Consider the following 135,000-nt stretch of genomic DNA (forward strand, 5'->3'; position numbering starts at 1 on the left):
TTTTGGTTCAAATATTGTAACTACCCCATGTTTGTTGATAAATAATTAAATCTTGTTGGATCAACTCAGATTTAATTATTCCGAACTTTCCTTACCTAACATTTTATAAGTCCAGAAGCACAGCTGGCCTTCTCCTCATACCCGCGTCAACTTAACTTAAGTCACGCCGATGGGACAAGAGGACTTAAATGCATGAGTCTTTAAACAGTTCATGGAAGCAGAGTTATACTTGAGGACAAAAAAGGGAGAATTCGTTTATCTTGTCTGAAATACACACATGCTTTTCTGATATAGGTCACAGCACACAAAAGCATGCGTGCTGTGACCCATATCAGTATAACGTATACATGTACTTCACATCAGTTGTAACTAACCTCTGTACTTTTATAACAACACGTTTGTGGGATGTTGTTATCTAATTTGAAAAGTAAAAGTTCTGGAGATGTTGTATGGTCCAAATATAAATTTATTAGAATAACTTTCTCTAGGTCGGTTGGTGATTTCTGGAGTATCCAAAAACACACCCGTACAGTCCGATGCCTAGGTCCTAACTCCTGTTACAAGTCGTTATCATGTCCTTAGTACATTTACACAATGGCAATTAAGTAATTTTTTGAGTGACACTGTCATCCATAGCAATCGGCCTTTCAGACCCAGGCCGTACCCGACCAGGTAAGCCAATTTAGCTGTCCTTTGTCTGAGACTGAATGCAGTGTCCGATCTGGTATGACCAGTTAATCTTGTTACATAATAAATTTAAAATAATTAAGTTGAAAGATATATATGGTATAGTTTCAACTTTTATTCGAATTTTAGGCCATTGGCCCATCAGTAGACAATGCATATTATACACAAATCATGGACAATGTCCAGAGAATGAAGACAATCATATTCCATTATAATACCCTTAATTTGTTTGCCTCATAGATGAATTTTCCTAGTATACACAATTCTTTAATATCATGGACACTCAATAACTGAACGGCTTTAAACACAGATGTTTTATTTCCAATAATAGCTTTTGATAAAACGGGATCTGAGATTTTGGAATTTAGAACAGACTTAAAAAAATGAAATTCGTCCTCTACTTCAGAGGGGGAGTTACACTGTTTACAATATCTACGTTCTCTAGGTATATTATTATACCTTCCAACTTCTACAGCCAAAGAATGTGTAGATGTACGGATTCGAGTTAAACAAATGCGATATTTTATTGGCATATAATTTGTGAGGTAAAATTGTAATGATTCTCCAAAATCAATGATATTTTTATACAATAAACGTTTTGGAGAGTTTTCCATTGAGGCCCTTAGGGATTGTATGCCTTGATCAAAAATTCTTTGTTTTATCAATGGTAATAACACATTTTGCTGAGAAATACATGGATTTAACCAAACATCACCAAGACCTAGATTATTCAAAGTAAATGCATGAGTTAATCTGACAACAGTGACATAGACATTAAACAAGAATAACCGGCTGGTCATGCTATAATTATATATAACCCGACCAGTTATTTATAAACAAGGCACCATTTCACCATAGCAGGACTATGGCACCTAGAGTCCGTAACGGACAGGGCTTGACCCTAGGTGTCATATCCGTGCTCTTGATGGCATAGAAGGCACCATTTCACCATAGCAGACCTATGGCACCTAAAGTCCATAACGGACAGGGCTTGACCCTAGGTGTCATATCTGGGCTCTTGATGGCATAGAAGGCACCATTTCACCATAGCAGGACTATGGCACATAGAGTCCAAAAACGGACAGGGCTTGACACTAGGTGTCATATCTGGGCTCTTGATGGCATAGAAGCTTAAGGCACCATTTCACCATAGCAGGACTATGGCACCTAGAGTCCAATACGGACAGGGCTTGACCCTAGGTGTCTTATCTGGGCTCTTGATGGCATAGAAGGCACCATTTCACCATAGCAGGACATTACCTGCATTATAGACGGAACACTGAACACCTATCCCGTTATTTTAACGCGTATCTCGTTTAACCAATAACCCGATATATTATTTATTTAACGCGATAGATTAGTTATTTAACCCGATAGCTATTTTATATAACTGGATAGGTTAGGGTTAGCGAAAGGTCAGCTCTGTAAGGGATATGTTATAATAAAACCTTTCTTCTAGACGGTTATGACAAAGCCAGACCAGTTTTCATTTAAACTGAATAGGTTGAGATTATAACCTGTTGGCTAGCCGGTTAAATTTGAAAGGGAGTGTGATATCACTTTTCTAGGGGGTGTGATATCACTCCAAGGGGTGTGATATCACCCGGGCCGATATCAACTTGTGGAAATTTTAGACTTATTACATATACAAAAAGGGTGTTATTATTAGTAAACATATAATAAGTTATAATAAAACCTTTCTTCTAGACGGTTGTGACAAAGCCAGACCGGTTTACATTTAAACTGAATAGGTTGAGGTTATAACCTGTTGGCTAGCCGGTTATCAACATAACGTGATATTTGTATATACAGCGGGATATGTTATACTAAAACCTTTCTTCTAGACGGTTATGACAAAGCAAGACTGGTTTTCATTTAAACTGAATAGGGTCAGGTTATAACCTGTTGGCTAGCCGGTTATCAAAATAACATGAAATGTGTGTATACATCGGGATATGTTCTCATAAAACCTTTCTTCTAGACGGTTATGACAAAGCCAGACCAGGTTTCATTTAAACTGAATAGGTTGAGGTTACAACCTGTTGGCTAGCCGGTTATCAAATGGATATGTTCTAATAAAACCTTTCTTTTAGATGGTTATGACAAAGCCAGACTGGTTTTCATTTAAACTGAATAGGTTTAACCTGTTGATTAGCCGGTTAGCAATATAACATGGTATGTATATATACAACGGGATATTTAGAGATTATCATATGACCATTATGATATCACACCCCATATCAGCCCGAGAGTCCTGATATCAGCTAGAGGGCGGATGGCCAGAGGGCTGATATTAGGACTCAGGGCTGATTGGGCGTGTCATATCAAAATGGTCATATCATAAAATTTTTATCATATGTTTTTCTTTCTTTAAAATAAACAAAACATACACCAAAAAATATTTCCTCATTTTATTTATATTCATAAAAATGGTAACACAAACAATGCTGTATATAAACAAAACAGTAACAATTATACATAAAAGTCAACATTTAGAAATTCCCAAATTCCTACAAAATGATATGGTTATTAAAATTTGGATGGGGCTTTGTAAATCAATCTGTAAATATTTTTTTCATGAAACCGCAGTTATTCCATGCCAACAATTCGTTTGTTTACATTAAAATTAGACAGCATTAAGCGGAAACGGCAATATCCTGAAATTTGGGAGGGGGTGTAATATCACTTTTCTAGGGTGTGTGATATCACTCCAAGGGGTGTGATATAACCCGGGCTGATATCAACTTGTGGAAATTTTAGACTTATTACACATAAAAAGGGTGTAATTATTAGTAAACATATAAAAAGTTATAATAAAACCTTTCTTCTATACGGTTATAACAAAGCCAGACCGGTTTTCATTTAAACTGAATAGGTTGAGGTTATAACCTGTTGGCTAGCCGGTTATCAACATAACGTGATATGTCTATATACAGCGGGATATGTTTTCATTAAACCTTTCTTCTAGACGGTTATGACAAAGCCAGACTGGTTTTCATTTAAACTGAATATGGTCAGGTTATAACCTGTTGGCTAGCCGGTTATCAAAATAACATGATATGTGTATATAAAATGGGATATGTTATAATAAAACCTTTCTTCTATACGGTTATAACAAAGCCAGACCGGTTTTCATTTAAACTGAATAGGTTGAGGTTATAACCTGTTGGCAAGCCGGTTATCAACATAACGTGATATGTCTATATACAGCGTGATATGTTTTCATTAAACCTTTCTTCTAGACGGTCATGACAAAGCCAGACTGGTTTTCATTTAAAATACACCAAAAAATATTTCCTCATTTTATTTATATTCATAAAAATGGTAATACAAACAATGATGTATATAAACAAAACAGTAACAATTATACATAAAAAGTCAACATTTAGAAATTCCCAAATTCCTACAAATGATATGGCTATTAAAATTTGGATGGGGCTTTGCAAATCAATCTGTAAATATTTTTTTCATGAAATCGCAGTTATTCCATGCCAACAATTCGTTTGTTTACATTAAAATTAGACAGCATTAAGCGGAAGCGGCAATATCCTGAAATTTGGGAGGGGGTGTGATATCACTTTTCTAGGGTGTGTGATATCACTCCAAGGGGTGTGATATAACCCGGGCTGATATCAACTTGTGGAAATTTTAGACTTATTACACATAAAAAAGGGTGTTATTATTAGTAAACATATAATAAGTTATAATAAAACCTTTCTTCTATACGGTTATGATAAAGCCAAACCGGTTTTCATTTTAACTGAATAGGTTGAGGTTATAACCTGTTGGCTAGCCGGTTATCGATATGACATGAAATGTGTGTATACATCGGGATATGTTATACTAAAACATTTCTTCTAGACGGTTATGACAAAGCCAGACCGGTTTTCATTTAAACTGAATAGGTTGAGGTTATAACCTGTTGGCTAGCCGGTTATCAAATAACATGATATGTGTATATAAAATGGTATATGTTATAATAAAACCTTTCTTCTAGATGGCTATGACAAAGCCAGACTGGTTTTCATTTAAACTGAATAGGTTTAACCGGTTGGCTAGCCGGTTATCAAAATAACATGAAATGTGTGTATACATCGGGATATGTTATACTAAAACCTTTCTTCTGGACGGTTATGACAAAGCCAGACCGGTTTTCATTTAAACTGAATAGGTTCAGGTTATAACCTGTTGGCTAGCCGGTTATCAAATAACATGATATGTGTATATAAAATGGTATATGTTATAATAAAACCTTTCTTCTGGGCGGTTATGACAAAGCCAGACCGGTTTTCATTTTAACTGAATAGGTTGAGGTTATAACCTGTTGGCTAGCCGGTTATCGATATGACATGAAATGTGTGTATACATCGGGATATGTTCTCATAAAACCTTTCTTCTAGACGGTTATGACAAAGCCAGACCGGTTTTTATTTAAACTGATTAGGTTCAGGTTATAACCTGTTGGCTAGCCGGTTATCAAATAACATGATATGTGTATATAAAATGGGATATGTTATAATAAAACCTTTCTTCTAGATGGCTATGACAAAGCCAGACTGGTTTTCATTTAAACTGAATAGGTTTAACCGGTTGGCTAGCCGGTTATCAATATAACATGGTATGTGTATTTACAACGGGATATTTAGAGATTATCATATGACCATTTTGATATCACATCCCATATCAGCCCGAGAGTCCTGATATCAGCCAGAGGGCCGATGGCCCGAGGGCTGATATTAGGACTCAAGGGCTGATTGGGGGTGTCATATCAAAATGGTCATATCATAAACTTTTTATCATGTTTTTTCTTTCTTTAAAATAAACAAAACATACACCAAAAGAATATTTCCTCATTTTGTTTATATTCATAAAAATGGTAATACAAACAATGATGTATATATACAAAACAGTAACAATTATACATAAAAAGTCAACATTTAGAAATTCCCAAATTCCTACAAAATGATATGGTTATTAAAATTTGGATGGGGCTTTGTAAATCAATCTGTAAATATTTTATTCATGAAACCGCAGTTATTCCATGCCAACAATTCGTTTGTTTACATTAAAATTAGACAGCATTAAGCGGAAATATCCTGAAATATGGGAGGGGGTGTAATATCACTTTTCTAGGGTGTGTGATATCACTCCAAGGGGTGTGATATAACCCGGGCTGATATCAACTTGTGGAAATTTTAGACTTATTACACATAAAAAAGGGTGTTATTATTAGTAAACATATAATAAGTTATAATAAAACCTTTCTTCTATACGGTTATGACAAAGCCAAACCGGTTTTCATTTAAACTGAATAGGTTGAGATTATAACCTGTTGGCTAGCCGGTTATCAAAATAACATGATATGTCTATATAGAACGGGATATGTTATAATAAAGCCTTTCTTCTAGACGGTTGTAACAAAGCCAGACCGGTTTTCATTTAAACTGAATAGGTTGAGGTTATAACCTGTTGGTTAGCCGGTTATCAACATAACGTGATATGTCTATATACAGCGGGATATGTTTTCATTAAACCTTTCTTCTAGATGGTTATGACAAAGCCAGACTGGTTTTCATTTAAACTGAATAGGTTTAACCTGTTGGTTAGCCGGTTATCAATATAACATGATATGTGTAAATACAACGGGATATTTAGAGATTATCATTTGACCATTTTGATATCACACCCCATATCAGCCCGAGAGTCCTGATATCAGCCAGAGGGCCGATGGCCCGAGGGCTGATGTTAGGACTCAAGGGTTGATTTGGGGTGTCATATCAAAATGGTCATATCATAAACTTTTTATCATGTTTTTTTTCTTTGAAATAAACAAAACGTACACCAAAAGATATTTCATTATTTTATTTATATTCATAAAAATGGTGTAACACAAACAATGATGTACATAAACAAAACAATCTTTAGATAAAAAAAATCATGAAACCGCAGTTATTCCATGCCAACAATTCGTTTGTTTACATTAAAATTAGACAGCATCAAGCGGAAGCGGCAATATCCGGAAATTAGGGAGGTGGTGTGATATCACTTTTCTAGGGGGTGTGATATCATCCGGACTAATATCAACCGGTTTTCATTTAAACTGAATAGGTTGAGGTTATAACCTGTTGGCTAGCCGGTTATTGACATAACGTGATATGTGTATATACAGCGGGATATGTTATCATAACATATCTTACAGGCCGACCTTAACCTAATCCTTACCTATCAGGTTATATAAAATGACTATAGCTTTATATAAAGGACATATCGGGTTATTGATTAAACGAGATAGGCGTTTAAATAACCGGATATGTTAGGGTTAGGATGTCTAAGGCTGTTAGAGTTGTACCTAATGTCCAGCTATGTACTCTAGGTGCCATACCTGGTTTAGGGTTACTATAACTGGACCGTTGAGACCATTGACAGCTATCATTTTACCATAGCTTCGAGATAACATGTCAAACAGGACTGACCTTACGCTTACCCTAACCAATCCGGTTATATAAAATGGCTATCGCGTTAAATAAATGATATATCGCGGTGTCGTCTCACGTAGCACACATTTGGTGTTATAGGAATATTTAAGAAATATATTTCCTGATTTTCGTAATATTTACTGGAATTATGAATAAATACATACAATATTCCTGTTATTCCTTAATAAAAACACATTAAAATACAATAACTGAAAACCTGCTTTTATTAATTTCATATTATATCAATTTTATACATTTTTACTGTACATTTACATGTATGTTATATATATATATTTCATAAAATAGAACTAAATTTAGCAAGCAATTTATGACAAATATAATCAGTAAAGATAGAGATCATGCATTACATTATTAAATATGCAAAAGCAGATGCAAAGCTGGGAATGAAAATAAATAAAATTAATTAATTACATGTACACATGGAATACTCACCACTGGTTGATCAAATCAATCATATTCATAAAATACACACGCACAAAGATACATGATATAAAACTAATATAATAGCACTAACTTACTAAAGATGAAATATTGGAAAGTCAATAAAAAACAGATAAGTTCATAATTTTTAAGAAATCTTAGCAAAGCACCAAATAAAAAATCCATAACAAGCACATTCATCACAATGTCACTCTAAATGCAAAAGATGGGATGCTCTGTCGGCGTACTGGATTACATCTGTTGTACCATTCTCCAAGCGTTCCTTTAGTTGGTTAAGGCGGCTATCGATGTAACGGTAGTGTTTTGCTCTTGGTCTGAGTTGTCCTCCTGCTGCGTGTTGAATGCGCGTTATCTCGTTGCTGGCTTGTATTTCCTGGAAGACGTGGATGGTGCTGTAGATGTTGGAGTGGGCGTGTTCCACTTTCTTCTTCAGTTTTCTGTGCCATCCCTCTATGTGGTTGGCTGTTCTGGGTCACTCGGTCTCAAAGTGGTTCCAGAGCTGTTGATCTCGGTCAATCAACTGTGTCACAACGTAATCTGTAAATGGGGTGGTGTCCTGTGGTACATCAGCATCGTCTATGTCCTCCAGCGCATTGAATCAGACATCTTCTACAGGGTCTAACGGAACAAGAGGTAGTACAGCGACACGCCTTACAAGTTGTCGGACATCGTCGTTGTTGGCGTAGAGTCGTCGAAGTCCGGTCTGCTGGACTTTCCTCCAAATACAATGTGTATATTGGAAGAAACAGCCCTTCAAACTCACAGCTGGAAACACTGGCGTTCTGGACAGCAGCCTCAAAGTCCATGAAAACGGTGGTTGGATTGAGTTGGAGGTTGAATCTTGGTCTTGAGTAGTGTAAAGAATCTTTGGTCTTGCTGGGAAGTAGACTGTATACAAGTGGGTACATCTGGTCTCCAATCCTGGCGTGGACGATGTAGATCTGCTGGAACTGAGTCGGGCACATGTAAAACGTTCCATCACAGAAGAGAGTGTCGGCGTCAGGTGTTAAGATTCATTATTATCAACTAGAAATATCAGTGGACCCAAGCCATATGGGGTTATCAAATAGAAACATAACTAATGATTATGTTTTAGGGGAAAATAATCAAATGAGTGATACTAAGTTATTAATAATTACATTGAAGACGCATTTATTGGTAAAAAAGATTCTCTGAAAATAATGCTCCAATATGAATTTACTTCACCCTAAATTAAATCAATTTAAATTTGAATTTCAATTAAATCAATCAAAGCATTATCATCTAAATATATACTATTAAGTATATAAAATATATAAACTATTTGTGGATTTCGCGTTACAGTTTGGTATGATCTAGCTTATGAAAATGGTATATGATATGAAAAAAAAGATGAAAATAGACTATATACAATCTATATAAGCTACATGTATATGACAGTACTATATATATACATGATACAGATGGTGTGTTATCATTTCTCCCACTTTTTAAAAAACACATAGAGGCAGTAATGTTGTGATAGCAGCTTAAATACAAAATAACTTTAACTTACATCGATATTCGTTGTCAATTTTATTAAATTATAAAAGCATTCTACAATCCAACTTTACACCTGCTCATTTCAGACTTCCCGTCTGTCAATCGGGAACCGTCGGCTCTTTCCGTAAACGTGAACTTGCCGATTGCCCGTCTGTATCAGTGATCTCCCCGGATCGCTTCTATTAGGCCAATGACATACTAGGGATTTATGGGATAAGCATTAAATGATACGATGTATTTATTAATTATTTATCCAACTAGATAAACTAGACAAATCATAGCAAATAACGTAAGAAACACTGTAGAAAGCAGAACTGTTATACAATAATGGGAAACATTCGTGCAATGTGTATAAATAACGTAATCCTGGATCGAGATGATACTGTAGGAAAAGGCATACCAACTTATTCTGGGTGGAGAATCGAGACGCAGTTATGCGGCGCTAAGTTACCGTCCCTGCCTATATCCGGAGTCGCGCCACCTATATGTGGCATAGAGAAGCGGCGTGATTGAACAACCAAAAACGATGGTTTCTATTCAAGCGGTAACAGACGAAGACATATTTAAGTTAGAAATCAGATTTTAGTTTTTCGTTGTGCAATACAGACCTTATAAAACGGCATAAAACACACATTGCATAATTAGTCTCTTTCGATAATTTCTCTGTTTTCTGTGTATGCTGTTGTCACCTTTGTACTGATAAAAGGAGATATAGCATTGAAAGAAATCGTTTTTAGTCGTCACTACAGGTAACTTAGACGAAGCGTCACTGATTTAGACGGCTAACGTCCCTGGTAGTACACAGTCACAACCAGTCCTTGTCCAGGATGTAACCTCACGTTCACCAACGAAATAGTTTGTCCTGTTCGAAAATCCCCCAAATTGAAATTGTTTGTCGTTGCAACTATTATACCGGAAGTAGAGTCCACGGGACTCTTAGAATAATCATCGGTACTCGTGGAGGGGCCAAAGTTGATCAAAACGAGATACTTGGTCCAACCTAGTGCCATTCTGACGTAAGATACGACATTGTCGTTGGTTACAGCGTATTGAAGTTGACTGTTCTGGAATGATGGGTACTTCCGGATTTTAGCCAGCGTTCGATACAGGTTCAACATGGATACGGTATCACTGTTCTGGTCCTAGATATTGATAGAAAATGAAATCAAGGTTCAGTAAAACTGCCGTGTAGGAATTTCAAAGCCATTGCAAGGGATAGTTAAATAAAACTAATGGTACATTAGGAAGAATTACTGCGCCTGTCCGGAAGTTACAGAAAAATGGCAGTATTCTGTTGCCAAGCTATTTCATTCATCTGGACTTACCTTGACGTTCGTTTTAGTGAAGTTCTCATGCACGTGGAGCCATGGCGTGCCTGATGAGAACCCCGCATTCGTTGTCCCCGACCACTGCATTGGAGACCTCTCCGGATCACGTGATCTGCCCTCATATCCGTCCTGTCAAACAAAATTAAAACATGGTTAAGAGAATTGATAGTGAAAGTCTGCATTACATTGAGAACCAATTTCGTGACATGAAAGTCGACTTTCTGTCTGCTATCACTGTCTTGAATCAATGCGTACTTTTCCAAAATGGATACCCGCTGGATCCCGTGTTTCCTGGAAGGTATAGAACACATCTTGCATGCCTATCTCGTCGCCGTAGTAGGAGGTAGGCGTGCCTGGTAGTGTAAGTAGAAGCATGGTAACGGCTCCCGATCTAGCGACTCCTACTCGGGACGCCACTCGGCTGTTGTCATGGTTACCAACCTGACAAAAACACAGAAAGGGAGAAAACCGGAAAGGTCTTTGAAATACTAAAAGGCAACTACAGGAACCGATGTGACACAATTAAAACGAAACATTTTTTTTTATTTGACCCCATAAAAAAGCGGGGCCGGAACCGTATGCTCCGGAAAGGTAAATCTTTCGCGAACACCATAGTTACATCCTTCACAAAGTATCCTGTAAATCAGAATTGATATCGAAACCCGTCATGAATCCGGTCACTCAAGTGTTCGGACACTGACAAAGTTCAATGAAACTTACACTATGGCGCGTTTACCTGGAAGTTGGGCCACGCGTCGTCCGCTAGTTCATGTAAACCTTTGTTGATTAACCGCATAACACATGTTCCTCCACATGTCGAGTTCATATTAAGAAGAGCGAAGTTGAAGGGCATTGCCCCGGATTTGTAGTGAGCGTTGCGCATCTCTGCCGTCAATCCATACGACTCCTCTGCCATGAACCTTTATGTAATACATAGTAAGAACCCACTTTATTTTCAACGGAATTACATAGATGTATTTTTACTAATTAACCTTGATTCAATTTACTGGCAACATGGTAAATGGACACGGAAATCGAAAGAAACATGCACACGGATTTTCATGGTCTCTTTCAACAAGTCTATTGTTGACTAATCAGCTACACTGTTCGAACGAGACCAGCACGCGCACACCATCTTATTACTGTATGAAGTATCGTAACAAATAGTCATCAAAACGGCAATCTCCGTCATCCGGAAGAATGAGTTTTACCTTCGATATAGATAAAATGCCGTATTGGAGAGTGGAAAATCGGACAATATCCAGTATCATTGAAGATAGACAGCGAATACTAGCGAGAGGGTCACGGGGCAAATGCAGTTAAGGAGGGTCATCTTAAGGTTTTTACATCTATATCCATGCCCTTTTTCACCAAAATCAAAGCCAAATGCATCCTAACCAGCAAAGGCGGTTGTCATATTAGATAGTATAGTCAACTGTTTGCAGATGGTACATATGTATAGGGCGCCCACAACGGTAGTACTGTGCAAATCTATCCAAGGGTTCCCTACATTATGACGGGATCGAAATACACTCTGGGAGAGAATGGATGGAATTGATAACAGGTGATACATTTAGAAATTAAACAGAAAGCAGGCCTATACAGTAAACAGAAACTAAATAGGTCGTACGATATGTCAGTTTTTACCCAGAGTTGTCGTTCCTTACACTTATTTGTACTCACGTGAAGGAGTGGAAGGGACGATAACTCTGGGTAGAGATTGACCTTGCATTGTAACAGCAAATATCAGCACAGCGAATGACTGACTCAAAAACAGTTTACCACTACAACACAGCAGATACACTTAAAACTATACGGAGTAAAATTTAACAGTACTGTATTTGACTTCAAAACACGAGATATATGTCTTATCATCGTATCAATTCGTGAGAGATCTTGGTAGAATGTGAATATAATTCTAATTCAGGCAGAATCAAAGCGAACATGTTGTTCCGAAAGCGGTCTAGAAAGCAAGAATTTAGTACATTTGCAAGTTGCATATAGCCATTATTTATTTCAGCAGCTACATTTCCATGGTTAGCTTAAGAAAAAATGTTATTAAAATAAAACTGCACAAACCTGGTTTTATGTTGGTCGTATCAGGTAAATCACTTCAATATGACAGTCCGAAACTAAACGGAACATGAGCGCGCTCAATACAAAATATGCTCCGGGACATAACGCTTGCGTATTTATACATGCTGGGGCTATTTTTTGAACTACACCATTTGCAATGCAGACTCTACCTAGGTTCTTTATCATAAGAAGTATACTCGTCAAGCAGTGATCGCCAGTCTTTGATGACGTCATTGATTTGTGGGAAGCTTGTCGTCAAATTATGTGGTCCGTCGTCATTCCATTCAAATTGATTCTAACGGAGGAAAACATACCATTTTCAGTACTGTATCATTTCAATATTGTAACATCTAACACATCCAATCCATTATATTATTAAGTGGATTAAAAGTAGCATCATAATTTGTAAATTCTTTTGACTAAATATGTTTGTGCTAATTTTAGCTGTATGGTGCAGTGTAGTTCATTTTTGGCAAACTGTATCTTTTACAATATTTTAAAAGTACAGTCACCTGCGTGGGTGTTACGTTCACAAAAATGACAGAAGTTCCTAGAGCACCAACGTTACCAGACTTATGATGGGCTTGTCTATTGATCTCTATACTTAACCAGTCTTTATGCGACAAAAGACTGCCACGATAGGTAGACATGTATGTTTAACCGTGTAGTTTAATTGTTAAATAAATATTCATGTGATATTGCTGAAGTTATACTCAGAAGTGAGTGCATTATTATTATTTTAGAGGTACTTGTATCATTTAATTTCCCTTGGCAAATCAAATTATTTGCGAACGTAATTTTTCTAAAGTAGCATTGAAGGCTAAAACATGATTACATTTTCTTCTATGAATATCAATTTGAAAGATTTATTTAAAAAAATAACAAAAACATCTCATTTGTATTCATAAATGAGTAAATCCATTCTCGATATCCAGGGGTAACGCACAGAGAGCGTAAGTGGGCGTAACCCTTGTCGTTTCGAGGATGGAGTAAATCACAACGAGATCGGTGTGTATATGTGATAATTCATACTTACCGGTAAGAGCGCCTCGTTTAGGGTTACATCTTTCGACTCAAACAGAAACTTCAGAGCATCCAACCGAAATCCCGAAACACCCCTGTCCAACCAGAACCTTAGGACGGTCTGAAAAACGAAACGCCATCAGTACACAAAAAATGGTTTGGAGTTTTGGTCAAAACCAGTGAATAAATAATATTTCACCTGGTTTATTTTTTTTTAAATGTACCAAATACAAATAATTATTTCCCTTTTGGAACACGTACTTCGAGCAATTCATGGTGGTCGGGTAAAATCATCATACACTTTTACGCCAACTTATTGTAAATTATTTCTTTTTCTACTGTAAATAAGCAGCGATTTAATTCTTACCTTCAGTTCCTGGAGCACGTGCGGGCTGTAGAAGTTGATGTCAGCTTGCGATTTCAGGAATGCATGGTAATAATACTGACCTCGTTCTGGATCAAACGTCCACGCCGAGCCCCCAAACACGCTCAACTAATTTAAATTATACAAAACAGAACAGTGGAGTCTGGTAGTCAAACGGTCAAACGTACATTTCAGGATTCCAAAAACACTGAACCGAGATATATGGTACATAATGGCCAAAAGTCAGTACCGAGACACCAAGTACATTAAGTGATATCATAATAAACAGAACATACAACACATTGCATTGTGGTCAAATGTCTACGCCGAGACTCAAAATGCCCTCAATTGTTTAGCAGAGAACATGGTGGCCAAGCGTTCGTGTTCAGTTTTGAAATAAACTAAACCAACAATCAACAACAACACAGAACTTCCTTGCCGAACAACATACAAAATCATGTCAGAAAAATATTTTTTTCAAAGACCGCGCGATAAGATCGGAGCTATACCATCCTCGATACTCCAGGGTTTACGCCCCCTAACGCTCTCTGCACCCCTGGAAAATGTCATAGCAAAATGAAGGCTCAGCGCGCACCACCTTGTGGATGAAACGATGTTTGATCCTTTGATGTACATCAAAATAATCTCGCGGTCGCGTAACGGTACAAAAGACTGGCTTTTAAGTCGGCTGTCACTCCTTTGTAATCTTCAAAGGACAGATATCTGCCTAGCGATCGGTTAGATTTCTTTACCTAAGACAAATAAAAAAGCTAGCCGCGTGTCTTCAATTTTGCTATGACATATTTCAGGAGTGTAGAGAGCGAAAGTGCGCGTAACACATGGAGTTTCGAGGATGGAGCTATGCTGGTTTCAATGTCACACCAACCCTACAGATACGTTTAAGTTTTCGGTTCAATGACCAGGTATCTATGGTGATCATTTTTTTTTTTTGAATATCCATATTAAGAGGAAACCGGAAACACGCCCTCTCCTACCCCCAAATTTATCGGTAACAAACTCCACATTAATCGCCTCATGCGATTATATAGTAGATCGATACAGCCCACCGACATAATTACATATCTTCCTGACGTTTAACCCTTACCCAGTTGTTCGGGGGTCCTCTAGAACCGTTCGGAAGGATGACTCCATCTTTCCAGACGTAATAATCACTGTAAGAATTATTAGGCCCTTTTCTACTCTCCTGAAACCACATGCTCTCGTTACTTGTGTGGTTTGGAACAAAATCAACGATTATCTTTAGACCTAAAACAAAACAATGCACATAATCAAAGCGGCGTACCTATGAATGTCTTTGAATGGTTATTATGATATGGGGGCCCGCATTCATGAAACAACTGCCTTATACTCAAGCGTTTATTCTGTGATTGAGGCAACTCTCTTTTGACGCACTTAAATCATGTGATACGACTATGTATAGTCCAGTGTAACCATTTAAAACAATATTTGGTTTGAGGTCTCTTCAATTGTTTTTTCCAAAATCTTAACAAAATGTGTTTTGATCTTAATTCATCACCAGGTCAAGAAAGATAGCTTTAGCAAAGAATCCGAGTTTGAGCACGAGAACGTCTTCATGAGTACGGCCCCAGATCTATTAATATAGAGAATTCCTTAAAATATTTCTTATGATACCAACTTTTCAACTTCGATATTTTCTACAGGAATCCGGTTGCTGACGTTTTGATTAGGACAGTAGCCGTTTTAATACTACTGTCCATATCCGCCCTGATATCGCTGTAAAAAGAATTGACTCAGTTCAGAGGAGTCATATTGACTATACATGCCATCACAGACGCACTTGGGAGTTCCATATAATAGTGATGGTTAAAATGCGACGAAAATCGCAAAAGCGAGTGAAAAAGGACGAAAGACACTGCAACGCCATATTTCGATTTGGAACGGATTTGTATGCTATCAATCCGAAAGTAATTTAATACAAGAAAATTGTTCTTCCCTCCATACTGTTTGTATGCAAATCTAGGTGCCAGTTGAGTGGCGAGGACTTAAACGAATCCAACATTATGCGGCACAGATTACACGCTCCTATATGGTCGAACGCTTCTTTGGATTGCAGAGAATCACCAGTGAATATGAAAAGCGGAAATAAGTTTTTTGTTCAACAAAATTATTGACCTCCCCTGTAGTTTCGATGTAAGTTTTGTTTTACGCTTAGGCTTCATCAATATGTGGTCGATGGAGGTGACCTTGGAACTCTAAACCAACGAGGTTTCGTACCTTATACAATAGAAATACTCCTTCAGCATCCAGAAGTAAATTAAACAGGAGGTTACTAGTCTCCAAACTAAGACAATGGAAGTGCATAATAAATTACGAAGTAACCAGAAAGGAAACATTCTTTTGCAAACCAAGTTAGAAAGTAATCACGCTTTTGACCGATTTATGAAAGTGGAAAACCGGTACAAATTGCAAATGATGTGAGCCATCCTATTGTCGTTTAGTGAGACGAGAATAACGTATGACATTATCTGACAGCTTGTACGTCCCCCCTCATCACAGACCTGTGAGAAATGTAACCGTACAACCAACAGTTATTATTATATTGCTCGGAATGTACATATTATCAACACCCAAAGGAAGAATTCGAATTGGTCATTCTAGAACAAGACAGTATTGAGCATGCCTCCCACAGGTCAAAGTTGGACGACATGGACTACGTTAACGCATGTTTCGGTTCTACGAAGGTCAGCAAAATATCAGATCTGAATAAGCGACGAGCATTGCTAAGGTTAAGCTTTGCCTTTCTGAGATTTTCGACTGTAAAATATGTATTTATTTTTACATATATCCATATGTTATGTATATAGCATACCGATCAAGGAATTAAATGAAAAATAGTAAAATAACTTTATCAATTGTGTAAGATATTGCAAGAGGAAACCCAAACATGATGGTTATGGCGGAATCAGTCTTGCAAATGAGATTTTCATGTTGAATGAAGTGCAGACCAGCATGCCGACTACACCTTAGGTAGTCCTTAATCTCAGCGTTAGAGTACAAACTACACCTTAGGTAGTCCTTAATCTCAGCGTTAGAGTACAAACTACACCTTAGGTAGTCCTTAATCTCAGCGTTAGAGTACCAACTACACCTTAGGTAGTCCTTAATCTCAGCGTTAGAGTACCAACTACACCTTAGGTAGTCCTTAATCTCAGCGTTAGAGTACCAACTACACCTTAGGTAGTCCTTAATCTCAGCGTTAGAGTACCAACTACACCTTAGGTAGTCCTTAATCTCAGCGTTAGAGTACCAACTACACCTTAGGTAGTCCTTAATCTCAGCGTTAGAGTACCAACTACACCTTAGGTAGTCCTTAATCTCAGCGTTAGAGTACCAACTACACCTTAGGTAGTCCTTAATCTCAGCGTTAGAGTACCAACTACACCTTAGGTAGTCCTTAATCTCAGCGTTAGAGTACCAACTACACCTTAGGTAGTCCTTAATCTCAGCGTTAGAGTACCAACTACACCTTAGGTAGTCCTTAATCTCAGCGTTAGAGTACCAACTACACCTTAGGTAGTCCTTAATCTCAGCGTTAGAGTACCAACTACACCTTAGGTAGTCCTTAATCTCAGCGTTAGAGTACCAACTACACCTTAGGTAGTCCTTAATCTCAGCGTTAGAGTACCAACTACACCTTAGGTAGTCCTTAATCTCAGCGTTAGAGTACCAACTACACCTTAGGTAGTCCTTAATCTCAGCGTTAGAGTACCAACTACACCTTAGGTAGTCCTTAATCTCAGCGTTAGAGTACCAACTACACCTTAGGTAGTCCTTAATCTCAGCGTTAGAGTACCAACTACACCTTAGGTAGTCCTTAATCTCAGCGTTAGAGTACCAACTACACCTTAGGTAGTCCTTAATCTCAGCGTTAGAGTACCAACTACACCTTAGGTAGTCCTTAATCTCAGCGTTAGAGTACCAACTACACCTTAGGTAGTCCTTAATCTCAGCGTTAGAGTACCAACTACACCTTAGGTAGTCCTTAATCTCAGCGTTAGAGTACCAACTACACCTTAGGTAGTCCTTAATCTCAGCGTTAGAGTACCAACTACACCTTAGGTAGTCCTTAATCTCAGCGTTAGAGTACCAACTACACCTTAGGTAGTCCTTAATCTCAGCGTTAGAGTACCAACTACACCTTAGGTAGTCCTTAATCTCAGCGTTAGAGTACCAACTACACCTTAGGTAGTCCTTAATCTCAGCGTTAGAGTACCAACTACACCTTAGGTAGTCCTTAATCTCAGCGTTAGAGTACCAACTACACCTTAGGTAGTCCTTAATCTCAGCGTTAGAGTACCAACTACACCTTAGGTAGTCCTTAATCTCAGCGTTAGAGTACCAACTACACCTTAGGTAGTCCTTAATCTCAGCGTTAGAGTACCAACTACACCTTAGGTAGTCCTTAATCTCAGCGTTAGAGTACCAACTACACCTTAGGTAGTCCTTAATCTCAGCGTTAGAGTACCAACTACACCTTAGGTAGTCCTTAATCTCAGCGTTAGAGTACCAACTACACCTTAGGTAGTCCTTAATCTCAGCGTTAGAGTACCAACTACACCTTAGGTAGTCCTTAATCTCAGCGTTAGAGTACCAACTACACCTTAGGTAGTCCTTAATCTCAGCGTTAGAGTACCAACTACACCTTAGGTAGTCCTTAATCTCAGCGTTAGAGTACCAACTACACCTTAGGTAGTCCTTAATCTCAGCGTTAGAGTACCAACTACACCTTAGGTAGTCCTTAATCTCAGCGTTAGAGTACCAACTACACCTTAGGTAGTCCTTAATCTCAGCGTTAGAGTACCAACTACACCTTAGGTAGTCCTTAATCTCAGCGTTAGAGTACCAACTACACCTTAGGTAGTCCTTAATCTCAGCGTTAGAGTACCAACTACACCTTAGGTAGTCCTTAATCTCAGCGTTAGAGTACCAACTACACCTTAGGTAGTCCTTAATCTCAGCGTTAGAGTACCAACTACACCTTAGGTAGTCCTTAATCTCAGCGTTAGAGTACCAACTACACCTTAGGTAGTCCTTAATCTCAGCGTTAGAGTACCAACTACACCTTAGGTAGTCCTTAATCTCAGCGTTAGAGTACCAACTACACCTTAGGTAGTCCTTAATCTCAGCGTTAGAGTACCAACTACACCTTAGGTAGTCCTTAATCTCAGCGTTAGAGTACCAACTACACCTTAGGTAGTCCTTAATCTCAGCGTTAGAGTACCAACTACACCTTAGGTAGTCCTTAATCTCAGCGTTAGAGTACCAACTACACCTTAGGTAGTCCTTAATCTCAGCGTTAGAGTACCAACTACACCTTAGGTAGTCCTTAATCTCAGCGTTAGAGTACCAACTACACCTTAGGTAGTCCTTAATCTCAGCGTTAGAGTACCAACTACACCTTAGGTAGTCCTTAATCTCAGCGTTAGAGTACCAACTACACCTTAGGTAGTCCTTAATCTCAGCGTTAGAGTACCAACTACACCTTAGGTAGTCCTTAATCTCAGCGTTAGAGTACCAACTACACCTTAGGTAGTCCTTAATCTCAGCGTTAGAGTACCAACTACACCTTAGGTAGTCCTTAATCTCAGCGTTAGAGTACCAACTACACCTTAGGTAGTCCTTAATCTCAGCGTTAGAGTACCAACTACACCTTAGGTAGTCCTTAATCTCAGCGTTAGAGTACCAACTACACCTTAGGTAGTCCTTAATCTCAGCGTTAGAGTACCAACTACACCTTAGGTAGTCCTTAATCTCAGCGTTAGAGTACCAACTACACCTTAGGTAGTCCTTAATCTCAGCGTTAGAGTACCAACTACACCTTAGGTAGTCCTTAATCTCAGCGTTAGAGTACCAACTACACCTTAGGTAGTCCTTAATCTCAGCGTTAGAGTACCAACTACACCTTAGGTAGTCCTTAATCTCAGCGTTAGAGTACCAACTACACCTTAGGTAGTCCTTAATCTCAGCGTTAGAGTACCAACTACACCTTAGGTAGTCCTTAATCTCAGCGTTAGAGTACCAACTACACCTTAGGTAGTCCTTAATCTCAGCGTTAGAGTACCAACTACACCTTAGGTAGTCCTTAATCTCAGCGTTAGAGTACCAACTACACCTTAGGTAGTCCTTAATCTCAGCGTTAGAGTACCAACTACACCTTAGGTAGTCCTTAATCTCAGCGTTAGAGTACCAACTACACCTTAGGTAGTCCTTAATCTCAGCGTTAGAGTACCAACTACACCTTAGGTAGTCCTTAATCTCAGCGTTAGAGTACCAACTACACCTTAGGTAGTCCTTAATCTCAGCGTTAGAGTACCAACTACACCTTAGGTAGTCCTTAATCTCAGCGTTAGAGTACCAACTACACCTTAGGTAGTCCTTAATCTCAGCGTTAGAGTACCAACTACACCTTAGGTAGTCCTTAATCTCAGCGTTAGAGTACCAACTACACCTTAGGTAGTCCTTAATCTCAGCGTTAGAGTACCAACTACACCTTAGGTAGTCCTTAATCTCAGCGTTAGAGTACCAACTACACCTTAGGTAGTCCTTAATCTCAGCGTTAGAGTACCAACTACACCTTAGGTAGTCCTTAATCTCAGCGTTAGAGTACCAACTACACCTTAGGTAGTCCTTAATCTCAGCGTTAGAGTACCAACTACACCTTAGGTAGTCCTTAATCTCAGCGTTAGAGTACCAACTACACCTTAGGTAGTCCTTAATCTCAGCGTTAGAGTACCAACTACACCTTAGGTAGTCCTTAATCTCAGCGTTAGAGTACAAACTACACCTGAGCTAGTCCTTAATATTAGCGTTAGAGTACAAACTACACGTTAGGTAGTCCTTAATCTCAGCGTTAGAGTACAAACTACATCTTAGGTAGTCCTTAATCTCAGCGTTAGAGTACAAACTACACCTTAGGTAGTCCTTAATATCAGCGTTAGAGTACAAACTATGTTCTATTTGCATTGTTTGGCCCGAGATATTTCACCTAATATACCTCTCTTTCTTGCCTCCTTTAGTAGGTTGTCGAAGTCGTCCATTGTACCAAACGTGGGGTCGACCTGGGTGTAGTTTGAGATGTCGTAGCCAAAGTCCCTCATAGGTGACGTGTAGAAGGGGCTGATCCAGATAGCTCCTATCCCCAAGTCAGCTAGGTAGTCAAGCTTCTGGGTTATCCCTATACAGCCATATGCAGAACATGATATACACAAACATACAAAGAACCGTACTTGATTAGAACGGACAAGGTCCCGTGACTCAAATTACAACATATCAAATTGTAAATTGTATCGATTACATAATCTATAAATATCATGCCGGGTTTTCCAATAGTTATATTTAACTTCATTTCATTGCCGGTATAATATTCCATGAATACAACCATGATATACATATATAGGATTCGAAAACAAGTACAAAGTACTCATGTTAATCCGTCTCCTTTAATATGAAGCGACTAATTGGTTTGCACTGACTATTCTTGCATACTAGACCGAGATATCTGCATTTCTCGGCAGAGACTCAGGTCTCCTGCTCAATATTTTATCCCTTGGGTTCGAATTACCTTATCCATACCTCACATCAGGGATGGATTCTATTAATATTATACATACACGTATATGGAAGAGGGGAGGATTAGGGAGGGAGGAGAGGAAAATGTGCAAAACGGTGCGTATCAGTGGCAATTAAATATAGAATGGAACAGAACAGAACTTCATTGAACACTCAGATCGATACAAACGATACATGAGCAACATGCATAATAAACAACATTTAATAATGCGCTCATTCTTCGTACAGGAAACAATTTATAAGGTATTGTGGCAATGTCGCTCTCGCTACTTGGTAGTGTTTTTGTATCATTTTCCGTCCAGCCAATCAATTAACGAGATGTTTATTATTTGAGGTGTAGTATCGCGAACATGAGGTACTATTAGGAAACAACACAAGAGCATTAATTGTATAACAATTGTGGTGCAAAAAGATTTTATAAAATCGTCAATGGCATAATTACGAGCTAATTAATTCCACAGACTAAATTGTGTTTAGTTCACAAGGTAACAAGATGGTGCCGAACAGAGGCATACACGGTATTGAGAGCTCCATGGATAACCGATGATTTTGAACGTGCAAGTGCTTGTTTAGGCTTTGAAACCTTGCAATAGAATTTCGAAAGTATCAAGTTACAGAGGCATTTTGTTAATTTTGAATTTTATCGTGGTTTTGAATGATTGATAGATTGCAATCGTATCGCTATATGTATTGTAGCGTGATCATATTTAGTATGTGAACTTTGGTGGAGTATTGTGGCCTGTTCTTGTCCGAATTATTTCGTCATGCTCTAGTGGTTAAGGAACCTACCTGTGTTACCTGTGTGTTACCTGAGCGCGTAAGCCTGCTCGCGACGACAATGATGACTAGCACTACATCCAGTATATTAGAAAGTGTGCGTGGGGTCCTACACGGGGACACCGAAACAGATATAGCCAGTTCTATGCGGCAACTTATAGAGGTGATGAAAAACATGAACGATCGATTGGGGCGAATAGAAACACAAGTACACAAGATTGATCGTATAGATGCTGCATTAACTTCCCTAAATGCGAAGGTTATCACTATCGAACATCAAGTAAAGGAAATAGTACAGAAAAACATTGACATAGAAAAAAGTACGGAAGCTATCGGGGAATTCTATGAACAGAGATGAAAAGAAAGACTGAAAAAAACGAGACAACATCATCAAAAACACAGGGAGAACTCCAAGGTGTAATAATGGAAACCAGAGACATTTCAACAAATCAATGCATTATCCAAAACGAAATGATGAATTTAAGAAAGGACTGTGAAGAAATCAAACTAGAGGTGGAAGACCAAAAGTGTAGAAACATGAAATACAACCTTATTCTCACGGGTTTAATGGAACAAAGGTCCGAAGCAATCGGAGACCATGTGCGTGACTTTTTTCAGCGTCAACTTGGAATCACGCGACATATGGAATTCGCGAACATGCACCGATTCCAGAAATACGTTCATGGTAAAGTCCGCCCAGTTGTTGTCCGCTTTTTGTCTTACGGGGACAAACAAGAAGTCAAAGATCGTGGTTATATGCTACGAGTTACCCGATTTGGCATAAACGAACAATTCCCGGATGCAGTCGAGGAACGACGGAAAAAGTTATATCCGGTCACGAGGCACTACAAGCGCGCTGGTCACCATGCCAAACTTGTGAAAGATCGTCTGCACATTGACGGGGAAATTTACTTGTCAGGCAGTGACACGGATAATGTACTGAGGTCGGATACTCAGAGGTCCTAAAGTGACGTCACTCAACAAAAAGTACAGCAACATCAGCCTCCTGTTGACACGAGTACGCCAGCTAGCGGACGCGGCAGCAAAAGAGGACGTAACCCGTCTACCCCCGATGGAAGTGAACGACTTCAGCCGCCCGAGTCCCGCGCGCAGCAGCCCATAGCCAGCTTCCATGGTATTGGGTCGCCAATAGTACCAGAATGGCACTACACGCCAGCGCGACAACAACGCATAGCCGAATTCCAACCGCGACCCTCGCGAGGACAACATACGGCTACTGGCCAGAGGTGGAGGGGTTCATCTTCGCGAAAGGACCACAGTGCGCGCTTCGATGGTATATACAAGATGGCGTCGTTATCGACACACGGTACAAATATCGTGTGTTATCCTTCTATGGACAAACTATCAGAAATGGAATATTAAGACGGATTCGAGCAGGAAAGGAAGGGGTTACAAAAGGTGAAAATTGTGATGGGATTGTGCTGTATTTGACATCATGTTTTGATATTTGATTTTGTCTCTTACCGTATATTATATATATATATACGCACCTCACATATTTACCTGTGAGATATGTACTAATCGAACTCACGGTCGATGATTCGTCACGCTCTATCGAATAATCATTGGCGGACTGTACACACAGTGATAATAGACAACATTCGTTATGGGGAACAGGTCCAAGAAGCGTAAGAGTAAATCCACTCATTATGACAGTAGTACCAGTAGTGTCAACAATACTGCTGAATCTACAGCTTTCAGCACCATCGAGGAGGAAAGTTCCGGCAAGTCTGCGGGACCCTGTGCATCCACGCCAGCAGCCGTAATGCCCGGTGTCACAGATCTTAGTGCAGTACATAGAAAACTTGATTTTTTAATTACAAAAGTCCAAAAGCTAGATCTTATTGAACACCAGATGAAAAATATTGAGGTCTCACTATCGCACACCATCAGACGAGTCAATGAATTTGAAAAAAAAATAGTTGAGTTTGAAAAGTCTGTAGGGTTTGTATCAAGCAAATGTGACGAATTCAGCAAAAAGTGTAGTGACCTAGATAAACTTACAAGCAAATGTGACGAACTCAACAAAAAGTGCAGTGACATTGACAAACTTTCTCGGCATATGAATGATCAGCAAAAACAAATAAAAGCCGCAAATGTAAAAATATCTGAAGTTATGGAGGCTAGATCCATGGACGTACGGGACAACCTGTCTGAAACAGTGTTGGACCTACAATGCGGTAATCGAGGAACGTCGAAAAAAACTATATCCGGTTATTAAGCGCCTCAAAAGATCACCGAACAAACCAACTATTAGACTTGTTAGAGACAAGCTTTACGTTGACGGCAAGCTGTACACGGATGAGACTGTGCTAGGTATGGACCAACAGGAGGCTCCAGCAGCCCCGACGAATGCCAGTACTGCTGCCGGCGGTAANAATACTGCTGAATCTACAGCTTTCAGCACCATCGAGGAGGAAAGTTCCGGCAAGTCTGCGGGACCCTGTGCATCCACGCCAGCAGCCGTAATGCCCGGTGTCACAGATCTTAGTGCAGTACATAGAAAACTTGATTTTTTAATTACAAAAGTCCAAAAGCTAGATCTTATTGAACACCAGATGAAAAATATTGAGGTCTCACTATCGCACACCATCAGACGAGTCAATGAATTTGAAAAAAAAATAGTTGAGTTTGAAAAGTCTGTAGGGTTTGTATCAAGCAAATGTGACGAATTCAGCAAAAAGTGTAGTGACCTAGATAAACTTACAAGCAAATGTGACGAACTCAACAAAAAGTGCAGTGACATTGACAAACTTTCTCGGCATATGAATGATCAGCAAAAACAAATAAAAGCCGCAAATGTAAAAATATCTGAAGTTATGGAGGCTAGATCCATGGACGTACGGGACAACATGTCTGAAACAGTGTTGGACCTACAATGCGGTAATCGAGGAACGTCGAAAAAAACTATATCCGGTTATTAAGCGCCTCAAAAGATCACCGAACAAACCAACTATTAGACTTGTTAGAGACAAGCTTTACGTTGACGGCAAGCTGTACACGGATGAGACTGTGCTAGGTATGGACCAACAGGAGGCTCCAGCAGCCCCGACGTATGCCAGTACTGCTGCCGGCGGTAAAGCGACCGTAGGCAATGGTACTCGTACATAGGAACGCGCGGAGAGAGACACTTTCAGTAGTACGTTTGAACTCTCTGTACTTTCGTGGAACATTGGCAAAGGCCTGGTTAACAAGCTTAGTGATAGAGAATTTTTGTCCATTATCCAAAAGTATGACATTGTATGTTTATGCGAATGCTGGATAACTGTCAACGATGAAATTGAGCTTGACGGGTATTGTAAGCATGTATTTCCTAGGAAAACTGGGATAGGTGGCGGAATAGTTATCTTCTTCAAGAACTGTTTTAAAGACAAGATATCTGTTGTTGAAAATATGTATGATAGTATAATATGGTTAAAATTGGAAAATAGCTCCAGAGATTCTGATACATATATTGTTTTCTGTTATTTTCCTCCAGAAAATAGTGTTTTTTATGAAAACAATTTAGATGAAATAGATTTATTCCAGTCGTTGCAAGATTCAATTATAAAATATAAATCAAATGGAAAAGTGTACATAACAGGAGACCTCAATGCTAGAACTGGTACCAGATCTGACACGGTAATTAATGACGCTTTAAGTAACGAAGTTAACGATTTATTTGATGCTTTTGATTACCAATACGATGATGTATATGATATAAAAGAACGCACAAATATGGACAAATATGTAAATTCTTTCGGTAGAAAATTGTTATCACTCTGTAAATCAACTGGATTTAGAATCATGAATGGACGTCACTCTGATGATCCCGATGGAAGTTTTACATTTTTCAGTGCTAATGGTACCAGTCTTATTGACTATCTTTTAGTGGAGGGTGAGAACTTTCGTAACATAATACAATTTAATACAGGTACATTTGAAACTATGTCTGATCACTCGCCTGTAATTTTTAAATGTAAGCTTTCTTTAAGCTTGGATGATGATTTGTGTGAAAATGAATGTCATGTTAGGTGTGCATGTGAAAATGTAAAATGGAATGATGGTAATGTAAATTCTATCAAACAGAATTTGAATGATAATAACGAAGTACTGAGTGAAATATTCTGCTCGCCTTTATTGACTAATTCAGATGTAGAGGTATGCATTCACAAACTCAGTTCATTTATGAATGAAATGATTTTGCCAATGTGCGATGTACATAGTTCTAAACAATCTCATGATACAAAACGTCATAACAGCAAAGCTATTGCGGATGAGGATAAACCTTGGTTTAATCTCACATGTAGACATAGGTACAATGCTTACAAAGCTGCTTTACACTCATTCAATATTAATAAAACTGTCGAAAATCATCAAATATTAACAGAGAAAAAAACTAATTACAAAAAAATTGAATCGAGACTCAAGAGGGAATATCGGAGACAGGAAGGTGATATGATGGATTATCTGCGTAGACACAATCCGAAACATTTCCATAAATACTTTGCAAGACGAAAATCTAAAGTATCCAACAGAATTTCTCTTGACAAATTTTTTAACCATTTTAAACACCTAAGTAATCAAGTAAATATAATAGATGACACAAATGACTCAAATGCTGATGTAGATATTGAAAGTAATGAATCTTGTATATTTGATGAATTGGATAAAGAAATTACCGAACATGAAGTGACTTCTGCAATACATAAGTTGAAAAGAAATAAAAGTTGTGGTGAGGATAAAATATTAAACGAATTATTCATTGATTGCAAAGAGATACTAGTACCATACATAACTAAATTTTTTAACTCAGTTTTTCAAGCAGGACTTTTCCCAGAATCTTGGTCAACTGGGTGTATCACGCCAGTATATAAAAAAGGTGATATTGAAAACACGAATAATTATAGAGGTATTACTTTAGTTAGTTGTATGGGAAAGTTGTTTACATCAATATTGAATTGGCGATTAGTGAAATGGGACACCGAAAATAATATTATAACGGATGCCCAATTTGGTTTTAGGCCTGGATACTCGACTGTTGATGCAATATTTGTCCTTCAGACATTAATTAATAAGTATTTAAGCAAAAGAGGTGGCAGACTATATTGTTGCTTTGTAGATTATAAGAAGGCCTTCGACCTAATTGAAAGATCTCATTTGTGGTGTAAATTGATAAATCAGGGTATACGCGGGAAAATGTTACGAATCATACAATCTTTATATAACTCAGTGAAATCATGTGTAAAGCATAATGGGGGTTATTCTGACTATTTCACAAATACGATTGGTCTTTTTCAGGGTGAAATATTATCACCGATTTTGTACTCCATGTACGTGAACGATTGTGAAATACATTTTATCAAGGAAGGATGTCCTTCAATTGAACTTAATTTGATTAATATTTTTCTGTTGATGTACGCTGACGATATGGTTTTATTTGCAGAAACACCAGAAAAACTACAGGAAGTTATGGATGCTCTGAAAGTATATAATAACAAGTATAAGCTTACATTAAATACAGAAAAGACGAAAATAGTAGTTTTCAGGAATGGTGGCATAATACGGAATAACGAAAAGTGGATATATGATAACATAGAGCTGCAAGTTGTTAATCAGTTCAATTACTTAGGAATGCTTTTCAATTATAATGGTAAATTTAATGTTACACAAAAACACGTTGCAGAACAAGCAAATAAGGCGTATTATGCAATTTGTAGCAAATTGAAAAATCATAATTTTAATATTGAAACACAATGTGCAGTTTTTGATACATATATAAATAGCATTTTGAGCTACAGTGCAGAGATATGGGGATTTCATAATGCTTTAGATGTCGAGAAAATACATATGAATTTTTGTAAACGGCTACTCGGAGTTAAAAAGAGTACCTGTAATAATTTAGTATATTATGAGTTAGGAAGAATGCCACTGGCGGAAAGTAGAAAGCTTCGTATCATTAAATATTGGTTAAAATTAAGAACTACAGATAATTGTATTTTAAAAACTTGTTATGAAGAAAGGATTTTGTCGAATGACAGTTGGATTATAAATATCCAGGGGGAACTTCGCAAATTAGGTTTAGGTTATTTATGGGACATCAATGGTAACACTACTGATAGACATATTTATAAAATAATTGAACAACGGTTTTACGATATATATCAGCAAAACTTATTATCTAACATTCAAACTATTTCTAGAGGTTTTCTTTATCAACATCTTATTGACAAATTTACCCTGCAATACTATTTGAGAAAACCTATCAATAATTTATACAAAAAATACTTAACACGTTTTAGATTAAGCTCACATAGTTTAAATATTGAGCAAGGCAGGTACAGAAATCAACCAAGAGAACAACGACTTTGTACATTCTGTAACGCTAATGATGTTGAAGATGAATTCCATTTTATACTTAAATGCAAATTTTATGAGGATTTTAGGCATGAATATATTAAACCTTATTTTTACAAACGACCAAGTGTTTTCAAGTTAATAGAACTGTTCAATACCAAAATCGTTAAAGATCTAAATAACCTAGGCAAATTTTTGCATTTAAGTACAAAACGACGAAATAATATTGTTTAACTAAATATAATACTGCATGTTCTGTATGTTATACCCACATACAGGTATATTGTGTTTTAATAATCTATGTTATGCATTGTACACTATAGCACCAACTGTAATTTGTGTTATACATTGTGATATCTTGTACATATGTATGTCTACTCTCCGATCTGTTGTAAACATAAGGAAATAAAGAATCTGAATCTGATCGCGAGCCACCTCGAGGGAATCACGACTTGTCGTATTAGGGTTGTGTGGAGGGACTTTCCATTATATCATGGAATATATGCAGATCGATCACGGACAAATTAGATACAGAAGAGTTTGTTAATATTATTACCAAATTTGATGTTGTATGTTTGTATGAAACGTGGGTTGAGAAAGAGGATGAATTGGAATTGGAAGGTTATGACAGCTGTGTGTTTCCTAGAATGCATGGTAAAGGCGGTGGAATTGTATTTTTTATTAAATCAACTATCTGCGATTATTGTAGGGTAATAGATAACATTAATGATAACATTGTATTGTTAAAAATATCCAATAACATTAGAAATAATGTTAGTGATATATATGCATTTGCTTGTTTATTTCCCACCTGTAAATAGTGGGGTTTTTTTTTATCACAAATGTGAAATTGATATTTTTACCAGACTTGAAGAAATGGTGTGTGAATATAAAGGATTAGGTAAAGTGATTGTACTAGGAGATTTCAATAGTAGAACGGGTATTTACGACGATTATATAAGTAATGATATGGTTAATCAAGGGCCTGCGCATGTTATTTCAAATATTGTTAATTATGTTAATGTTTTTGTACCAACCAAACGTTCCAATTCTGACCTGCATATTAACCAATTTGGAAGACATCTTCTTTCACTGTGTAAATCTACTTCCTTGAGAATTGTAAATGGCCGACATAAAGATGATCCTAATGGTAGTATAACTTTTTTGAATAGTAGGGGATCTAGTCTTATAGATTATGTATTGACTGTTGATGATTTTTTAAAGAACATTACTCACTTTGAGAGTGGAGTATTTAATGTTTTTTCAGACCATTCTCCAATTTGTATTACTGTGGATTAATTTGAACAAAACGTAGTTGTACCTGATTATAATGATAAAGATAATATATATACACATGTTAAATGGAATGAGGATCATGCAGAGAGAGCATTGCATTTACTAGAGGAAAACCGTAGAGTTATTTAATGCTTGTAATAATATTGAAGATAATCAAAAATGTATAGATGAGTTTGTGAATAAGTTTACTAATATATTAAATGAATTGTTAATGCCTTAAAATGTTACTAATTACACCTCTAGAAAAGTTAAAAAAAAAAGTTCGAGTGGAGGATAAACCATGGTTTAACGAAGTTTGTAAAAACAGATATATTGAATACAAAAACGCATTATTTACTTTTAATTCACTTAAGTCAGAGGAAAATAAGAACATGTTTATATCTAAAAAGCGTAACTATCAAAAACTGGAAACTAGATTAAAGCGGGAATATATAGAACAACAAGGTAATATGATGGATTACTTATGAAAAAGTAACCCTAAGGCTTTCTATAGTAGATTCAAGAAAAGAAAAAATAACGATAAGGAGGATCTTAGTGAACAAGATTTTTTAAAGTATTTTAGCGAATTGTCTTCAACGGAACATGTTGAGAATGAAATGGTTAATGAGTTTTTAAATAATTATGATGATAATATATCAAATACTATGTTTCAAGAATTAGATGATCAGATATCTGATAGTGAAGTGCTCAAAGCTATCAATAAATTGAGTAACTCGAAGGCGTGTGGTCCAGATCTACTGATTAATGAGTATTTTATTAAGGGAAAAGATGTACTTATGCCATGTCTTGTGGTACTGTTTAACTATGTTTTTAAATCTGGTTTATATCCTACATCATGGTCGATAGGTAATATAATTCCTATTTTTAAGAAAGGAGACAAGAACGATACTAATAATTACAGAGGAATTACTTTAGTAAGTTGTTTAGGGATTTTTTTTACATCAATTCTTAATGAGCGTCTTGCTAATTTCAATAGTGAATATTCTAAACTAAGTGATGCTCAGTTTGGTTTTAAGAAGAATTTATCAACTATTGACGCTATATTTGTATTACACACATTAATAAGTAAAACCCTGAAAAATAGAAATAGACTGTATTGCTGTTTTATTGATTATAAAAAAGCTTTTGACTTCGTTAATAGACAGAATATGTGGTACAAACTTATCAAAGAAGGTATAGAAGGAAAGATGTTGAATATTATCCGTTCTTTGTACAGAGATGTAAAATTTTGTGTTAAGTATAACAAAAACATGTCAGATTTTTCAATGTAAAAATGGATTATTTCAAGGGGAAATTATGTCTCCTCTATTGTTCTCTTTGTATGTCAATGATTGCGAAAAGAATTTTTAAACAGAAGGGTGTCCTTCTATAGAGCAACAAACTATTAATATATTGTTAATGATGTATGCAGACGATATGGTGTTATTGGCCGAAACTTCTGAGGGATTGCAGAAAATGTTAGATACATTATTACTTTATACAAGTAAATGAAATCTTACGGTTAATACTTCTAAAACCAATGTGATGGTTTTCCGTAACGGAGGTAAATTAAGAGAAAAAGATAAGTGGTACTTTGATGGAGGTGTTTAAGATATTGTAGATGAATTTAATTACCTTGGTATATTAATGAATTTTAATGGTAAATTAAAAAAAAACTCAGCAAAAAATCGCTGAACAAGGAAGAAAAGCATTGTTTTCAGTATCAAACGTGTCTAAGAAAAAATATTTTAACGTTGAAACTCAGCTTCATGTTTTCGATACATATGTCTGTAGCACTTTTAATTATGGAGCTGAAGTTTTGGGCTTTCATAAAGCACTAGATATAGAGAAAATACATTTAAGTTATTGTAAAAGATTATTAGAGGTTAAGAAATCTACTGCAAATTTTGAGGTTTACCAAGAATTAGGAAGATTGCCTTTGGAAATAATTAGGAAATTTAGAATTTTTAAATACTGGTTAAAACTAGAACACTGACAGGTCAGTAAGGGCCCCGTCTTGTGGCAATATACCCCCCATAATCATCAAGAAGCAATCTGCCCATATAGCTGAGCTTGACGTTTGACATTTAGACTTCAAAAAGAATCGCAAGGAAGCAAAATATACATTTTACATGTACTATGATGTGAGTCTTGTTTCCTTCCACCTCCATATTTGCTGGGCTAACAAAAATGTAAATACCGGTGCAATACTCATTTGTCAAGAGCCAGGGTTAAAAGTCAGAGATCCACTTTATCTTTGACCTTTGGACCCAAATGACCTTGACCATTAACCCAGTGACCCTGAACTTTGGTCAGTTGACTTATTCTTTAATTCCGACCAACTTTACTTCTTGACATCATAACAAAATGTTCTTCAGTGAAAAATACAAAACTTGACCTTGACCCTTTGGACCCCGTAACCTGGACCTAAGGTCAGTTGACTCTGTGTTCTGAACAACATTGCTTCATAATGTCATAACAAAATGTTCATCAGGGAAAAGGTACAAAATTTAACCTTGACCTTTGACCCAATGATCTTGACGTTTGGTCAGTTGACTCCTTGTTTAATTCTGATCAACTTTGCTTCATCATGTCATAACAAAATGTTCATCAGTGAAAAGATACAAATTTGACCTTGACCATTGAATCTAATGACCTTGACCTTTGACCTTGATTTTTTACCTCAATGTGTCTCTTTGTTTAATTCCGAACAACTTTGCTTCATAATGTCATAGCAAAATGTTAACCAGTGAAAAGGTACAAAATCTGACCTTGACCCCTGACCCGATGACCCTGACCTTTGGTCAGTTGACTCCTTGTTTAATTCTGATCAACTTTGCTTCATAATGTCATAACAAAATGTTCATCAGTGAAAAGATGTAAAATTTGACCTTGACATTTGAACCTTATGACCTTGACATTTGACCTTGATTTTTTACCTCATTGTGTATTTTTGTAAACTGAACATCTTGACCAAGTTTCATGTACATCGGTCGATAAATACAAAAGTTATCAGCCAGGAACAGAATTTGTGGACGGACAGACAGACAGACAGTGATTACTGTAGGGCACCCGTATCTCTGATACGGGGCCCTAATTAAAACAAACTGACAATTGTGTTTTACATGCATGCTATCAAGAAATGTTAGAAAATGGTAGTGAATGGATGAATGGAGTAAGAAACGAACTATTTAGAATGGGAGAAGGGTACATATGGCAATATGGAGATACCTATACATCCGATTATATTATGAATATTATTAAAAGCAGAATGTGTGATATATTTAAACAAGAATGTTAAGAAAAATAGATACATCTTCTAAGTGTTCACTGTACAGGTTTATTGGCGAACATTTCTGTTTACAACCATATTTAACAAAACCCATAGGAAATACAAATCTGAAAGAAATAACAAAATTAGACTGTCAGCTCACAAATTAAATATTGAAATTGGTAGGTATAACAATGTAGATAGGATTGAGAGAACATGTGCATACTGCAACAGTGGGAATATCGAAGATGAATTTCATTTTATATTAAAATGTGAATGTTTTTTAGATTTAAGAAAGAGTTTTATTAAGAAATATTACTATGAAAGACCTAGCATGTATACATTTATCCAACTTATGGAAACAGGGAACAAAAAACAGTTAACAAATATAGCCAAATATATTAAACTGAGTAATAAGAAAAGAAAAGACTATGTACCTATATAAAGAGGGAGGTCTCTCTACACTATACAAATGGGTATGTGAGTGTGTATTTGTGTGTGTGTGTGTGTATTTGTGGGTGTGTATATGGGTGTGAGTGATTGTATTGTTTATCCTTGTATATATGTTTATTTTGAACTGATGAGCCGTAAGGAACTGAACTGAACTGACATAGTCATACAATGACGCCATACCTCTGAGGTCACCTACTCCGTCCCCGTTCGAGTCCTTGAATGACCTGGGATACACCTGATAAATGATGGACGTCTTCCACCATGCCAAGCCCGACACGTCATACTGTATCTTCATTCGCAGGTCGTCAACCTCAAAAGTAACGACGCAAAGAACAACGACGCACGAGGCGACAAGAAAAGCGATGAAAACGGAACATCTGGTTTTGCTACATACGTGTTCCCTCTTCTTCAGTCCGCCGTTCTCATCCATTAGTTATCTGGTGCGCAGAAAGCTTGCTTGCGTGGGTAATAATGACGGTACGGTGGTGGGCAAACACTTCTAATAACACACCGAGTATTGACGGGGCAACACTGCTATGTCCTATTGTACTATCTCCTGGGAACATGTTATATGCACAGTACCGGAGCATGAACATGGTAATCCAACTATTTCGCTTGACCTACGGGTCTTTTATTTGACAACCATGTCATAAAACGCGACTTTTTTTGCAAACCTTACAGCGCCGCACCAAAAGTACGCGCAAATTTTCAAAATGGCGGTCGTAAACTCGGGGACTCTCTCGGACATTGAACGTTAAGATAAACTGGGTAAACAACAACATACGCTCCTAATTGTAGCAGCCAAGGAATGTGAGGAGAACTACTGCCTTACTACCATATACTGGCAAGTTACGTGTAGCTTTCCGGCGATGTGTCCAATACACGATATAGTATAGCAACGTCGAGCGGGGTTAAAAAAGGATGGGGGCCGGCTCGCACATTATGTTTGATGGCAACATCATGGCCATTGGGTACCATTGCCAGCTCCCGTTGGTTATTTAAGGGCTAATGGTACACAGGGAAGATTAACGAAATTCACCAGGGCAAGTCGCGGGACTAGACCTCTCGGAGTGAGGTCAGTATAATGTAAAGCAGCCTAGGAATTATGGTCACATGAGCGCAATGCAAAATACATGTACCGGTGTCATCAAAGAATCGTCTAAGTTTATCGGATATGTTACACAAAAAAATATCTCCTTTTAAAAACATTTGAATGACACGGAAATAGTCAGAATACCCTTCCTAGGGTTTATGTGAAAAATTGCACACCGAATTCCGGGCAAACTTTAAATAATGATTTCTTGTATGCCGGAGGATACTCCATACTTTAGAAGCGAAGCCTGGCGGAGAGTAGAAAATACGACAGACAATCCAGTTTACGGTATGTTCTAAAGGATGCTGTATTGCCATCACTTTCAATATTAGTGATACAATAAGAAAATCATGGAATACAACCCGAAAGAGAAGGAACACAGATGATATCTGGTGTCGAATATAGATATCGACCACAGCCGAGTATGCAATGGAAAACTAGAACATTGCACAAATTTAACTTGAAAAGAGATGATACTGCGAACATTTTCAACGTTTTACATCAAAATGGGTTTCTCTGACCACATTGCCCTTATTTGGAACCTCTCCGATTTCGCTCTCTGCACCCCTAGAATATGTCATACAAATAATGTACAGTAGTAAAATAGAATTCTTAATATGCACCATCATATCTGAAAGATCAACATGTTTACAACTATTAGTTGTGAATAAATGGAAAGAAGCCCTGGATAAAAGACAGGATACAAATTGTATTTACACGGACTAACAGGAAGCTTTTGACACAGTTCCACACAGAAGACTCTCTTGGATATCAACTTTCCTGAAAGGTCGACAACAGAAAGTATCTGTAAATGGTACAGATGTCGAAGGACAAATGTTTTACATCAGGAATCCCCCAAGGCTCCGTGCTCGGCCCGGGCCATTGATGTTTGTAATTTTTGTGAGTGACTTCCCAGGAGAGGTTCAGTTGGATATGTACCTATTTGCAGACGATACTAAAATATTTAAACAATAAAAAAAAGAAAGGACACCTCCATGGAAAATACCTCCAAGAAAATGATATTTGAGTAATAAAGACTCTGATCTATCTTTTGATGAAAACATCTCAGAAAAAAAATCTATAGTCGCACTTCTCAGGAGAACATAGCAGTTTGTGACCATCAAGTCATTTATTCCTCTTTATCAATGCCTTGTAAGATCACTGGGCTATGCTACTTGTAGTCCTCTGTGGGCACCATACTCCCAAAAATACACCGACAAGATAGAGGGATATGAACATGTGCGCATGTCCGTGTCAACAGGACGCTTCCCTATCTGCTCCGTGATTCAATCAACGATTCTACTGTTTATTACGAGAAACGATCTTTCTAATGAATTAAGACATAAACAATAGTCATCCAGGGGCGAAATGGTTGGATTATTTTGTAGAATGCACCATCAATTTTCAATTCTTCTTTCATACTATATGTACCGGTGAATTGTAATCAACATCACTTCAAGGATGTTTCTACGATACATCAGCCAAACCTTGTTATTCTTAGTGGTGATAAGATACCAAACACCAAGGGAATATCTCAGAGAAACTTCAAATGTTAACATATTAAATGTAAATACAACCTCATCACCAATTTTTACTGGAATAGTACACTTGTGTAAAGTGTATCATCAGAGAATACGTCCGTGTGAGAACTTTAGTCCAAACTTCATCCTCGATATCCAGGGGCTACGCTCACTTTCGCTTTCTGCACCCCTGGAATATGTAATAGAAAAAATGAAGGCTCGGTGTGCGCCACCTTGTTGATGAGAAAAGAAGACTAGTTTGATCCTTTGATGTACATCAAAAGAATCTCGCAGTCACGTAACGGTAAGAATTGACAAGCATTGAAGTCGGGCGTCTCTCCTTTGTAATCTTCAAAAGACAGGTAAACTTCTGAGACTAATTAAACAGCTATCTTCGTGCCTTCAATTTTGCTATTACATATGCCAGGGGTGTACAGAGCGAAAGTGAGCGCAGTTAGGTGGAATAGAGAGTCCTCGTCTCCCGAAATACCCATGTGGCGTGTGTAATTTGGCCTGCAAATGGGGCCAAAAAGCTTTGGCATGTAACGAGTGTGATACATGGTACCATACCCATTGTACAGGGATAGACTCCAGAGAATAATCACCACTAGTGAATACATTAGTCTCATGGTCATGTACGAGGTGTAATGCCCCTAATCACTCCACCATATGGTATGATTTAATAGACTCATCTGATAACACATGTTCTGCCTTGCTTAACTCACTCAACACCACTGAGAGCAGAGATGGAAGTGACATTAGTGACGTGAGTGTACCCCTAGCAGCGTCCTCCTCCATAAGACACAACCACCCCCAAAACGGGATAGGGAAGCTTCCCAAGCGGCCACTGCGAATATTAATCACCAATTTCCAGAGTATAAAGAACAAGCGATCAGAATTGCAGGTACCTGTTGACTCTGCCCAACCTGATATGATCCTTGGTATTGAGACCTGGTTAAATGACAAGGTTGGCACTGGAGAAATCTTCCCCCAGAGATGGGATTTGATGTACTCCGAAGGGACCGGAGAGGAGTTACACGTGGCGGGGTAGTCATCACTGCTAAACCGGAGCTTGGCCTGACACATACACATACTAGCAACAACATAAAGATGTTGTCAGGTAAAATACAAGCTGGACCAATGAAGCAAACATTAACCTCCTGCTTCTATAGACCACCTTACACTGACGCAGCCATAGAGGAGCTAACCGTACTCAGATCAGCACATAACAACAAAATATACCTGATATTGACTGGGGCAATAATTCTATCACAAGCAGCCACGTACCAGCAACAGCAAACCGATCCTACCTGTAACTAGCAGCGGACTTGGCCATACAGCAGGTGGGAGACAAACCAACTCGAGGTGAAAACATATTAGATCTCATATTTACCACCCACGCAGGAACCAGGAATAGATGCAAGATATTGCCCCCCTCATCCTACCTACCTAAGAAAAAGAAGGATATCACAGAAGAGCAAATTAAGTGCCTCCCGAGAAAGAGGGACCTGCCCAACAGTGAGAGATTGGTGAAACTAAAGCTACCAACACTGGCCTTCAGGAGAATGAGGGAAGATATGATTGATATGTATAAAATAATAAGTCAAATATATGATAAAGAATGTGTTAATGCTGTCATACTAAGGAAAGATGCCGCTTATCGCCACAATGGCAGAGGACACACCAAAACCATATTCCCCAAGCGATCAATTAATATGTTCAGAAAACAAATCAATAAGAACAGTTAAAATTTGGTATGAACTGCCAGAAGATTTCGTATCAGCACTAACTGTTAATTATTTTAAAAATAAGCTAGACAATGACTGGACAGATCAAGAATTTTTCTTCAATTACAAAGCAACAATCAAATCACAGACATCAATGTACATGTATAACGAAGAGAAGTATTTGACAAATGTTTTTTATTTATTTTTTGAGGTTCTGGTATAGAGGACTTAATAGTTCTGATCCAAAAATGAACAAGGCATGTAAATGGACCTTGTGTTAAATGGAACCGGGATTAGCTTCCAACGTTGAAAATGAAGCCATGGAAAACTGACTCTTCCGTTGGAATTGTACCCCGTAAGAGGTCAATTTTGCCAAATGTAGACCATTGAAAACTGACTGTTGAAAACGGACCCTATTCTGATTCCTAGTAACATCGGCGTACCTTGGCGTCCATCCCCCGACAAAATCAGGTCACTGTGCATACATGTGACATACTTCTCAATGTTTGACCTACACTAATAGTACTTTTCATGGGGCTCAGAAATATGCACCTAATTTTGTGTTACCTAACTAGATCACTGTGACCTACTTTTGTCGAAAAACTGTAAAATGTTGATATCTGAATCCAACGACAAACTCTTAAAATATACTATTAGTCAAATTTTGAAAAATATTTTCACAATGACCTTGTTTTGTAAAATAATGTTAATTTTTCAGTCAAATGACTATTTTTGATAATGTAGGTCAAATCTTGAAAATTAGGTCACAATTACCCATTTTGAACAAACAACAGTCTGATGTTAGATTCTTGACCTGATAACATAACATTTTCATATTATGGGTCAAATTTCCAAAAGTATGTCACATATATGTAGTATGTCAAATATTTATACTGGGTTAATTTCTGAACTCAATGAAATTAGAGGAACAGGCGTCACTTTATAAAACATCTCAAAGTTAAGGAAAATCTCAAGCAATGCATTGTCTATGGGAAATCTTAGACTTTAGAAAATCTCAAGAGTTGAGATGTTTTATACAAGTGGGCCCTGGGGTCCTTAACACGAAACAATGACAAGATTTAAAGTATATATTCCATCTTAAATATTCATAAGAAACAAACTATCACCCACATTTAATACTCCAATTAGTGTATCACGATCCAAACGCTTGACCCGGTTGGAACGCTTATGAAATAAGGTTCGGACTTAGTAATCTGATGCTGCTTTCAAGTGAGCCTTGAACATTTGCAGGTCCGCTAAGATTTATACCCGAATATGTTTGTTCCAACTTTTATTGTAGTGTCAGGGGAGGCTACTCGTCATTTGTATTTTTACCGGAAGTAAATTTGACATGTAGGGGCAGAAAGATCAAAGTTTGTGCTGACAGCTTGTGTTGAAGTGGCGTTTTGGTAAGTTTCAGCCGTATAACAGTCCACAAAAGACTGACCACGAAGAGCATTAATCAGGTTAAGCTCAGCGACCTGACAAGGCTCTAGTTGTATTCATCTTAATTGAAGTTTCAGCACTAGCACAGAAGTTTGGAGACCTAGCACAGTGTAACCGCATCATGGGATGGGAGTCTGTACCATAGGCCGCCTATTAGGCATGGCACGGGTCTCAACCCTGATCCGTATGTACATCGTGGGGTTTTGGGCAAGATGATATGTACATATCTTTTTTTGTCAGTAGTATGGTGGTATATATATGTCATTGACTTACTAGTTACAGTGTACTATGTAATATACCATAGTATGTCGACGTTTTTCAAGTATGACGACATAATATGAGAAACTGTCGACATTCTGTACACATGTAATCTATGAATAACATGGTGCAATGATTTACCACGGAATTAGATTATCTAAGTCCGTGGATTTACAAATTATGTCGACACATTGTAACATTTTACCAACACACTTTTGCTGACATGATTATTAATTAAAGTACATGTACATTTGTAGGTATAATTCTAACTCTAGGATTGTTATTGTTCCAATGCTTGACAGCTGTAACAACTTATATAAAAATTACCACTAAACAGAGGATATCATATAACGCTGTATTTACATTGGTACACTTGTTCTGATTTGCGACGTCAGCAACAATCATACGATGTACATGTTCTGCCGACGTCTTTTATCAGACATTGTACCAATGCAATTTCAACGTAACTAATACTGACCTGCGCTGGTTATTGGCTCTTAAAAAAATTGGGGTAAAAATGGTATGCATATACACTTATTTCAGTGAGTGTCTTAAACCAGAGACATCAAACTATGTCTCTGCTTAAACATAACCTTAGCTGGGCTGGCATTTCACACCATCATATTCCTTGCTTATAATAATAATAATATATACAAAATTTATATAGTGCCCTATATCATTTGTAAAATTACTCTAAAGCGCTTTACAATCATTATATAAGATTTGTTCCAAAATGCCTGTGTCATTTATACCATATGTACATGTTTTAATTAATCATTGCATTGAGGGGTCTTACCAATATGGATAACTCCTTTTCATCATGATGAATTTTTGCCTTTTTGTGAGAATCATGATATAATTTTGGTCACAATATTAATACATAATTTTAAAAAACATTAACCCCAAATATGGCAAATAATCCATCCTTTTGGATACAACTTATTTACAGTAGCAAGTTTATTACATGTACTGAAATGGGAAAGAAAGTGAAAAAAACACATTGGAGTTCTTTTAAATATAAGGTGCTAAAAGTGAGTTATTCTAGAATTCTGTATTTTCCTATCCTGTTAATCTGGCACCCAACAAATTATACCCACGGAAGGTGGTGGGACTATTTTGAACTTTGTTAGCTAACAAACCCCCTGTAAGAAAGATAAAAAATTATTATCTATTTGTAAGGTAGGGTAGGGCTCATGACCAAAGGGTTGTGGGTTTGAGTCATGTCACGTACAGCACTGTGTTGTCTCCTTGAACAAGATGCTTTACTCCACTTGTTCCAGTCTACTCGGCTGTAAATGAGTGCATGGTTGGGCAGTGCTGGAATTTTTGTTGTTAATTGCTAGCAGTGAGCACTGGTGGGTATATGCATGCTCCCCATGGAGTTATATAAGAAAGATATCGATGTTGGCTGGTTGGAAAGGCCCAATAACCATGGATAATAATTATTTGTGAACCGTTTTGAGACGACCTAGGTTGTAATAAAGCAGGATACATATAAAAACCTCAAATTATCATTATTTGTTGTATACTGTGTACATCATCAGAATGCTGTTTGTTATAGTAAAGTTCATCACTAGGGCTAGAAAATAAGGGTTTCCAGATATTCTGAGACTCTAGAGAAATCTCCAGATGGACGAGTGTGGTTCTAAAAAATCACTAGCCCATTTGACAAGTCAATCTTCAGTGGCAGACCCAGGGGTGTTGCCCTAGTTGCCTGGGCAACACCCTTTTTCTGTGTCCAAAAATAATCTAGATCAAAGTTTTTGAAGATTACCTCTATTTCATATGGGATTTCCTTCTAATATCAACCATCCCTTAAACTATTATTTTCTATGCCTTCCCCTTGCCAGCTTACTGCATACTTCCCACCTCTCACAATGGAAAACTGTGGGCAATAAATCACTTGCTACCACAGTCCACTGCACACATAATCCCCTTTCATGGCCAAACATGATTACATGACCATGAAAAGGGGTGTGCCCAGTGGACTGTGGTCACAAATGCTGTAAGAAAGGGGAGATAATCAATAAGAAGGTAACGATGAAGTCAATACAGTGGAAAGGATAAACTTAATTGACACATTTAAAATATGAAAAATAACAAAAATAAAGTTAAAAATGGTAATTTCATGATTGAAAAACAAACAAAACGACTGAGTTGGCAGCGTTATTGATTTCCTTATCACGTGACAGGATAAGCATTTCCTGGAAAGGTTTATAAACCTTAGGAGCTGTTTCTTTATACAAACTTGTACATTCAAATATAACATTCATTGAAAGAAATGGAATTCCTTAGGGATTGATAAACCCTTACATTGTATGTATGAAAATGGTTTCAATAACCTGTACCTTTGCCACATCTTGAAAATTAAACTGAAAATGTAGTGAGAAATTCAACGTTGTTTCCCGTGTTTTGTTCTAATTGTTGAACAGACACTCCTTACCTTCCCTGACACTGGAGCTGGATATAGTAATCCAAAAACACTTGTATCCATTATGAAGGATACACTCAGACTGGGCTATTGAGAATAAAGACAAACTTACCTGGTTCTGATTAGTACTCACTCACACAGGTACATGTAAATTATCTGCAGTGTAGGATAGGTAAAAAGATTGTCCAGGTGAACATTTTTTACTCAATTTTTCTGTTTTGTTCGAGTTGGGAAGCATGCAGTAAGCCAGTTATTGCATGATTTCTCGTCACTCGGGACTTATTACACCCTCGCTTCGCTCGGGTGTAATAAATCCCTTGTTACTCGAAAACCATGCAATAACCTTTACTTATATGCCTTAGGGTGTTGTCCAAACAAGGAGTCCACTACTTATACTCTAAACAATAGGGGATTAATCCTCTATTGTCTATATATTAGTAGGGTCTCCAGTCAGATCAGTGGTCAAGGCTCACCGGACTGACTCTACCTAATCTTATTGTTCTAATGTCACGGTGTGGTGATCACCCTGTCAGTTGAGAGAGGATCGACTAAATACCATCTGTTGGAATTAGGTATATATATAGGGTAAATTGTTATTTCAAAGGTAGAGTCCATTTCATGATTTACCTGTATTTTCACCTGTGGTTTCATGTACACATGATCACCAGGAGTGATTTATTATACCAATTAAAAAATATAGATTTCAAAAATTTCAAAGACAATAAAGCACACTCCTTAGCATCACTTTATCAGGTGTATAATAATCAATATATGTTAGCAGAAAAGCCTAGCATGTATATCCTTTTCAGTAGGTGTTGCCCTTGTACATATGTATGCGTACAAATTCACAATAAAAGACGAACAGTTAAATCATAATTCACATTTATGACAAAATAATTCAATATTAAATTGCCAAAATGCTTGCCTAAACTACATGCATGACACAAACAACAACATTTTAACCAAAAACCTACATTTTTACCATTGTTTTAGAGAATTTGTTAACACTCGCTCCTCATGGCAATCACAAAATATAAATACTCTGTTATAAAATATAACCTTGAAAAATACCGCAAACTGAGAAAACTATTCTATGCCTCACTCGATCTGTTTGACAATGAAAATAATGTTCGATAAATTCTTGCTTTCTACACTCGGCAGTGCTTGAAATAGTTTATCATTACATCTTCAAGGAGGAAAAAATTGCCTCGCTCTGCTCTGCAGGGAAATTATAATTGTCACAATCTCAGATATAATGAAGTTCTTTATATTATTTTGGTGCCAGAATGTAGTATACATGTACAACCGACATGACAATTCTAATTTATAAGTGCAAAAAATTGTCTTTTTCTAAATTTAAAATTTTGGACAACACCCAAAATTAATTTCTGGGTCCCCCCCTGATCTTTGATGAATAATGTTGGGTTAGTGGAATTTGCACATGGACTAGTAAAATTGGCTTGTGGTTTTTGAAAATTAGTTTCTAGCCCTGATTATGGTCAATTGAATTGAAACTGAATACCATGCCTGTTAAGTTGGTCTTTAATATTGTATTTCCATTTTGTGTTTTTCAGGAGAACGTCTCTCTTACACACATCCAGTAATTAAAAAGCAAAACGTTAGTTCAAGATGGAGGAGGGATCCGGACTGGAATCCCTCATCAAGCAAAGACTAACAAGACCATCCTATACCAGAATGGTTTCATGGGAATTTTCAAATCAACAAGAGCATAATCCTGTGAAAATGAAGAGAAGGAAGTCAAAAAGGCAGTCGAATGTTGATGAGGAGTCCAACTTATCTTTGTCATCTGCTGATGAGGATGAAAGTGATGTGGTCTTTAGTTCCAGTAATCCGGGTCCAGATGTTTCTAGTTCAGACGAAGATTGTTTGTATTTTTCAGCAGAGGAGATTTTATCCCAGTCAGACAGTGATACTGATATCAGTCAAAGGATGACCTCTCTAAATACGGAAGGAGAGTCCAGCAAGGATACTGAAAGTTGTAAAGAAGACAATATTGGTGGTAGACAGCCTCATCAGGAAAAGAAACATGCTCCTAGCAAAAAACAGAAACGTAAAAGACGAAAGCAGGAGTATGTGTTTCATGGAGATGAGATTTTGTCCCTTCTAGATATCGCTATAGAACCAGACATCATCAGTGAAACCCAGGAATTGGTGGAAGACAGTCTCGCTTGTGTGGAGAAAACCGTCCCATCTTTGGTGGAACTGTGTTTGAACTGCACACGCCAAAGAAACCGTCATATACAACTTCCGAAAGGACTGAAAAACATGGTGAAACATTCTTACAAAGACTTCAGTTTCAGAAAATTTCAAGTGTCATGGTTACAAAATGAATTTTCGAAATGGCAGCCATTTGAAAACAAGAAAAGTGAATTCTTCCTCTGCAAATATTCAGATGGTGATGACTGGGGCAGTGAAGCAATTTACAAATGTCCTTTGCCTACAAGAAATATATGGAATTCTGTGTTCTTTCCAAAGTTGTCACAGTCTCATAACTTTTCTGAATATGTCAACAGTAAAACCTCCTCTATCCTGCCGTTCACCTTTGCCACACACATGGAACCATGGCCAAATAATTACGATGAAAAGTCGTATGTTTTCTACCAACGGTTTCTTGGGTGTAAGTCTACTATTCTAGCAGGCTAGTAAAATAGTTAATACAGTATGGTATCAGTGATTTTTAGCCCATCATCATCAAATGGTGGGCTATTCAAATCATCCTGCTTCTGTGGTCCATGGTCCGTCCTGTCGTCCGTCTGTCATTCTGTCAGTCTGTCCTTAAACAATTCTTGTTAGCGCTTTTACTAAGAAAATACAGGAAGGATCTTTCTCAAATTTCATATTATGGTTCTTCATGATCCCTTGTTATGCATATCATTTTTTGGGACTGATCGCAAAACCAAAATGGTGGACAGGCAGCCATCTTTAATTTTGAGGTTGATCAAAAGATGATTAAGATGGCAGACAGATAAGAGAAAAGAAGAGGAAAGATCGAACTGGCATAGAACTAATGGAGATAGTACAATGGAGGGCGCCAAGATCCCTCGGGATCTCTTGTTTGGCTAGTTTCACAGCTAATACTGAGGCCGCTTCCCTTAACAAAAAATGCTTTTTTTCCCAAAATTATAATATAAAGAGGAATATCTTCCCGATTTCAATAAAAATAAATCTATACATATACGTATATGTATTTTCCCAATTTGCTTAGGAACAGAATGTTGTAAAATTTAGGAAGAAAAAACACTTGCATATTCTAATTAACGATTAGTGAATAAATTGAATTGATATCTCAGCAGAGAATGAATTAGAGAAGTCCTTTAACAAATCAAATAGGCTAACGGTACTACTGTATCTATAAAACTCTTTAGCTCAGTACATTGGACGTGCATAGAGGCAACTTTCATTAGAGATTGTATTGGTTCATTATTTCCTCGACTCTTCAAAGCATGCGCAGGGCTTTATCCTGATTATTTTTTTTGGTAAATTCCCCTACGAAATCATGCTTAAATTTTCCCCTTTTTCAATCACAATTTCCCCCTTTTAGTTAACGTCTGTAATAAAATAAAATAAATGATCGTCGAAGTCGACTGTTTCTTCGGGTCTCCTTCAGAAGGCCTTGCTGCATATATTGATTTTTCGGAATCATTAGAATGTTTGTAATTGAAGGGGAATTATTTTCCCAATGCAAAGCGTTCACCCCCTTGTACCCCCCCCCTTATGACACGGGATCTTTCCGTCCCCCTTTCGTACTCTCCCCCTGGGTTAGGGCCTTCGGCCCTCACTAAGGTGACCTGCAGTGGGGGTATTTTCTGCTTAAATGGAAAAAGGGTAGTGGAAATTTTTCCCAGATAAAGCCCTGCTATTTAGTCATCATCTTCTATTACTGGAAATGAAATAGTATTTCTTATTGTAAAATGGTGTGTCTGAGGGTGAGATTGTGTGTGTGAGTGGTTATGACTATAATCGGTGCTTATATTTAACATATATGCAAAAATGACAAAATTAAATTATCTAGGTGTTGCATAAGTGACAATGTGTAATATATATTAACATTGGGATACCAGAATGTGCCTGATGAGATTGCGAAACCGATTAAAGTTATATTTGAGGTAGAATAAGTTGCATCTCAGAAGACATTGAAGAAGGTGGAATAAATTTGCTTCAACTAGACTTACAATTAAGCTTACAATTAAGATTGTCTGTTACAGGTCTCGCCACGCTGGTGGATCTCATGATGCCTGCTGTCTTGAGTAATAAAAACATCGAAGCTGGGAAGGAGCACAAATCGGAGTCAGAACAAATCCTGTCGGCCACAAAAACAACAATAAGGAGGGTGAAAGGGGCTCTTAAAATCAGGTAAAGAAATTTTATATGCAGAAATTTTTACTGTATACTAGGAATTTTTTGTTCTTCGACAGTAAAATCCATTTTCGTCCAATATTAAATTCGCCCTTCACCTTTAATAACAAATGTTCGCTGCAATGGTAAATTCTCTCTCATTACGAAGGGCGAAAAAGGCGAAAATTAAACTGCAGCAAAAATTAAAGCAGTATGCAGTTGTTCGTTCTCAGAAGTAAAATGCTCTTTTGCAAGAACGGTAGGTACCCCTCTGTACACTGTCAGAAATAGAGCTCAAAAACTGTACACAGTCCGTAATAGTTCTCTCACAGAAATATGAAATAGTCTGGGTTAGTGCTACAGTACCTGTATATGTAATATTTGGTTGAAGTGATATTTTGGAAAATTACATAGATTTTTGTTTGTTAAAGTATATACCCCATCACCACCGAAGGAAAGGAAAATGTTAAAAAGTGCCATGTACCTAGGTTTAAGCTCATTCTTCCCTGAAATTTCATAATAAACTATTCCATTTGAATTGGAAGAGTTCAAATGTGTCTTCAGGAGTGAATGAGTTAAAACTCAGCAGATATAGTTATAAATAAAGGTAATGTGGTGAGATTATTTTTTTCTTAATTATATTGTAATGAAGTTCATAACTTTGTTAGATACTTAGGATGTAATATTCAACTCCAAGACAACTCTTTTGTAGATTAGCTTAAATTTGACCAACATGTTATTTATATTAATCATTTCATAGGTTTGCTGATGTGGCAGACACATTTTTTGACAAGGTGATTCCTTACGTGTTCTGGGCTCGAGGAGATCTCCAGCAAGCATCCGCACTCTTTACCAAACTCATAGACGGGGATAAACGCAGTAAGTCCGACTATAATCCACCAAAGTAATGGAAGCGGTCGCATAAAATAAGTCGAAAGGATCCATTCAAATCACTAAAAATGATCGACAGTAAGGTTCTGAATTTGGCCAAAACTGGTTAAACTAATTAACCATGATTATCCTGCAAATAGGCTTGGGGGTGGGGGGTGGGGGTTAATACGCTCTCTGCACCCCTGGAACATGTCATAGCAAAATTGAGGACACGAAAATAGCTGGGCACGAAGAAAGCTACAATACAACATTAACACTAATATTCTTAAATTTCCAATATTCCTTTCATATTTTGATTGATTGGTCTATGGGTTAAAACCTGACCAATTGCTAGGCTGGTACGTACATATACCTGTCCTTTGAAGATTACAAAGGAGGGACCCCCTACTTCAGAGCCTGTCAATTTTTACAGTCTCCTTGTCTCATCAATAATGTGGCACATACGGAGCCTTCCATTTTGCTATGACATATTCAAGAGGTGCAGAGAGCTGAAGTGATCATAACTCCTTGAGTATCAAGGGTGGCCAATTACAGGACCATGAAATAACATTGTTTTCATATCTACTGAACTTCAATATCAATAGATACGAATTGGCTTAATTATTACCAATTAATGCACCAGATATATGAGCTTGTTGCAGACAAATATGGTAATAATAATGAGACGTCGTTGATCCACTTCTTGGGTTCCCTTCCTTTATGCTGTCTAAACAGGAAGTAATTATTTGGAATTTTCACAATTTATAGAACTGAGTTTTTTGTACAGTTGTGGGATCGCACAACGTTACACGATGTGCGGTGTGCGAACGATAAAAAGTTGGACGATCATTGCTTGCGCACATTTGTGTGCACGATGGATGAACGTTGTGCGATAACAATCGTGGTTGGTGTAAATTGAGGAATGCCTTAACCATATATACGGCTTCGTGTTTAAACATATAAACTTGACTTTTATGTATGTTTCTATATTCTACCTACATATATAAGCCTAACTTTATGTCTATACTTTCTTAAAAATAGAAATTGTGTTTTCGGTATTTTTTAAACAAACTCAATCGACACATGTGAAATTACAACACAGTCCTGTATACAGGTAAACATAGCCACTTGGTACATGTACCTGGACCATAGTTTTCCCCCGCCCGGTGCCATTATGTATTATGTCGGGTAGGGCCAGGGGTGTGAAAATCCAGGTGAAGGGGAGCTGTGGCAAACCAAATGCAAATAACAAATACTAAATGATACGGTATCGTATATCAGCTCTATGTGTCGGGTACAGGCCAGGTAAAACTCTGGTCACTCATCAAATTGTTATTTACCTGTTCTGTGACCTAGGAGCCAAACCTATTCAACTGTCACTGTAATGCTGTGTTACACGCATTGTAAAACTGTACATAATCTTCACAACTGTGATTAGAAATTGATAAGAAATTACAGTAATACATACAGTTTTCATTATTGCATACAAGATTTCCATATTTTTTTTCATTCCGTAATATTGATCTACAAATTGTACCCAATCGCACAGTTTTTGAGAGAAGCGCACAACGGGGCGAACAATTGTTAAATCGCACAGTTGTGCGCACCATGTGTGGACGATGTGCGAACGGTGTGTGAACGATGAATGCACAGTGTGTGCACGCTATTTTCGGTGCGTTGTGCGGTCACACAACTGTATCTAGAACCATGTATCTGTTTAATTAAATGTCATTGCAATTTGCATGAAGATTGAGTGACTTTTAGTCCTGTTTTTCATAATCAAAGGGTTTTGATTCTAACAAGGACTGACCATTTCTGAAAAAAATCCCAAGTTACTGCCTACATGGGGCAGTCGCCAAGTACTGGCCTGCAGGTTGGTGGTTTTCCCCCCGGGGGACTCCGCCACCAAAACCTGGCAGGTCCTTAAATGACCATAGCTCTTAATAGGAAGTAAAACACAAACAAACAGCTTTTATTCTACATTAATATCTGTTTAGTGTTACTTTATCGTAGGTCGCTACCGTGCCATGTGTATGGTAGAAGTGGCACGTATGCATGCCCAGCTAGGGGAACCTGACCTGGCGTGTCGGTTTTACAGAATGGCTGCTGATATTGCATTGGAGAAAGGGAAGACAACGAAGGACTCTAAGGAGGTGACAGGACAGATGTTGATGTTGATGGCCAGTGTCTATGACCAGGGGTGAGATTGTGTTTTTCATTATGTAATGTGTGTGGTGTGTCTTTTGATGAGATTTTTATGTAATGGTGTGTCTCAGGGTGGGATTATTATGTAATGGTGTGTCTCAGGGTGAGATCATGATGTAATGGTGTGTCTCAGGGTGATATTATGATGAAATGGTGTGTCTCAGGGTGATATCATGATGTAATGGTGTGTCTCAGGGCGATATTATAATGTGATGGTGTGTTTCAGGCTGAGATCATGATGTTATGGAGTGTTCCAGGGTGAGATCATGATGTAATAGTGTGTCTCTGAGTGAGATCATGCTGTAATGGTGTGTCTCAGGGTGCGATCATGATGTAATGGTGTGTCTCATGGTGAGATCATGATGTAATGGTGCGTCTCAGGGTGAGATCATGATGTTATGGAGGGTGAGATCATGATGTAATGGTTTGTCTCAGGGTGAGATCATGATGTAATAGTGTGTCTCAGGGTGAGATCATGTAATGGTGTGTCTCAGGGTGGGATTATTGTGTAATGGTGTGTCTCAGGGTGATATCATGATGTAATGGTGTGTCTCTGAGTGAGATCATAATGTAATGGTGTGTCTCAGGATGAGATCATAATGTAATGGGGTGTCTCTGGGTGATATTATGATGTAATGGTTTGTCTCAGGGTGATATTATGATGTAATGGTGTATCTCAGGGTGAGATCATGATGTATGGTGTGTCTCAGGGTGATATTATGAGGTAATGGTGTGTCTCAGGGTGAGATTATTATGTAATGGTGTGTCTCAGGGCGATATTATAATGTGATGGTGTGTTTCAGGCTGAGATCATAATGTTATGGAGTGTCCCAGGGTGAGAGCATGATGTAATGGTGTGTCTCTGAGTGAGATCATAATGTAATGGTGTGTCTCAGGGTGGGATTATTATGAAATGGTGTGTCTCAGGGTGATATCATGATGTAATGGTGTGTCTCTGAGTGAGATCATGAGTTAATGGTGTGTGTCAGGGTGAGATCATGATGTAATTGTGTGTCTCAGGGTAATATTATGATGTAATGGTGTGTCTCAGGGAGAGATCATGATGTAATGGTGTGTTTCAGGGTGATATTATGATGTAATGGTGTGTCTCAGGGTGATATTATAATGTGATGGTGTGTTTCAGGCTGAGATCATGATGTTATGGAGTGTCCCAGGGTGAGATCATGATGTAATGGTGTGTCTCAGGGTGAGATCATGATGAAATGATGTGTCTCTGAGTGAGATCATGATGTAACGATGTGTCTCAGGGTGAGATCATGATGTAATGGTGTGTCTCAGGGTGAGATTCTGATGTAATGGTGTGTCTCAGGGTGAGATCATGATGAAATGATGTGTCTCTGAGTGAGATCATGATGTAATGATGTGTCTCAGGGTGAGATCATGATGTAATGGTGGGTCTCAGGGTGAGATCATGATGCAATGGTGGGTCTCAGGCTGAGATCATGATGTAATGGTGTGTCCCAGGGTGAGATCATGATGTAATGATGTGTCTCAGGGTGAGATCATGATGTGATGGTGTGTATCAGGGTGAGTTCATGATGTAATGGTGTGTCTCAGGGGGAGATCATGATGTAATGGTGTGTCTCAGGGTGAGATCATGATGTTATGGTGTGTCCTATGATGAGATCATGATGTAATGGTGTGTCTCAGGGTGAGATCATGATGTAATGGTTTGTCTCAGGGTTAGATCATGATGTAATGGTGTGTCTCAGGGTGAGATCATGATGTTATGGTGTGTCCCAGGATGAGATCATGATGTGATGGTGTGTATCAGGGTGAGATCATGATGTAATGGTGTGTCTCAGGGTGAGATCATGATGTAATAGTGTGTCTCTGAGTGAGATCATGATGTAATGGTGTGTCTCAGGGTGATATTATGATGTAATAGTGTGTCTCAGGGTGAGATTTTGATGTAATGGTGTATCTCAGGATGAAACCATGTATATGATAATGTGATGATCAAAGGGTGAGATGATATATCTCATTATCACAAATAACAACCACAATGCTAGTTGTTAAAGCTATTATATAGGCGTATGTTGTAAATTTTAATTTTAAAACAGTTATTTTACTGCAACTGAACTTTTTAATTTTATTGAAAAAATAATCATTTTTTTTTTTTTGTCATTCAAATAATAAAATATTGCTGATAATATGTGAGAACCTTGCTATAAACAGTGAATATGAAATATAACTTTCTGTGCTAGGTGCTTCTGATAATGTCAATTGTGTTCTTATTCTATACCACATAGGACAATTTTCCATACCTTTAGAGTGTTTTTTTTTATTTCTATTAAAGGTAATAAATTAAAATTAAATCAAAAATAAAACCCATTAATTTCAAAATAAAAATTTCTTCAAAATCATAAAATGTTTTCTGATTTTGTACATTCAATTTATTATAGTATGATGACCGCTCAAAAGGCGCAGAGTGCTGCTGACCATTGGAAATACGTGGTAACGTCCGAAGGGTTCAATCAGGGGGCAGCCAACATGGCCATCATCTCCATGTTGTGTTTTCATTCCGGACCTGGCAATGGTGAGTTACAGTTGGGATTAAAGGTCCTATCAACACCTAAGGTCACTTTAAGGACATGCCAGTTACAGAAAAAACACTTACCGGTACTAGTAGTAAGTTAGATTGGTAAAGTCTGGGTGAAGTCTATGTCATACTCAAGTATGGCATTCATGTGGTAATGAGTGACTTATGTTACATACCCAGCTGAGCAACTCATTGTGGAATTACTGTTTTATAAACTAGACTATACATTGAGGCCTCGATGGCAGAGGCGATACATACCACTGTCCTGGAATAGGCTCTCTCTTCCTCTCTGTACGGAAATACTTTCCTCAGAAATCTAGTACGTGGTTTATACCTTTTTAACAAAACATGCAGTACATGTCAGATAAACTTTTTATGAGTAAGTACCGCCTATTGTATATAAGACATAAGTAATGAGGCACATAAAGCAATTAAATGTGAATTTCTCCTGTCACAAGAAAAGCTAACATATATGGGTTTTTTTTCAGTCATACCTGTCTGACTCTGGAAATTCACCCATGGGTTCTTAATAAAGGTGAATTTCTAGAGTCAGATAGGTATGACTGAAAAACAATTTCTTATACATGTTCCTCCCTGACTGATCTATTAGTCAGCACATGGAGGCTCCTAGCAAAATCTACAAATCAACAGCCAAAGTCTCAAGCATTGCACGATGTTTACCAGATTATAAAATTTGACCTCAAATGTACTTTTAACTGAAGTGCTGCTCTGACTTTTAACATGTTTTATTGTCCAAAAATATACCTAGGTACAAAGGATTTGGCACATGTTATAGCAACTAATTATGAAAACAGCTCCTATCAATAAAATATTTCATATACAAGTGATGACTTGGACAATTTCAAATTCAACTATTGAAAGAAGTCAATTTCATGTCAATTGTAATAAATATATATATATACATACAGTTTTTGTTCAAAATCTTCCGCTGGATTTTTTGAAGGAATGCACATGTTTGAGTACAATACAATTTATATCCAAAGCCTTAGGTTATCATTGCCAAAAAGTAACAAATTTAAGCTAATTTGCATATTTAAGTTATTAATGCTTGAAGCATTACTGCATGAGCATTTGAATATAATTGGCACTCAAAAAAGGAATGATACACATTTTCACAATGGTGCCCACAATTTACACAATTAGAATCCTACACCACTAGTATTAGAAGTGCTAGCTACTCTTCATTGATAACACCAGTTTTACATGATATAAGATGATTCTATTCTTCATCATGAATTACCTAATCAGCTCATTTTGTTAACACTCAGCTTTGATTTGTTTTCTAAAATTCTAGCAGTTGTAATATTAAGCAAAAGGAATGGGAGACATGTATCACTAATATCCTGGAAGTAATGAGGAATTTGTGATATAGCTCGTGTGAAGCGAAATGAGTGGTGTTCCATGGTTTGGTTTGGTTTAATTTTGTTTAACATCCTGTTAAAAGCTTAGGTCATTTAAGGATGTGCCTCCATGTGTGTAGTGTATGTGTGCTTGCGTGTATGTATGCAGGAGACATGGTATNTGAAGTCACCAAGCACAGCATTCCTTCCGGTCACATTATACTGACAACGGGTGAACCAGTTGTTGCCATTCCCCTAAATGCTGAACGTTAACATACCAAAGTCCTTAAAAATGGGAGTTGTTGTTCCCTGCTTAACGTTCAGCATTTAGGGGAATGGCAACAACTGGTTCACCCGTTGTCAGTATGATGTGACCGGAAGGAATGCTGTGCTTGGTGACTTCAGTACGGTATTTAAGTGAGATAGCACTATGAAGTCGGCATCATATCCACTACAAGGAGGCAAATACACAACATACCCTGCCTCCAGCACACATCAACACACATGCACGCAAACACAACACACATGGAGGCACGTCCTTAAAATGACCTAAGCTGTTAATAGGGCGTTAAACAATATTACACCAAACCAAACCAAACATTTGTTGTCTCTGTGTCATGAGAAGATGTACAATTTGCTCAAAGATTTTGTTTTTATTCTGCTCTGTTGGTTTACTGTTGTACCTTTGTATCTTGGACTTGACATTTGTGTAATGCTGTAGTGAGTCCAGTGGACATTTTATATTGTGCTTTACTGTAATCTTCTAACAGGATGTATAATTATTCTGTTTTGATAAAGTTGTTTTCATACAACCTGATCTATACATTTTCAGGTCCTGATGAACATTCCAGTTTTGAGAAGGCCAGAAACAGACTGAAGGCATTGTCAGATGTGTGTCCACAATGCCAGTATTATCTCAGTATGCTGCAAGCTTTGGCTGGGCAGGGATCTGACGCAGTCAATACCTACAGGGAGTTTTTACAGAGGTATAGGTTAGATAGTATAAGACTCTTTCATGCCCAGGGGTGTAGGATAGGGAAATTCCACCCGAGAGGTCTTCAAATTTGGCAAAACCTTTGGCATCTATACCTTATTGTTTGAATTGGGATCAGAGGTAGTCAATATTTACAGGTTGTTCTTACAGAGGTAAGTTAGATCTTCAAACTTCATTGTCTGGGCAGGCATCAGACACAGTCTACCATTGTAGATGTACTGTACAGGACATTCTGACAGACGTAGCTGTAATTAGTCTTTACCTCATTGTTAATTTTTGAATAAATTATTAATTAATTAGCCCAGTGAAATTTCGCCTTTCGTCAGAATAATTCATATTCCCCCATGGCCAATGTTAATTTCGCCTTCACATTTAATTACTGAGCATATTGTTTTGTTAACTTATGTTCCCTGTAATGATCAATTGGCCTTCATTACAGTGTGCTAAAAAGGCAAAAATCAAAATACAACGAAAATTTCTGCATTGACCATATTTCACTCATTTACACTGCATCTTGTTTTTATTTGAATTATGATCTGTTAGTTATATTTAATATAATACATGCCACTTGAAGCTCTCAATAAAAAAGCCACTTGAAGCTCTCAATTATAAAATATCTTGATGGTTGTACAAATGTATTACAGAGCAAACATGGATGGCGATACAGACGCACCAGGATTGCGGATGCTCTCGAGATCACGGACCAATGTAGCCAGTTATAGACAGCGTCAGAATGTCTGGTTTGCTTTGGAAGCCATGGTTTCCAAGGCAAGACTACCCCAGCCTCTGCAAGTACTGTGGAGGTCCCATCTTCAGCCCCTCAGGGTCTGTGATTCCTCCAGGTAATAAAAGAAACAAGCCATTCGGATTGATATGTCTCACCTATATATCTCGCTTTGCCCATCAATGCACATATATCGGAGAAACTAACTTAAACACAAAACCTAATGTTGATGGAGATGCTGACAAAGTCAATGGAACATGTAAGGTAGGTCGCATCCAGCATTTGATGCATGGGTTTAGATGTACTACCTATAAGATGCATCTATGGTCCAAGTTTGGTTGGTCTAGCAACTACTGTATACTTTCAGTGAAACTTAATTAAACGCAAAATCTCAATGTTGATGGAGATGCTGACAAAAGTCAATGGACCATGAAAGGTAGGTCGCATCCCGCATTTGATGCATGGGTTGAGATGTACTACCTATAAGATGCATCTATGGTCCAAGTTTGGTTGGTCTAGCAACTACTGTATACTTTCAGTGAAACTAAATTTAATGCAAAAACTTAATGTTGAAGCCGCCCCCACCGGTAAGTAACACCTTAGTCTCGCTTCCACTATTTCATCGCGGCGAGACAAAAATGACAGCCCCAGCCTTTTTTGTCTGGTGGAGGTCCTCTTTACAGTATCTCCGTCTCCGTACAGGTGACTGTATCTATTCATACTCCTTGGAGTTTTCCTCGACAACCCCTCAGGTCTGTGATCACCCCATGATATAGAAGGAGACTACAATCCCAGTCTCCAGCTAAAGGTATCTGCCTCAAATTAAAGATGGGGATATACAAGACACACAATCAGGGTTGTAAAAATCCACAAGCCTGATGACCAGGGCTAGCAGATTTTCAGCTTGGGCTAAGTGAAAGTTAAAGACATAATATCCTGGAGCAAGTTACTTATTTATGAAATTTATTTGTTTGAACTGACACAGATGTTTTTTGTTCGTTCTACTGTACAGCGCTTTAAATTCCTGGGGTCAATATTTTGCGGTTTCGTATTCAGTACAATTTTGCTGTACACCTGAATCCCATGTGTCTTGCAAAGTTTTTTGAGTGTCATTATTTAGAGGTTAATGTAAAACCCTGTTAAATACAGGTAAACCGTTTGAAAACACTGATCCCTAGCGTCATCATCCACCAGTGACTTCACTCTAAAGAAAACCAAATGTGTATGTACCTTTGTAGGAGTAAACTGTAATCAATTAATCACCTACTGTGTATATGTAAGTGTTGTTTATACATGGACTGCCCAGTTGTCCGTTGATAATATGATTTGAGTTCATTTAAGCTTGCATAACAGTTATAAGTATTTTCAACATGTTGTGATAAGGTCCGTAAAAGTGGTTAACATTTTCGATAATTTTGCTGGTGTTTAGAATTCGCAGATATTAGTCAAAGAGCGAATATAGCGAAAGTAAAAACCCCGCAAAATATAACCGCTATACAGTATCATCGTGAGAGTAACCACCAACAAGTAGCCCATTATCCTTTATGATGGTGTACGCATTGTGTTCATTGATCGAATATTTTTGTTCTGTACCTTTCAGTATTTTATGCGTTAAGTATACCCCCACCACCCCACCACCACCCCACCCCTACTTGTGGTCCGGCTTTCTTGTGAAGGTCCCATATATTACAGCCCCTCAGGGTGTGTGATCTTATTTACACTTGTAATTGAGATACCAACCTCAGTCAAGTCCTTTGAAGGTATAATTAAGGGAACTTCAGCTATGTTAGTACATGAAAATTAAAGGATAAGAATAGTGATATTATGGCAGTGTTAATTAGTAGATATGGGACGTAATAACTTCATGGCAGTGTTAATTCATGAATATGACATTTTAATTTGTGTCTTCTTTAACAATATTTTCAAAAGGATGCTTAACACCTCCAAACAGGATCTGAACTATATATTTTGTTTTACTGTCTCCGCAAATTTAATCTAGTTTACATGTTTCGGCCCATTAAGTTCTGATGGTGACCCACCTATTGGCTAGTGGGCCGAAACATAATGGATTAAATTTACCAAGACTCCCCTTTTGATGTTATCTGGTCATATCTTCTTTTCAATTTTGATAACTCTTATATGGCCGAACTAGTGAATTCCATTGAGGAATCCATAAACTGAGGTACACAGAACTTCTCTGAACATACAACTAGAGGACGTTGGATCTTTCCCTGGTATGTTTTACTGTGACTAAATGTCGACTATGTATCTTTAAATTTAAATGTCCAGGGACAAATATATATAATTCTGGTACAAATAGTTGTTCTACAAGTGCAATTTTACTAAAACTTTATTAATTTATTTATTTTCAGTGATATTCCACCGACAGAGGCTGACCTATGCTGTGACAACCTTGACCTTCGACTAAATTCTGAAGGTTATTTGACAGGAAACATGAAGACACTGCTCCCCCCAATGCGAAGCATCAATTTGGACCCCTATACTGGGTAAGGATTGTTTTCCATATAATCTTACAGGTTTTTGTCTATAAGGCATAGTTTTTGTCCGTATTTCAAAGTACATTTGAGTGATGTTGATCTAGCCACCACTTAATTACGGTAAACAGCTAGTGTTTTCAAGGACAGATCAGCCATTTTGTATATTAAAATTTGTCTCAGTTTACAACTATCTCACATCCAGCCATCTTGTTTATATCCTGGCCACCTTGTATTCCGGCCAACTTGTATCCCGGCCACCTCACAGTCTGGCTGTCCTGTGATCTGATACATCACATCTTAAATTCTAGCAGTTTTACAATATAACGGTCTCACAGTCTGATGGTTTTAAAATTTAACAGTCTTACTATTTGGCTATCTTACGAACCAGTCAACCTGTTCAGAATGAATGTGGCTTGATTAACGAGGCTGGAACTTATAGGTATCAGCTAAGAAAAAGGCTGATTTCTAGTTTGGTTTGTTGTTGCTTTGTTCCATGATTCCGAGCCGTTTCTGCTCACATACCAATACATTTATCTGGTTAAAATTTATTCAGCTGAAAATTAAACCTGTAACATGTGTTACAGATTATGTGTGTCTCTTTTATATCATTATTAATTTCTTTAATTTCTTTTTGAAACTTACTAGAATCCCTAGATCTGTAGGTTTAACTTTGCTTTCTACAGAGAACTCTTCTCTCTCTACCTCTCAGGGGTTATCTTTGCATTCTGTTCATGCGAGATACTTTACAATGTATACGTTGGATGTAGCAATTTCCACCAGTTTTTTGTATGGTTGTATAATGTAGATATTTGTTGACAAGTTTAATAATAAGGCACTTCCTCTTTTTTCAACAGTCAAAGTTTTTCAGGTGTGTGTAAATATTTAGTGTGACAATCATGTTACTTTGTAGGCTATATTAATGCTGGGATCACTGTTCTACTGAATTGTAGTCGAAATTAGTGTACCATTGTACCGATGATGTCAAGTTTAGAAATTCAATTTAGAAATGTTTGAAGAATACATAATTCCTGCGTAATAAACCCATTCACCCCTGAAGTAACATTTTAACCTTACCAAATCAAAGACTGGGCAAGTCCATTTTAAATATGTATGGGTGAATGAACTAATAACTTATTTCCAGAACAAGAAAGTTTTGGGAACTTTCTGGTGGTCGGTTGGCACAGTTTAATAACGCACTTGCCTTTCACCAAGGCAGCTGGGGTCTGATTCCCCGATTGGACTAAAAAGGTATGGGGTCGCCTGCCTGACATCGAGGTATCTCTCCGGGTACTCCGGTTTCCTCCTTCATTTAACTAGACTCATATTCTCTACTTACTCAGAAAGCTGTGTTTCCCACACACCCCAGGCAGAACTGAACCTTGGACCACATTGGACAGATTTAATCATGAGCACACACCCTATGATAGTTTTGGTAAGTCTAACAAGCTTTTATATAGGAGTCTGTTTCATTTACATACGTTTATGATATGATTCATTGACACTCATTTACGATCTGTTTCATTAATACACCTTTACGATCTGTTTCATTAACACAACTTTATGACCTGTTTAATTGACACTCCTTTACGATCTGTTTAATTGACACCCCTTTACGATCTGTTTCATTGACACTCATTTTCGATCTGTTTCATTAATACGCCTTTACGATCTGTTTCATTGGCACTCATTTACGATCTGTTTCATTAATACACCTTTACGATCTGTTTAATTGACACACCTTTACGATCTGTTTCATTGACACTCATTTACGATCTGTTTCATTAATACACCTTTACGATCTGTTTCATTAACACACCTTTATGACCTGTTTAATTGACACACCTTTACGATCTGTTTCATTGACACACATTTATGATCTGTTTCATTAATACACCTTTACGATCTGTTTCATTAACACACCTTTATGATCTGTTTCATTGACACACATTTATGATCTTGTGAGGCTGCTTTATAGTTCATTTGTCAACTTTTTATTTCATTATGAGTTATGAGTACTGTATCCAAAATGGATAACCAAACCATTAATTTGCTCCACACAGTCAAACTTAAGGGGATGTTAAAGTTTGCCAATCGGTGAGGTGGATCAACTTTGTAGGCATTATAGAGTCTAAGACATGATTTTTTATTTTAGTTTACTTACACACAGTATTTGTAATTTTCTTATGAATGTCAGATAAATTTCTTTTTTCTTCTTAATGACAGATAATGGATCTATACCATGTCCGGTTGAGGTTTATCGCGACGACGTTGGAACCAAGGTGCAGATGATGTTACCTATGCATTTAAACAGACCTGATATATCTAACGATCGCATCAGAACAAAACATGAAGCTGTCACCTTCTTCTGGTCAGATAGCAAAGGTCAAAGTGCCAAGCTTAGTGCTCTGAAGATATTTCAGCAATTGGTATATGAGGTAGGCTTACAAAACAGTTTTACAAAAAGTATTTAATCTGCGATCTGTTCTGGTTCCCAGTATTAAATAAAATCTGTTCTGGAGCCCTGTATTAAATAAAATCTGTTCTGGAGCCCTGTATTAAAACTGCAATAAGTTCTGCTGGAGCCCTGTATTAAAAATACAGTCATTTTTGTAACCCTGTATTAAAACAAGAATCATTTCTGAAGCCCTGTATTAAAACTGTAATCAGTTCTTGGAGCCCTGTTTTTAAACTGGAATCAGTTTCCAGCTTCTGGAACTCTGTAATAAGATTAAAATCAGGTCTGGAGCCCAGTATTAAATTTGCAATCAGATCAGACGCCCTGTATTCAAACACAAATCAGTTCTGAGGCTCTGTACTATTCAAACAGGAATCAGCTCAAGAGCAGTTTTCAGATTCTTTTACATTAGAGTTACATGTATTTGCCTTGTTTAACCACCAGTAATGCGATTGCCCCATTATCCCACTTTTGTTTTGACAGATACCTGTTTTTCCCACTTAAAGATGTTAACACTTCTGGCCAGGAAATAGTATATTCTCAGTCTTTGGTTAGACTGTTAAAATTGTACTCCTTGTGAGGAGATTTCTCTGTCCTACCCTGAATGTGATATGTCATGATCAGTAAGGAATGAAAATATATATTGGGTCAAAAGATATACTCCAAATTCTAATATTGCATTTTTAAAGTTTTTCAATATCTTGGGAAATTTTCGGCCAGTCAAATTTTTGCCCTTGGCTAGAAAAAACAATATTTGACCCCTTGTTAATTTTCCCTTCATATTGAATTACTATGCATGTTATGTTGTATACTTATGTGTGTTGTATTGATAAATTCGCCTTCAAAACAGCGAGCGAAAACGGTGAAAATTGAACTTCAGCGAACATTTCCCTGTAAACAGTAAATTGTTGATACAGAGAAGGAGTATATAAAATAATTCCAGACTCATGATCATTTACCTACAGAAAATGAAGCAGACAATCATGAGGGAAGCTCTTCTACAAAAGAAATCAGAACAATGGCAGAAAGACTGTCTGAAGATACTGAAGTACATGAATGATGCTAAAAGGGAGGTTTACTTTTGTGTAAGTGTGACGGTATAACAGCAATCATTAATGATATAAGTTGAATTGAAAATTACAATCAATGTGATAATGTGAATTAGATGGAAGTTGAAAATATGTATAACTGTGGCTGAAATCAGTGTTGAAATACACTCTGTGTATGCATGTCTCAATGACTATATCGACATAAAAACTACCTATATAACCCTTTTCAACAGCAATGGGATCGTCAATGAAACACCTTTTAAAGACAAGAGTTAAAAAAAAATGAAAATTTTAAAAATCACCCAGGAATTCATAATTGTAATAATACCAATCTTGTCTAAAAAAACTAGTCCCATATTCTTATCTGATTACTTTTGAATGTGCTAGGCTCTTATTCTACTAAAATGATGCACAGATGTGACGTCTTTCCAAAGAAATTACCTAAATTTACATAGTTTATATCTACAGACTTATAATCAGTGAATTGGGCATATTGATACAGTTTTGGTGTTTACATGTTATTGAGGGTGTTATCTCACTTTACTTTTGTGCTGACAGTATATTGAGACAGTACATTGAGAGTGTGTGTTATCTCCCTTTTAGTTCCATGTTGACAGTATATTGAGGGTGTTATCTCCCTTTACTTTTGTGCTGACAGTATATTGAGACAGTACATTGAGAGTGTGTGTTATCTCCCTTTTAGTTCCGTGTTGACAGTATATTGAGGGTGTTATCTCCCTTTTAGTTCCGTGTTGACAGTACATTGAGAGTGTGTGTTATCTCCCTTTTAGTTCCATGTTGACAGTATATTGAGGGTGTTATCTCCCTTTACTTTTGTGCTGACAGTATATTGAGACAGTACATTGAGAGTGTGTGTTATCTCCCTTTTAGTTCCGTGTTGACAGTATATTGAGGGTGTTATCTCCCTTTTACCTCCATGTTGACAGTATATTGAGGGTGTTATCTCCCTTTACTTTTGTGCTGACAGTATATTGAGGGTGTTATCTCCCTTTTACCTCCATGTTGACAGTATATTGAGGGGGTTATCTCCCTTTTACCTCCATGTTGACAGTATATTGAGGGGGTTATCTCCCTTTTACCTCCATGTTGACAGTATATTGAGGGGGTTATCTCCCTTTTACCTCCATGTTGACAGTATATTGAGGGCGTTATCTCCCTTTACTTTTGTGCTGACAGTATATTGAGGGTGTTATCTCCCTTTTCTTTTGTGCTGACAGTACATTGAGGGTGTTATCTCCCTTTACTTTTGTGCTGATAGTATATATATGGAGAGTTTAATATCCCTTTACATTGTGCTGACAGTACATTGAGGGTTGTTATCTCACTTTACTTTTGTGCTGGTAGTATATTGAGGGTGTTATCTCCCTTAACTTTTGTGCTGGCAGTATATTGAGGATGTTATCTCCCTTTACTTTTGTGCTGACAGTATATTGAGGGTGTTATCTACCTTACTTTTGAGCTGACAGTATATTGAGGATGTTATCTCCCTTTACTTTTGTGCTGGTAGTACATTGGGGGTGTTATCTCCCTTTACTTTTGTGCTGACAGTATATTTATGGAGAGTTTTATATCCCTTTACTTTGTGCTGACAGTACATTGAGGGTTTTTATATCCCTTTGCTTTGTGCTGACAGTACATTGAGGGTTTTGTCTCCCTTTACTTTTGTGCTTGCAGTATATTGAGGGTGTGATCTCCCTTAACTTCTGTTCTGACAGTATATTGAGGGTATTCTTTCCTTTTGCTTTCATGTTGACAGTATATTGAAAATATTGTTTCACTTTTCTTTTGTATTGACAGTTTATGGAGGGTTTTGTCTCCCTTTATTTTGTGCTGGCAGTATATTCAGGGAATTGTATCCTTTACTTTTATGCTGACAGTATATTGAGGGTGTTATCTCTTTTTACTTTTGTGTTGACAGTAAATGGAGAGTATTCTTTACCTCTATGTTTGTTCTGGCAGTATAATCAGTGTATCATTTCTTTTATTTTTGTGTTGATAGTATATTGCAGGTGTTGTCTCTCTTTTCTTTTGTATTGGCAGTTTATGGAGGGTGTTGTTTCTCGTTACCTGTGTATATGTGTTGACAGTATATGGAAGGTGTTATCTCGCTTTACTTTTGTGTTGACAGTATATAAATGGTATTGTCTCCTTTTACTGTTGTGCTGTCAGTATATTGCCTGTGCTATCTCCTATACATTTGTGTTCACATTGTATTGAGATGATGTTTGCCAACTCTCTGAAATTTGATTTGACAGAATATTGAGGCTATGATGACAGACCTGGAAGAAAAGAGGAAAGAGTTTCCCAAAACACCACTGACTAACAAACTGATGATGGAAAGGTCATGTTGTCATTCACCATGTATAACTTGGAACAGCTGCTACACTTCATATGGACAGACAGTGGCTCTCAGCTTTGTATTCGGTGATGAATACATTACAGTGGTAAGTAAGACAAATGAGTAGGGTTCATACCACCAGTCCCCAATAGCACAAAAGGTTGAAAAAAAATGGTGCAAAAATAATATATATTTATATATTTTAGCTGACTTGGTGTTGATGGTTAGAATGAACATGATCAGACACTTTATGTACAATACTTGCAGTTCCTTGACTGTAGCAGCAGAGAGGGGTTCCTGCAATCAAAGTTCAAGTTAGAGCCATATAATGTCACAGATTTTGGAGGAATTCCGAACCGCAGAAACAACAAACTGGCAGGATCTGAAATATTTTACTATTGTGCACCAACTATGTAAGTATACGATTATGAACTACCATTGTCGACAACATGATTAGACAGATATACTACTCACTGTCAACCTTGTTACTCATTGTCAAACAAGTAACTCACTGTAAACCAAGTAACTCATTGTCAAACAAGTAACTCACTGTCAAACAAGTAACTCGTTGTCAAAAAAGTAACTCACTGTAAACCAAGTAACTCGTTGTCAAACAAGTAACTCACTGTAAACCAAGTAACTCATTGTCAAACAAGTAACTCACTGTAAACCAAGTAACTCATTGTAAACAAAGTAACTCACTGTAAACCAAATAACTCATTGTCAAACAAGTAACTCACTGTAAACCAAGTAACTCATTGTAAACCAAGAAACTCACTGTAAACCAAGTAACTCATTGTCAAAAAAGTAATCACTGTCAACACATAACCTCACTGTCAGCCATGTAACTCACTATCAACCATTAAATCACTGTCAAACAATTTATCACTGTCAACAATGAAACTCACTTTAACTAAGTAACTCACTGTCTGCCATGTAACTCACTATTAACCATGTAGCTCACTGTCAACTAAGTAACTTACTGTCAACTAAGTAAATTACTGTCAACAAGGTCATCCACTTTCAATCATGTAGCTCACTGTCAACCATGTAACTCACTGTCAACCATGTTACTCACTGACAACCATGTTACTCACTGACAACCATGTAACTCACTGTCACCCATGTAGCTCACTGTCAACCATGTAACTCACTGACAACCATGTTACTCACTGACAACCATGTAACTCACTGACAACCATGTTACTCACTGACAACCATGTAACTCACTATCAACCATGTTACTCACTGTCAACCATGTTACTCACTGACAACCATGTAACTCACTGACAACCGTGTAACCCACTGACAACCATGTAACTCACTGTCAACCATGTAACTCACTGACAACCATGTTACTCACTGATAACCATGTTACTTACTGACAACCATGTAACTCACTGTCAACCATGTTACTCACTGACAACCATGTTACTCACTGACAACCATGTAACTCACTGACAACCATGTAACTCACTGTCAACCATGTAACTCACTGTCAACCATGTAACTCACTGACAACCATGTTACTCACTGATAACCATGTTACTTAATGACAACCATGTAACTCACTGACAACCGTGTAACTCACTGACAACCATGTAACTCACTGTCAACAAGGTCATTCACTGTAAATCATGTAATGCACTGTCCAGCCATATTACTCACTGTCAACCATTGTAGCTCATGCTATAGAAACTGTAAAATGTTGTTTTATGATAATTCAGATACTGTGCAGAGTTTATTGTGGTTTACATAATGTATGTATACATAAGTAATTCAGTAGGTGTCTAATTAAGTCTTATGACGCAAGACCACAAATAGGACAGTTCTATTAGCCATATCTCCAAATACAACAGAAAAAAAAAAGATTTCCGGTTTACTCTAATTGAGTACATGCATGCCAATGTATGTAGTCAATGCTAGTGTTGCATTTGATTAATAAAATCCATTGTTACGTATTTAATTAATTTGGCAAATTAGTACAAGCATGCAATTTGTCTTTTTTCAGTGAACATTGTAATCTCATAGTATGTGGACAGAAAGGCAAACTTTTGGATAAAATCAAACGAGAGGATGCAGAACAGGCTTTTCCATGCGTCATAGGCAGCAGTCTGGTGTTGGTCAATTTCGAGTCTAGGTATGCTGTGCTTCATTTCATACAACTGTATTCTACCAGTGATAAGCCAATGTCCAGTAATAAGCCCACCCCCAATTTTCCTAGATTTCCATGCATGGATGGGTGATGAATCATTTTTAGCTCACCTGGCGCAAAGGAGCTTATGTCGTACTGCAGCGTCTGTCGTCCTTCATCCGCCATCCGTCCATCTACTTTTTCTTTTGAACGAATTCTTGAGAAGAATTGGAGGACCTAGGGTCACGACATTTGACCAGTAGGTAGATGAGATGGAGGGCTATACAATTTCCTCATTAAAATGACCTTGACCTACATTTAAGGTTACAGGGGTCAAATGTGTTAACAAATTTAAAAAGGACTAGAGTTATATGATACTTGGGTATGTTATGAAGACCAGCAGTATGAATCTTTTTCTTTATTATTGTAATGAGGTTCAAAGTTCACCTTTGGAGAGCTAGCCAGGGTCAAAGGTTAATGTAGGTAAAAACATTTAGCAATCTTCTTCTCAAGTTTCATAAGGCCCAGAGTTATGGTATTTGGCTAGTAGGTACCTGGGATAATGTGTTATAAAATTTCATCATTAAAATGACCTTGACCTTGTTTCAAGGTCACAGGAGTCAAATATGTTAAAAACTTCAAACAACAATATCTTCAGAACCATGTAGTCTAGAGTCATGATACAATGTATATTATACAAGTATATTATGTAGACCAACTATGTGAATCGTTTTCTTTCTTACAGTAGTGAGGTCAAAGTTCAACTTTAAGTACTAGTCAGAATCAAAGGTCAACTTGGGTTAAAAGCTTCAAAATTCAAATTTCAAATTTCAAGCAACAATATCATAAGACCGTTTAAGAGATCTTAAGATGTCTTGTGTTCTAGGTACCAAATTGGGCTGAATTTACCTATATGTCAGTTTCATGTAACAAAAGAAACAGGTGAGCGATACAGGCCCACTGAGCCTCTTGTGCTTGGTAGCAAACCATGTTTTAAAATAAGGAAACTATTGATTCTGTGAATTTTAACTAACATTGAGGTGTAGTCAGACATTTCTGACCCAATAGCTTCAGATGAGAGAGGAAAGAAAAGATATAGGTCCCAAGTATTTCAGTAGGGGCAACAGAATACTTAAGTTTTCCTCCATGATTCGTAGAGGAAAGCCCAGAATATCCCTGATTCTTATAGAAATTTAAACTAGCGATCTTTTTAGTGCTTGATTATTCTCACAAAGGGGCCTTGTTGACCAAGTGGTTAAGGCGTTTGACATTCTGCTACCACTAGCCCTCCACCACTGGGTCGCGGGTTCGTGACCTTCATGGAGCAGTCGCCAGGTATTTGCTGTAGGTCAGTGGTTTTTCTCCAGGAACTGCGGCTTTCCTCCGCCATAATAAGTTATGTTTTCATAAACAGGTATAATGTAAAGTAGGGTAATTATGTAAACGATACTGGTTCTGTTTTTAGGAATGTATATGACGGTTGCATTGTATGCAGTATTGGTAACAAATAATGGTGTTTTCATGAGAACCAATATTGGCCATAGTTTTAAAAACTTGCACTTTTTCTCAACTTCAAATAAAATCTTCTACACACTCACATACACTTACATCTTTTAAACTCAAGTCAAAATTGCTATCTAACCAGGAAGTGATAATATATAACTTACGGTATCATTTAATTGGAACTTTATAATGGAACACCTGATAATTATATACTGGTCCTCTTAAGTCTCATGGAGGGCATCATATCACTGTTCCAGGGACATGAATTAGTCACATTGTTATATTGTTTAGGGTTAGATTTTGTGACAATGTAGTTGTTGAGGTGAATAACTGACAGCTAATTAAGTGTACAGTCTAGTCAACAGTGGCCAAGTGGTTAAGGTGTCTGACATTCTGCTACCACTAGCCCTCCTCCACTGGGTCGCGGGTTCGAGGCCTACACGGAGCAGTTGCCAAGTGCTGGCCTCATGTCGGTGGCTTTTTCTCTGGGAACTCAGGCTTTCCTCCACTAAACAAAACCTGGCATGTCCTTAAATGACCATAGCTATTAATAGGATGTTAAATGCAAACAAACTATTCAACACTATCCTGGAAAGATATTCTATGAATATTAAGCAAAAATTCCCTTGCCATACCCTGTATTAAAGACTGATCCAATTTCTTATTATTCCAGGTTGTGGTGTTGGAATGACAAAAACATCAAGGTCGACGAGACCCTTCCTCTTATCCAGAAAATCACACCCTTGGAGTGCTCTGTTGTCATGGTGACCCTGAGAGACAGAGAGTCCCTGAGATTTGTAGATACGCCATCCCTGGACTCAGTAACAGTCAGGGCTAGCTGTGACAGGTAGGCTGTACACCTTTTTCTGGAACAGCAGTATATCAAACATAAGTGACTCCCGGATGCCGTCATCTACTTTTTCTGCTTTTGTTAGATTCAGCATTAAGCTCTATTTCTTGAGTCATACTGAGCATTAATTTAGCTCCATATCCACATATGTTTTGCAAGCCTATAATCTGGTCAGAATTTTGTTTACCATTTGAACATGTCTTTTATTTACCATATAAAGGGTTAGTATTTACTCTTGTATTACTTGTGTTGACAGGAAGGGATTACAGATCACTGAGGATGGCCTGGAGATAAAGACGAGTACGGTCAAGGTTCTGAACAGTCGTTCTAGGACAGAAGACGGCCACTCCTACCGACAGGTCATCCTAGGAATGGACATGAACTTGGTGACCTTACAGATACCGCTGGACAATGCTAGGTAGATTCATAGATATATATATATCTTTTTGTTCTGCTTGTATGTATGTCCATCTGTAAGGCATTATTTACTAAACTTTACACATGTCAATCTTTGTGAAATGATAAGAGTTAAGTCTTTTCAAGAAGTTTTCATTAAAACCAAGCTTCGTTAGGAAGATTTTTTTTCAAAATTTCTAATATTTAATTATAACTTGTTGAAACCTATGTTCCCTTAAGCTAATAATTTGATTTGCATTGGCTTAAGTTAGTTTTAGTTGTATATAATTTAGCTGTACCTATATATATTGTCATTTGCATTTTTTTAATTAGCATGTCTGTTGCATGGAATTACAAAAATTTTGTTATTAAATATTTAATTATCATTCGATCCTCAGATCAATAGAAGTTGTCATCACAGAGGTTTTACCAATCTGTGGGTTCCCAGTGGAACACCAGTTTGTTGGAAAACAAGGTCAGTGGATGTCTCTATCTAATTAATGCAGTAAATTGCAGGCAGGTGTAATAATAGATATATGCTGTCTGAATAGAAAGTTCGAAATTTGTAACATTTCATGTATATTATATTATCAGTGGTACATTGTGGGCCCTCAACATCTCTGTCTATTCTGTAGCCTTTTGTTGTTTGAAGCTGATGTTTTCAGCAGATTGACCATAAGGGCCCAATAGGGAAAAGAGGAAAACATCTTTGAATTAGTTCTAGGAGTCATATTGTTATGAAAGGTTATGTTTATATTGACTTTAAAAGTTACAAGTCATCCCTTTTGAGAAAAGGAAATATTTGCACAAATGAAAGGTAAATCTCCCCTTGGGTCAAAGAAATGGAGCCCAAAAAAAGAGACTGTACTCCTTAAAGACAATTTGGTAGTTTTGACTAAATTTTTTATAGAGCATCTGTTGGCCAAATGGATCCAGTTTTATATAATTTAATTTGAAGGATGTGGTCCTCTCTGGGGTCAAAGGAGTGGTGCATGCTGCACACTAGAGGGAATACAGATAGATCTTTAATGATAATTGGCTGGGTGTATTTACAGGGTTTTTTCTTGACTTTTTTGGTGCTGATAATTGGCCCCATTCCCAGTTGAAACTATTACATATTTATGCTGTAATTCCAATATTTCGGTGAACTTCCGAAATTGTCCTTCCCAATTGGTATATTTTCTTTCCATACGAGACAAAAAGACCCTCCTCCCCCCTTCCCAACAAAAAAACCCCGACTGATTTACTTCTGATTTGATATGAAGAATTTCTTGTTTAATGGAGTTCATTTTGTTTGAATGAGGGTGTGGCTGATTGCAGAGGATTAGGGTTCAGTATTGGAAAAAGGTTGTGAGGAGTTGAGGCATATTCTTACCAGAATCCTTTAAGTTGTTTCTAACCTGAAATTGTACAATTAGCAAAGTTCAGAAAACAAATACACAGGAGTGAATAATGCAGGCCCCCTTCGCTTATTGTTCCAAACTTAAACAGTGCAATATATGTTTTCTGCAGATGGATACCTGTTGTCATGGACACAACAGGAAGATTCAGCTAAGGAGTACAAGGAACACCTATCCTACTTCAGTAACAACTCGGAGCTCCTCGGGGTTTTACCTTGCCTTGGTAAGGGACCAAGGTCATTCTGTCCTTTGTACCTGCCGGGAGACACAGACACACAGACAGACAACCCCGGGTACGGTCTCCCGGGCTGGTACGTGTACATGAGGGACGGACATGATGGAATTATTGCAGTGAAACTGCCCATTTCTTCAAAGACTGACTGATTTGCATATATACTTGGTGTTTTTTTGTGTACAGTATAAAACTTAAGTCAACCAGATCCATGCAGTACAGTGAAATGTTTCTAATGGGACACAATATACTGGTCAGATTAGACAGAATGCTTGAATATACAGGTTTACTAGGTAGTGGTTCTAGAAATGGGATTACTGCATTATTTTGCACTAAAAGGATTATGGACAACTCGGGGGCTGGATGATTAAGGTTTCGCTGTAGTTTGTAACTTAATGAAAAGTATGTGTCTTTTGCTTTTGATGCATCAAGGTGCTGTTCGATCATCATTACCAACAAGTACATGATATATCCTTCCACAATAGAAATGTTAAGAGTGGGTATTGTTTCATCTGAGTAATATTTTCATACATCATAATTTACTTTAAGTTGCTTTGGGAATGTATACTTTATATGGCGAAATGTTCGCTTCAGTTTTTTTTTGCCTTTTTCAACTTGCCTTTTTCAACTGTCATAATGAAGGCAATTTATCATAATAGTAAACATAATTTTGGTTTGGTTTGGTTTAATTTTGTTTAAAGTCCTATTAATAATTAACAGCTAAGGTCATTTAAGGAAGTGCCTCCATGTGTAGTGTATGCGTGCTGGCGTGCGTGTATGCAGGACACAGGGTATGTTGTTGTTCTTGCCTCCTTGAGATAGTGCGGATCTGATGCCGACTTTATAGTGCTATCTCACTGAAATCAGTCAACAACATAAAATGCATAGAAATTGAATTTGAAGGGTGGAATTAACACCAGGCAAATATGGAGTATTGTTGTGAAGGGGCGAACATTTCCTGATGTACAGTATTTGGGCGCAAACTGAACAATTTCAGTATGACACAAAACAGAACAAGAATCCTCTAGATCAAATTATGACATTGGTTTAGTAGTGATATTATATTCCTTGAATATTATGTGTCATATTAGTTACAAAACCACATACAAAATTGGAAAACAATCATTTAAAAGCATTAGTGTTAATGTAATAAGTGCATAGAAACATGACAAACTGGACTATGCAACAACTTATTCTTAAGCTGGCCTATAATTTTATAACAACCAATAGGTTTTCATTATTGACAAGAGTAGGCTGATAGGTTGTCACTGATTGGCTATTGTAGGCCAATAGGTTGTCATTGATTGGCAATAGTAGGCTGAATGGTTGTCATTGATTGGCTATTGTAGGCCAATAGGTTGTCATTAATTGTCTATTGTAGGCCAATAGGTTGTCATTGATTGGCGATTGTAGGCCAATAGGTTGTCATTGATTGGCTATAGTAGGCCAATTGGTTGTTATTGATTGGCTATAGTAGGCCAATTGGTTGTCATTGATTGGCAATAGAAGGCCAATCTGTTGTCATTAATTGTCAATAGTGGGCTGATTTGTTGTCATTGATTGGTTGTACATGGCCTATAGGTTGTCATTGATTGGTTATACATGGCCTATAGGTTGTCATTGATTGACTTAAGTAAATATATATGTTGTCACTGGTTTTTATTGATTGGTTATAGAAGGCCAATCTGTTGTCATTAATTGTCTTTAGTGGGCCGATAGGTTGTCATTGATTGGTTATACATGGCCTATAGCTAGGTTGTCATTGATTGACTTAAGTAGACCTAATGTTGTCACTGGTTGTTATTGATTGGCTAGAGTAGGCCTGTTACTTCACCTATTTTAAGCAGGCCTGTATGTTTCGTTTATTGCATAATTAGAATCTGTTGATAATTTGTCATTTATTGACAGGAGCAAGCCTAACTAATAGTAAATAATTGACGAAAGTAGTCGTATAAGTTGTCATTTATTATCTAAAACAGTTCTACAGGTTGTTGTTCACTGGTCTGGAAATATAGGTTGTAATTAATTGTTATAGAGCAGGCCTTATGGTTGTCATTGATTTAACAAAGCAGCAAGCCTATAGATTGCCACACCTTGCCTGGAGCAGACTTCAGGTGGCCCGGTACTTGACTGACCCATTTTGCACTGGAGATTCAATTCTAGGTTATAAGGAATAATTAATGTAATTTGAACAGTCTTGAAGTTGAACTTCAGATTGAACTATTATGATTTATTCATAAGAATCATCAATTCAAGGTTGTTTTTGTGCCTGCATTGAATTTTAGTAAAGGAGATTGTCATTATATTGATGAACTGGGCCAATATGGATAACGCACCTATCAAATGCCCGCCATATTAATCGGAACATTTCTATACTGATCGACGATGACTACCTTCACCTTCAGTAATGCTTCATTGACAACAGCAGAAGACAACAAACCACGGAGCCTTATTTGGCCTTCGTCTGTCAATATGACAGACCTTGGCCTAATAACTGGGCTTATAGGGAAATTATCTGATTAATAACCTTACAATACTGCTATCTTTTCCACATAAATGATACTCACTGTGGCTTTATTATATGGAGATTAACCTGACGTACTATATTCTCTATACATGACCGCAGGAACAAATCTGATTGAAGTTATAATCTCATAGATGCTTTTTGGATGTTTCTTCAAATATTACTAATGACGGTTTAATCCTTTGTGATAAGCATTAATGCTATTTTAGTTAACACATGTGATTAAAAGTTGTGATTTTCTTCTGTTATTGTATTTGTAAATTTTGATATTAAAAATAATATATTATGTTATAAATAAAGAAGTTTGATACAAAGATACAAACAAAAAAGAAGTAAAGTTTAAAAAGTAAGGGATAAGAGAGAGAGAGAGAGATATAGAGAGTGAGAAATAAATAAGCTTAGGGAGTCGAACATTGAATTAAAATTTTCCCCATATATTGGCCTGTTTGTGGAAAATCTATTACATGTAAATATTGAGCTAGTTATGAAAACCTGGTGGAAATTTGCTTTTAATATAAAAACCCATCTTTTTATGTCTGCATGCATTTTAGGCTCTTTTGCACAGACGCCATCTACACACTATAATTATGTTTATTTGGAGTAGAGAGTACATTGTACGCCATCTACACGCTTTAATTATGTTTATATGGAGTAGAGAGTACATTGTACGCCATCTACACGATATTATTATGTTTATATGGAGTAGAGAGTAAATTGTACAAGGTAATGGTTTGGTTACCTTTAGGTATAATGCTGATTGGTATGCCTTTGTTTTCAAACGACTTTATTTAGGAGTACGATTTTTAGCTCACCTTCCCGAAAGGCAAGTGAGCTTATGTTATGGTGCGGCATCTGGCATCCGGCCGTCTGTCAGGCGTCAACTTTTTACTTTAAACAACTTCTCCTCAATAACCAAATGGCTCAGGGTACTGATATTAGGCCTGTAGCATGCTGGGATGAAGGGCTACAAAGTTTGTTCAAATAAATGACCTTGACTCACTTTCAAGGTCACAGGGGTCAAATATGTTAAAATATTCAAACAACTTCTTCTCTATAACCGAAAGGCCCAGGGTACTTATATTAGGCCTGTAGCATGCTGGGATGAAGGATTACCAAGTTAGTTCAAATGAATGACCTTGACCAACTTTCAAAGGTCAAAGGGGTCAAATGTCATAAAATCTTCAAACGACTTCTTCTCAATAACCAAAAGGCCCAGGGTACTGATATTGGGCCTGTAGCATGCTGGGATGAAGGGCTACCAAGTTTGTTTAAATGAATGACATTGACCCACTTTCAAGGTCACTGGGGTCAGATGTCTTAAAATCTTCAAACAACTTCTTCTCAATAACCAAAAGGCCCAGGGTACTGATATTGGGCCTGTAGCATGCTGGGATGAAGGGCTACCAAGTTTGTTCAAATGAATGACCTTGACCCACTTTCAAGGTCACTGGGGTCAGATGTCTTAAAATCTTCAAACAACTTCTTCTCAATAACCAAAAGGCCTAGGGTAGTTATATTTGGCCTGTAGCATGCTGGGATGAAGGGCTACAAAGTTTGTTCAAATGAATGACCTTGACCCACTTTCAAGGTCACTGGGGTCAGATGTCTTAAAATCTTCAAACAACTTCTTCTCAATAACCAAAAGGCCCAGGGTACTTATATTGGGCCTGTAGTGATGGGATGAAGGGCTACCAAGTTTGTTCAAATGAATGACCTTGACAAAATGTCAAGGTCAAAGGGGTCAAATGTCTTAAAATCTTCAAACGCCATCTTCTTAATAACCAAAACGCCAAGGGTACTTATATTGGGCCTGTAGCATGCTGGGATGAAGGGTTACCAAGTTTGTCCAAATTAATGACCTTGACCAGCTTTCAAGGTCACATGGGTTAAATGTCTTAAAATCTTCAAACGCCATCTTCTCAATAACCAAAATGCCCAGGGTAATGATATTGGGCCTGTAGCATGCTGGGATGAAGGGCTACCATGTTTGTCCAAATGAATGACCTTGACCAGCTTTCAAGGTCACATGGGTTGAATGTTTTAAAATCTTGAAACAACTTCTTCTCAATAACCAAAAGGCCCAGGGTACTGAAATTAGGCCTGTAGCATGCTGGGATGAAGGACTACCAAGTTTAATCAAATTAATGACCTTGATCCACTTTCAACCTGATGTCCTTGTTCGACATTCAAGGTCACAGGCGTCATATGTTTAAATCTTTTAATAGGTATTTATGAATCAAACACTGATATTGTGCCTGTTGATGTTTTATAGTCCACTTTTAAGAATACGAGTGTGAGATTAATACCAGGTGAGCGATGCAGGCCCATTGGGACTCTTGTTCATGAATTTGATTGAATACCTTTATTTCCTCCAACAGGTGAAGGTTATGAAACAATATACATTTTTGAAATATAGATGAAGACAAGTGGATTTCTTTTTTCTTTTTTTGATTGATGCAATTTTTTGCAAATTATATTAGTTAGAAAGCTATATAAATGTTGTTTATTATTATTTTGATATACATATATATATGCTATACAATATGTCATCTTGTGGATTATATTTATATTTTTTATTTTATTTTATTTTATTTTCATGTATGGATAAAGTACCTCAATGACTGTTTTCAGTGTCGATGTTATTTACTATTACAAAACAGTTTTATATAGGTATTAAAAAAAAGGTCACCAAATACTTTCACAAATTTTTCAGTTGACAACATGTTTTTACATTTACTAATTGGCCTGCGAATAGTTTGATTCACCATCAACTACAGCTGTTTCCTTCTTTGCTATTTCAGCTCATATTAGAAAATTACATTAATTTAACGAATATTTTATCTGCCATCTAGATATTTGGAGGAGTCACATTTCTCAAACACTGGCAAAAATGTTATTCATTTGCTTTCTATGGATGTCTTTTTTTTTTTTTTTTTATCAAAAATTCAATTAATAATATGAAATTATTTAACTGATGTTATACATTTATTTCAAATAAATCTAATGATTTGCATGTTGTCCTTCTTCCATAGAGAATGTAGATCATAACAAGCTAATGACCAGGGGGAACATGTTGTTGGTAATAGACACTGGTCTTTACAATACATTATAGTATGTAATGCCATTGACTAGACAGAACATTTTATATCTGTGTAAGAATAGCGACAACAATACATATACTATATCTAAGTTACAGAGATAGGGAGTAAAGGTCACTGTCTATTATATCATAATACACACACATATATAAATATATGTATATACGTCTCATAAGTAATAACGATAGCATTACTGAACGGCAGGAGTTATGACTTCTTTGCCCATATACATATATATATATATCTTGCCTTGGGTTACAAGCTAACCGAAGGGATATGCAATTACAACAGTATATTTTATATAGGTAACTTCTGTTGATGTATTTTATATTGTATCATTGTTTCATGGTGACTGTTTTTCTTTGTTTTTTGTTGTGATATGTACATTTTTACGTTCCTGTCTTGATATAGGGACAGAAAATTTGACAAATTTCTTTGTCTGCACTATGGTTATTACTGCTTAGCCCATATGTTTTTATTATTAAGTGTATAAATGCTTCCCTTCATTTACTATGAAGTAATGGGCAGTAATACAAAATGTCTTTGTACATGTATTTCAATAAAAAAAACAATGCAAAGTGAAAATACAAGATTCTGTTATTATTTAATGATGTTGAGATTCAACACAAACAACAGCCCGAGTTTACTCTGGCCCTTGCACCAGACATGGACATTTTGACCCTCAGTAGACAATATTTCTGTCAAGTTTGATGTCAGGGCCGGAGGAAACTGGGACTTGACAAACAAGTATCCAATTTACACGTTATATTTTTCCAGACACGTTCTTTTATGTACAATCAAGACACTAATTATCCAAAATATAAGATACTGAAACAAAAACAGTTGGTGATGCTGAGAGTGGATCATAAGGTGCATAAATTATGCAAATTGTACATGAACAATCAATGTGCATAATCTGTAAATAGAAATGAGGTGCATGATCAGTACAAGTAGAAATACACACTGTCTATACACTGATTGTAATGTAACAAATTACGGCTTTAAAAAGGATAAACGGCAAGGATCGCATGTATGTGGTAGTAAGTCTTGTATCTACAATGAAGAAGCATTGCATAAATAAATTCGACATAAAGTTCCAATCTAATTATTATACATATTTTTCATTCAGCTGTACCAGGAACAGTATACGTCCCTGGCTGTACCTAGTAAAACTTAAAATATGGGAAAACTTTTAAAATTTTATGAGATCATGTAACTTTCTTTAAATCCAAATCACTATATCAAAAATAACAGAAGGCAGTACCTGGAAGTAAAAAATAATGGAATTATGGCCTCAACAGTTCTAGATTTGCATATTATCTACATCACGTGACCTATAATGTAGTTTGTAAACTATCTTCTCTTATAAATGTCGCTGTGTCTCACGCTATTTTTCTGGTTTAAAGCTGTAAAGATGTGGAAGAATATTCTTCAATTTACGATTTTATATAAACCCATTCAGCTTTTTGATCTGTGATACAAATTTGAGATGCTGTTCACGGTCTGTTTCCTCTAGCTCTTCCCACTTTGTCCTGCCTGCACGAGACAGCTTTAGATCTTGTAGATAATTAGACGCCTGTAAAATGAAAACACCAAAATAACAAAATAAAATAAACAAATACAAAAAAAGAAGGAAATTTTAAAGATAAGATACATGTATCAATGACCCACACACAAAACTAAATGTAAACAAGAGGCCCAGAGGGCCTGTAACGCTCACCTGAATATAATCAAAGTAATTGGTATGAAGTAAAGCTATAGCACTCCATGGTAGGTGCTGTTAGAACATATGAAATTTCAGAAAGATCCATCCAGTACTTAAGATATAGAGAACAAACTTCAAACAGAGCCCCACCCCTATGCCCCTACGGGGGTCATACCCACCAATTATACAAAATTGAGTCACCGTCACCAAAGGATGCTCTAGACTAAATAAGGATAAAATCCCTTAATCCCGATGGTCGAAGAAGGATTTTAAAGGTTTTACCTCTACTTTCCCTATTGGGCCCCACCTCTCTGCCTACAGCGGGGCCACACCCACCGTTTATACAAAATTCGTTCCTACAGAAGAAGAAGGATTTAAAGAATAATTTGCTATGTTTCCCCTATTGGGCCCACGGCTCAGGTACCTGGGGGGTCAGATCCACTGTGTATACAAAATTGGTTCCCCTTCACCCAAGAATGCTTCAGACCAAATATGGAACAAATCCTTTCATTCCTACAGAAGAAGAAGGATTTTAAAGAATTTGCTATATTTCCCCTATTGGGCCCCGCCCCTAAGCCCCCAGGGGCGCCAGACCCACCATTTATACAAACTTTGTTCCCCTTCCCCCAAAGATGCTCTTGACCAAATATGGACCAAATCGTTTCATTCCTACAGAAGAAGAAGGATTTTAAAGAATTTGCTATATTTCCCCTATTGGGCCCCGTCCCTCAGCCTCCAGGGGGGCCAGACCCAACATTTATACAAACTTCGTTCCCCTTCCCCCAACGATGCTTCTGACCAAATATGGACCAAATCCTTTCATTCCTACAGAAGAAGAAGGATTTTAAAGAATAATTTGCTATATTTCCCCTTTTTGGCCCCGCCCCTCAGGCCCCTGGGGGTCCAGACCCACCAATTATACAAAATTGGTTCTTCTTCACCCAAGGATGCTCCACACCAAATTTTGTTAAAATCCGCTCAGTGGTTCATGACTAGTAGTGTAAAGTTGACGGACGACGGACGCTGCGGTATGGCATAAGCTCACCCTTGGTCCTTCGGACCAGGTGAGCTAAAAACCCAACAACGACGAGTTCAAACTATAAGCTGAGCTCTTTTGCTGATATTCCGAATTAACTACACGTATATCATAAGGGAAAGAAAGTAAACAGAAGTTAGCCAGTTAATTCGGATTATTTTTAATAACAAGCGCTAATTAGATGTATGATTATGGAACTACGTTGTCCATCTTAAGTCTGGAATAATTCTGTTTCTGCTGCATTAGTTTAAAGTACTATATGACATATTCGTCAAAGAGGTTGACTACAAGTAATTTCAATGGACAGTGAAGAGCGTATACTAGCAAGCTAAATAAGTGTGTGTGCCCTCTTTTACGTTGTGTTTAGTGTTCAAATATACTATTATTGAACACGAAATATTGACTAAATTGTTATTTTTCAAATTCCTCTGAACAGAAATTCAATTTAATGGAAGGGATAATATATAAAGTCTGCATACGAACTGGTATGTTGTGTTTCAACCTATTCGTGTTAAGTCAAATATCTATTACGAGACCCTCTGAGAGAAGCTCAAATTGTTTCCAAATAGAGGACTTATATAAAGCTAATTGATTTGTGGTGAGGAAAAAAAAATGATGGTCTCTTGGTCTCTCGGGCAGAGTCAACTGTATATCACGTGTAGTGAATGGACTTCAGGAGGAAGTGAAATGAAAATTTATATAATTATGTACGTACTGTCCTCCTCTCGTCTGTCCTCGATTTGTTCCCGTTCCACTGGTAAATTGTCAGTCCTAGGTCCAGGATATACGCGTGGTTACTGTCTAGTTGTGTCTCCTTCTGTCGCCCTATCTGTGTAACAAACATCAAAACACATATCTGAGGATTTTATAACAGAAAGTTGATTTTCTTTCGGAATTTTCTGCCTGTAGCCAATGCAGTGCTGAGGAAATGTACCATGCAAATGTGGGATTAATTGTTAACCTCTCATAATCCCGGTACTTCTGTACAACAGTTGCGTTTTCGCCGGTGTTTGTCTTCGGTGATTTAGGGTTGGGCTGGCATGCTTTAAGATGTGTTATTTATATTATATGACCCTGACCTTTTGGTCTTGGAGAAAGCTTGAATTGCACTGAATAAGCCCCATTTAAAATACTGTCATCGTGCATTTATAAATTTCTTTAATAATCATGAATTTGTCTCGTGCCTACAAACCTTAGTAACCCTAATTTTGTTTTAGGGTTCGTCTAGCATGCTTTAAGATGTGTTATTATTTTATATGATCCTGACCTTTTGGTCTTGGAGAAAGCTTGAATTGCACTGAATAAGCCCCATTTAAAATACTGCCATCGTACATTTATAAATACCTTTAATAAACATGAATTTGTCTCCGTGCCTACAAACCTTAGTAACCCTAATTTTGTCTCCGTGCTTACAAACTCGAGTAACCATGGTTTTATCTCCGTGCTTACAAAGTTCTGAAATCCTTTTATATCCATGCTTACAATATAAGTTACCCTGAATTTGTCTTTTTGTTTACAAACCTCAGTAACATTGACTTTGTCCCCGTCCTTGGAGAAGCAGAGTAATCTGCGTTGTTTACAGGCTGATGTGGCGCGCGGCACATGCCGTAGTCCTGAGTCAGCTCCACCAGAGAGATACCTGGGAATTAACACTATGTTCATGTAAATAATAAAAGACAGAAAACTCCGAAGCAGAAAACACCGAAGCGCCATGGAAAAGGGACCGAAACTAAATCATTACTACGTTGGCTTTAACACGGAATTAGGTCTGTGGTCATCCATTCAACTTAAGCGAACATCCCGATCTCTTTTGTTATAGATAGAGATTACAATACCACTCACACAATGGCTTTCAATGTACACCATGTGCTCCGCAGGTAGCGTTCACTTGAGATAAAAACCGACTGAAATGCTGTCACAATAAATGTTTATACATAAAACTGGTGTTTCAAATGTGACCACGCTTAGATTATTTTCAATTTAACATGCATTAACACACGTATATATATGCCTTACTAAAAAAAATGGAAAACTAAATTCGTCAACGTTATTCAAGATCTTATAATGTCTCCTGGTAGATTTTCAAAGTAAATTTTTGGAAATATGTCAATGAAACTCCCTAACATCATTAATGCCTAAATTATTATGCAGGTCATGTGAATGAATAAAAATGTCTCCAAACAGCATTTGAATACCAACTATGTGCGTGATTGTACTAAACTGTCCTTTCTCCCCTCACCCACTACTTTGTACGAGTCGGTACTTACCGGAGGGTGAACGAGTTTAATCACTTTTCAAACTGCTAACAGTGCTGGTGAATACTTACGTTATCGTTTTGAAATACGACTTAAACGTTTCTGACTCTCTGCCTTGATGTTCAGTGTGTTGGGTAGCTTTTCCCTCTAACTGTTTATCCAACTGGACCATCTTCCTCGCGGCTCCCATTTTCTCATCCTGTAGGGAACAACGAACTATTTATAAATAGGCTAATAAATATTGTTGTGGCTGAAAAATCTTTACTTGTTTAAAACAACATGCTTGCATGTGGACATTTTTTCTTTAAACTGTTAGAAATTATTGATCCGTCACATACCTAGTACTAATTATAAGTTTGGCAATTTTTACAATCGAATTTGGAATTACAATCAAATACAGTTTAATCTTCCAGCACAAAAAATTGAAACCTACGAACATTCTAGCATCTGGATATAAAATAACGATGACCCCTTGACATTCGATAAACTTACAACAGTGCTGTTTTTTCCTATCCAGGTGTGGATATCCTGATGTTTCTCGGGACTGCCTCGTTCCTTGTATGTCTAAATTAAAACCTCCAATAATAAAACACTTTTAGATTGACACCAGTTTGTTGAATACAGTATAACCAATTCATCTTAAAAAATAAATTAAAAAAATGCAAATAGTATTCAGTTTAATCATTTGCCTGTTGCCATTTATGTCACGTTTGAAAATGACGTAAATAAGTAGCAATAACTTGTGCCAGATCTCTTGCTAACATTCGGGAATGTTTACACTTCACAAGAAAAATCGATTGAAAAACACATCATAAATCAATAGCAATATACCCCACCGGTATATTTCTTTTAAAACACTTACATTTTGTATGACGTAGGAATCACCATCGTAAAATTTCCCATAATCCTTTTTATCCAGGTCGGTTGCTTCAAATTTCTAGTAAAAAAACAAAATATTGATGATCCTCCTGTTTAACCCGGCTATAACACAAACTATTGACTTGTTCAGTGTCAAATACATCCATACTATTCATTAGGACATTATATAGTTTTCGAACTTAAATCTTTCGTTAAAGCACGAACGCGAACAAGCTTGAAAGTTTTTGTTTTTTTTTTCTTTTCTAAAACACGAATTCACAAGTCAATACAAAGATATTTTAAGGTGTCGCAGACGAATCAACGTCCCTCGTGCGATCAACCATTTGACCAATGAGTTCAAGTAGATATAACTTCTAGTCCTTCAAGTGCAGCGTGACGTGGAATTACGAGGAACCATACAAGCAGATCATATGTTATGTTATATCATTAAAGTGCAAAAGTACTAAAATGGGAAATTGTCAGGATAAAAAAAAAAACCATATCTGTTCACTTTTCATTTCCAAAGCCCTACATAGGTACATGTACCACATTTGTCATTCATGAATAAGTGAAAAATATTCGAGATTGTTAAATTATTTACTTTCGTTTATAAAGAAACTCTTCCTTTGGAATAGGGGCGTTAAATGTCATTTTCGGTTGTGAATTAGTTGTGTTATTGGAATAAATGTTTTATGCAAATATGAAATTTCAAATTCATTCGACAACTGGTTTAGGAGATATGGCATTACAAAGAGGGACAAAAACCCGAATTCTCATAAGAAAATAAGTGAATATCGACTGTTATGCGCTATGTGGTTGAAAAAAGGTCATTTTGATGGAAAACACTCTTCATTTTTGAAAACATCCCCATGCAACAACAAAAAATAAAAATATGTCACATGCTTAAACATCGTCATACCAGTGTTCATTCGCAGAAAGGGACTTTTTTTAGCAAGATGCGGAGGCTTTCATTTCTGAATGCTTACTTACTGTCAAAGACACCATATTTTGACTATTTATGTATAGCAACGTGATTTCGTTGCTATGGTATTTCGTTGCTATGGTAGGGCATCTACGCTTACACACTGGAAAAAAATCTGCACCAAGAAAGATAGCCTAAATTAACCAGTATGATGTTTATAACAGAAATAGGTAAATAAATACAAGCTATATCTTTTACTTTTTATGAAGCCAAAAATGGCCCATAACGCCACAAATCCTTTCAATTTCAAAGTATTTTATTGACAATACATATATAATACAAGTCCTTTCTTTGTTTTGTATCCGATTCTTATTATTGTTATATATATATATATATATATATATAGAATAAAAACAAATTTTTCAGATCGTCCGCTAGGCCTTTCTGCCTTCTAGGGCTTCTTCAGGCGGATTCATATATCGAAATTTAACTACAGTGTGGTTGTCAGTTACTCCTGAAGATATATCAAGTTTTGAGTTTTAACAGTGTCCTCTTTTAACCAAAACTATTCTGACTGAAGTATAAAGAATAAAACTTTTATTAAGCAGAAATTTATTAACTTACATCTGTAATCACAGTCATGACTCAATGTACCCATTCTAACGTACATCTGTAATCACAGTCATGACTCAATGTACCCATTCTAACGTACATCTGTGATCACAGTCATGACTCAATGTACGCAATCTATCGGACATCTGTGATCATAGGTCATGACTCAATGTACCCAATATATTGGACATCTTTGATCGCATGACTGGTGTAATGTATCTTTACTACATATGTTACGTCTGTAATCACAAACCTGACTCAGCGTTATACATTGTACGCACCACAATCCTCCATATATGCAGACCTTCGGTCTTTCCAATTGTTGACGATACTGAAATTGAAGATATAAGAGAAATAATGGAATAAGACCATGTCATAAACAGACATAATCAGGGCACAGCTCAGACTCTCTGCCTTTGCCAGTCATCAATAAATGTTATTCTCTCGTGATAAATATGACAAAAAATCCCAAACGTACATGTAAGATGTTGTTTAATCAATATTATCACCTTCCTTTCGTCACTCATTTAGGCCCATGCAATTTCTTTAACGTACACTTCAACGTCACATATTCTTACGGAATGATCAAATAAAAGATAATGTATCGCTACGAGAGAGCTACTACGACTTTTTAGCATTCTGTTGAGTAAAGATTGGTCCATACTATACAAACAAGCGTCCATTGTTGTCAATATATTAACGACTGTTTCAAATGCCATTTTAGTACATCTTCAGGAATGATGTACTGATACGTTTAAAATCGCACATTTCAAAGATAACATCTTACCTTCCATGATGTTTCTGTTCCGTTTACGATAGGGAGAGATGCGCGTTCGGTGCAAGATGATATATGCACATATACACTATATTCATAGTACGGTTTTCTGGATCATTCTTTTAAATACAAATTGTGAGCTTATATATACAAGCAAATTCATGTTGAACTTTTATCATGTACGTACCCGTCTTACGTTTTATCGCACGAGTTGATAAATTGAATAATTATATTATATTTGGCTTTAACGATCACTTCTCGTTGTTTGGACTACATTACCATAACTAATAATCAATCAACATCATATTGATTTGTATAATTGACGGTTTATAATTACAGCTAATGTAGTCATGATGGGCTGAATTGGACAATAGATACGTTTAATCGACACTTATTTACCCTAATTATAAACACTAATTTACTTTGGAAATATACTGTATTCGAGCAGGATTAGGCGATATATTCTCGCTAATGGAAACAATTACTGAACATATTTTAATATTTAAGTCATATTACATGTACCATCATAACCATGTAAAATCCGCCTTCAAAGCTTTGAACGCCATATGAAGTGGCATATTGCCGCTTTACAGACTCGCAACAGGGCAAAACCATGGACGTTTGGCAAATCCGAGATTTTTCATCTAGTCTGGAACTGAAATTTATCTTATGTGGGTGGGGATCTACCTGTCACTGAATTTCTATATCTTTTTCTCACAGGAGGGATTCTGACCACATAGGGCCCGGTCTCAATCCTCCTAATGCGTGTTTTACATTATTCCACTGATTTTGAGGTACATGTAACGAGTATGACGTCAGCACCTTCGTGACATCATCTTGATAATGGTTGACGTACACCACCCATGGATAAGAGTTCTTTTAACAGAACCTGTAGACAGTAAGTTAAACACCACAGAAATATTGCTAATGGACCGAAAATTATGCCAGGAAGAGATGCTTCGCCTAGGGGTGTTTACACGATAGTACCTCGCTTGCCCAAAACCCTTTGAAAGGTTTTCATTAAGTTGCGTCTTAATTTGAATTTTTCCAACACACCTATGCAGGCCTGCATAACCTTTTTTTTAAGTGAAAACTTCACTGTGAATAATTCATACAGTCGTCTGTCTCATCATGTAGCGAGATCCGCGATTTTTCGACTGTGCGTTAACCTCTGACGTGATGTCACTGTATGTGTAAAGAGATAAGAAAATATTCTCGGTGGGGTAAAGTTGTGTCCTGTAATCTTCACACTGGATAGTCCCGTCCTGAAATCGTCACACTGTAAATGCCCGTCCTGTAATCGTCACGCCGGATAGTCCCGCCCTGAAATCGACACACCGGATAGTCCCGCCCTGAAATCGACGCACCGGATAGTCCCGCCCTGTAGTAGACACACTGGATAGTCCCGCCCTGTAACTGTCACACTTGATAGTCCCGTCCTGTTATCGTAACACTGATTAGTCCCGTCCTGTCATCGTCACACAAGATAGTCCCGTCCTGTAATCGTCACTCTGTAAATTCCCGTCCTGTAATCGTTACACTGTAAATGCCCGTCCTGTAATCGACACACCGGATAGTCCCGCCCTGTAATCGACACACTGGATAGTCCCGTCCTGTAATCGTAGCACTGGATAGTCCTGTCCTGTAATCATAGCACTGATTAGTCCCGTCCTGTAATCGACACACTGTAAATGCCCGTCCTGTAATCGACACACCGGATAGCCCGCCCTGTAATCGACACACTGGATAGTCCCGTCCTGTTATCGTAACACTGATTAGTCCCGTCCTGTCATCGTCACAAAAGATAGTCCCGTCCTGTAATCGTCACACTGTAAATGCCCGTCCTGTAATCGACACACCGGATAGTCCCGCCCTGTAATCGACACACTGGATAGTCCCGTCCTGTAATCGTAGCACTGATTAGTCCCGTCCTGTAATCGTCACACTGTAAATGCCCCTCCTGTAATCGACACACCAGATAGTCCCGCCCTGTAGTAGACACACCGGATAGTCCCGCCCTGTAATCGACACACCAGATAGTCCCGCCCTGTAGTAGACACACTGGATAGTCCCGTCCTGTAATCGTAGCACCGATTAGTCCCGTCCTGTTATCGTCACTCTGTAAATGCCCGTCCTGTAATCGTCACACTGTAAATGCCCGTCCTGTAATCGACACACCAGATAGTCCCGCCCTGAAATCGACACACCGGATAGTCCCGCCCTGAAGTAGACACACTGGATAGTCCCGTCCCGTATTCGTCACACTAGATAGTCCCGTCCTGTAATCGTAACACTGGATAGTCCCGTCCTGTAATCGTAGCACTGATTAGTCCCGTCCTGTAATCGTCACTCTGTAAATGCCCGTCCTGTTATCGTTACACTGTAAATGCCCGTCCTGTAATCGACACACCGGATGGTCCCGCCCTGTAGTCACTGGATAGTCTCGCCCTGTAATCGTCACACTAGATAGTCCCGCCCTGTTATCGTAACACTGATTAGTCCCGTCCTGAAATCGTCACTCTGTAAATGCCCGTCCTGTTATCGTCACACCGGATAGTCCCGTCCTGTAATCGTCACACTAGATAGTCCCGTCCTGTTATCGTCACACTGTAAATGCCCGTCCTGTTATCGTCACACTGTCAATGACGGGCAATCGACACACTGGATAGTCCCGCTATGTAATCGACACACTGGATAGTCCCGCTATGTAATCGACACACTGGATAGTCCCGCGATGTAATCAACACACTGGATAGTCCCGCTATGTAATCGACACACTGGATAGTCCCGCTATGTAATCGACACACTGGATAGTCCCGCTATGTTATCGACACACTGGATAGTCCCGCTATGTAATCGTCACACTGGATAGTCCTGTCGACCTTTATCAAGTTTGTCATCCATAGCAATGTTTGTTATAGGACCATAACAACATTTGCTGAAACATTTATTGCTAAATGGTCCTAAGGTAAAGAGTACCTTCAATTTAGGTTTTCGTTTTATTATTAGTACGATTATGTAAGAATAAAATATCTCCTTTAAATAAACATTTGACGAATCTCCTCGATGAGATGAAAATTCTAAGGAAGTGTTGTTAATCATTTTTTCTTTTTATGTAATACACATTTGTGAAATTAATGTATCTGTGTGTACCGAACATCAGCGAGGACTTCATGACATAGTTAGATATGACAGCTAGTGTATCAGTAATATACGGAGATAAAGACAGATAAATCAGTTTTTTTCAAAATATACCATGATACATAGATGATTTAGAGGATGCCCGTAAATCAAGGGGCCGTTGTCACGGAAACGTTCTCATGCTCAAACCCAGATTCTGTTCTCAAGCCAAATATCTTGTTCCAGTGATAAATTAAAAAAAACCCATCATTTTGTCAATGATTTGGAAGAATTATAAAGTCTTAAAGCCTAAGTATATTTTCAATGCTAAAATTTGACTTTTGAGCGTGTCACATTATTTCAGCGAGTAACAGAGTTGGTTTGAGCACAGAATCCATGCTTGAACGGTTTCGTGAATACGGGCCGATGTGTCGGTAGTATGAGTTCAGTCTCACTTCAATGTATGACATTTCATACGTTTTTACGAAGCTATGACATATTTAAAAGGACGGTTACAAAATATAACATGAACACGAAAATCATTTTTAGAATGTTTCATTGATCACATGATCAACCAGGTGGTCGGCTTGACCGAGTGTATAACTGACCATGACACTACAAAAGTTCCCCACAAGATCACTAACAATCTACACTCACAAAGCTACATTTGGGCATTGTAATAAATATAAGTACAATATAAATAGCACTGGTCAAAAACGATTTCTTTTGGAACTAGTCGTGACAAAACCCCTAAGACAGCCAAATCGAGGCTGTGACGTCAATCACATTTCTATTCCATCACCGACTGCCCTCCACACTCTTCTCTTTGAACGGCGCAACGAATCTAAAATGAAATAAATAAAATAAATTACAAGATTTTATGTAAACTTTATGCAAAATCTGTCCGTTTTCCACTACAGAATATTTTGTCATGTATTGTAGTTTGAACATGCATTAAATTGATGACTCAAAATCAAAGCAATATATCCCAATGGGTTTTGTTATTATTATTTTGGGGAGGAACGTACCTAACTAGGAAAAGGTAACATACCTATAATCAGGGATGAGTACCTGTATGAAGTGGAGGACATAATACCAACCTAGCAAGGGACAGAGTACCTAGAGAGGTATATAGTACCAGCCTAGCAAGGGAGATAGGACCTAGTGAGTGACAGAATACCTAGCGAGGGATATAGTACCAGCCTAGCAAGAGACTGAGTACCTAGAGAGGGATATAGTACGTACCAAGCAAGGGAGATAGGACCTAGTGAGTGGCAGAGTACCTAGCGAGGGATAAAGTACCAACCTAGCAAAGGACAGCATACCTAGAGAGGGATACAGTACCAACCTAGCAAGGGAGATAGGATCTAGTGAGTGGCAAAGTACATAGGGATGAACACAGTACAAGCATAGCAAGGGACAGAGTACAGAGAGGGATATAGAACCAACCTAGCAAGGGAGATAGGACCCAGTGAGTGGCAGAGTACCTAGCGAGGGATAAAGTACCAACCTAGCAAGGGACAGGGTACCTATAGAGGGATATAGTACGAACATAGCAAGGGAGATAGGATCTAGTGAGTGGCAAAGTACCTAGGGATGAACACAGTATAAGCATAGCAAGGGACAGAGTACAGAGAGGGATATAGTACCAACCTAGCAAGGGAGATAGGACCTAGCGAGTGGCAGAGTACCTAGCGAGGGATAAAGTACCAATCTAGCAAGGGAGATATGACCTAGTGAGTGGCAGAGTACCTAGCGAGGGAGATAATACCAACCTAGCAAGGGACAGAGTACAGAGAGAGATGTAGTACCAACCAAGCAATGGACAGAGTACCTAGCGAGGGAGATAATACCAACCTAGCAAGGGACAGAGTCCCTAGCGAGGGAGATAATACCAACCGAGCAAGGGACAGAGTACAGAGAGAGATGTAGTACCAACCAAGCAAGGGACAGAGTACCTAGCGAAGGATACAGTACCAACCTAGCACAATGTACCTAGGGAGGGATATCCAACCTAGCAAGGGACAGGGTACAGAGAGAGATGTAGTACCAACCTAGCAAGGGAGATAGGACCTAGCGAGTGGCAGAGTACCTAGCGAGGTATAAAGTACCAACCTAGCAAAGGACAGCATACCTAGAGAGGGATACAGTACCTACCTAGCAAGGGACAGCATACCTAGAGAGGGATACAGTACCTACCTAGCAAGGGACAGCATACCTAGAGAGGGATATAGTTCCAACCTAGCAAGTGACAGAATACCTAGAGAGGGATATAGTTCCAACCTAGCAAGTGACAGAGGACCTAGCGAGGGAGCTAATACCAACATAGCAAGTGACAGAGTACCTAGCGAGGGGAGATCTTACCAACCTAGCAAGGGACAGGGTACCTAGCGAGGGAGATAATACCAACCGAGCAAGAGACAGAGTACCTAGCGAGGGATAAAGGTCCAATCTAGCAAGGGAGATATGACCTAGTGAGTGGCAGAGTTCCTAGCGAGGGAGATAATACCAACCTAGCAAGGGACAGGGTACCTATAGAGGGATATAGTACGAACATAGCAAGGGAGATAGGATCTAGTGAGTGGCAAAGTACATAGGGATGAACACAGTACAAGCATAGCAAGGGACAGAGTACAGAGGGAGATGTAGAACCAACCTAGCAAGGGACAGAGTACCTAGCGAGGGATAAAGTACCAATCTAGCAAGGGAGAGATGACCTAGTGAGTGGCAGAGTTCCTAGCGAGGGAGATAATACCAACCGAGCAAGGGACAGAGTACCTAGCGAAGGATATAGTACCAACGTAGCACAATGTACCTAGGGAGGGATATCCAACCTAGCAAGGGACAGGGTACCTATAGAGGGATATAGTACGAACATAGCAAGGGAGATAGGATCTAGTGAGTGGCAAAGTACATAGGGATGAACACAGTACAAGCATAGCAAGGGACAGAGTACAGAGAGAGATGTAGTCCCAACCTAGCAAGGGACAGAGTAACTAGCGAAGGATATAGTACCAACCTAGCAAGGGAGATAGGACCCAGTGAGTGGCAGAGTACCTAGCGAGGGATAAAGGTCCAATCTAGCAAGGGAGATATGACCTAGTGAGTGGCAGAGTTCCTAGCGAGGGAGATAATACCAACCGAGCAAGAGACAGAGTACCTAGCGAGGGATATAATACCAACCTAGCAAGGGACAGAGTACCTAGCGAAGGATATAGTACCAACCTAGCACAATGTACCTAGGGAGGGATATTGTACCAATCTAGCAAGGAACAGAGCACATTGATAGGGATAAAACACCAACTTAGCAAGGGAAATAGAGTACCTGTTGAGAGGCAGAGTACATACCTAGCGAGGGTACCAGTAGTTGATCTGACGCTGGATGCACACTGGGAACAACACCATATGCTCCTCATCAAAATGCTGGACGAACTTCCTCTCCAAGTACAGGTCATTCCATAGCAGCTCTTTGGTCAACATCCTCATCCTCGATATCCAGGGGTTACGATCACCTACCCTTGTGTAGAGAGCGAAAGTAAGCGAAACCCCTGGATATCGAGGATGCAACATCCTAGGCTTTTTGGTTATTTAGAAGAAGTTGTTTAAAGGTTTTAAATATATTTTACCCCAGTGACCTTTAATATAAGCAAAGGTCACTTATTTGAACAAAATGTGTTGCCCTTCTGTTCATGCCAGCATGCAACTGGCCAAATATCATCTTCCTAGGCATGTTGGTTATTGAGAAGAATTTGTTTAAAGTTTTTCAGACAATTAACCCCTGTGGCCTTGAATATGGGCGAAGGTCCAATTTGTTTGAACAAACTTTGTAGCCCTTTATCTTAACATGCTGTTGGCAATATATTAACATCCTCATCCTCGATTTCCAGGGGTTACGATCACCTTCGCTTGTGTAGAGTGCGAAAGTAAGCAAACTGCTGGATATCGAGTATTTAGAAGAAGTTGTTAAAAGGTTTTAAATATATTTGACCCCAGTGACCTTGAATATAAGCAAAAGTCACTCATTTGAACAAACTTGGTAGCCCTTTATCCAAGCATGCTATTGGCAAAATATCAACACCCTAGGCCTCTTGGTTATTTAGAAGAAGTTGTTTAAAGTTTAAACATATTTGACCCCCTTGACCTTGAATATCGGCGAAGGTCATTCATTTCAACAAACTTGGTAGTGCTTCATCCTAGCATGTTATTGGCCAAAGGAAGCAGTGTACAGTAGCATACGATGGCCATGGCTGATATTTTTATACATAAATAACCCCTGTAATATAACGTATAAAAAATAAAAAAAAGAGGCCCAGAGGGCCTGTATCGCTCACCTGAATATGTTTAAAATAATTGGTATGAAGTAAAGATATAGCACTCCATGGTAGCTGCTGTAAGTACATATGAAATTTCAGAAGGTACACCCAGTACTTGAGATATAGCCAGAACAAACTTCAAACAGAGCCCCATCCCTATGCCTTTAGGGGGTCATACCCATCGTTTATACAAAATTGAGTCCCCTTGGCCCAAGGTTGCTCCAGACTAAATAGGGATAAAATCCAGACATTCGTACAGAAGAATGTATTTGAAGAATTTGCTATGTTTCCCCTTAGGCCCCTGGGAGGCCAGACCCTCTGTTTATACAAAATTGGTTCCCCTTTACCCTAGGATGTTTCATGCCAAATATGGAACAAATCCTTTCATTCCTACAGAAGAAGAAGGATTTCAAAGAATTTGTAATATTTCTCCTATTGGGCCACGCCCCTCAGCCCCCAGGGGGGCCAGACACACCGTTTATACAAAATTTGTTCCCCTTCGCCCAAGAATGCTTCAGACCAAATCCTTTCGTTCCTACAGAAGAAGGATTTTAAATAATTTACTATGTTTCCCCTATTGGGCCCCACCCCTCAGGCCCATGGGGGGGCCAGACCCACCATTTATACAAAATTGGTTCCCCTTCACCTAAGGATGCTTCATGCGAAATATGGAACAAATCCTTTTATTCCTACAGAAGAAAAAGGATTTTAAAGAATTTGCTATATTTCCCCTATTGGGCCCCACCCCTCAGCCCCAGGGGGGCCAGACTCACCATTTATACAAAATTTGTTCCCCTTCACCCAAGGAAGCTTCTGACCAAATATTGAACAAATCCTTTCATTTCTACAGAAGAAGAAGGATTTTAAAGAATTTGTTATATTTCCCCTATTGGGCCACGCCCCTCAGCCCCCAGGGGGGCCAGACTCACCATTTATACAACATTGGTTCCCCTTCCCCCAAGGATGCTTCTGACCAAATATGGTCAAAATCTTCTCAGTCGTTCATGACAAGTAGTGTTTTAAAGGAAAAGTTGACGGACGTACGGACGACGGGTGCTGCGGTATGGCATAAGCTCACCATGGTCCTTCGGACCAGGTGAGCTAAAAATCAGCACTCAAATTGGCATATACATGATGAAGTGGACAATGTGGGCTTCATAATTTTTCAAAAAAACCCCCATCGAATTGGTTTGAGACTACAGTTTTGGGCATTTACAAACCTGTGTCTACACAACAAAGGCTAGCTTTTTCATGTAGTCTATTTTGCACTCATGCTAGCACATGTGTAGAAAAATCCACCGGAATGACCTATGCTAAAACATGAGTATCTCTGTTACCGAGAAGGCGATATTTAATTTCAGACGGGTTTTAAGAAAAACAAGAGGCCCATGGGCCTAAACGGTCACCTGAGTCTACAGTATTTATTTTTGTTGTTGAAATATGTACCAATTTGAGAAAAAAATAGTATAATGTTAACTTAACTTTGTCAAACCATGAGCTGATCATTCCTAGACCAATTTTAAGTGAGATCGGCCTATTAGAACTTAGTAGCAAAATAGCGGCCATGGCAGCCAAACTGTATTTCTGATTGACCCGAAAAATAACAACACTTTGTCAGGACCATGAGTCAATCATTCCTACAAAGTTTCAGTTCAATCGGCCAAGTAGAACTTTACTTTAAGTTTGAAATAGTTTTTCAAAATGGCAGCCGTGGTGGCCATATTGGATTTCTGATCGACCCGAAAAATAACAACACTTTGTCAGGACCATGAGTCAATCATTCCTACAAAGTTTCAGTTCAATCGGCCTAGCAGAACTTGACTTTAAGTTTGAAATAGTTTTTCAAAATGGCGGACGTGGCGGCCATATTGGATTTCTGAACGACCCGAAAAATAACAACACTTTGTCAGGACCATGAGTCGATCATTCCTACAAACTTTAAGTTCAATTGGTCCAGCAGAACTTGACTTTAAGTTTGAAATAGGTTTTCAAAATGGCGGCCGTGGCGGCCATATTGGATTTCTGATTGACCTGAAAAATAACAACACTTTGTCAGGACCATGAGCTGATCATTCCTACAAACTTTCAGTTCAATCGGCCTAGCAGAACTTGACTTTAAGTTTGAAATAGGTTTTCAAAATGGCGGCCGTGGCGGCCATATTGGATTTCTGATCGACCCGAAAAATAACAACACTTTGTCAGGACCATGAGGCGATCATTCCTACCAACTTTCAGTTTAATCGGCCCAGCAGAACTTGACTTTAAGTTTGAAATGTAAAATGTTAACGGACGACGGACGACGCGGACAGCTAAAGCTCAGGTGACCTAAAAATCTACTTGCGGGGGTCAATTTTGGGTTAAAAATCATAAAAAAAAATTGATGTGGTAACCATGGTTTTCGCAAGTCCCAAATCTGGGGAAAACAGTTTTTGAAAACAAAATGAAATCAAAATGTAGTTTATAAATATGTATATATATGTAGGTGTTTTGTGCAGGTTGAATTCACTATCCTTGTTTATGCGAGACATGCCTTTTATTTTTAGGGTCAAGCCATTTCTACTGTACACTGCTACCAAATATCATCATCCTGGGCCTTCTGGTTATTCAGCAGAAGTCGTTTAAAGATTTTCACATATTTGACCCCTGTGACCTTGAAAATGGGCAGAGGTCATTCATTTGAACTAACTTAGTTGCCCTTCATCCCAGCATGCTATTGGCCAAATATCATCAACCTGGGCCTTTTGGTTATTCAGAAGTTGTTTAAAGTAAAAAGTTGACGCTGGACGGATGAAGGACGCCGCACCATGGCATAAGCTCACCTAGCTAGGTGAGCTAAAAATAAACGTAGACCTTCATGTATACATGTTACCAGCCCAATATCATCACCCAAGGCCTACTGGTTATTCAGAAGAAGTTTTTTGAAAGTTTTTGGTTATTCAGAAGAAGTTGTTTACAAGTTTTTGGTTATTCAGAAGAAGTTGTTTAAAAGTAAAAAGTTGATGCCAGACGAATGCCGCACAATGGCATAAGCTCATTTGGCCCTTTTGGCCAGCGAGCTTAAGGTTTAATGAGTGTATCACTAAATGGAAATAGGAAGTACATCCCTAATGGAAAATCCAATGTAGGGAGACAGTTTCACAATTTCCGCATATTCTATTGAGTCTAGTAGAAAACATTGTTGATAATTATATTACCAAAGATTTGTCATTCTTGACAGAATACTAGAATACAAATATACATTGTACTATAATTACTGTGTAATGAGTCATTATGTTTATGTTTTGTCCATTGTTTAATTTTAAACTGATGAATATATTGTATGGTTTATTATTGGTAAAACAGTGTGTTCTCTCAATATTAAAGTATTTCAAAGCAATCTAGGCATTAATTCAGGTGTTTTTTTTCAACAAGTCACGTGTGTCCACTTTTCTGTACTTCAGGAAACCGGCTTCCTATATGTATTTAGTACATCACATGATAATTTCTAGGATAGCTATTGGATAACTACCCTTGTTCTATTTAGTATAGTTAACATCCACCCTTGACAACGGGAACTATACCTGGAGACGGGCACTATACCTTTTTGGACCCCTGAGACTGCGGGAAAAGTAGCGTAACGCTTAGAGTTGCGCCCCTTCTCCTAGGGGGTGCTGTTCATATTCTACTTTCACTTCATTGTTGTCGTCTGCCAAAATGGCTTCAAATTTTGCGACCCGGGAATGCCGATTGCTTCGCAAAGGCTCAGTAATGCATAAAGACGAAGCAGGCGATACCATTTGACAACGCAGTCCTTAAAGACTTCCTACTGGAAAGGGGAACCGTATGTGACCTAGCAGTGATTCAAATACTCAAAAAATTATCTTATTGACCATTTGTTGTTAATTATTAAATATGTTACTTTTTATTGTCTTTTTATTGTCAAATGACAGTCATGTGATGTACCACATCTATTATGACCCTTTCCCTCGAGAACAATTCTCTTATAGTGTTGTCTGGAGAGGTATAGTGCCTCCCTAGACAACACTATGAGAGAACAGTTCCCTCGGGAAAGGGCCATAATAGAATAATAGCTATTTCACTACTGTGAAGTTTTTCAAGAAAGATAATTCTTACATGCAATTACTATGTGTATATGGTTTTATTATAAAATGTCAATTTTTAGTTGTTTATAGATAATTTATTTTACAGAATTTCAGCATCTATTAAATTGATATACATTACTAATCTATGGCACTATAATTTTTATTGACATTATTTTGCAAAAAGTTGTCTTTTATTTTCTTTCAAAATTTCCACCTTTTTACATAAATTTCAATTTAAAATCCTTATCTTTTTTTATTTATTTTTGGTGGCAGAAACTCAAAGCAATATAACTACAAAATTTCAGAAATTTTACTGAGAAAGGGTGACACAAACCTATTACCTTAAAAGTAAACCAATCGTTTCAATCTTTGATTTCTTCTCATTTATTAATTACCATTCCTGAAACTCTGTAATAGTAATGAGCATCTATATATTTAATGTGTTAATATATGATTCAGTTATTTTTTTTATATCCAGTTCTTTATTCTTTGTACTTCTTGTGCTATATTTTCTGTTGCACTCTTTAACACTTCAGCATCAGTCACATAAACAAGTAGACCTTTGTTGATAATGTCGAGTTTAAAATCTAATCCAGTTTCCAATTTCAATCTTTGTATGTTTTGTCCTCCTTTTCCAATGAGACCGCTACATATTCTTTTATGAATGTCAACATCCTCATCTGTCAACACTTTTCCTATGCAGTTTCTTACTCTTTGTACTTCTTGTGCAATATTTTCTGTTGCACTCTTTAACACTTCAGCATCAGTCACATAAACAAGTAGACCTTTGTTGATAATGTCTAGTTTAAAATCTAATCCAGTTTCCAATCTTAATCTTTGTAAGTTTTGTCCTCCTTTTCCAATGACAGTGCCACACATTCTAGTATGAATGTCAACATCCTCATCTGTCAACACTTTTCCTATGCAGTTTCTTACTCTTTGTACTTCTTGTGCTACATTTTCTGTTGCACTCTTTAACACTTCAGCATCAGTCACATGAACAAGTAGGCCTGTGTTGATACGGGAGAGACCAAAATCTAATCCAGTTTCCAATTTCAATCTTTGTATGCTTTGTCCTCCTTTTCCAATGATAGTGCCACACATTCTAGTATGAATGTCAACATCCTCATCTGTAAACACTTTTCCAATGCAGTTTCTTACTCTTTGTACTTCTTGTGTTACTTTTTCTGTTGCACTCTTTAACACTTCAGCATCAGTCACATGAACAAGTAGGCCTGTGTTGAAAGTGGCGAGATCAAAATCTAATCCAGTTTCCAATCTCAATCTTTGTACGTTTTGTCCTCCCTTTCCAATGATACCGCCACATATTCTATTATGAATGTCAACATCCTCATCTGTAAACACTTCTTCTATGCAGTTTCTTATTCTTTGTACTTCTTGGGTTAATTTTTCTGTTGTACTTTTTAACACTTCAGCATCGGTCCCAAGAACAAGAAGACTTGTGCCTAGATCTCGATTTGTTTCAGTATCAAGGTCAAAATGTAACCCAGTTTCCAATTCCAATTTTTTAATGTTCTGTCCCTCTCTTCCGATGAGTAATCGACAAATGAATCGATGCACATCAGCATCCGAATCTGTTAACACTTTAGCAGTGAGCTTGTTATCGTTTGTAATTCTGTGTGTTCCTTGCTCTCCTGTCGCTACGGGTGTGGTAGAGAAGTAATTGAGCCTGCCGGGAATCGCACAGACACGTGGTTTGCTTACAAGGCGCTGAATTCCTTTTCCGTCCCTTGTCAGAGAGGAACACGGACTTGTTCCTCTAAATTTGAATCCTATGTCTTGGAACAAATATTTTGTATTGCTTATTGAACCGAAACTTGCGAGTCCAGAATTAAGAAGCCGGTAAGCTGATCGTGCCCTAACCAAACAGCCTGCCATTTTGTTTTTTTTGGAGTTGGGTGCAAATAATGACCGACAGGATTAATCCTAAAAGGATATCGCCAGCCAGTATCCTACTCGGCAAGGGACAGCCCCGTAGCGATATACGGATAGTCCACTAACGGCGATGCATGCCTTTGCATATGCTAGTTTGTCACTGCAACAGTATCATGTATAATATTCAATTAAATTGCAAGGCATAGAGTAAAGGTATCATGTTTATAAAAACTTTAAAGTAAAGAAGACAAACGAATAGGGCGGACTAACGGCCTAATTCATATGCTGAGAAAAAATATTGGAGAATAAGATAATAATGGTAAGAGGTAATGATGAGATTCTCCTGTATTGTATCTGTTTAATAAATAAATTACATATTTTTTCTTTGTTTCTATATACATGCGTGCAGTCTGAATTTCAGTCAGATTTTTGTTGTTACATAACGGTGCGATGAATCACCGAAACGGATCGAAACGGACCGAAACGAAACCGAAACGGAGTCGAAATAGAAACAATAAGCTATTTAAAGGGACTTCAATACAGTTTAGAGTGTGTGTGAACAAAACGGACCACGATCGGAACCGAAACGAAATTGTAAATGTTTTCTTTTGGTAAATTTGAGCTGTGTTTATTTATTTGTCGTGTAGGCCTATATATTGTGTATATTATATATGCCAAATACATACAATAGTGCATGTATCTGTGTTATATAAATACAAGCACATGACTAGATGTTCATACATTAGAAAGGCAATTATATCTTAATGCAGTGACGAGACATCACATGTTTTGATACGTTACGTTAATTACCCCCCTTTTATTTATTTTTTCTCCGTTGGATTTCTTGGCTCATTTTGATATTATTTTCAATTTATTTACCGCTTAAAATATTGATAAAGTTGTCCATTTAAATGAGCAATCCATACTTATCTCAGCATAAAAAAATACTTGTGACGGTATAGACACACTGTTAAATTTTGTGTAAATGGTTCTAATATTTATAAATGGATAATTATATCAACATTTTCAACATAATTGTGTTCTATTTGTGTATCGAATTTTTGGAAATGGGTTAGTCTTCTTTTCCCTCTTATTTTTTTTTAGTTTTGTCTAGAGAATGTGAAATTATGGCACATTTAAATATCATACATTATTCAATTATGAAACACAACATGAATTGACATCAATGGCTAAATTTATTACCGATATTAATGACATAATTAATTTACAATACTAATAATGTCCATCCTGTTCCACCATGTATTATTGTCACCCATATTTGTATATATGTATTCTCTACACTGTATTGTTTATGAGAACAAAACAATTGTCATGACGGGACCGCAACGAAAGGCATACGATTATTCCAAACGACTGAATTCATTTGAAAACAGAAAACACTTTTGAATATGTGACCGTTTAAAACAAATAGAACCAGAACTGAACCGAAAAGAAACGTATTTAAGGGTATTAAATATACATTTCATCAGTCTTTATGACCGAAACGGACGTAAACGGAACCTTAACGTAACAAAAAAGAAATATCTGAAGTTATTTAACGCGAAGTAAACACATGTGAATAATGCGTGAGACCGTTTAAAACGAACAGAACCAAAACGGAATAGGAAAAAAATGAAGTTATTTTAAAGGGTATTCAATTTGCATTTGATCACTGTGTGTTACCGAAACAGACCAAAAATTGAAAAAAATGAATAATATGGCTGACCGACACAAAATGTATAAAAGCAGTAAGAAGTAAGACAGCCATTATTTTATGCATACGACAAGATATGTCTTAACCCCCCCCCCCCCCCCCCCCCCAAATTTGTTACTTTTTTACTTTGAATTTCCTGACATTAGGATGTTACATGCGAGTAAAAATATTGTTTTCTGATACAAAATTTTTGGCGTTTTTCGAGCGTCAATGGTCTTTTTCGGGGAAGAGGTTGGCCCTGAAAAGGGACGTGTTGTTATAGGGGGATTCAGCTGCTGTGGAGACATCGGCGGATCCTGGACGCATACTTTTTCATATCGGTATTCGTGGTTGTAGTTTCTCTTGTGTCAAGGTGTACAAGATCTGGCAGATAGTCGGTTGGATACTTGATATCCGGAAATCTTACGAAGTCTTTATCGTATTTCTTACGTAGGAGAGCGTTGATTTTGTTTCTCTGCCTGTCGAAAATGGTCTTGTTGAGCCCTGGTGCCTTGAAGCTGCCCCTAGGAAGGATTTCTGCAACCAATAATCTTGCAGTTCCGGAGCCGCGCAGAGTTTCAACTAACGAAACAATCCTGTTGAAAATGTCCCTTGGTTTTGACACTGCTTCTATGTCATTTCCTCCAATGTTTATGAATGCTTGAGAAAATCACGACAGACTCTGGCAACATGCGGTCGAGCATTGGCTTGCTGGAAAATTAGGTTATGACGTCTGAGAAGTGGAAGGACATGAGGTTGGAGGATCTGGTCTCTGTATCGAACGACATTGAGGTTTCGATCCAGGACCACTAAAGGGGATTTTACTCCATGGGAGATGCCTTCCCAAACCATTACAGAAGCCCCACCGAATCTATCGCGTTCAACCACGCATGAGTCGGCGAAACGCTCACCGCGTCTGCGATATACCCCTTTTCTTCCGTCTGAGTGATACAGACAGAATCTAGACTCGTCGGTGAACATCACACGCCTCCATCGACGCATCCCATACCTTTTCGGGCCATATCTGCGCATCCAGTCAAGACGCACTGCCGCCTCCGTGGTGTCAGAGGTGGCCCGACATAAGGTCGGCGCGCAATGATTATCTCGGCACGCAAGCGGTTCCTGGCAGTTTGAGGACTTATGGGTCTGCCATTGGTACCTAAGGTATGCGACGCAGTCTCTACAGCAGTCTTGAATCTGTTGCTCAAGTGCGACAATCGAATCGCCCTGGCTTGTCATGGCTTTATGGCCTAGTAAGACCATCTTAACATTACGATATTGAACATCATTTGTATATATTGTGGTTCATATTGTAAAGCTTGCGATTTTTTATTCAAAACATGAATATTTTGAATATTTTGGGGAATTTGTACACATTTTGTTTTTTCGCGGGTATCCCACTCTAAGTAACTATTGATGACACGAGTGACGTCATACCGTCTTTTCTTCTACAGTATTGTAAAGAGTAGACTTGTCCCTTCATATTGATATAAGATTTTGTACAAATTTCCCAAAATATAATAGGCTATTGATTGCGTAATTTGATTTTGCGTTTCTTTTTCTGTTCAGTAGATATATATAGCAGTGCGGCCACATATCCACTTTGATAATATTTTAGCGAACATGAAGTTTGATATTGAACATGAGTTAATGATTTATTTTTAAAATTAGAAGATAATGAACCAAGACTCTTGGAGATATTATTAACAGGTTTGATGGTGGAGATTTTTTTCGTAATTGCATGTATCTGTGATGTGGATGTATTTTAACTTGTCAGGTATAATTATATTCTCATTGCTCATATTAAGTTTTCATAATTGCATAATCCAAGCATGTTACTGGCAAAATAGCATAATTATGGGCCTCTTGGTAGTTCAGAAGAAATCGTTTAAAGGTTTTAAACATATTTGATCCCGGTGACCTTGAATATAAGCAAAGGTCACTCATTCCAGCATGCTACTGGCCAAATATCATTGTATAGTCCTCTCCAATTATCGCCGACGGTCATACTGATAAGTCCCGTCCAGTAATCGTCACAACGTATAGTCCCGTCCTTTAATCGTCACACTGGATATAGGCCCGTCCTGTTATCACGTACACTGGATAGGCCCGTCCTGTTATCGTCACAATGTGAAACCCCGTCCTGTTATCGTCACAATGTGAAACCCCGTCCTGTTATCGTCACAATGTGAAACCCCGTCCTGTAATCGTCACACTGGATAGTCCCGACGTCATGTAATCGTCACACTGGATAGTCCCGACGTCCTGTAATTGTCACACTGGATAGTCCCGACGTCCTGTAATTGTCACACTGGATAGTCCCGACGTCATGTAATTGTCACCAATTCAATGTATTACCAAATGCACATTGCATATAGGCGTACAGAAATATACATATAGATAAATACTTTACAAAGATCTTGTACAATGGCGGAGAACATATGCAATAGATTCAATTTCATACATAATATTTACAAATTATGAAATTGTTATAAGTTTGGAAAAACTTTAAAGTTTTCCTAAGGTAACTTAACGGACTCTTATGAAGCATAATTTAGTTGCATAATTTAGTCGTTTAGGAAATAATACAAATAAAGCCTTAATCTAACCAAATTTCTAGGAAATAACAAAACTTCAAAGTCAATCATACAACCTCAACATGAAGGTAGAACGAGTACTATATATTATATAATGAAATGAGATTATAACTTATTGTGAAATAAAAGACATAGATCTCAATCGCATTATACAGTGACAAAACGTTTATAGCAAGAATTTGATACAGCATATATTTCATAATATACGACTTCTCTTAACAATTGCCTGAATCAAGTACTTACTTAAATTTCTAATATGTTTAATTTTTTTGCTAGACAGTACCTCTATTAATTTAAACACAGAAGGACGAATACGATAATATGGCTTGATATACGATACTCTTAATTCTAAAAACACAGGACACATAAGAATGAAGTGAAACTCATCCTCAACATCTCCAAGATCACATAAAGTACACAATCTCTGGTTTCGAGGCACTGCATCATATATACTAATTATATCCGTGATACTAGGACGTTATCCAATCACAGCTCAGTATGTATGGCACTAACACTGAAGTGTAAACATCCGTAAAGTACGCATTCATGTAGCTAATTAGCCGTAATTTTCTTCGTTTAAAAACTTGTAGTAATAAAATACATGTAGCCAGAATATCAACCGGAGAAAGTCTGATTTAAAAACTAAACTAATTATGAAATTCGAATTCTGTAAGTATTTCCGTTAATTTAAAACATCTTAATTAATATGTTATCAGCTGCAGACAGTAGCTTGTTCGGGCCTTGATGATAATACTAAAACGCATTCCTGCTTTGAGCATGTTGCAGTGTATAGCCTTGCTAAAGTCCGATATTTGTTGATATCTGTTATATATAAATATCTGATCTTGCTTATGCAAGTTCGACGGAATTCGAATAATTAAATTGTACAGTATGTGTTTGCTGAGGCAGTATTCACTTAGGCAAAAAGTTTGGTATTACCTTATGATGAAGCTTAAGCAGTATAGCGTTATTATAGTTCCGGATTCGTTATCATTAGGAAACAAGGAACAATACATCCTGTTCCTGCAGATAACTAACCCAGCAATATCCCACAATCCTAAAATTCCCACTTTTGTATGAGCCAATGAACGTCGGATTTTTATTTTTATTTCCTATTCCCGGAAATCAAAAATGAAAAATAATACCAAGAATCAGCGCTTGAATCATGTTTTTTCCTTACTGTTGGACCTCTCTGTGTCTACTGAGCTAAGCAATCCAGACATTCATGGCAAGGTTGTTATGGGAAAATTTAAAACATTTTCAAAACACCACACCTGTATCATATGTTAACACATATATTAGGTATAGCACCTGTATCATATTAAACACCTGTATCATATTAAACAACTGTATCCTATTACACCTGTATCATATATAACACATATATCATAGAAACTCTTTATAATAGATAACATCTGTATCATATTAAACACTTGTATCATATTAAACACCTGTATCATATATAACATATGTATCATATTAAACACCTGTATCATATATAACACCTGAATCATATATAACACCTGTATCATATATAACACCTGTATCATATTAAACACTTGTATCATATTAAACACCTGTATCATATATAACATATGTATCATATTAAACACATGTATCATATTAAACACCTGTATCATCTATAACACCTGTATCATCCTCAACATCTCAATCATATGTAACACATGTATCATATATAACACCTGTATCATATATAACACATGTATCATATTAAACACCTGTATCATCTATAAAACCTGTATCATATATAACATCGAAATCATATGTAACGCATGTATCATATATAACACCTGTATCATATTAAACACTTGTATCATATTAAACACCTGTATCATATATAACACCTGAATCATATATAGCACCTGTATCATATTACTCACCTGTATCATATAACACACATGTATCATATTAAACACCTGTATCATATATAACACATGTATCATATTAAACACCTGTATCATATTAAACACCTGTATTATATATAATACCTGAATCATATATAACACCTGTATCATATATAACACCTGTATAATATATAACACCTGTATCATATTAAACACCTGAATCATATATAACACCTGTATGATATATAACACCTGAATCATATAAAACACCTGTATCATATAAACCACCTGTATCATTTTAAACACATGTATCATATATAACACCTGTATCATATTAAACACCTGTATAATATATAACACCTGTATCATATTAAACACCTGAATCATATATAACACCTGTATGATATGTAACACCTGTATCATATAAAACACCTGTATCATTTTAAACACCTGTATCATATTAAACACCTGTATCATATTAAACACCTGAATCATATAAAACACCTGTATCATATTAAACACCTGTATCATTTAAACCACCTGTATCATTTTAAACACATGTATCATATATAACACCTGTATCATATTAAACACCTATATAATATATAACACCTGTAAGATATACAACACCTGTATTGTATATAACACATGTATCATATATAACACCTGTATCATATTAAACACCTGTATCATATAAAACACCTGTATCATATTAAACACCTGTATCATATAAAACACCTGTATCATATCAAAAACCTGTATCATATATAAGATCTGTACTACATGTATATATAACACCTGTAAGATATAAGAAGACAACACCTGTATTGTATATAACACATGTAATATATAATGTATCATATTAAACATCTGAATCATTTATAACACCTATATCATATATAACACCTGCATCATATATAACACCTGAATCATATATAACACATGTATCATATATAACACCTGAATAATATAAAACACTTGTATCATATATAACAACTGTATCATATTAAACACCTGTATCATATATAACAACTTAATCAAATATAAAAACCTGTATGATATATATCACCTGTATCCTATTAAACACCTGTATCATATATTACACCTGTATCATATAACACCCGTATCATATATAACACCTGTATCATATATAACACCTGTATCATATTAAACACCTGTATCATATATAACACATTTATCATATAAAACAACTGTATCATATTAAACACCTGAATCATATATAACACCTGTATCATATATAACACATTTATCATATAAAACAACTGTATCATATTAAACACCTGAATCATATATAACACCTGTATCATATATAACACATTTATCATATAAAACACCTGTATCATATATAACACTTAAATCATATGTAACACATGTATCATCATATGTAACACATGTATCATATATAACACCTTTATCATATTAAACACCTGTATCATATATAACGCATGTGTCATATTAAACACCTGTATCATATTAAACACTTGTATCATATATAACCCCTGTATCATATATAACACCTAAATCATATGTAACACATGTATCCTATAAAACACCTGTATCATATATAACACTTAAATCATATGTAACACATGTATCATCATATGTAACACATGTATCATATATAACACCTTTATCATATTAAACACCTGTATCATATATACACATGTATCATATTAAACACCTGTATCATATATAACACCTGAATCATATATAACACCTGTATCATATATAACACCTGTATCGTATTAAACACCTGTATCATATACAACACCTGTATCACATATAACACATGTATCATATATAACACCTCTATCATATATAACACATGTCTCATATATAACACCTGTATCATATATATTATCTGTATCATATATAACACCTATCATATTAAACACCTGTATCATATATACACATGTATCATATTAAACACCTGTATCAAATATAACACCTGAATCATATATAGCACCTGTATCATATTACTCACCTGTATCATATAACACACATGTATCATATTAAACACCTATATCATATATAACACATGTATCATATATAACAACTGAATCATATGTAACACATGTATCATATATAACACCTTTATCATATTAAACACCTGTATCATATATAACATCGAAATCATATGTAACACATGTATCATATAAAACACCTGTATCATATATAATAAAATTTATCATATAAAACACCTCTATCATATATAACAACCTGTATTATATGCAACACCTGTATTCTATTAAACACTTGTATCATGTAACACCCGTATCATATATAACACCTGTATCATATATAACACCTTAATCATATGTAACACATGTATCATATAAAACACCTGTATCATATATAATAAAATTTATCATATAAAACACCTCGATCATATATAACAACCTGTATGATATGCAACACGTGTATTCTATTAAACACTTGTATCATGTAACACCCGTATCATATATAACACCTGTATCATATATATTATCTGTATCATATATAACACCTATCATATTAAACACCTGTATCATATATAACGCATGTGTCATATTAAACACCTGTATCATATTAAACACTTGTATCATATATAACACCTGTATCATATAATCATATTAAACACCTGTATCATATAAAACACCTGTATCATATCAAAACCCTGTATCATATATAAGATCTGTACTACATGTATATATAACACCTGTAAGATATAAGAAGACAACACCTGTATTGTATATAACACATGTATCATATATAACACCTCTATCATATATAACACATGTCTCATATATAACACCTGTATCATATATATTATCTGCATCATATATAACACCTGTATCATATATAACACATTTATCATATAAAACAACTGTATCATATTAAACACCTGAATCATATATAACACCTGTATCATATATAACACATGTATCATATTAAACACCTGAATCATATAAAACACCTGTATCATATTAAACACCTGTATCATATATACACATGTATCATATTAAACACCTGTATCATATAAAACACCTGTATCATATCAAAACCCTGTATCATATATAAGATCTGTACTACATGTATATATAACACCTGTAAGATATAAGAAGACAACACCTGTATTGTATATAACACATGTATCATATATAACACCTCTATCATATATAACACATGTCTCATATATAACACCTGTATCATATATATTATCTGTATCATATATAACACCTGTATCATATTAAACACCTATATAATATATAACACCTGTAAGATATACAACACCTGTATTGTATATAACACATGTATCATATATAACACCTCTATCATATATAACACATGTCTCATATATAACACCTGTATCATATATATTATCTGTATCATATATAACACCTATCATATTAAACACCTGTATCATATATAACATCGAAATCATATGTAACACATGTATCATATATAACACCTTTATCATATTAAACACCTGTATCATATATACACATGTATCATATTAAACACCTGTATCATATAAAACACCTGTATCATATTAAACACCTGTATCATATATAACACATTTATCATATAAAACACCTGTATCATATATAACACTTAAATCATATGTAACACATGTATCATATAAAACACCTGTATCATATATAATAAAATTTATCTTATAAAACACCTCTATTATATATAACAACCTGTATGATATGCAACACCTGTATTCTATTAAACACTTGTATCATGTAACACCCGTATCAAATATAACACCTGTATAATATATTACACCTGTAATATATATAACAGTTGAATAATAACACTTATATTATATATAATACCTGTATCATATATATTATCTGTATCATATATAGCACCTGTATCATATCTAATACCTGTATCATCTATAACACCTGTATTATATTAAACACATATACCATATATAACACCTGTATCATATTAAACACATGTATCATATATAATACCTGTATCATATTAAACACCTGAATCTTATATAACACCTGTATCATATATAACACCTGAATCAAATATAACAGCTGTATTATATATAACACATGTATCATATAAAACACCTGTATCATATATAACAACCTGTATGATATATAACACCTGAATCATATATAACACCGGTATCATATTAAACACCTGTGTCATATATAACACATGTTTCATATAAAACACCTGTATCATATATAACACCTGCATCATATATAATACCTGTATCATTTATAATACTTGTCACATATATAACAACCTAAATCATATTTAACACCTGTATCATATATAACCCATGTAATAATGATAACACCAGTTAATAAAACACTCATTACTGATTTGTTACTGTTCTTGTCACTCGCAGATATAAAACGAAAGACAAAGCATGATGAATTATAAATCTGATTATTAAGAGTGTCACTTCAGAAATGAACAAGGTCTATTTTATATTGATATTGCTAAAACAATCTTTACACATCTAGAAAGTACATGGGCCCTATTGTTGTTACATTGCTTGCATGGATATATGTTCAGGATGTGGTTTATGGGTACGTATCCTTTGTGATGAAGTAGTCTATGGGATACTTCGTTGAACTACTGATTGTTGTAATGGAGAAACGGAAAACGTGAGTAACGTCGTGCGGTCTCGTGCACGAGAACCGGAAGCGGATGCAGCTTGTGGAAGAATGGTTTGATTGTAGTAAATTGTGGAAAATGGAACCTAATTATAAATTATTTCAATTTATCCGTTAATATGGATCCAGCTGAAAGTAATTCAAATGGAAGTTTGTCTACTACAAAACAGATACAAATGTATTCTTTTATTGTAATGAATTCGACTTTTAGCAACCATCATCACATGGTGGTCTATCCAGCACGCCTTTTGTCTTTAGTCCTTGATCCTAATTTTAAGACTGATATATAAAAAAAAGCTATTTCTGTCATTTGGCCAGTGCGACAGTAATATCTCCCTTTCACAAGTAGGTTCCCGTTAGTCCGTAGATTTACATTCGTTGGTGCAACTTTATTCTAATTGGCCCATAGTTTTGCCAATCTAATTTTGCATATCTCCCGTAGGTTCACGTTAGTCCTTAGATTTACATATTCACCTGCCGGACTAATACACTGTAACAGAAACAAGGCAGTTGCGAGGCAGCGATCTCGGAATTTGACAGTAAAAGATTGTTACAGCTTTTTCTAAGAAGGCGTTTGAGAAATCATTCTCCAATTGAACAGCATATAGGTTTGTATTGGTCCTTACTTGTGTATGTTCAATTTAGGAACTCAGTGCTAAAGAAATGGCTTTAAGGTGGCCGTCTTGGAAATTAATAGTCGAAGATTTGTATCGCTACTTCTCAGAAAGTACTGGAGGGATATTCTTCGAATTATCTATTTCGTTTTGGTTCTGAGTTTTGTTAATTAAAATTTAGATGAGATTTTGAGAATTGAGAATGTTATAAAGTTAAGACGTTATGTGATTCCGAGGCCAGCCAATCCACACGGATGTCCCTAATTTTAAAATCCCGTACAGTATGCGTGAATTAGTCCGAACAATATATAGTCTAATACCCCAAGGTATTGTGTTGATTTCGTGTCGCAATATATGGCGGCTCTGGCGCACCATAAACCCGTTAGGTTAGAGACTTGTCTGATATTTATATATAGCATGCGGGATAGATTTAAACTCGTGATTGAATTAAGTTGGCAATGTTTGGCACTAAGAAATATAATGTAATATCAAAGACGAAATCAGATTAAGCTTTTCATAAAAAAAACATTACGTCATTACGTATAATTTGATCAGCTGATCATGAATATTAAGTAATACGGGTTTGTTTTCTGTGTCTACACATCGACAGGGTCGAGACGGCTTATTGGGTGTAAAGGCATGTACATATACGAAACTATTATTATCCCATTGCATGTACATCGTAAAAGGCGACTAATGTAGGGGCCCCTGCAGTATCGGGGGTGGGGTTGGGGTTCTCTTCTGTGTCGACTACAAAGAGAACACGGAAGAGACCAATATTGATCTGATCTGCTGCCCCCATTGCTACACTATAGGATACTTTTCGTTTTCTATCTTTTCTTGTCTACTTAGTATCTACTGTCTATTTCCGGTGGTGTCTCCCTAGGTACCCGTCCCCATATGACCCTGGCTGTTGTCTCACTAGGTACCCGTCCCCATATTAACCTGGCTGTTGTCTCCCTAGGTACCCGTCCCCATATGATCATGGCTGTTGTCTCCCTAGGTACCCGTCCCCATATGACCCTGGCAGTTGTCTCCCTTGGTACCCGTCCTCATATGACCATGGCTGTTGTCTCCCTAGGTACCCGTCCTCATATGACCCTGGATGTTGCGAGAACGTTTAACCCCAAAAAACAAACGATACTTGAACTGAATTTTTTAAGTTGCTGTAAACAGTACAATGTAGATATTTAAAAAATGTACACACATTGACAGGAGAAACTGGAACAACAGCTTCCAATTTTAATCCGTAAAATCTTAAAATGTGAACATTGCAGGGAAAGAATGCTTCAAAGGAGAACCTACATATTGTAAGTAATTTCCGCCCCCCCCCCATCCCCCGTTTGTCATATATAACAGTTGAATAATAACACCTGTACTATATATAATACCTGTATCATATATTTTATCTGTATCATATATAACAACCTGTATGATATATAACACCTGTATCATCAATAACACCTGTATCATCTATAACACCTGTATCATATATAACAACCTGTATCATATATAACACCTGTATCATATTAAACACCTGTATCATATAACACTCGTATCATATATAACAACCAGCCTGATTTATAACACTTGTATCATATTACACACCTGTCTTATATAACACCTGCATCATATATAACACATTTATCATATTAAACACCTGAATAATATATACCACATGTATCATATATAACAACCTAAATCATATATAACACCTGAAGCATATATAACACCTGTATTATATTAAACACCTGTATCATACATAACACATTTATCATATAAAACAACTGTGTCATATTAAACACCTGAATCATATATAACTCCTTTATCATATATAACACCTAAATCATATGTAACACATGTATCATATATAACAACCAGCCTGATTTATAACACTTGTATCATATTAAACACCTGCATCATATATAACACATTTATCATATTAAACACCTGTGTCATATATAACACCTATGTCATAGATAACCCATGTAGTATCATATATAACAACCGGTATGATCATATAAAACACCTGTACCATATATATACATATACCTGAATCATATATAACACCTGAAGCATATATAACACCTGTATTATATTAAACACCTGTATCATACATAACACATTTATCATATTTAACACCTGTATCATATATAACAACCTTTATCATATATAACAACCGGTATGATCATATAAAACTCCTGTATCATATAACTCTCTTATCATATATAACAACCTAAATCATATATAACACCTTAATCATATATAACACCTTTATCATATAAAACAACTGTGTCATATTAAACACCTGAATCATATTTAACACATGTATCATATAAAACACCTGTAAAATAGATATAATCTGAATCGTATACTAGTATAACATATGTGTCATAAATAACACCTGTACCATATATATACATGTTCCTGAATCATATATAACACCTTAATCATATATAACACCTTTATCATATAAAACAACTGTATCATAGTAAACACCTGAATCATATCTAACCCATGTATCATATATAACAACCGGTATGATCATATAAAACACCTGTACCATATATATACATGTTCCTGAATCATATATAACTCCTTTATCATATATAACAACCGGTATGATCATATAAAACACCTGTACCATATAACACTCGTATCATATATAACAACTGTATCATATATCACAACCTAAATATTATATATATAACAACCTGTATGATCATATAAAACACCTGTAAAATAGATCTAATCTGAATCGTATACTAGTATACCATCTGTGTCATAAATAACACCTGTACCATATATATACATGTTCCTGAATCATATATAACTCCTTTATCATATATAACAACCGGTATGATCATATAAAACACCTGTAAAATAGATATAATCTGAATCGTATACTAGTATACCATCTGTGTCATAAATAACACCTGTACCATATATAACACATGTATCCTATATAACACATGTATCCTATATAACACATGTATCATCTATAACACATGTATCATCTATAACACATGTATCATACCCCAAGGTATTGTGTTGATTCCGCGTCGCAATATATGGCGGCTCTGGCGCACCATAAAACCGTTAGATTAGAGGCTTGTGTGATATTTATATATAGCATACGGGATAGATTTAAACGCGTGATTGAATTAAGTTGGCAATGTTTAGCACTGAGAAATATAATGTAAACTCAAAGACGAAATCAGATTAAGCTTTTCATAAAAAAAACATTACGTCATTACGTATAATTTGATCAGCTGATCATGAATATTAAGTAATACGGGTTTGTTTTCTGTGTCTACACATCGACAGGGTCGAGACGGCTTATTGGGTGTAAAGGCATGTAACTCGTATCATATATAACAACCAGCATGATTTATAATGCTTGTATCATATTAAACACCTGTGTCATATATAACACCTATGTCATAGATAACCCATGTAGTATCATATATAACAACCAGCATGATTTAAAACACTTGTATCATATTACACACCTGTCTTATATAACACCTGCATCATATATAACACATTTATCATATAAAACAACTGTATCATAGTAAACACCTGAATCATATTTAACGCCTGTATCATATTAAACCCCTGTATCATATATAACAAAACAGATACAAATGGTGGTCTATCCAGCACGCCTTTTGTCTGTAGTACCGGTATCATATTAAACACCTATATCATATATAACACATTTATCATATAAAACACCTGTAAAATAGATATAATCTGAGTCGTATACTAGTATAACATCTGTGTCATAAATAACAATAAAACAACTGTATCATATTAAACACCTGTGTCATATATAACACCTATGTCATAGATAACCCATGTAGTATCATATATAACAACCGGTATGATCATATAAAACACCTGTAAAATAGATCTAATCTGAATCGTATACTAGTATAGCATCTGTGTCATAAATAACAATAAAACAACTGTATCATAGTAAACACCTGAATCATATTTAACACATGTATCATATAAAACCCCTGTAAAATAGATATAATCTGAATCGTATACTAGTATACCATCTGTGTCATAAATAACAATAAAACAACTGTATCATAGTAAACACCTGAATCATATTTAACACATGTATCATATTAAACACCTGTATCATACATAACACATTTATCATATAAAAAACTTGTATCATATATAACACATTTATCATATAAAACACCTGTATCACATCTAACAACCAGCATGATTTAAAACACTTGTATCATATTAAACCCCTGTCTTATATAACACCTGCATCATATAACACTCGTATCATATATAACAACTGTATCATATATCACACCTGTATCATATATAACAGTTGAATAATAACACCTGTATTATATATAATACCTGTATCATATATATTATCTGTATCATATATAACAACCTGTATGATATATAACACCTGTATCATATATAATACCTGTATCATCTTTAACACCTGTATCATATATAACACCTGTATCATATATAACACATGTATCATATATAACACATGTATCATATTAAACACTTGAATCATATATTACACCTGTATTATATTGAATACCTGTATCATATATACCACCTGTATTATTTATAACACATGTATCATATAAAACACCTGTAAAATAGATATAATCTGAATCGTATACTAGTATAACATCTGTGTCATAAATAACACCTGTACCATATATATACATGTACCTGAATCATATATAACACCTGTACCATATATTACACCTTTATCATATATAACAACCTAAATCATATATAACACCTGTATCATATATAACACCTGTACCATATATAACACATGTATCATATATAACAACCTAAATCATATATAACACCTTTATCATATATAACACCTGTATCATATATCACAACCTAAATATTATATAACACCTGTATCATATATAACAACCTGTATCATATATAACACCTGTATTATATATTACATCTGTATCATATATATCACCTGTATCATATATAACACCTGTGTCATATATAACACCTATGTCATAGATAACCCATGTAATAATGATAACATCAGTTAGTAAAGCACTCATTATTGATTGGTTACTGTTCTTGTCACTCGCAGATATAAAACGAAAGACAAAGCATGATAAATTATAAATCTGAGAGTCACTTCAGAAATGAACAAGGTCTATTCTATATTGATATTGCTAAAACAATCTCTACACATCTAGAAAGTACATGGGCCCTATTGTTGTTACATTGCTTGCATGGATATATGTTCAGGATGTGGTTTATGGGTACGTATCTTTGTGATGAAGTAGTCTATGGGATTCTTCGTTGAACTACTGATTGTTGTAATGGAGAAACGGAAAACGTGAGTAACGTCGTGCGGTCTCGTGCACGAGAACCGGAAGCGGATGCAGCTTGTGAAAGAATGGTTTGATTGTAGTAAATTGTGGAAAATGGAACCTAATTATAAATTATTTCAATTTATCCGTTAATATGGATCCAGCTGAAAGTAATTCAAATGGAAGTTTGACTACTACAAAACAGATACAAATGGTGGTCTATCCAGCACGCCTTTTGTCTGTAGTCCTTGATCCTAATTCTAAGACTGATATATCAAAAAAAGCTATCTCTGTCATGTGGCCAGTGCGACAGTAATATTTCGCTTTCACAAGTAGGTTCCCGTTAGTCCAAACAATATATAGTCTTATACCCCAAGGTATTGTGTTGATTCCGCGTCGCAATATATGGCGGCTCTGGCGCACCATAAACCCGTTAGATTAGAGACTTGTCTGATATTTATATATAGCATACGGGATAGATTTAAACGCGTGATTGAATTAAGTTGGCAATGTTTAGCACTGAGAAATATAATGTAAAATCAAAGACGAAATCAGATTAAGCTTTTCATAAAAAAAACATTACGTCATTACGTATAATTTGATCAGCTGATCATGAATATTAAGTAATACGGGTTTGTTTTCTGTGTCTACACATCGAGACGGCTTATTGGGTGTAAAGGCATGTAACATATACGAAACTGTATTTCAAAGCAAAACAAAATGTTGCTAATTTCGATTATTTATCTTTTTGATTGAACTGAAAATTTTACAATTTAATATTTTATTAATTTATTTTACATGAATGTGAAACTATCCCTGCACTCAGTTACGTTATCGACATTAATGGGAGGGGGAGGGGGTATTATGGCAACTCCTTCCTCTTACACACAGTAAGGATCACAGTAGTCTTGAACTGCATACATGTAAGGAGAAGGTATTCATCGGAGATCATGTATAGATGGGAAGTTCACTTGAACCGAGATCCAAGCAGAATCCCACAGCATGATCGTATGAGGCGACTAATGTGTCCCCTCCCCACAATAGAATCGGGAGTAGTTGCCCTTGTCTTCTGTTTAGGGAATTAAAGAAACCAGGAATAGACCAGCTGTATCTTTGTGGGCGGATCGATCTAGTGGTTAACACTCCGACCTTCCACGCAGGCGGTTGGGGTTCGATCCCCGAAGTCGTCGTACGCATGGACATTCAGAGAAAGTGTTTTTCTCCTGCCAACACAACTCCAACAACCCTGGTGGAGTATACATTAGTCTGGGATGGATGTTGCTGTATCCGTGCTGTAGCATTCAAGTGAGGTGTCACTTGAAATGATGCCGTTGGAAACACGGTCCAACTACAAACAGAACATTTTACATCAGGCATACACACATAGGGAGATATTAGCCAGGTGGCATAGGACTAGTAGTTAGCGCCTAATAAGGCAGCTCCTGCAAAATCCCCAAATTGTATTGATTAATGTATATGCTAATTGTAAAGCGCTTTAGAGTGGCTTATGTTAGCTAGATAGGGCGCTTTATCAAATGTTGTATACTATTGTATACTATTATTATTATCCCATTGCATGTACATCGTAAAAGGCGACTAATGTAGGGGCCCCTGCAGTATCGGGGGTGGGGTTGGGGTTCTCTTCTGTGTCGTCTACAAAGAGAACACGGAAGAGACCAATATTGATCTGATCTGCTGCTCCCATTGCTACACTTAAGGATACTTTTCGTTTTCTATCTTTCCTTGTCTACTTTCTATAGTATCTACTGTTTAATTCCGGTGGTGTCTCCCTAGGTACCCGTTCCCATATGACCCTGGATGTTGCGAGGACGTTTAACCCCAAAAGACAACTGAATGTTTTAAGTTGCTGTAAACAGTACAATGTAGATATTAAAAGTAGATATTAAAATGTACACACATTGACAGGAGAAACTAGNACCCCCCCCCCCCCCCCCGGACCCTCTGCAGCCCTCTAGATAGACCACTTCCTTTGTACGCTTCAAATATCATCAATTGTCACAACTTGTCATTTTATTCAATGTATACAATTGTGTAGTATGTTAACGATGAAATAAATACTGTGTTTCAAACATGTTTTGTGTACCCAATTTTCTACTAATCACAGGTAATAACTCCTACTATTTTGTGAGACCTGTTCTAATGAAACCACGCTGTTTAGCGAGGGTTGCCGTAATTTACAAGGATCTGGAGAACAATTTATAGGTCATATCTAAATCATGTAAAGCAAATCTCGCTTCGTTGATCAAGAGTACTCCACAGGTATGGAACACTTGGCCTGTTGTCTTCGTAGTTTACAGGTAATTTTATCGCTCAGTGGATACGTACATGTGCATGTAAATAGTAATAGTGTTATTTACATGGTGTAACCCAATGATACGTCTCCAAAAAATATTATGCAAAATTACATATTTTAAAATAAGAAATAAATAAGACGTATATTGATTTTAGGCCACTTCACATTTCAGGAGGCTCAACAACCTAGAAATCATAGATACATTTAACGTTCCTTCAGAAAGTATTTGATTGAGTATAGAATATCCCTGTGATAACTGAAATAGAAAAGCGGGGGTATCCATCAATTTTGGGGGGGAAAGGCCATTGCTAGTATTAGAAATACGGAAAGGAGATACGGTATTGAAATAATATGAAGGAAGATGTGGATTTCCCATTAATACCACCGCGGTAATATAAACTTCCACCAGTAATATAAAGTATTCTCTAGGTTGTACACTAAGTGCCTTATTTAAACATTTTGTATTCATACCAAGTCGAAAATGATGATGATGATGATGATGATGATGATGATGATGATGATTGTTTGTTTCCAACAAAGTAAATCCAAACGAGGCATAACTACATGAAATTAACCGAAATAATAGGAAAACTATTCATACCATGTCACAGGTAAGGTATTTCGGAGCGGACACAGTATGTTTTACATTTGGAACGACGTGTTTTTTTTATTCTTATGTAATAATATAGTGCGTTGAGGTTGACATGAAAATCACGAACGTCAAGTTTTGTCCCTTAAAGTACACAATGGACGTTGTAGCGAGACACTTAATAGCATTCCCTTGCACATTTTTATGAAATGTACATGATGTATGTGTGTACCTGTACAACCTAGTTGTAACTTATAATTTACTGTTATGCAACGTTACACATTAACAGTGTCGTGTGATGATCAGTCATCGCCCCAGGCCAACCTCGACACGACGACATAGTTCAAAGTCTTATCCATCTTAGTTATCTCACATATTTAAACATTCGCACATATTATATTCCTGGTCATATGTGTGTGTTGAGCTACTGTTGACAATTTTTACAAGCGGTTAACATTTTTTAGGGTTTTCATCGCTGACACGTCTGGTTGAACGAGACTATCGCTGACACGTCTGGTTGAACGAGACTACGCTGATGAACGAGACTACGCGACTACGCTGATGAACGAGACTACGCTGATGCGTGCACGTGTACCCTGTTGAATAACAAAGCGCATGTCTGACAGACACTGTCCTGTACAACTACTGTTGTTTCTGACGCCCTTTTTTTGACTTCCGTGATGTCCCTATTCCGTCTTTGCGTATTTCAGGGTTATCTTCTCTTGTGAGCAGGTAATGATTGTTACGTCATTGGTTTGTGTGAGAAAATTACGTCGTTTTCTCAAAAATTGATGACGTTCCTCTCACAAACAAATGACGTAACAATCAATACCTACTCACAAGAGAAGATAACTCTGCAATAAGCAAAGACGGAATACTGTTAACAGTAGCAATAAATAGATAGATAAACAGAAAAAAAAATCTTGTTCTGAAGAAGAAAAAAAAAAAATCCACAAACAAACAAAACAAACAATTAACAACAAAAAAGGTATTCGTAATAATTGTTTTAGGTTCAATAATCATCAAATCCCCCCTTCTTGCATTCTAGTTTACGTGGTCATACTTCTCTTATTCAGAGCCTCTCGAGAAAAACTGACCAATGGGTATTACACCTGAGTTATAATAAAGTTTGCATTGACTTTGTGGAACAGAAGTACGACTCTTGTAAACCCTCAATGAATCATGTTACGCAAGAGGTTACACATTGAGGTGCTCAGTTATATGCAATTTCCCGTTAGGGTGGTTGAGATCATAGGGACATGAGAATTTGTATACTATCATGACTGGGGGGTGGCATTTTTTACCGAAAATTGATCTAAACCCCTAAAACGTGTAAAGTTAATCTAAACACCTTAGATTATGTCCAAATAGACAGTTGCTGTAACCAACTCTCAGGTCCCTGTGGTTGAGATAGGGTCGCTAGTACACAGTCCGAGTCATATTGACAGTTCCGGAAGGTGGCACACTGAATTTTAATGGTATTTCCCGCGATAACATCACACACTAGTGTTAATGTTACAATTACAACTCAACATTTACATTCATGTACTCTCTCGGTGGCCTGGAGATAATTCGGTTAAAAGAGGCTATAGAAAATCTATTCGAACTAACCCGTACATTTGAGCCGGGTTCATTTAAACTATTTATTAACATTTAATAAGCACGGTGTTAGAGAAAATTGGACACTTTTTGATCGTAAAAATCTCTCCACTTTTATCACGCGAATCTTGGCAACATGTTAATAGTATTATAAGATGTATTTGTACAATTTATATACATATGTACCATACCTGTATCCTGAGCCGGGTCTTACATGTATTTATAGACGCGTGGTACAACGTGTATGGACCGTTCCTGTCGTTGTACGTGTCTAATAAACAATATGTTTGATTTCCTATGGCTAGGTTAACTTCGTCTTGGCTACAGAAGTAACACGACCGTTAAATAATTTAAAATACATTATAGTAATGGGAACGTAACAAGGAAGCAATCTCATTGGTTTTATTACTTTCCTATATATGGATTTCATATCTTCATCTACATAGTTGGATGACTTGTAATTTCGAACAGTATGATAACACGTGACTTCGGTTAATGGGACGCTTGGTCACTTCGGTTAGTGCCACGCTTTGTAACTATCAATTTATAGAAGTGTTGTTTTTTATATTTTTCCTTTTTCATGTCATATTGGTGTACACATGGGAGGAGTAGTGTCAGTATTGAGTTTGGCTCAAACATTGTATGTATAAAGAACCCAGATTTTGTCTGGTTTAAACCTCGTATTTGTATGATGAATCAGGATTGGGTCTGGTTGAAACCTCGTATTTGTATGATGAATCAGGATTGGGTCTGGTTTAAACCTTGTATTTGTATGGAGAATCAGGATTGGGCCTGGTTTAAACAAAGTATTTTTATGGAGAATCAGGATAAGGCCTGGTTAAAACCTTGTATTTGTATGGAGAACAAGGATAATGCCTGGTTAAATCCTTGTATTTGTATTGATAACCAGTATCGGGCCTGGTTAAAACCTTTTATTTGTATTGAGAATCAAGATTTGGCCTGGTTTAAACCTCGTATTTGTATTGATAACCAATATTGGGCCTGGTTTAAACCTTGTATTTTTATGGAGAACAAGGATACATTGTAATGCCTGGTTAAAACCTTTTATTTGTATTGAGAATCAAGATTGGGCCTGGTTTAAACCTTGTATTTGTATTGATAACCAGTATTGGGCCTGGTTTAAACCTCGTATTTGTATCGATAACCAGTATTGGGCCTGGTTTAAACCTCGTATTTGTATTGATAACCAGTATTGGGCCTGGTTTAATCAAAGTATTTTTACGGAGAACCAGGATAAGGCCTGGTTTAAACCTTGTATTTGTATGGAGAACAAGGAAAATGCCTGGTTAAAACCTTTTATTTGTATTGATAACCAGTATTGGGCCTGGTTTAAACCTCGTACTTGTATTGATAACCAGTATTGGGCCTGGTTTAAACCTCGTATTTGTATTGATAACCAGTATTGGGCCTGTTTTAAACCTCGTATTTGTATTGAGAACCAGTATTGGGCCTGGTTTAATCAAAGTATTTTTACGGAGAACCAGGATAAGGCCTGGTTTAAACCTTATATTTGTATGGAGAACAAGGAAAATGCCTGGTTAAAACCTTTTATTTGTATTATTAACCAGTATTGGGCCTGGTTTAATCAAAGTATTTTTACGGAGAACCAGGATAAGGCCTGGTTTAAACCTTGTATTTGTATGGAGAACAAGGAAAATGCCTGGTTAAAACCTTTTATTTGTATTATTAACCAGTATTGGGCCTGGTTTAAAACTCGTATTTGTACTGATAACCAGTGTTGGGCCTGGTTTAAACCTCGTACTTGTATTGATAACCAGTATTGGGACTGGTTTAAACCTCGTATTTGTATTGATACCAGTATTGGGCCTGGTTTAAAACTCGTATTTGTACTGATAACCAGTATTGGGACTGGTTTAAACCTCGTATTTGTATTGAGAACCAGTATTGGGCCTGGTTTAACCCTCGTATTTGTACTGATAACCAGTATTAGGCCTGGTTTAAACCTCGTCTTTGTACTGATAACCAGTATTGGGACTGGTTTAAACCTCGTATTTGTATTGATCACCAGTATTGGTCCTGGTTTAAACCCCGTATTTGTACTGATAACCAGTATTAGGCCTGGTTTAAACCTCGTCTTTGTACTGATAACCAGTATTGGGCCTGGTCTAAACCTCGTATTTGTATTGATAACCAGTACTGGGCCTGGTTTAAACCTCGTATATGTATTGATAACCAGTATTGGGCCCGGTTTAAACCTCGTACTTGTATTGATAACCGGTATTGGGCCTGGTTTAAACCTCGTATATGTATTGATAACCAGTATTGGGCCTGGTCTAAACCTCGTATTTGTATTGATAACCAGTAGTGGGCCTGGTTTAAACCTCGTATATGTATTGATAACCAGTATTGGGCCTGTTTTAAACCTCGTATTTGTATTGAGAACCAGTATTGGGCCTGGTTTAAAACTCGTATTTGTACTGATAACCAGTATTGGGCCTGGTTTAAACCTCGTGTGTGATGTGCTACATTGTAGGTACTGTATCGGGCCTCTAACGTGAACTTGGTACTAGCTATAATTGAATTTCTCCTCCATTTATGATCTATAAACATCATCTGTATAATTTTCTTTGATCTACAGCCACTTTAAACTTATTCAAGCATATCTCGTTACGTCATGTCGATGCTAAATTTCAGTGATAATCTCGTTGCTAAATATCGCATCATTATTCAAAGAGTGTTTCAATAGATAACAAAAACGAATTTCACTGATGCATGTTATCCGGTTTGTACAGTATGTTCTTTTAGGAGTAAATAAATTCGCTTTGTCATTATGTAATGGTTAACCAACAGAGCCATTCTCCTGATAAAAACAGGATCGACCTTCATACGATATCTTCTAAGTTATTCCGTTCATCATAATTATGCACATATGATATACTTCGAGATAAGTATGTAAAGTACTATTGATCATATTGTGACATTGACGTACACATTCTCAATACATATGTGACATTTTATAAGTATAAATGACCTGGTGTATGGTCTTTTAGTATCTAACGTTATATATTAATGGAATTTATCACTCCTTCGTGAAGACAGAGAAATATCAACCCGAGGGTAGGATTTTTGAAGTGTATAACAGGAAGCTTTGCTGAATGATAACCTTCAAAAATCCTATCCCGAGGGTTGAGATTTTTTTCTGCCACACGTTCCTACCGTAAATAAAAGTTGTAACGGTAAATCCAGTGCGCCAGGAATCATCAAGAGCTCGTGAAATGTGTGACAAAATTGATGACGTTACATTATACCCTGATTACACTACATAAAGTGATGACGCGACGGTGTCGTTCTCAGAATAATAGCGAGCGTGAGCTGTCGTTTCCCTAGGTATGTACAAAATCATCAATGCAAATCGAGTTGAGTATCGTTTTGCAGCTATTTCCATATTACATTCTAAAATATCGCACAATTGCTCCCTACACATCAAGATCGGTCCAAACTTACTTCCAGTGTCTAATTTACAAATATTGTTATGCTTATCAACGTGGCGCTTGTAACTCTATTTCACGTAACGTTTTGTATAGTATGGATCAATCGCTCAAATGAGTTCGATTTTTGGAAAGTCGTCCTATCACTATCAACACCATAGCTGATGAATAATTGTTTAGAATGTCAATATACTGATTGAAAGTTAATTGCCTTGACGGCTGAAATGCCGTTGCAAACGTATTCCCTAAAGCGCAGCAAATGCCGTTGAATCCCTAAATATAGAAAGGTCCTTCAAATCAAATAAACTTCAATACAGTGACGGGATTTTGATTGGTTGAGCGAAGTAAAGCATATTCTAGAGTAAATAAAAGTGTCGTAACACAGATCGTTGTATCGTCTGTCATGTAAACAATGTCCATTCTAATTATTCCAGCCACCCAGGGAGCAGTACCAGTCGTACCCACAGGGACCTGATAATTTGTCACAACTATATATTTACCACCGTATGTCATTGCTACTATGTAACCCTACTAAATTCAGTTGGCATTCATGTAGGCTATGAATGGCATGGATCGATTGTGGACGTCATCATTATTATGACTTCGTTATTGGTACGTTGGATAACACTGACCCTCCCTGTGCCATGGCTGTTCTATTCATTGAACTAGCATACACGATAAATATATTATTTGAACTAAATACTGAATGATAATAAGTGTACTTGATCTTTTTCATGAGCTGAACGGATTCCAAAATGGTAAATATAAGTAGCAACCTGCTTTCAGTTGGCATTCATACATGTAGGCACGTGATTCATATTGTCTATGAATGCCAACTGAAAGCAATTCAATGTTTAAATGTAGACCCAATGAAGGTCGGTTAAAACACCATCCCCATCAATTAAAACAACTCTGAACACCTCAGTTTAGGTCCAAGCTGTAACAAATTCTCAGTTCCCTGTGGTCGTAAAATGCATGAATGCAAAGGTTAAATGCAAGCACTCAGTACGTACTAAAATGGTTCTATATTAAAGAGATTTAATCTTATAAACAAAATCCATATTCAGAATGTTAAATAAGAGATTACGTATAAAGGTTACTTGTCACGCTATTTTCCCATTACAGATGCGTACTGTGGGTATGAGTGGAGAGAAGTTTTCTGTATATTTATAATAAAAATTACAAGTTACCTGATTAGCCGTGTTAAAAATTCAAGGAAAACACTCTTGTTAGACATAACTTCCCTGTACCATCGGGTTTCCGAAGACAAAATCGAAAGCTCATGATTCGTCTCGTACATAAAAACACTGACCAATGGCAAAGCTTTTAGATAAGGAGTGCATGGTACCATACAGCGAAATTCTCACTTAAAATTATTAGAATACCCGAGGGTGAAGAGTAGATCTGTGATATCGGGGGAGGATTTCGAAGATGACTGGTTTCTCGCTTTCATTCTACATTCCAGTTATTTTAACTGATGGTAAAATCTGATTGAATACACAACGCTGCCAAATCCGTAGAGGCCATTACGATCGGCGTATCAGATACTACGATTAATATTCTTTGTACACCAAGTTTACACGCAAATCTACACAGCTAGCAGGGCACATTCTATCGTGAAAAATAAAAAAACGTCACAGTATGAGGAAGTTATTTAAGCCGAAACCTGACATATAGTGTTGTGGACAAGTGCCAAGCAGCTCGACTGAAAGTTTTTTTATTTACCTTGAAGATTGGAACATACACAACGTTACTCTCCCTTTGTGATTCCGCCTTCAGTGAATGTTTGCGTGTGCAAAGTCTGATAAGTATACGTTTATATACATTATCTAAAGTAATTTCTGTTACATGTAGTTAGTGTACTTAATTTAAACATGTATTTATGCTAGTTTCCATTAATAGTTATTAGTAAATAACATGATTGCTTTGTCCACTATAATAGTACCATCAATCAATATCAATGCTTTGCCTACAAAACAGAACAATAGTAACTATGGAAAAAAACAGGTCGGGAGGGGGTTGATTTGGTTAATTGGATTTCGGTTCTGACCAACANCCCCCCCCCCCCCCCCCCCCCCCTCTTCCTGTGTCCGTCAATAGCGGCTAGTATAGGTCTGTACGTACGCTTTTTGTTTTGTGTCTCTATACGATTACTGTTATTTCCAATCAGCTTGTCCTGTAGTGTTGACGCTGCGGTATATTATCCGACTCATACGTCCTAACAACACACAGACTTATTCATGTCACACGGACATGTATACGTCACTCAGACTCAGTTACGTCATTCAGACTCAGTTACGTCACTCAGATATTGACGTCACGCAGCCATGCGTATGTCACGCAGAAACACTTTCGTCAACCGGACATATACGTCACACTGAGTCCCGTCACTTGGACAAAGTTACGCCACACACACACACACACACTTTTAAATGTATTTGAAGACTCACTTCAAATACTACAGATGGTAATATTTATCTTCATGATACATTCAATCTACTTCAAAACTACGGAATGCTTGTTTTATAATCATCTGAATTTGCAAATTAAATGCAAATTAAATTTGCAGAGGAAGATAGAAACATCATAGATTTGTTAATTGACTAATTGCTGATATTAGATTACCTATAGCAAATATAGAAGATACAGATATTTGAAGTGCTTTGGAAGTTTTTATTAATACAGGTGTTTAGCTGTACAAGCATCACATGAAGTTCACGGACAGCTTTCTATAATTTAAAACCCTGCAAATGGCGCCTAAAAATACGCCTACTTTGTTAACTTGATTTATGCAAGTTAACATGAAGTATATAAGTAAGTATGACTAGATCGATTGAAGATCGGAACAACATTTGGTTCTATTTTAGACTTGTATTAGTCCCAGAATATGCATTAACGTTACTATGGGTTGAATTGCTGTTTTATAAAACACGGCAAGTTGGGAAGTAATTTGTTAGTTAATACAGTATGTGCAAGTGCTGCATAGCCTATGTGGTTATTTGGTACATTATTAATGTCGGTGAAAACGGAAAGAAAAATAGATCAAACAGATAGATACCAATGAATGTTTACGTTAATAGGCGAGTATACATGTTAAAAAAAATTACAACAAGATCAAGAGCACCGCATGGCGGAGCATTATACACACACCATGTGTTGGTGACAGGAAAATTAATGTCACTGGCGACAAATAAATGCTATTTTAACGTTAATTTTAGGACTGGGTGGCAAATAGTTCTAATATTGTGAACTGCAAGATTTCACCAAGTGCATGTTAAAGTAGGAATTTCAAAGAATATCTGTAATTTTTGAAAAGTGTAATTCATAGAACCCTTCTGAAGTATTACTGAAACAAAACATATAAAAATGTTGAAATGTTACCAGAGTAAGACTGAATACCTCAGGAAATTAGAAATTTTTCTTGGATGTGCTGGAATTGGAAATACATTTTACTACATTTGTAATAGAATTGCCTTCATTTGCAAATATTTCAAAATTATGTCATAATGGTCTTGAAAATGAGTTGCAGGAAAAGAGAAGGCAGTATTTATTGTGTAAAATCGTAAGAATCATTCCCATTCTACGACATTCTTATGGAATATTTTCGGAAAATGATGGACTGCATTTTGAAGTTGCAGTCAAAATGATCAAAAGTGCCGGATGGATACAAATCTATATGTAAACAAAAGGTCATAACTATCGTAAAAACTAACGCAACCTTCCCGTTTCATGGTATGTGCATCTTTGTATGACTTTTATCAAACTCTGAAAAGATCTGGTCTCGGAATGTCGGACTAGTGTGGTCATAAATTTTGTAAATAAATGAACGTTAAGATGGACAGCATGAAAACTAAAACTCTAAGCTTGTATTGAGTGTATACAAACCAATTAATGGTATGCAGTTAGTTTACGATTTTTTTTAATATACTTACAAAAAATACATATTTTGAACATAAAACCTCATTTTTTCATTGCAACTATTGAGAAAATGAAGATAATCAAGCTATTTATTGTTTAAAACTTAGCATGTATTGAAATAGATTTGATGAGTTGGCATGCGCGTACCCGAATACACGAGCAGCTGTACATGTCCGTTCACATGTACCATATACAGTGTGTACAACACGTTCACATGTACCATATACAGTGTACAACACGTTCACATGTACCATATACAGTGTACAACACGTTCACATGTACCACATACAGTGTACAACACGTTCACATATACCATATACAGTGTACAATACGTTCACATGTACCACATACAGTGTGTACAACACGTTCACATGTACCATATACAGTGTACAACACGTTCACATGTACCATATACAGTGTACAACACGTTCACATGTACCACATACAGTGTACAACACGTTCACATGTACCATATACAGTGTACAATACGTTCACATGTACCACATACAGTGTGTACAACACGTTCACATGTACCATATACAGTGTACAACACGTTCACATGTACCATATACAGTGTACAACACGTTCACATGTACCACATACAGTGTACAACACGTTCACATGTACCACATACAGTGTGTACAACACGTTCACATGTACCATATACAGTGTACAACACGTTCACATGTACCATATACAGTGTACAACACGTTCACATGTACCACATACAGTGTACAACACGTTCACATGTACCACATACAGTGTGTACAACACGTTCACATGTACCATATACAGTGTACAACACGTTCACATGTACCATATACAGTGTGTACAACACGTTCACATGTACCATAAACAGTGTACAACACGTTCACATGTACCATATACAGTGTGTACAACACGTTCACATGTACCATATACAGTGTGTACAACACGTTCACATGTACCATATATAGTGTACAACACGTTCACATATACCATATACAGTGTGTACAACACGTTCACATGTACCATATACAGTGCGTACAACACGTTCACATGTACCATACACAGTGTGTACAAATATGCTTGATACCTTGTATGACTATAGTACCACATGGAATATAAAGGTCAAAGTGGCCAAAACTAAAATCGTTGTCTTTCGTAATGGTGGTAACCTTTCAAATAATAACAGATGGTATTACAATGGAAAAACCATTGAAATTGTTGTGTCCTTCAATTATCTGGGTGTAACTTTGTTTTATAATGGAAAGTTTACCCAAACTCAGAATATTATTAGTCAGCAAGGTCGAAAATGTGTATACCGCATAATGAATATTTTAATAACATTTTTTTAACATTGAAACTAAAATATACGTATTTGATATTTATGTTTTAAGTGTATTAAACTACGGCTGTGAAGTATGGGGATTCCATGCTGCCCCTTACGTAGAGAAAGTGCACATAGATTTTTGTAAGCGCTTACTTAATTTTAGAAGGTGTACTCCAAACAATATGTTGTACTCTGAACTTGGTAGATTACCACTTTGTATAATACGGAAAATAAGAATAATTAAGTATTAGTTGAAATTACTTGAAACAGATAACTGTATTTTGAAATCCTTGTATAATGATATGTTGTCTGAAGTAAATACAAAGGCCAACTGGCTTAGTATTGTTAAATCAATGTTAATGTCTCTAGGTTTTGGATATGTTTGGTATGATCAGAAATTTGTAGTTAAAAATCAATTTATAATGGGCGTTAAACTACGTCTACGTAATGTTTTTATACAAAATATGATTTTTTTTTTTTAAACTCTACGAAATGTTTTTTATATAGATGTCTGCCCGAGGTTATTGTCTTCAGTATTATCTTTGTAAATCTTTTCCTGAATCTTGTATTTTAACCATTGCGAAATTTAAATTATCTTCACACGACCTTCGTATAGAAAGGGGCAGATATGAGAGAATACATCGTAATGAAAGACTTTGTTTAAAGTGTAATTTAGGCGATATAGAGAAGGAATTGCATTTTATTCTTGTTTGTCCATTTCACAACGAAGTAAGAACACAATACATTGACAGATATTACAGAATTAGACCGTCTATGTTTAAATTAATTAACTTACTTTCTGTTAGAAATAAGAGGAAATTGAATAATCTTTCCAAATTTTTAATTTCTGCTTCACAACTGAGATCAAATGAATACTTACATATATTGTCTATCCTCCATAATATGTCTGTATTGCCGTGTATCACTCACTCAATTTTGTAAAATGTATTGTAAGGTTTATGCTGATTAGGCGAAAGGCTAAAGGCCAATAAACTATACTAAACAACACGTACACATGTACGTGTGTATAATGTACGCACCGCATTCTAAAGTTGACCACATGTCGCTGTGAATTATTGACAAATAAAGAATTAAATAATTAAAACTGTGTCACACGCGGAATACACACCTGAGATTAATTAGCGAATCGTCCAGGTACGGTCTACAGGTGTCGCTAAACTCATCAGTCAAGAACGTCACCAGCACGTGGTGTCGGTGGAGTGTATTTATTTCAAACACCGGTATATCACGGTTAAGGTAACCCGTCTGATCTCTCATATGTCACCGGTTTTTGATAAATAGGTTCTCAAAAATCGTAAACTGTATCCTAATAAATACATTTACTATACATTAGCATTTAAATGGATGACATAGTCATATCCTACTACCCTTAGGTACTAAACATTAAGTGTATCCGATCCGGTGGTTTCCACCGAGTGTTAATTTACAGTAACCATCCCATATAGATGACGAATACACACATGACCCGCAAATCAATTTCAGAAAACCGCTTACTTTCATTTATTTATAAGTTGGTATGATTAAAGTAAATCTTCACCGCCTATGAACACCACAAAGTCCTTATGGTTTAACGGTTGAATAGGTCGAAGACAGGTATTCCAACAAAGCCACTTGTTATAAAAGTAAAAGATAAAGACAAAATTAAAACAAATGTAGGAGTAGGCCTGTTTTGGTTTCCTTTCGGACGAAAAACCCGACTTTGGTCTCAGTGGGGTCCACATAGTCGCCTCAAATGATGATGTCTCGGTAGACAACAGACCATTTTTCTCTGTAGTTTTTCTTTTGATTCTTTAGATGTTAACGTCCTTGAAACATTTAAGGTCATATATTTACGTTTCCACTGAAAGTTCCTCTATAAGAATTACCAGAAAAAAATGTTTTCATGGAGCTATGAACGCAATTTGATCAGTGTCATTTTTAAGCTTTTCCTCCCTACTCGATTAATATGAAACAACCTTCAGAATCAAACATTATGGTGACGTTAGGCTGTTCCGTGAATCGTTTTTGCGCTGACGACAAAAAATACCAATATTTAGGTTAGTAATAACTAAATATTTAGAATTACTAGATATTCTTTAGCGGACTTTATGGAATATGTATATGTATTTGACCGATTTGCGTTCATAATGACATGAACTGGAAAAAAACCCACTGTACAATCCTTATATGAAGACGGAGTCTAAGGAAAATGGGGCGACAAGGACCACTATAAAGTGCAATCCCACTGAAAGTTCCTAAACTGTAGCCTGGACTCGGATGTATGATTCTCCACCCACTCACGTTATATATACAACAGACTAACCAGCATTCGTCACCACCTGAACATCACGTATGGAGTAGTAAGGTCTATTTTAGAGACTGGTTTGTGGGGGAACTTTGTCCCCATCAGTGGACATTGCCAATATTTGACCTTCATCTTTTGGGCGAACGTTCAACGCCGGAAAAAGCAAAAAGCGAAGTACAGGTATTGCTAAATATGGTATTTAGGTTAAAGGTTGAAGTAATGCAGCGCCAGGGTGCAGCAGATCCATACTGTAATATAACAGTGCCCAGTATGATTTCCCTATAACCCGACAGACAACAACTGACTGTCTTCGTGTCCTCAATGTTGCCATAATGACGTCACGTGTGCTGTGTTTGATCAATCGGCAAACCTCGGGTGACTCCGCTACGCACAGAGGAACGAACCATCCAGGGAGTTCCGAGTGGTGTTTGATTCGACGTCACAATGAGTGTCAATTACATCCTGTATAATAATATCTTAACTCTTACGTCACAAATGAAGATTTGAAATGAATATTCTTGCGTTTATTGAAATAAAACATAACGGAAATGCAAAAACATATTGGGTGACATTTTCTTCGATAGTAAGCGACAGACGATATAACATTTGGTTTATTTACTACAACACATGTTGTGTGTTAAAACTCACGGTCAATAATATCGTGTCGGCTTACAAACAGCATAATCGATCAGACGTGTTTGTCACATCAGCGTGATTGTTTACGCTTAACAGATTTGTGTACTATACCCAAACCTAACAGGATGAATCATGAACCGAAATACGGTGGAGTAAACAAAAACAAATATGTATAGTTATACACTTAACATAATTTCAAATCTATGGTAATATAGTTAATAGTAGTTAACATGTAGATATTTATTACAGTTTTTTTTTGTGTACAATGATGAAAGGAAACCATTTTAAAAATATGAAAGATGCATGTTTATATATAGGGGTGTGCAGGGTATAGAATTAAAGCTGAATATAACAAGTTTATATATAGGGGTGTGCAGGGCATAGAATTAAAGCTGAATATAACAAGTTTATATATAGGGGGGTGCAGGGGATAGAATTAAAGCTGAGTATAACAAGTTTATATATAGGGGTGCCAGGGTATAGAATTAAAGCTGATTATAACAAGTTTATATATAGGGGTGTGCAGGGTATAAAATTAAAGCGGAATGTAACAAGTTTATATATAGGGGTGTTACGGTATAGAATTAAAGCTGAATATAACAAGTTTAAATATAGGGGTGTGCAGGGTATATAATTAAAGCTGAGTATAACAAGTTTATATATAGGGGTGCCAGGGTATAGAATTAAAGCTGATTATAACAAGTTTATATATAGGGGTGTGCAGGGTATAGAGTTAAAGCTGGATATAACAAGTTTATATATAGGGGTGTGCAGGGCATAGAATTAAAGCTGAATATAACAAGTTTATATATAGGGGAGTGCAGGGTATAGAATTCAAGCTGAGTATAACAAGTTTGTATATAGGGGTGTGCAGGGGATAGAATTAAAGCTGGATATAACAAGTTTATATATAGGGGTGTGCAGGGGATAGAATTCAAGCTGAGTATAACAAGTTTATATACAGGGGTGTCAGGGTATAGAATTAAAGCTGAGTATAACAAGTTTATATATAGGGGTGCCAGGGTATAGAATTAAAGCTGATTATAACAAGTTTATATATAGGGGTGTGCAGGGTATAGAATACAAGCTGAGTATAACAAGTTTATATATAGGGGTGTGCAGGGGATAGAATTAAAGCTGAATATAACAAGTTTATATATAGGGGAGTGCAGGGTATAGAATTCAAGCTGAGTATAACAAGTTTGTATATAGGGGTGTCAGGGTATAGAATTAAAGCTGAGTATAACAAGTTTATATATAGGGGTGTGCAGGGGATAGAATTCAAGCTGAGTATAACAAGTTTATATACAGGGGTGTCAGGGTATAGAATTAAAGCTGAGTATAACAAGTTTGTATATAGGGGTGTGCAGGGTATAGAATTAAAGCTGCATATAACAAGTTTATACATAGGGGTGTGCAGGGTATAGAATTAAAGCTGATTATAACAAGTTTATATATAGGGGTGTGCAGGGTATAAAATTAAAGCGGAATGTAACAAGTTTATATATAGGGGTGGTAGGGTATAGAATTAAAGCTGAATATAACAAGTTTATATATAGGGGAGTGCAGGGTATAGAATTCAAGCTGAGTATAACAAGTTTGTATATAGGGGTGTCAGGGTATAGAATTAAAGCTGGATATAACAAGTTTATATATAGGGGTGTGCAGGGTATAAAATTAAAGCGGAATGTAACAAGTTTATATATAGGGGTGTCAGGGTATAGAATTAAAGCTGAATATAACAAGTTTATATATAGGGGTGTGCAGGGTATAGAATTAAAGCTGGATATAACAAGTTTATATATAGGGGTGTGCAGGGTATAGAATTAAAGCTGAATATAACAAGTTTAAATATAGGGGTGTGCAGGGTATATAATTAAAGCTGAGTATAACAAGTTTATATATAGGGGTGCCAGGGTATAGAATTAAAGCTGGATATTACAAGTTTATATATAGGGGTGTCCAGGGTATAGAATTAAAGCTGGATATTACAAGTTTATATATAGGGGTGTGTAGGTTATAGAATTAAAGCTGGATATTACAAGTTTATATATAGGGGTGTGTAGGTTATAGAATTAAAGCTGGATATTACAAGTTTATATATAGGGGTGCCAGGGTATAGAATTAAAGCTGGATATTACAAGTTTATATATAGGGGTGTGCAGGGTATAGACTTAAAGCTGAATATAACAAGTTTATATATAGGGGTGTGCAGGGTATATAATTAAAGCTGAGTATAACAAGTTTATATATAGGGGTGTCAGGGTATAGAATTAAAGCTGAATATAACAAGTTTATATAAAGGGGTGTGCAGGGTATATAATTAAAGCTGAATATAACAAGTTTATATATAGGGGTGTGCAGGGTATAGAATTAAAGCTGGATCTTACAAGTTTATATATAGGGGTGTCAAGGTATAGAATTAAAGCTGAATATATCAAGTTTATATAAAGGGGTGTGCAGGGTATAGAATTAAAGCTGGATATAACAAGTTTATAAAACCTACCAAAAGTGAAAGGTATGTATATGGTTTGAGAGGTACATTTGTAAAAAAAGGTTCACATATATTTAAAAAATAAATAAAGATTCTAATGAAAATAGTTTTCTGTGAAATATTTTACACATAATATTTCATATATTTGGAGACAGTTACTGATGCTGAGTTCGTTGAAGACGTTGATATCTGTTGAAAATTATAGATTATGTAGCTAGGTATTACATACATTTGTTCACCGACTTGTTTTAGTTGATTTCGGCGGGTTGTGTCTGGTTTTAATCACCATCCTTAAATAACGTCTAAATTAACGTAACATCCACCAAACGCGATTCGAATAACACAATTTACTGGTATCATCTCACTAAAACAAACGTAATTTGATAAGTCTTCTGGGACGAGCCGAACACTGCTAGGAGACGTCGGTCGATACACCGTATACTGATTATAACGTGGTGTTTCCGAGCAGTTCAGTTAGTATTTCAAATATTACCATGACATGAAGTCATAAAATGTTAATAAGTGTATGTTTCCTGATGAAGTGTTTATGTACAAAAAACAGTGTTTTGTACGTCACAGGACCGGCAGTTCGTGACGATATCGGCAAACCAAATACCATTTCGGCCGTCAAACTAGGCTCAATTGTCGCTATAGTTCGTGGAATCCAGTCTGTCCATCCCCTCTGCAACACGCCGGAGTGGCACACCTAACTATAAGCGGAGATCGCCTTGTTATGATTTAATCATCTTGACAATTTGACTTATAAATAGTAGAGCAAATGGTCGCATTTGAATAATTTGATAAAGATGAAAATTCCGGAAGACTATTTTGTGGTAATCGCAGGAAACATTTATTTTTGTTGTTGATGAATCCATCGGTAGCTTTAGATAGTGTTCGAAATGCTATCATAGACTGTGTGATCATTTTTGGTCCCTCGGAAACCTAATGTGCGAAGTATATACAGCTTAATGTCACATTTAAGTGAAAGTTTGGGAATCGTTATTATTAATATAACTGAAGACAAAACATTTTTGTCATAAGATTCAAAGTTATCACCGTCTTAATAAACACATAAATTACTTATATTTCAGCATATTGATTTTTGAAAACTTGAAAATGGAGAAAAGTGTATGTCCGATAGGGTTGATGGGGCTTATATTATGTGTATCCTGTTCGTTGGGGTTATTGTTGGCACGAATTACACTACCATCCTTACTATCGTTCCTACTAAAGATCTACATATCAACACCTCTTTATCACAATTAAGCCAGGTCAACATGTAAGAAAATGTTTCAAGAAATATCAGATGAACCTTTCCAGTGGAACATTTTTTTACAGATGAAAAACGGTATGACCGCCCGTGACCATTCCCAATCAGATCATACAATAATGTAGTATCAAAACCAGATTGCGTCGTGGCGTACCAAAATTATCCGGAATTCCTGTAGATATAATTTAAGACGAGAAGTAACGAGGCGATGGTACTTGTACAAGTTGTAATAGTATACCATGCCAGCACCTCAGTGCCCTGAGCCTCTGTGTGTAAGAAGAATGACCATATCTACAATGTATTGTTAGTTTGACGCTTAAGTTTAGAAAAAACAACCGACAGAGCATGTACCTGCATACAGTTTCAAGTGGAATAGATTCTACCGACACACATAGTTAGACAGAATCTATATTTGTCTAAATATATAAATACATAAATAGTTTAGGCGGAATCTAGGCGGGATCTAGAGTTTCTATGCACAGAAAGGTTAGGCGGAATCTACAGTTTTCTACGTAGACAAAAATAAGCGGAATTTTTAGTTTTTTTTATGGTCCTAATAATTCAGGCGGAATCTACAATTTTTAAAGTACACATAGAGTTTAGGCGGAATCTATATTTTCCTCACACGATTTATGTGGATCAACATTTTTTTTATGTACACACAGATTAAGGTGGACTCTAGTTGTTTTTGTAGACAAATTATAGGCGGAATCTACAACTTCCTATTTACATGTATACACAGTTTAGGCGGAATGTACACATAGTATAGGCACACTCTACAGTTTTCTCTGTACACATTTGTGGCAGGGTTAAAATCTTAAGAGTGTATATAGTAAGTTTTAATTCTAAGAGTTGTATTATTTTATTAGCATCAATTAGCATCATCATCAGCACATCGTTTTACCTTTCACCAAGCACCAAGTGTTGTCCAAGTATTGTCCATGTATATGTCATTGTGTGTGTAATTACCTGTAGTGATCTGAAAGGTGTGTGTGTGAGAGGTGGTGAGCCCACTTT

General features: G+C 36.8%; 3 protein-coding genes across 3 annotated transcripts; 1 reads left to right on the plus strand and 2 right to left on the minus strand.

Annotated features, from left to right (window-relative positions):
- Window positions 1–9,084: 9,084 nt before the first annotated feature.
- On the minus strand, window positions 9,085–34,209 carry LOC110454858 (alpha-glucosidase-like). The gene is made up of 10 exons (XM_021504607.1): window positions 33,862–34,209; window positions 20,974–21,153; window positions 15,043–15,203; window positions 13,941–14,066; window positions 13,587–13,694; window positions 12,721–12,845; window positions 11,211–11,394; window positions 10,730–10,915; window positions 10,472–10,603; window positions 9,085–10,288 (listed from the first exon to the last, which is right to left on the minus strand). Exons 1-10 carry the CDS (start codon window positions 34,109–34,111, stop codon window positions 9,929–9,931), a joined length of 1,812 nt encoding a protein of 603 aa, XP_021360282.1. The 5' UTR covers window positions 34,112–34,209; the 3' UTR covers window positions 9,085–9,928.
- Window positions 34,210–39,336: 5,127 nt separating this feature from the next.
- LOC110454844 lies at window positions 39,337–73,529 on the plus strand. The gene is made up of 19 exons (XM_021504586.1): window positions 39,337–39,430; window positions 43,731–44,794; window positions 46,383–46,530; window positions 47,273–47,391; window positions 49,396–49,582; window positions 52,014–52,147; window positions 54,344–54,497; window positions 55,150–55,347; window positions 57,602–57,736; window positions 59,068–59,159; window positions 59,951–60,162; window positions 61,148–61,267; window positions 63,508–63,696; window positions 63,858–64,003; window positions 65,602–65,730; window positions 67,901–68,074; window positions 68,334–68,495; window positions 68,872–68,948; window positions 69,986–73,529. Exons 2-19 carry the CDS (start codon window positions 43,786–43,788, stop codon window positions 70,255–70,257), a joined length of 3,657 nt encoding a protein of 1,218 aa, XP_021360261.1. The 5' UTR covers window positions 39,337–39,430; window positions 43,731–43,785; the 3' UTR covers window positions 70,258–73,529.
- Window positions 73,530–76,312: 2,783 nt separating this feature from the next.
- On the minus strand, window positions 76,313–83,995 carry LOC110454798 (gelsolin-like protein 2). The gene is made up of 8 exons (XM_021504509.1): window positions 83,903–83,995; window positions 83,397–83,446; window positions 81,586–81,660; window positions 81,216–81,287; window positions 80,795–80,922; window positions 79,990–80,107; window positions 79,184–79,297; window positions 76,313–77,303 (listed from the first exon to the last, which is right to left on the minus strand). Exons 1-8 carry the CDS (start codon window positions 83,907–83,909, stop codon window positions 77,172–77,174), a joined length of 696 nt encoding a protein of 231 aa, XP_021360184.1. The 5' UTR covers window positions 83,910–83,995; the 3' UTR covers window positions 76,313–77,171.
- Window positions 83,996–135,000: the final 51,005 nt, after the last annotated feature.

This window comes from Mizuhopecten yessoensis, unplaced genomic scaffold (genome assembly GCF_002113885.1).
Source record: "Mizuhopecten yessoensis strain PY_sf001 unplaced genomic scaffold, ASM211388v2 scaffold8071, whole genome shotgun sequence".
NCBI lineage: Eukaryota > Metazoa > Mollusca > Bivalvia > Pectinida > Pectinidae > Mizuhopecten > Mizuhopecten yessoensis.

Bases quoted from the DNA above. Each gene is read 5' to 3' on its own strand.
- LOC110454858 (XM_021504607.1), bottom strand. From the start codon at position 34,111: ATGGATGAGAACGGCGGACTGAAGAAGAGGGAACACGTATGTAGCAAA. The intron at 21,154-33,861 runs GTATGGCGTCAT...ATGGCTGTATAG, and splicing joins CGGAGTAGGTGACCTCAGAG to GGATAACCCAGAAGCTTGAC. The intron at 14,067-15,042 runs GTAAGGGTTAAA...AATTTAAATTAG, and splicing joins GAGGACCCCCGAACAACTGG to TTGAGCGTGTTTGGGGGCTC.
- LOC110454844 (XM_021504586.1), top strand. From the start codon at position 43,786: ATGGAGGAGGGATCCGGACTGGAATCCCTCATCAAGCAAAGACTAACA. The intron at 52,148-54,343 runs GTGAGTTACAGT...ATACATTTTCAG, and splicing joins TCATTCCGGACCTGGCAATG to GTCCTGATGAACATTCCAGT. The intron at 63,697-63,857 runs GTAAGTAAGACA...CAATACTTGCAG, and splicing joins GTGATGAATACATTACAGTG to TTCCTTGACTGTAGCAGCAG.
- LOC110454798 (XM_021504509.1), bottom strand. The intron at 80,108-80,794 runs GTAAGTATTCAC...GTTAATTCCCAG, and splicing joins TCGTATTTCAAAACGATAAC to GTATCTCTCTGGTGGAGCTG. The intron at 79,298-79,989 runs GTTTGTAAACAA...TTTGTTACACAG, and splicing joins ACAAAGTCAATGTTACTGAG to ATAGGGCGACAGAAGGAGAC.